We start from the raw sequence: 144,179 nt of genomic DNA on the forward strand, positions 1-144,179 counted from the left end.
TTCCCCGTAGGTGTGAATGTGAGTGCGATTGGTTGTTTGTTTATATGTGCTCTGCGATTGGCTGGCAACCAGTTCAGGGTGTACCCCGCCTCCTGCCCGATGATAGCTGGGATAGGCTCCAGCACGCCCGCGACCCTAGTGAGGAGAAGCGGCTCAGAAAATGGATGGATAAAAAATAATCTTTGTGCATGCGCTGATATACCAGTAATATTTTTTTTCATCTGGTGTCGGGATGGGCCAAAGACCACGCTTGATTTAAAAAGTTTAACGGTACCTGTAATTGTTAGAACAGAATCCCTTGACAGACTAAAATAAATGCTAAATGATGGTATCACATGTTAATAGTACTGTGGATAATACCTACTACAGTCTTACATATCTATAAGCAATTTAACTGCTTAACTTAAACATTTCTGCAAGAATTTTTTTTTGCATGAAACATTTGTGCATAAAGCATTTGTGCATAGTGCAGTTTCTCCACTACATTGTACGTCCACAGCATAGCCCTCAAAAGAAGCATCTGATTCACCTCCACTCTGAAAAAGAAGATCATGTGCCGTTACATTTGATTCATCACCGGAGAACTCATCGTTGATGACTTAGTCCAGTTTCTCATGCTCCGGTGCCTCCTACATTGAATCATGAACAGCGGTCTCATCGTCCTCCCACAGCATGTCCTCTGTGCCATCCATGGCGATTGTGAGGCAAAATTTTTGAATCCCCGTGAAATTACGTTGGGGGAAACAGCATCCCATGTGTCTTTTATCTATGCGGTTATTTGCACCAGTTCGGATTCCTTACATTGCCACCTGCAGTGATTGAATGAGTCCCCGAAGTCATCCACTCGTTCCATTTCTTCCACATGTGCTTCTTAAAAGGGTGATTGCGCTATACATCTACAATCCCAATTAAGTTGGGACATTGTGTTAAACATCAATAAAAACAGAATACAATGATTTGCAAATCATGGACCACCTATATTTAATTGAATACACTACAAAGACAAGAAATTTAATGTTCAAACTGATAAACTTGATTGTTTTTAGCAAATAATCATTAACTTAGAATTTTATGACTGCAACACGTTCCAAAAAAGCTGGGACAGGTGGCAAAAATGACTGATGAGCAGTCCTAAACTTTCTCAAACACCTGTTTGGAACATCCCACACAGGTGAACAGGCTAATTGGGAACAGGTGGGTGCCATGATTGAGTATAAAAAGGAGCTTCCTGAATTACTCAGTCATTCACAAGCAAAGATGGGCCAAAGTTCACCTTTTTGTGAACAAGTGCATGAGAAAATAGTCGAACAGTTTAAGGACAATGTTCCTCAACGTACAACTGCAAAGCATTTAGGGATTTCATCATCTACAGTTCATAATATCATCAAAAGGTTCAAAGGATCTGGAGAAATCACTGCGTGTAAGCGGCAAGGCCGAAAACCAATATTGAGTGACCTTCGATCCCTCAGGCGGCACTGCATCAAAAACCGACATCAATGTGTAAAGGATATCACCACATGGGCTCAGGAACACTTCAGAAAACCAATGTCACTAAATACAGTTCGGCGCTACATCCGTAAGTGCAACTTGAAACTACTCTGCAAAGCAAAAGCCATTTATCAACAACACCCATAAACGCCGCCGGCTTCTCTGGGCCCGAGCTCATCTAAGATGGACTGATGCAAAGTGGAAAAGGGTTCTGTGGTCCGGCGAGTCCACATTTCAAATTGTGTTTGGAAATTGTGGACGTTGTGTCCTCCGGGCCAGAGAGGAAAAGAACCATCCGGATTGTTATGGACGCAAAGGTCAAAAGCCAGCATCTGTGATGGTATGGAGCTGTGTTAGTGCCAATGGCATGGGTAACTTACATATCTGTGAAGGCACAGTTAATGCTGAAAGGTACATAGAGGTTTTGGAGAAACATATGCTGCCATCCAAGCAATGTATTTTTCATGGACGTCCCTGCTTGTTTCATTCAGCAAGACAATGCCAAAGCACATTCTGCACCCTTCAACCAAACTTTAAACTTGGCACAATGCAGTCAGACAAACCAGACTCCATCAGCTTGCCAGATGGAGAAGCATGATTCATCACTCCAGAGAACAAGTCTCCACTGCTCTCGAGTACATTGTGTTACAACAGCGTGGCTTCGTAGTAAAAGAGTGTGGGTACAAGACTGGCCTGCCTGCATTCCAGACCTGTCTCCCATTGAAAATGTGTGCGCATTATGAAGCGTACTCTACGACAATGGAGATTCTGGACTGTTGAACAGCTGAAGTTGTACATCAAGCAAGAATGGGAAAGAATTCCGCCTACAAAGCTTCAACAATTAGTGTCCTCAGTTCCCAAACGTTTATTGATGTTTTTAAAAGAAAAGGTGATGTAACACAGTGGTAAACATGACCCTGTCCCAGCTTTTTTGGAACGTGTTGCAGCCATAAAATTCTAAGTTTATGATTATTTGCTAAAAACAATAAGGTTTATCAGTTTGAACATTACATGGCTTGTCTTTGTTGTGTATTCAATTAAATATAGGTTGAACATGATTTGCAAATCATTGTATTCTGTTTTTATTTATGTTTAACACAACGTCCCAACTTCATTGGAATTGGAGTTGTATTACCTGCAACGGCGCAATTATCCCACCAGGAATGATCAAGTGAGCTTTATTTTCTTTTAGGATTTATTTGATGGCTGGCATGCGATGGTACCAAAAGGCATCCAGCAGCATTTTGCAACAGAGTCGCTTGTGGTCACACCAGACTGACCTCATCCAGTCTTTAGTTAGCGCCTCATCCCTCCACCCTTTTGGGTGGCATCTTACAACTACGCCCTTTGGCCACTGGTAGTTCTTGGGCGGTTTTTCGTTTAAAGATTACAAATGGCTTCAGCTTAATCTCATCTCCATAAGCACCCAGCATTACAGTAAAGTATTTTTTTCCATTCCCAGTAGACTTTCTTTTCACTGGTCATTGCACCGGACTATTGCAATATTAGTCGTTCGAACTACTCTAAGTGCTAGAGGACTCTGACAAAAAACAATTGTGCAAAACGATGCAATGTCTTTATGTCCCCAAAGTGTTCTGTAAATTGACTGTCTGTTGTACTAGAGCGGCTCCAACTACCGGAGACAAATTCCTTGTGTGTTTTGGACATACTTGGCAAATAAAGATGATTCTGATTCTGTTTTTCCACCTTTCTGATCGATTGTGTAAGTGCTTGGAAGCTCAAAGGTGATGAGTGTTTGATCAGCATTTGCTATGAAGCCAATTTCGGATTCTCACCGCTTTCTCAGGCGAATGATGAACTGCTAGTATTTTGTCAATTTATCCTCATAATCAGCTGGAAGATGTCCAATTGTTTTCTGCCCATAACAGAGAGATTGTGCCTCCTCATAAATAAGTAACACCAGTTAGCAGATGCCCTGAAGTCTTGGTTACCTTTATTCCTGATTATTGTCAAAGCTTTGCACAGCCACCTGCCCTCCGTTCCGCACCAATCTACGATCTATTTGTTTGTTTTTTTTAGTACTGATGTTTAATGCACTCCATCGACTTTTTAAAAATATTTTTGGGAAATAATTGCGCATTATACATGAGAAATTATGGTAAATATTCAAAGAAAATTTTATTTTATCAGGGTTTTATTTGGGGACAAGATCACCAACCAAACAAAAGAACCGGGAAGAAGGAATTCCTTTCAGGACTTTTTTTTTTTTTTCCCCCCTCTCTTTCTTCTAGAGGCTGGCTTGGCAGCTCCAGGGCCTCGTTTAGGAATTCCTTACAAAATGAAGGGAAGTCTTTCGACTGTGTCACATGCCAACCTGTCGCTCTTTGAATCTGTGATAAAATTCAACATGCATGTCTGTGATGTACTAAAAATAGCAGCTTTGAAAAGCCTCGCAGACTGGCTTTTTTTACAAGAATGTCCGGCTTGCCCTGGCTGTTGGTCATGTAATGCAAGCAAAATGATTCCAGATGACACTGCGTACATCTTCTCCGTGAGGACTTAAAAGTCCACAGGAGCGCGAGACTTTGGAACCAATTCTGTCTATGTTTGTGCATTTCTCCGACTTGCATACAAACTGGGCACAGCCCAGTTTTGACACAGAGTTGGAGGGTGCTGTGAAGTGATGATTTATTTATTTATACCAGTACTCGAAAATGGTGGGATCCGTATAGATTTTGCCAGGGAAGTATTGCAATACAGTTTTAGTACTCGTACGCCGTGCAACTAGCGCTGGGCGAAATGGCCTAAACTTGATATGATTTTTTTTCCCCTAACGTTGATGTTCGATGTGACTCGATATTTATGTAGCTCAAGTTTCTAAATGTATAAAACCGAACCAGACCAAATTGATTTATATTATAAAGAATAAGATTTATTTAACAATAATAAACATCTCAAAGAAATACATTTTTTAAAATTCCTAAAGGTATTTCAAAATATCTTAAAGTTAGGGATGCACCAAAATGAAAATGCTTGACCGAAACCAAAATACTTAAAATAAAAAATTAAAAAACAAGGCTGAAAACCGAAAGCCGAAAAACCAAAAGAAATGACAATAGTCAAATTAATCATTTTTGGCGATGACTACAAAGCTGTCAACTGTGAGAAATTCACTTTCAGAACAATTCGTCTGAATTTCCATATTTTTGTAAATTATGTCAAGAACATTACTGTGAGACAGTTATTGCAGTATATTATGGAATACAATAAAAACAAATTAAAAATAAAAATTGCCATGCTGTTCACCTGCGCAACCTAATCATTACTCTGTAACTCTAATTGTTAATAAATGATGGCTTAAATATTTATTTTAATGTAATTCTTAAGGTTTGGCTCTGTTGTAGGTGTTCATCACTTTAACCCTGAGATGGCAGCAATGTACTTAAACATGCCCAGTCTGTAGGAACTCGAAGAAGAAGCGAAGGAGAAATGTGATGTCACATGGAACAAATACAATGTGGTGATCTGTAAATAATGAGAATAAAAAAAGAAATACATAAACTATTTGCGTGATTGCTCACAGAATGATGTTGGCAAGTAGCTGCTAATGCTAACGAATTCAAACCCCCATGAACGCTTTCCATCTCGTCCGTGCTCGACAAACTATTACGTTGTTATCTTCCCGGCAGTTCACGGAGTGAACTCAAAAACATAAGCGCTTCAACTGCCACCACAATTGCTCTGCGGTATTGTTTTGTTTACATTACAGGAGCGGCACGAAGGCGCAGCTCTCTTTAATGTGATAGCACTTAATAACCTGCTTCATCCTCGGGTGACTTTACAGGGACGGATGTGCCCGTCTTTTATACACGTTTTGCAGACGACGGTTTCTTACAAATGTTAAGACGTGCCCTTTTATGGGACCATTTATGGTTTGCTAGTCACGAGCATTTCCCCCATGTTGGCGGAAGTCTTGTGGAGTAGCGAAAATTATAGAAAATCGATGATCCACTTTTCCATAGAGCATTATTAAAATATTGGTCGACTCAAGCTTCTCCATATATCGCCCAGCACAACATGCAACCCTACTATACAATAGATTATTTATTAAAATCCTACTGCAGTGTTACTTCAATTTGACAATGGAAAAGCATAAATGGCAAAAACTGCAGGTGTGACAAAATGAGTAACTAACGTGCAGTTGAAAGAGGAACTATGTCACCATTTTTGTCATTCCTAGAAATCTGTTTAATTTGTTGTTCAACTACCAAACGAAGGGTTCACCATATAGCCTTACATTGAGCTTTCCTCTAAATTAGTGACATATTTTGTCAGGTAGAATGGTGCAGCATTTGGTTTGCACGTCAGCCTCACTGTCAAAGTTTCTTGGTTCATATCTCAGCTGTAATCCCCGTGCTTGTGTGGGTTTTTCCTGGGCACGCAGGCTTCCTCCCACAATCCAAAAACACACTTGTGAGAGTCAATGAAGACTAATATCCATAGGTGCAGAAGCAAGTATGAATGAGCATCTGTTTATATGTGCCCAGAAAGTTACTGACAAACAGTGAAGTTTGTACCCAACTGCTCACCAAAGGTCAGCTGGCAAAGGCTTCAGTTCACCCGTGACCCTGAACGTGTTAAAGCGATAGAAATATTAATGAATGGATGGATGGACTTTGTCCATACCCCGAAAGCCTAAATAGATGACGGCGAGATTTGATGAGAGCAGGAACTCACCCCAGCCAGGCACTTCTCCAATGTATCCAGGATGATCAGCTGTGAGAGGTAGAGGTTTTTCTCAGATGCTTCTCCAAATATTCGCTATGGTATGGAGACAAACAAAGTAAATCATTAGTAACGGACATTATGAAGACTCTGGATCTGTGCTTAGGTACTAAATCAGTGCCCCATTACTGATTCGGGGCCACTCATCAGCCAGAATGATATCACTACATTGAGAACCAACACACAGCTACAGTATGTCTCGTTTCTCGAGGCCAGAGGCAGACTACTTTCCGTGTGTGTGTGTGTGTGTGTATATATATATAGTATTCTTTAAGCTCAGGACAACTTACCATGTTATTGACATTTTTGAGGATAGTCGTTAGGCCACTAATGACGAGTGAAAACTTGTACTTTGAGATGTTGATCAGGCATTCTTTGTTGTGATCTGTGCTGATTTTCGTGTGAGTGTTCTGGTGTCCAACTTTGATGGGGAGCTGAATGGAGGAAAGAGTGAAGAGAAAGCATGGGCTTGAAGCACAAAGTCTGACAGTCAAGTTTTAAAATTAGTGTTCGATAAACAGTTTACAACCAGATTTGCACATTTAACCTGCAACATTTCATGGAGATGTACAGAAAGCTATTCCTGTTTGAAGTTAATCCATTTTTAATCAATGTTTGATTTCAGGTAGCTAATACAACCAAAAATGTCAACAATTTATCATATCGCGTTTAATACTTTACACATTTCCTTGAACAATATGGAACTTGATCAATTAACTGATTTTTATTTTGTAAAGGTCCCATGCTATCAAAATCCCAAATTTTCCAATTTTATGCATAGAAAAAAGTCAAAATTAATCTGTGAGCTGGTTTGACAACTATGCAGTTTGTTGATTGAATGCAATAGCCTTTGAACACCAAACCGCTCGCAAAAACGTTGGATTTGAAATAGACGTTTGACGTTGCTTCGCCAATTCAAGTACCTGCTCACTTCGTGGTTGCTTCATACCCACTCATCTCAGGAAAAATGGCTGAGTGACAACCCGGCTGCAACTTCTGCAAAGCCTAAACTTTGCGTCACCTAAGATGTTCAGGGGGCTTGAGGAATAAATAGCTTAAATTTATTTTGGGAGACATTCCTATGAGTTTCAGAACCACAATTGTGCTGTGATCGGGTCCATTTCATGGAGGATGACTTTGTAAAAACAGAATTAGTTTGTCCACTGTTCAGAAGCTCCCAACTTGACACACTATTATTGAGCTAACTAATTACAATACCTTATCAAATGGATGCACCACAGTGAGGAGCATCATTCTTGGCTAGAATTGGAACAGATAGACTGCAACATCATCAAACTCTCAAAATTCCCATTTATTTCTAACAAGTCTCAAGCACCATTACGGTTTCAAGAATCCAATAACCACCTTAACAGCTTGGTTGAAAGGTCTAGAAACTACAGAATCTCAATTAGCTCCCAGTATGCTCTCCCCAATCTGGCACAATCCAGATTTCGAAATTAACAACATATCCCTTTATTTTAGCACGTAAGAACAATGTGGAATTGACCACCTACAACAACAACTTAACTAATATGTTTATGAAATTTGATGAATTATTCCAAGAATTTCAAATAAGCGGAAACTTCCTTCAATACAATAAATTTAAAACAGCAATAAAAAAAATATTTAAAAAAAAAAAAGAATCCCAACACTTGTGACGATCCTCTCCTTGTGGTTGTCCCACCGGATGGGCCCAGCCTGCAGGAGCTATGCCCCTTTATCACTCACTATGCAGACACTCACACCATTCACTGTAAATATTTTTTCACTAATCACATCCAGGCACACATACATACTTTGAGGGCTGGTGCTGGGTTGGGGGGGGATGCGGGCGTCAGACCGGGATTCAGTACGTCAGTGCTGGTTCCCGGTCCAGACGAGTTGCTCATCTGCTCTGCCTGCACCCCAGATCTTTTAATGCATTTCACACACCCATCCCTGTTCATTTAATGAACTACATACACATATTTCTGGGGGCCGGTGGACTACCCTGGGTCCCTCTGTGTGAGTGATGTCCGATCCACTGGGCCGCTCTCGGGTGGGCTCCTGGGCCTGACCCTGCCTCTTGGCTGGGTGGGGTCCTAAGCCCCCACGATGAAGGCGCAGCAATTCTAGGTCACTTCCGAAGGCTATTGTGCATGCAAAACAGTGTCAATTCACTTGCATGTGTTTGCAGGTACTCACCTCTGTGACTAATTTGCTTGGTGTGGGGCCACTCACACAGTGCAATAAATAAATAATAATGTACTACATTTACTCCATTACATTTACTCAAGTAACATTTAGGATACATTTTAGTTTTCTAGTTTTGATGAGGCAAACTTTTTACTTTTACTCGAGTATTTATGTTAAGAAGAAAAGGTGCTTTTACTCTGTTACAGTTAGGGCTGGGCATCATTTGAATTTGAGCAATTCCGGTCACGATTTCGGTTCCTTATTTCGATTCCGGTTCCAAACGATTCTCGATTTTGATTCTTTTAGGAGGCTTGGTCAAAAAAGTTTTCATGGTTTATTTAAATAAAGTGTGTCCAAATTCTGAACATCAATTTTCTTAGCAGCCCGCAGCACAGACTAAAATGAACATTTGACTCAGGGTACTTTATAACCAGTATCAAACCTATGAACTAAAACGTAATGTGTCTGGAACTAACAAAATTGACTATTTATAAATGTTTCAGCTAAAAGTTAAATATAGCATTGTTAAAATTGCAATTTGGGACCGTTTTATCATGTCAAATGGTATATATGTGCAAGTTTTAACTTGAGTTCCTGTTTTAAGCTTGTAGCCTTTTATTTTGAAGGGCACGCCACCCTTTTCCGACTGAGGACCATGGTCTCAGATTTTGAGGTGCTGATTCTCATCCTAGCCGCTTAACACTCAGTTGTGAACTGCTCCAGTGAGAGTTGGAGCTCACGTCTTGATGAAGCCAACAGAACCACATCATCTGCAAAAAGCAGAGATGCAATACTGAGGCCACCAAACCGGACCCCCTCTACGCCTCGGCTGCGCCTTGAAATTCTGTCCATAAAGGTTATGAAAAGAATCTGTGACAAAGGGGCAGCCTTGGCGGAGTCCAACCCTCACCGGGAACGAGTCCGACTTACTGCCGGATATGCGGACAAAACTCTGACTCCGGTCGTACAGGGACCGAATCAGAATCATCTTTATTTACCAAGTATGTCCAAAACACACAAGGAATTTGTCTCCGGTAGTTGGAGCCGCTCTAGTACAACAGACAGTCAATTTACAGAACACTTTGGAGACATACAGACATTGACAGAAAACAATTGTGCAAAATGATGCAGAGTCCTGTAGCACTTAGAGCAGTTCGAATGACTAATATTGCAATAGTCCGGTGTAATGACCATTGTGCAAAGGGCGCTGAGACTTCAAGGAGTGTATGCAGTTTAAAGTGACGAGTAGTGCGATCATCTGAGACAATGATGGTTGTGCAAATGTTACAGAGACTCCTAAATCAGTGTGCAAATGGAGCAGATTCTACTCTGGCATGAGTGGCCAGTGTATGCAAATAGTCCAGCATGGCGAGACAACAATAGTGAGTGCACGAGTTATACATAATTGACCCCACAGAAATGTGACAACGATCTCAAGTCAAAAAATTGCCAGCATGTTGTAATGGAATTGTAGGTTAGGTGTTTAAGAAGTTGATCGCAAGAGGGAAGAAGCTGTTGGAATGTCTACTAGTTCTAGTTTGCGTTGATCGGTAGCGCCTACCTGAGGGAAGGAGCTGGAAGAGCTGGTGACCGGGGTGCAGACGGTCAGAGAGGATTTTGCACGCCCTTGTCTTAGTTCTGGCAGCGTGAAAGTCCTCAATGGTGGGTAGGGGGGTACCGACAATCCTTTCAGCAGTTTTGATTGTCCGTTGCAGTCGGAGTTTGTCCTTTTTTGTAGCAGCACCAAACCAGACTGTGATGGAAGAACACAGGACCGATTCGATGACCGCTGTGTAGAACTGTCTCAGCAGCTACGGTGGCAGGCCGTGCTTTCGCAGAAGCCGCAGGAAGTACATCCTATGCTGGGCCTTTTTGAGGACGGATTTGATGTTGGTCGCCCACTTCAGGTCCTGAGAGATTGTAATTCCCAGGAACTTTAAGATCTCGACGGTTGACACAAGGCAGCTGGACAACGTGAGGGGCAGCTGTGGCGAAGGATGTCTCCTGAAGTCCACGATCATCTCTACAGTCTTGAGCGTGTTCAGCTCCAGGTTGTGTCGGCCGCACCACAGCTCCAGCCGCTCCGCTTCCTGTCGATATGCAGACTCGTCACCGTCCCTGATGAGGCCGATGACAGTGGTGTCAACTGCAAACCTCAGGAGCTTGACAGTCGGGTTCGCTGAGGTGCAGTCGTTCGTGTAGAGAGAGAAGAGCAGCGGAGAGAGGACACAACCTTGGGGCGCCCCAGTGCTGATGCTGCGTGTGGATGAGGTGGCCTCGCCCAGCCTGACCTGCTGTGTCCTGCCCGTCAGAAAGCTGTAAATCCACTGGCAGATGGCAGGTGAGACGCTGAGCTGGAGAAGCTTGGTTGAAAGGAGTTCAGGGATGATGGTGTTGAACGCTGAGCTGAAGTCCACGAACAGGATCCTCACGTAGGTCCCTGCACTGTCGAGGTGTTCTAGGATGAAGTGCAGTCCCATGTTGACTGCATCATCCGCAGACCTGTTCGCTTGGTAGGCAAACTGCAGGGGGTCCAGCAGGGACCTGTGACACTCTTGAGGTGGTCCAGCACGAGACGTTCAAAGGACTTCATGACCACAGATGTCAAAGCGACAGGCCTGCAGTCATTCAGACCAGAGATTGCAGGTTTCTTGGGGACTGGAATGATGCTGGAGCGTTTGAAACAGGATGGAACTTCGCACATTTCTAAAGATCTGTTGAAGATCTGAGTGAAGACTGGAGCGAGCTGGTCCGTGCAGACTTTGAGGCAGGATGGGGACACATGGTCCGGGCCTGCCGCTTTGTTAATCTTCTGTTGTTTGAAGATGCGTCTCACATCCTGTTCATGGATGGTTAACGCAGAAGTCAGAGGTGTGGTTGTGGTCGCGGGTGCGGCCGGGTGGGTGTGTGGTGTGAAACTGTGCTTTTCAAATCTGCAGTAGAAAGTATTCAAGTCGTTGGCGAGTGTGCTATTGTTCTCAGCTTGGGGGGATCGTCGCTTGTAATTAGTCAGCGATTGGAATGCATGCCAGACTGATTTTGAGTCGTTCGCGCTAAACTGTTTTTCCAACTTTGCTGCATAGATCCTCTTTGCAATGTTAATTTCTTTAGTAAGCTGGTTTCTAGCTCGATTATACAGGGCCCTGTCCCCGCTCTGATATGCATCTTCCTTAGCTTGGCGAAGCTGCTTAAGTTTAGCAGTGAACCACGGCTTGTTGTTGTTGAATGTCCGAAATGATTTTGTTGGTACACAAACCTCTTCACAGAAACTGATATAGGATGTGACAGTGTCCGTATCATTGCACCGGACTATTGCAATATTAGTCGTTCGAACTGCTCTAAGTGCTAGAGGACTCTGCATCTTTTTGCACAATTGTTTTTTGTCAATGTCTTTATGTCCCCAAAGTGTTCTGTAAATTGACTGTTTGTTGTACTAGAGCGGCTCCAACTACCGGAGACAAATTCCTTGTGTGTTTTGGACATACTTGGCAAATAAAGATGATTCTGATTCTGATATTCATCCAGGCTGCCAGCTGAATTTTCAAAGACACTCCAGTCTGTGCAGTCTAAACAGCTTTGAAGTTCCATCTTGGCTTCATTTGTCCACTTTTTGACTGTTTTCACTGTAGGCTTCGCACATTTAAGTTCTTCCTTGTACGTCGGTATTAAGTGAATTAAGCAGTGATCAGACGAGCCCATGGCTGCATGAGGTATAGCACGGTATGTTTTTTACCGTAGTGTAGCAGTGGTCTAAAGTATTATTTTCCCTGGTAGGACAGTCGATGTGCTGCTTGTATTTAGGGAGTTCGTGGTTGAGTTTAGCTTTGTTAAAGGCCCTGAGAATAATGAGGGGTGAGTTCGGGTGTTTTTTTCCCCCCCAATTTCTTTGACTTGTTCGGCGAGCGTTAGCAGTGCGGCGTTCGTGATAGCTTGAGGCGGAATGTAGGCTGCAGCCAGGATGAACGATGCGAACTCACGTGGCGAGTAGAATGGTTTACAGTTTAAGAATAGCGACTCCAAATGCGGGCTGCAATGTGTGCTGAGCACCGTGACGTCCGTACACCATTTTTCATTGATATAGAGGCATATCCCGCCGCCCTTTGTTTCCCCGATGATTCCATGTCGCGGTCCGCTCGATGAATGTGGAAACCGGGAAGCATAACGGCGCCATCGGGTACAGTGTCGCAAAGCCAGGTCTCCGTGAAGCACATGGCCGCGGAACTTCCGAAGTCTTTACTGGTTTTTAACAGAAGATGAAGCTCGTCCATTTTGTTGGGTAGGGAGCGTACATTCGCGAGGTGGATCGACGGGAACGCCAATCTGTGTCGTCTCTTGCGGAGTTTCACCTGAATGCCGGCCCGTTTCCCTCTGTGCCGCCACTTCCGTCTCCATGTGCCGAAAACCGCGAACGCTGCTCCGGTGAGTAATTACAGTATTATGCTGTTTAACAAGTAGAAAACAATATCGTATAGGACAATTTCTTTGAGCTGAATTTGCCTTAATTTATTCAAAAAATTATTATAGAAAGGTTTTATTTACGTTTTAGAACTAGTGTTATTGTTCAGCAATATCTCGATTTGCACATTCATATTTTATTTCGTTATTTTTATTTGCTGTTCATCCTCTGATTTAAGTTACTCAGTACTTGAGTAGTTTTATCACTGAGTACTTTATGCTTAATTATTTGGAGGACTACTTTTTACTTGAGTCATAATATTCTAAAGTAACAGTACTCCAACTTGAGTACAATTTTTGGCTACTATACCCACCTCTGGCAATAATTCATAACTATGCGATCTTCCTGGGTATGCCCTCATTTGCACTCTATTTTTTAAGAGGTTTAGAATTTACAGGGAGTGACGTGTGACAATGCTCTGACACCGAGAGAGACTGCGAGATTTCCCAGACGAAATTTTGGCAGCTACACTTCAAAATCAGATTAGCAACCGAGACTTAATTTACTTAACATCTCTTGTTTTTTTCTCTTATTACAGGGGTTGATTATTATTGATTAATCTTTTAATCACAAGAGGAATACGCAATTAATCCGACAAACCTACTTCACAATGCTAAATAACTTGATTGCATATTATCAAAAAGTTCCTACAACAAAAGCTTAGCTACACTAATTTCAGGTACAATAATAAATCAGGAGATTTACCCACAAACCAACTTTCACGAAACAGAGAAAAAACACATTTGCCCAAGATTCAAATGGAAAACTTACTCAATCACCACAGGATATTAATGATATATTTTACAACTACTACAGTAGCTTACAGACCCTTTCCAAAAAATGAGAATATTATGAAAAGGTTTATTTATTTTCATAATTCCATTCAAAAAGTTAAACTTTCATAGATTATACATTCAGTGTCCAGAATTTAAACAATTTCAAGTTGTTTTTTTTAATTTTTTTAATAAACATAATTTGGGCTTCCAGGTCATATAACTCACGAAATCAGGAATAAAAAAAATGTGAATACTGTTAAGAAATCAGTCCAAATTTTTCAGGCCATAAATGCTTTAAACCGAGTGTCACACACTAATCATCCACTAAACGTAAAGCACCTGCACTGGTTTCCCCAGGTGTCATTGCTTCAGTTTTGTTCAATTGTCTTAGTTTGGGTTCAATCTGGGGAAGACTGCAGACTTGAGAACTGGCCAGAAGACCATCATTGATACCCTCCATAGGATAGGTAAGTGACAAAAGTTTACAGCTAAGGAGGCTGGCTGTTCACAGAGGGCTGTGTCGAAGCATATCAATGGTAAGTCTAGTTGAAAGGACAAAATGTGGCAGGAGAAGATGCACCAGCAAAAGAGATGACTGTGGGTTTTCAGCGGATTATCAAACAGAAGATTCAAGAAACTAGCAGAGATCCAGAAAGAGTGGAATGAGACAGTACTCACAGCTTCAAAAAACATATTTTGATTGATTTAATGTAACCCTAATTTCTTTTTTTTCTACAAAAACTGAAGTAAATGGTGATTTCTTCACAGTATTCAAATTTTTTTAAGTCCTGATTCCATGAGTTTTATGAGCTGGAAGCCCAAATTATATGAACATAAACAAATAAGTGGCGTCCCTCTGGATGGGTCCCCTGCTGGACGGGCTCGCTGACACTGCTCCCCCACCCGGGCGGGCTCACCCTTCCTTGATGTGCCAGCTCAGCAACTCCGTACACCAGTTGACTAAGATTCATGTGAAATGGTGTTCATTCACTAATACGTTCACTAGAAACACAATAGACTAATTACTTGTGCCGGGATCACTCATAACAAAACAGGTTATACTAACATATCAACTCACAGTTTCTTACAGGTGTTTTGACACTAAAAAAAAAAAAAAAAAAAAAAAAAAAAAAAAAAAGAATCCCACCGCACCACTCAACAGTAGCACTGCCTTGCTCATTTTCCCACATCCTGTCTTGCCCTTTTCTGTCCTCTCTTGTTCTCTTGGTTAGTTATTGCATGTCCTGACCAGGTGTCCCCCCCAAATCTACAAATGACTGTTGTAATGTTACTTGTGTTCAAATATCTAGACTGTCTCACGATTGTTCTGCTGTGGTTTTCAACCCTAGTCCCCTTGCCCACTCTGTGCCTGTCTGTGACCTAAACCCCTTTCTGTCTGGCTGAATTTTCAATAAACATCAGCATAATTACAAAATAAAAAAATAAGCAGAGGGAGTATTTCAAACACCCCTGTTGCACAGCAAAACTGTTCTAGCACAGATCCAACATTCTGCAAGGCCATGCAGCTGAACAGCACAGGTTAAAAATAAAATAAAAAATTTATTTTACAAAGCCACTCCAGCCACAATTCATTTGTACAGCCGGGTCCACTACCTCTGTCCTACATGCTTCCCCTCTTGTAATTGTACTATCTAGGGCTGTCCTATGTAGCGGACATGCCACGCAAAAGATGCCACCCGGCACCCCAGCCTTGCACTACCGCCGCTCCCCACCGAGGTAGACGATAGAGGCTGGCGAGACGCAACGTCACACGCAGACTCGAAACGAATCAATGCCATAAACCATCAAAACCAACACAGCCGCTAGTTAGCCATTACCGATCGCATGCTAAGGCATTGTGACTAAATTTCCCCATCATCTTGGGTCGTTTTCGAAACAATAAACATGGGCTTTCATAATAAGCACCGCTGTGTGCTTTTTGTGGGCTGATAAGCTTCCGTTATGCTCCGCTCCGCGCACAGCGCACCCTGGCGTCACCTCTTGCCTAGGCAACCGAACAACGCCGAGAGCTTGCCTCAATTCATGATAGTGAGAAAGAACCTTTTTTAATTTAAAGCCTCGGTTTCCGCTCTTTTTCAAAATGCCGACTCCGCGATCAGTCGTTAAAGCTTTATGCCTGGTATTTTTAACCAGTTTGGGAATTTACAACGTGAGACTAACGAGTTTCACCGCCGGAAACCGTCGTCACTGCTATAAAGCAACTGCTATTTCAAACAAGTTTGTAAACGTGCACAACACCACCTTCTGTCAAATTAAACTGACAACCACTTACAGTAACCACAGTTCATTAACAGATTTATTTTACAAAGTGGAGTTTATTAATTAATTGCTTGTCTGTTTTAATCACTCTGGGTTTTCATGTTTTTTGGAGAAAAAAAAGGAAAACTTGATTGGATTTAAATTTTTCCGAAAAATGTTTTTTTTTTTTTTTTTTAAACTTTTGGAATATTTTTTAAAATTATTATTTACTTTCATTATTAATTTTTCTCTTTTCCCCCCCACCCCTTGGACTTTTTAAATTTATTTTTTGGGGGAATATTTGGGGGAATTTTGGGGGGGAATATTTCTCTTTAAATTGCTTGTATTTTATGCCTCTTCACTTGGTCTAAAAGCCACACCAGTACTAGCCATACAAGCAATGAATTAATTCACAAGTCTAATCATAACTACACTTGACTTTTACCCAAAGTTAAATAAAACTTGTTAATCAGCTGAAGGCCTAAATTGCTTCACCAATTGAATTGACTCGCAGTGATAACCATCAAACACTGTCAAATCAAGTTGCTTAACTAAATAACTAACATTAATTTATTTACCCAAACAAAATAAATTAATCGGTTAAATTAGTTTCAAATTTAGTCAACAAGCTGATTCATCCACTTCACCAAGTGCCCTTCGCAACTATTTTAAATCACCAATTAAATTGGTCTACATGTCTCCAATTGAAACCGTACCCTTGCTCATCGAGCCACTAATCGATTACAAAAATCTTCAGCTGTGGGCGCAGGTGGAACAGGCATTACCACCACCGCCTCGGGAAATAGTCTTCAGTCCGGTGCCTGGGGTGGGACCACTCTGAGGATGGCGACCTGTCAGGCAGCACTCCAAGTAACGACACCCCCATTGACGACGCCACCTCGTCATCGCCGAACCGACTTCGAGAACTTAACACGTTTCTCTGGCATCTTGTCCAACCACCGCACGAAGAGCGCTACGGCCCCAATGTTACTGGTGGAATTAATTTGCATGACTGCCCAACAGATGACGTCATCCTGGCCTTGTTGGGCTGACAAATTGGCAATCTCTCAGGCACCGAACGCGCTGCTCCGCCGCAAACCAAAAAACACAACGACCAAAATAACATGTATCCGCAGCGCCCCCACCGGTGACGCGTGTAGCCTTAGTACCATCAAGACACGAACTCGGGAAGCCCAGTCCGGAATCCCCAGACGCTCAAAGCTTTTTGTAGGGGGCCTACTTATGGCTGCCGCCTCCCTCGGCACCTTGTTTATCTTAGGAACCTCCACTGTTAACGCCATCAGCTAACACACGGTTAAGAAACAAATTGGGGAACTCCAAACTGATATTCCTAATATCCGACGCAGCATGGAGAGAAAAACCGCTAACCTGCTGTCGGTGGTCCAAACGAATTATGCTCACACACTGATTGTTACCACATTGATGAATGACATGCTACGTGAAATCTCTTCGTCCATAGACCACTTAGCAATGGGTAGAATTCCTCCGTACTTGGTTCCCCTGAGCTTAATCAAAAGTATCCAGTCTAAAGCTCTAGCAAGCCCCATTAGGCCCTGTCCAAGCCCACTTGGCTTTTTCTCTCGGGAGTTCCACCGTCCTGTATGTCAACCCTGAGTTACGAGAAGTAGCCTTCCTTGTTACTCTTCCAATTATTCACTCCCGCAACATCGATCGCCTAAAAGACGTAATTAATGTTGGCACCTGGCAAAGTGACACATATGTCGGAATCAGTACTCCCGCGGTAGTTGCCTATCACGATAGTAACCATGATCTGTATCTGGCGCCAAATTTGCGCATATGCATCCACACCAAAGACATCCATTACCTGTGTCCCAGTAAGCCGTTCATCCGAGATGTAGCGGATGTGATTTTTGGCCTGAAGCCCATGAAGGATGGGTCGCGGTGGAGAGCAGAAGCTACACCTTGCTACCAGGTTACTACTACTCACGTGGAAATTGTTGGGTCCAAGTGCCTAGTCAACACACCAGCCCTAAGCACAACGTTGAGTTATGACCACCACGACGAGACTCGCCCTGCCAAATCAAACCATGTGGCTTGACGTCCCCAAAGATGCCATTGTGCATATTGAGGACGTCGCCCTCTCCCACCTGACAACCAAAAATTATGAGAGCGAAATTGAGATTTCTAATTTTTTCGGACAGTACAAATTGGAAGTTGATCCTGAGACGCTTACACAGATTCAGTTTGAAGGTGAATGTGGTGATTGACATCAGCCACATTGACAACACCTTACGCGCTATTAGCACTGAGACAGAACACCCGAGCTCCCGCTCATGCATTCCTGGTCCGCAGCAGATAACATCTTAATTGCCCTGGTCAGTCTCGGTTACTGCATGACCTTCATCGCCGACCTGCTCTACCGAAAGGTCTTCTGAACCAGTGCTCGGGTGCGCAACCTAAAATCTGATGGTGTGTGTGTGTTTGGGTTCGGAACAAAACCTCTGGAAAGTCTAGAACTTAAAGTTTCTAAAGTGTAGCCACCTTCCGATACGAGATTGATTAAAAAGCTGTAATTTAAAATTACGATAACCCGGAAGTGACGCAGACACCGCTTCCAACTCATCGTTTCCTTCTAAATTAAGCACAATTCTTATTTCGTCGATAATCGCTACACCTATATTGTACTGTCCTTCCTTCACAGGGTGTAGCACTGCTGCCATTTACAACACTATATTTAATGTGTCACTGTACTAGTCATATAATGATTTACTTTCCCCATCTTTATTACAGCTAATGTCCTGTCTTTTGTTGTCTTCGATTCCATATATTTTTTGATTATCTTTTCACAGTTCCTCCCCATTGGTTTTTGTGTCACTCCCCTTTAAAACTTTGTTCTGTCAGACTGAAATAAAAAAATATATATCCAGAGTACAAAGAACCACAGTGACAACTTAAAAATTCCACTGCGGCACAGTAAAACTGTTCCGGCATGAAAGGGATACAGACTCTCCTTTCGGTTTGATTTAACAGCCGAACAGGGGGGGGTAAAAGAGTGTGTGTGTGAATATTTTAAAAGAGACGTGCTCGCTCCCATTCACTTCAATGTAACCAGAGTGGCACGTACCGTGCAAATTTTGGCCGCAAGCTTTGGTTTTTGCATCCACAGGTAGCTTACAAATTATATTATATACTATATTAAATATAGTTAAGTATTATTGTAAAACAATATTTTATATTTTGCACTGCGGCAATTTTGTCTCTCGCAATCTTAAAACCCGGGAATGTATTTTTTGCATGTGTAAAAGTTTATGTGCATTTTAATTGACTCGTTGCCACATCAAATTTTGAACTGCAAAAAAACAGTTGCCAAACCGCACATACTTGCGCGACATTTCAGTCGGGTCACATCGCTCAGTGTGCGGTGCGGTGCGCCTTTAACGTCACCATTTCCAGTACAAGCAAAACTAGTCTTCTCAATATGGCAGAAAGAGAATAAATAGCCTTCATGAGCCAAGTGCGTTTTGTTGTTAATAAATTATACTAAAATGTTCAGTCAATCAAATCAATCAAATATGGTCTGGAGTAGGTCAGTCAAGTTCATCCATACTAGAGGGTGATATTCTTCAGGAATCCCACAGGGTCTTGTGGGAGTGAACTTCACTATCAATCACGTGATTGGGCAGGAGGAGGAGCGAAGGTTATCGGGAGTGAGAGGGAGGGGGAATTGTGAAGTCACCGAGAATTGACGAGAGTGAAAAACATGATGCAGTTGTATTTTATTTCAACTTTAATCAAATCAAGATTTGAACATTTCCCCTGAGCATCAAACTAAAGGATTGGGAGCGATTTCTGTGGGAGTGGGAGGGAGTGAGATTTTTTTTAGACTCACTCGGGATTTGGAGGGAGTGGGATCAAACTCTGTGGGAGTGAGCAGGAGTCAACATCCACTCCCATGTCAGCCTCTAATCCACACCAGACTTATTCATGTCTTCATGGCCCTTGCTTTGTGCACTGGTGCACACTGCACAGTCATGCTGAAACAGACAGGGGTCAGCCCCAAACTACTCCCACAAAGTTATCTTCAGAGTTCCTTTCAATGGAACTCAAAGACCAATACATTGTGCAATTTAAGGGCCATTCCTTGCCATTTTTTATTTGAGATAATAAATAAACAATAAAGCAAACAAACGAATAAATAAGAGGCAGTAAGTAGGATCGATTTCTGGCGAGGTTTGAAGTCTGCCAAGGCTGCCCTTTGTCTTTATGGACAGAATTTCTCTGTGCAACTGGGAAGTTGGTGGGTCCAGTTTAATGGCCTTGGTATTGCATCTTTTCTTTTTGCATACGAAGTGCTTCTGTTGGCTTCAGCAGGTCGTGTTCTTATACTCTCATGGAAGTGGTTTGCAATCAGATACAAATCTAAGACCATGGTCCTCAGCTTGAGTAGGGTGATGTTCCCTCTTCAGGTCTGGGATGAGATCCTATCTCTAAGTGTCTTAGGATACTCACAGAAGCGCTGGACAAAGTACACAGGGAGAAGGAAGTCTGGGCCTCTGTTTTTGGCTACTGTCCCCCAATCTGACACCGGTTAAGCAGAAGAACGCAGATAGACAAAGAGGGGGGGGGGGGAATAAAAAAAACTCCCAAAGCTGGACATTCATGCTTTTCTTTGGCCAGCCATTATCATGTACTGGTACAGTACAACCTCCCCCCCAACCTCAACAACAAAAACTTTGGACATCGAACCATCGTGCGTGACATCAGCAAGTCTCACAGGTATTTTCTTCAATAACGTGTCAAAATTAATGGTGAGCACTCAGAATATTTTTAATGCCTTACTAATATACAGGCAGCACGGTGGACGACTGGTTAGAGCGTCAGCCTCACAGTTCGGAGGACCCGGGTTCAATCCCGGGCCCCACCTGTGTGGAGTTTGCATGTTCTCCCCGTGCCTGCGTGGGTTTTCTCCGGGCACTCCGGTTTCCTCCCACATCCCAAAAACATGCATTAACTGGAGACTCTAAATTCCCCGTAGGTGTGAATTTGAGTGCGGATGGTTGTTTGTTTTTATGTGCCCTGCGATTGGCTGGCAACCAGTTCAGGGTGTACCCTCCCTCCTGCCCGTTGACAACTGGGATAGGCTCCAGCACGCCCGCGACCCTAGTGAGGAGAAGCAGCTCAGAAAATGGATGGATGGATGGATACTAATATACAGTGACTTACTTGTTCTAATTAAGATTGTTTAGAACTGTGATGCAAGTCAACTCGCCTTCAGCAAATTTCCCTCACATCATTAAACTCTAAATCTCCATCACACGTAGTAGTACAAGTTTGACTATTACATCCATCCATTTTCTACACCGCTTACCCTCATTGCTGGAGCCTATCCCAGCAAACTTCAGGCGAGAGGCGGGGTATACCCTGTCCGATGCCAGCCAATCACAGGCCACGTATAGACAAAGACAACCACTCAGACTCACTTTGATGCCTCATGACAATTTGGAGTTTTCAATTTACCCAAGAAGCTTGTTTTTAGATTGTGGAAGGAAACCGGAGTAGACTACCGGGAGAAAAGCACATGTGGAATATGCAAATTCCACACAGGAAGGCTGGAGCCCTGATTCAAGACCACACCCTCTGAAATGCGAGGCAGATGTCCAAACCAGTCAACCATTGTACCACTACTCTAGAACAGATTACTTTGATTCCATTACTACTATGGGAAAATTGGACCGATAAGATTCAACTTTGAGGTCCCAGTTATTCAAACATGGTAAAGTTTCTCCCAAAAAAACAGCAGCAGCTGTTTTACACACAAAACAATGTGTTTTGGTTGTGTTAAAGGGACAATTATGAATACAATGTATCCTACCACAATACTGTCATACCATTCGACTTTATGATGCGAGGCTTGTTGAAACACTGACAAAATATATTGACGATAACAACAACTCAAGAAACAAAAGATGATTGAACCGACGACTGGATTTGCTGAATAATTAGGGTAGCAATGGCCAAGAAGTAGTTGTAGCTCCAAAGCCACTTTAGACTAACAGCATTAATCCGTCTAAACCCAACTACAATCCGTAATCAGTGGGAGCTAACGCTGGGCGCCAAGACTCCTAAAACTAAAACAAACTGAAGTTTTTAATGACAGACAATAACACAAACTATTTGTCAGATATTCATTATAAAACCTCTTCATGGGTAATGCACACTAGTATCTACTACCTCCTGTACAAAGTCTGTTGTGTGACAATGGATTACCTTAGATATTTAGTTTTTACTTTGGGAAAATTAGGGATGTTCTCCACCACTTTTTTTATCCAGACCAATATCAGTACCAGTATTCACTCATTAGTTACTCACCAATAATGAGTGCCAATCATACTACTAGTACTTTTGATACATGCAATTTCAATTTACAAAACGACAGATAATTGTGAACAAACTGACGCATGTGTCAAACCGTCGCAGTGTAGCTCCAACTACTGGCGATGAAGACTTACTCTGTATTTACGTACCGCATGTAGCAGACAACAACAAAAAAATTAAATTAAGTCTGGGGTCAGTAAAACGCAAGTTTGCTACATTTTCTCTTCAGTAGTCATCTACACGTGAGAAATAAGTGTTCCAGTCCTGTCACATCTTTTTAGGCCTGCTAACTGCTAACCAAGCTACGTGACAAATTGGTTCACAGGGTCAGCTTCAGATCTTTCCATGAATTTAGATGTCGCCATTGGAGATTTTCGGGAGCTTGTTGCTGAAGATTGAGAAAGTCATGACAGCTGTGACAATATATAGAACTACTATAGCTACAAATGTCTCACAGTTTTGCAGTACGGCTAGACGGTTCACGTCACCAGTCAAAACACTTCTTGACGCTAAATCGCGGATTAATTTCCTCCACGTTAGACAAATTGTGCTGTTTGGCAACCTGATGAGCTAGTCTGTTTTATGCCATCCAGCCAATCGTGTAAATCCATCTTACCTGCTCATCAAATCTAGTAATCACGGCCTGGACCCATTCCACTGGTTTGTGAGCCGCCATGGCCGGGCGGAGAGACACCGCAGTGCTTGGGTTGCTAAATCACAGGTATGGGGCCGGCTCGGTCAACATCAACACTGCGTGGAAACCATCCCTGTATCGATGGGAGCGGACCAAAGGGGCGAGTATTTGGGCATTTCTGTAGAATTCACCATGCCACCGCCATTAAAAGACCACCGGAAGTCTTCTTCAGAGGAATTGATAGGAGGTGTTGGAGAACAGGATCAAGGTAATTTACAATAAAAAAATAAAATACTACATCCATGCATCGTCTTCAAAATAATACACTCGCCCAACTGTCTATATTATAATCTCTCACGAAGTAATTTGTGATAAAACAATATTTTGATTGCGTTTAGAAGTTTCAGAAAAGATAAGACACAGGTGGGCCCTTACCAGTTCCGGGAGATGGCATTGTGTTGTAGAAAGATTTTATCCTCGCAAATATGTATTTTGTCATCAGTACAGTAGTGAGTCAAGTACAAAATAAATATATATGAATACATTGTTTTACAAAACAAAGCAAAGTAAGTTTATATTCGTTTCAGTACATTTGTAATGACTGAAAAAAAATTAATTGTACATTAAGGTGTTTTATTTTGAAGTAGAATTTCGTGACTTCCACGAAAAACACCGCTGTAACGGCAACTTGCCTGAAGCGCATGCGTCAATTACGTGAAGGCCTTTCACAATGTTCCAAGTGAGAAAAACACAGTTGTAAATTCGAAAAAAATTAAGAAACAAAAATATTGCCAAGAAGAAAAACAAACATGTACTATGCATCAGTATTAATGACGTCACCTGACTCATAATTAAATAAACTAAGCTGAAATGTTTTGATGACGTCTTAAAACATTTAACAAAAAACACACAGGGAACTATGAACGACCTGCCATTGAGATCATTCCAACAATGAGAATATTAAACAAAAGCAAAACCAGATATTAGGTATATTATGCTATCAAAACATGTTCCGATAGTTTTGCTAATACTGACAACCTACAAAACATAATACATTATCGAATAATAATAACTGAAAAAAATAAACCTTACCTCTTTACCTTGATGTTTTTTCACATGAGACAGAGGCTTGTGCCTTTGATACGGGCAAAGGACATAACACATTCACCCTGAATCATTCTTGGAGCAGATATAAGGCCCTGAATGGGGAATATCTTCCTTCTCCAAATCAGTTGTATCGTCAATTTAATGCTTGATGGTTCACGTCCCTCCATGTTGCCGCTCTACATATTTTTTCTGGCTAAAAGTCCCCAAGATCTCAATAAACCAATCATCCATCCATCCATCCATCCATCCATTTCCTACCGCTTATCCGAGGTCGGGTCACGGGGGCAGTAGCTTTAGCAGGAACGCCCAGACTTCCCTCTCCCCAGCCACTTCATCCATCTCTTCCGGGGGGATCCTGAGGCGTTCCCAGGCCAGCCGAGAGACGTAGTCTCTCCAGCGTGTCCTGGGTCGTCCCCGGGGTCTCCTCCTGGTGGGATGTGCCCAGAACACCTCACCAGGCAGGCGTCCGGGAGACATCCGAATCAGATGCCCCACCCACCTCATCTGGCTCCTCTCGATGTGGAGGAGCAGCGGCTCTACTCTGAGATCCTCCCAGATGATCGAACTTCTCACCCTATCTCAAAGGGAGAGCCCGGACACCCTGCGCAGGAAACTCCTTTCGGCCGCTTGTATGCGGGATCTTGTTCTTTCGGTCACGACCCACAGTTCGTGACCATAGGTGAGGGTAGGAAGGTAGATCGACCGGTAAATCAAGAGCTTCGCCTTTCATCTTAGCTCCTTCTTTACCACAACGGACCGATGCAAAGTCCGCATAACTGCAGACGCTGCACCGATCCGCCTGTCGATCTCCCGTTCCATTCTTCCCTCACTTGTGAACAAGATCCCAAGATACTTGAACTCCTCCACTTGGGGCAGGATCTCATCCCTGACCCGGAGAGGGCACCCCACCCTTTTCCGACTGAGTTCCATGGTCTCAGATTTGGAGGTGCTGATTCTCATCCCAGCCGCTTCACACTCGGCTCTGAACCGCTCCAGTGAGAGTTGGAGATCACGGCTTGATGAAGCGAACAGAGCCACATTATCTGCAAAAAGCAGAGATTCAATTATGAATCTACGCCTCGGCTGCGCCTAGAAATTCTGTCCATAAAAGTTATGAACAGAATCGGTGACAAAGGGCAGCCTTGGCGGAGTCCAAGCCTCACCGGAAACGAGTCCGACTTACTGCCGGAAATGCGGACCAAGCTCTGACACCGGTCGTACAGGTACCGAACAGCCCATATCAGGGGGTTCGGTACCCCATACTCCCGAAGCACCCCCCACAGGACTCCCCAAGGGACATGGTCAGCCTTCTCCAAGTTCACAAAATACATCTGGACTGGTTGGGCGAACTCCCATGCACCCTCGAAGACTCTACCGAGGGTGTAGAGCTGGTCCACTGTTCCACGGCCAGGACGAAAACCACACTGCTCCTCCTGAATCTGAGATTCGACTTCCCGGCGGACCCTCCTCTCCAGCACCCCTGAATAGACCTTACCAGGGAGGCTGAGCAGTGTGATCCCCCTGTAGTTGGAACACACCCTCCGGTCCCCCTTCTTAAAAAGGGGGACCACTACCCCAGTCTGCCAATCCAGAGGCACTGTCCCAGATGTCCACGCGATGTGGCAGAGGCATGTCAACCAGGAAAGCCCCACAACATCCAGAGCCTTTAGGAACTCCGAGCGAATCTCATCACTCCCTTGCCACTCGCGTTGCCAACGAGGAGCTTTTTAACCACCTCGGTGACCTCAACCCCAGAGATAGGAGAGCCTGCCTCAGAGAACCCAGACTCTGTTTCCTCATGGGAAGGCGTGTCAGTGGAGTTGAGGAGGTCTTTGAAGTATTCTCCCGACCGACTCACAACGTCCCGAGTCGAGGTCAGCAGCGCCCCATCCCTACTATACACAGTGTTGGTGGTGCACTGCTTTCCTCTCCTGAGACGCCGGATGTTGGACCAGAATTTCCTCGAAACCGTCTGAAAGTCTTTTTCCATGGCCTCACCGAACTCCTCACATGCCGGAGTTTTTGCTTCAGCGACCACCAAATTTGCATTCCGCTTGGCCAGCCGGTACCCATCAGTTGCCTCAGGAGTCCCACAGGCCAAAAAGGCCCGATAGTACCTCCTTCTTTAGCTTGATGGCATCCCTCACCCTTGGTGTCCACCAACGGGTTCGGGGATTGCCGCCATGACAGGCACCGACTACCTTACGGCCACAGCTCCGGTCGGCCGCCTCGGTAATAGAGGCGCGGAACATGGTCCACTCGGACTCAATGTCCCTCGCCTCCCCCGAGACATGGGTGAAGTTCTGCCGGAGGTGGCAGTTGAAACTCCTTCTGACAGGGGATTCTGCCAGACGTTCCCAAGAGACCCTCACAATACGTTTTGGCCTGTCAGGTCGGACCGGCATCTTGCCCCACCATCGGAGCCAACTCACCACCAGGTGGTGATCAGTTGACAGCTCCGCCCCTCTCTTCACCCGAGTGTCCAAGATATGATGACACGACCACAATGTCGATCATCGAACTACGACCCAGGGTGTCCTGGTGCCAAGTGCACGTGTGGACACCCTTATGCTTGAACATGGTGCTCTTTATGGACAATCGGTGATGAGCACAGAAGTCCAATAACATAACACCGCTTGGGTTCTGTTCGGGGGGGCCGTTCCTCCCAATCACACCCTTCCAGGTCTCACTGTCATTGCCCACGTGACCATTGAAGTCCCCCAGCAGAACGATGGAGTCCCCAGCGGGAGCGCTCTCCAGCACCTCTTCCAAGGACTCCAAAAAGGGTGGGTACTCTGAACTGCTGTTTGGTGCATAGGCACAAACAACAGTCAGGACCCGTCCCCCCCACCCGAAGCCGGAGGGAGGCTACCCTCTCGTCCAACGGGGTGAACCCCAACGTACAGGCGCTGAGTCAGGGGGCAATGAGTATACCCACACCTGCTCGGTGCCTCTCACCATGGGCAACTCCAGAGACCCCAATCAATCATCATTTAACTTTACCTATTTCAGTTTTGTCATCATCTGTGGAGGTTGATAAACGTTACAAGCCTGTTTTGACAAAGTAAGGAGCAGAAATCATCTATTTTCAAATACAGGTAGTAACATTTTTAACACTGACATTGACAAGCAGGATAAAAAAATGCATGAATGGGGTAATGTACTATCGGGCCATTTCTGTAGGGCAGCGGGGTTCATCTCTTCTGAGAAAAGTCTTTTTAGATTTGTTGTTTTAGCAATTCTGTAATGACGATATATATTATAATTATAACTTTGTTTCTTCCTAAAATTTAACTTAACAGAATACAGACCTCCCTCAAGGCCAAACAAATGAAAAAAAAAGTATGGAAAAAATTGCAGAGCCTTGTAATTATGTTTGTTTGCTATTTAGCATTATGTTACCCTACTGTGTATCCAAACCTTTTCCCAGAATTTCACCGAAACATAATGTGTTCTTCCCTGGGCCATGCACCACCTCAATATATAGTTTTGTTGAAATGTTAACATGGCTAGTGTGGGGAAAAAGGTAAAAAACACACACAAAAAAAAAAAAGCTAGTGGTGGCATAAGACAGCACAGGGGTATCCTTGAAATAAATTGGGCTAAAATAGTACTGAAGCATTACAGTCATACTGTGTTAGGTACAGTACTCTCTTTATATTTGATTATATTTAATCCATCAATAATATCTTTTGCTGAGCCGGCACGGCGCATGGGTTTTCTCCGGACACTCCGGTTTCCTCCCACATCTCAAAAACATGCATGGTAGGTTATTGGAAACTCTAAATTGCCTGTAGGTATGAATGTGAGTGCGAATGATCGTTTGTTTATGTGTGCCCTGCATTTGGCTGGCGATCAGTTTAGGGTGCCTCTCCCGCCTCTCGCCCAAAGATAGCTGGAATAGGCTCCAGCACCCCCGAGACCCTAGTGAGGATAAGCGGTATGGAAAAAGAATGAAGGAATGTTTAGCTGTTGCCATCACAAATACAGCGGCTGAAATATGTATTTAACACATCACATTTTTCTCATTACATATATTTCCAAAGGTGCTATTGACATGGAAATTTCACTAAGATGTTGGGAACAACACAAGTAATCCATAAATACAAAGAAAGTACAACAAATAAGAGCAGAAATTAAGTTTTGTGTAATAATGTGAAATGACAGAGGGAAAAAGTATTGAACACGCCAACTGGTATTTATTTAATACTTTGTACAAAAGCATTTGTGTGCAATGACAGCTTCAAGACGCCTCCTGTATGGAGAAACTATTCACATGCATTGCTCTGGTGTGACATTGGCCCATTCCTCCACACAAGCAGTCTTCAAATATTGAAGGTTCCGTGGGCTTCGTTTATGGACCTTGAGTTTCAGTTCTTTCCATAGATTTTCGTTTGGATTCAAGTCAGGTGATTGGCTGGGCCATTCTAGCAGCTTTATTTTGTTCCTTTGAAACCAATTGAGAGTTTCCTTTGCAATATGTTTTGCATCATTATCCTGCTGAAATGAATGCAGCCCTATGGGGGGCACAAGTCAGTGCAAACTGTAGGCCGGTCCAAAGCCTGGATAAATGCAGAGGGTTGCGTCAGGAAGGGCATCCGGCTTAAATCTTTGCCAAACAAATATGAGCGTTCATCCAAATAATTCCATACCGGATCGGTCGTGGCCCGGGTTAACAACGTCTTCCACCGGCGCCCTCAATCTGCGGGGCGCCGTTGGAAATTCAGCTACTGTGGGTCGAAGTCAAAGAAGAAGAAGAGGTGGAAAGCGGGTTCTTCGGCAGAAAAAGAAGAGGAAAGCACAGAGCCTAGAACTGAATGTGGGGACTTTGGATGTTGGGACTATGACAGGAAAATCTCGGGAGTTGGTTGACATGATGATTAGGAGTAAGGTTGATATATTGGGTCTCCAGGAGACCAGGTGGAAAGGCAGTAAGGCTAAAAGTTTAGGGGCAGGGTTTAAATTATTTTACCGTGGTGTAGATGGGAAGAGAAATGGAATCGGGGATATTTTAAAAGAAGAGTTGGCTAAGAATGTCTTGGAGGTGAAAATAGTATCAGATCGAGTGATGAGGCTGAAACTTGAACTTGAGGGTGTTATGTATAACGTGATTAGTGGCTATGCCCCACAGGTAGGATGTGACCTGGAGGTGAAAGAGAAATTCTGGAATGTTTTTGGGATGTGGGAGGAAACTGGAGTACCCAGAAAAAACCCACGCAGGCACGGGTAGAACAGGTCGCAGGTGGAGACAGGCTTAAGCAACGAGACATGGAAGTTTGGGTGAATTTTCAAGGACAGTGGAAGCTGGAAGTTGTGGGCGTATTCAATCCACAGGAGGAATGAGCTCCAGGAGGAGCTGTTGCGTGCGGCAACAGAACGGAGGGTGAGAATGGCAGTTACCTTCAGAAGGAGGTAGACCGGCAAGGAAGTCCAGAGCAATATGAGACCAAGGGCGGCTAGGGATATGCAATGGACGCAGCAGCCCAGCTGGGGGCAGGTGTGAAGATTTCCCTCGGGCACAGACGGAGCAGGCTTGGAGGAACTCGCGGGTGTCTTGAACAAGGCGAGGCCACCAGAAATGCTGCCGGATGAACTGAATGGTGTGGGTGATGCCAGGATGATAGGTGAGTTTGGAGGTATGAGCCCACTGAAGAACGTCAGAGCGTGCAGAATCTGGTACGAACAGGCGGTTTGAATGCCCAGTCTTGGGATCTGGGTGAGTTTTTTGGGCCTCCTTAACCACCAGTTCGATTTGCCAAGTGGTAGCACCAACAAAGCATGATGGAGGAAGAATGGGTTCCGGTTCGTCAGGGCCTGTGGGGGGTGAGTAAAGTCGAGACAGGGCAGCAGGTTTGCCGTTTTTAGAGCCAGGACGGAAGGAGAGATTGAAATTAAACCTGGTCAAGAAGAGAGCCCAGCGAGCTTGTCGGGGGGTTAAGGCGTTTTGCGGAACGGAGGTAAGCGAGATTCTTGTGGTCGGTCCAAATGATAAATGGTTGTTCAGTCCCCTCCAACCAGTGCCTCCACTCTTCTAAGGCCCATATAATGGCCAGTAGCTCTCGGTTGCCGACATCGTAGTTTCTCTCGGCAGGGGACAGACGACACGAAAAAAGGCACAGGTGTGCAGTTTCTGGATCGTGGGGTCCTGCTGCGAGAGGACAGCCCCTGCCCCCGTGTCCGAGGCGTCAACCTCGACCACGAACTGGAGGGAGGGGTCAGGGTGGCGAAGAATGGGCGCACTGGTGAACAGGGTCTTGAGTCAGTTGAATGCTTGGGATGCTGCCGGGGTCCAACGAAAGAGGGAGCTGGCGCATGTGAGGCGAGTGAGGGGAATAGCGACCTTGCTGTAATCACGGATAAACCGACGGTAGAAATTGGCGAAACCAAGGAAACGTTGTAGTTCTTTTCGGGTGGTGGGAGTGGGCCAGTTAACGACTGCTTGGAGTTTGGCAGGGTCGGGTTGTAGTTGACCTTTGGAGATGACGTAGCCTAGGAAGTGTATGGAGGAGAGGTGGAATTCACACTTTTCAGGTTTAACATATAGCCGGTTTTCAAGGAGACGCTGAATGACTTGGCGTACATGGAGGCGGTGTTCTTTGGGGGAGCGGAAGAAAATGAGGATGTCATCAAGGTACACAAATACAGCGGAAGCAGTCATGCGAGAAGGAGAGCTTTTGGGGATGGAGGTTTGGCTCACCACGACACTCTCAGGTTGCGGTGAGCCTGGTCTTTTGGCCAGAGGGGACATGAGGAAATAAAGTGACCGGTACACAGCCGCTGGGCGATACAACGCTGACGCTCCTGTGGATCTAACCGTGTCTTAGCAACTTGCATGGGCTCTTCAGTGGCTACGGGTAGTGACGGAAAGGCGGAAGACTGTGCGGGAGGCGGGTGTGAAGCTGACGGCGCAGCGCTCGGAGTGGGAGGGTTTTTGTGCGAGCGAACCCCCCTCTCTAGTGTACGCTCCCGGAGTCTGTTATTCAGATGGATGGAAAGGCCGATAAGATCCTCGAGAGAAGAGGGCTCGTCCCGGACTGCTAGCTCATCCTTGAGCTGCTCGGAAAGGCCATTGGTAAAAATCCCCTGAATTGCCGCGTCATCCCACCCACATTCACCTGCCAATATCCGGAACTCTATGGAATATTCCGCTGCAGAATTAGCACCCTGCATGAGCGTGAGGAGATGACGGGTGGATTCTTTGCCCTGAACGGGGTGATCGAACACTTTACAAAGTTCATGGGAAAAGGAATTGAATGAGTGGAGTACTGGGAAGGTGTGGAGCCATAAGGAAGTGGACTATTTAGCTGCTTTTCCGCGGAGGAGGTTAGTGACATGCGCTACTTTGGATTGTTCAGTGGGATAACTGTATGGTTGAAGTTTGAAAATGAGTGAGCAATTGAGTAGAAACTGGCTACATGAACCTAGGTCCCCGGAGTAGAGCTTGGGCGGCGGAACATGAGGTTCTTTATACAGGAGGCATGGTGGTGCTGAAGCTGCTTACAGGTGGAGGGTTAGCACGCATCGTCGAAGAAAGGAGGGATACCTGTTGTGTGAGGGAGTGTAGAGATTCCGTAAGTTCTTTGAGAGTCTTTTCTTGTTTTCCTATGTGGGCTCCTTGGAGAGTGAGTGCATTTATCAGTGCCTCCTCCAAACATGGTGTGCAGTATGGCATCCAAACAGTTAAAATTTGCTCTAATCCAACCAGACTATATTCTCCCAGTATTTAACTGGCTTGTCCAAATGTTGTTCAGCAAACTTTAAAAAGAGCATTGACATGCTTTTTTTTTTCAGCAATGGGGTCTTGCGTGGTGAGTGTGGATACAGACCATGGCGGCGGAGTACATAACTCACTGTTTTCCTTGTGACAACATCCATCCATCCATCCATTTTCTGTACCGCTTATCCTCACTAGGGTCACGGGCTTGATGGAGCCTATCCCAGCTATCTTTTGGGCGAGAGGGGGGGGTACACCCTGCACTGGAAGAGTGGGTCCATAATGGCCGAAGTATTATGACATGAATAGAGAGTGGCTGGATCCAAGAGCAGTCGGAGGCAGATTATTGATGATTTATTGATGAAAGGTAATGGCGGTGGTCCTAGGTGGGTTGGCAGACGGCGGTGTGGGCAGGTGGCAGGCAGTAGTGAGGACAGGCGGCTGGCTTGGCGGGAGGAATTACGTGGATCAGGAACACGGGGGGGAAACACACTGGAACAAGGAGACACAGGAGTCAAAAAGGAAACGAGGAATAGGGTGACTTTCAGGAGGTAAATGGGCCGTGGCACCACTGAAAGTAACTGCAATACTTCGGCGAGGATTTCCTGGAAAAGGCAGGTTTATATACCGGTGGTGATAAAGAGACAGGCGTTGAAAACAGAGAAGGGAGGTTGAGAGCGAGAGAAAGAGAATGCAAAGCGCCCTCCCGGCTACAATAATGGAACTGCAGGCAGTATATGACAACACCTTTTTTATACAAGAAACCAATTTGTATTAATCAGAGGCCCGTATAAATGCAGAGGGTTACGTCAGGAAGGGCATCCGGTTTAAAACTTTGCCAAACAAATAAGAGCGTTCATCCAAAGAATTCCATACCGGATCGGTCGTGGCCCGGGTTAACAACGTCCGCCACCGACGCCGTCAACCTGTGGGGCGCCGTTAGGAATTCAGCTACTGTGGATCGAAGTCAAAGGAAGAAGGGGTGGAAAGCGGGTTCTTTGGCAGAAAGAGAAGAGGAAAGCACAGAGCCTAGAACTGAATGTGGGGACTTTGAATGTTGGGACTATGACAGTAAAATCTCGGGAGTTGGTTGACATGATGATTAGGAGAAAGCTTGAGATATTGTGTGTCCAGGAGACCAGGTGGAAAGGCAGTAAGGCTAGAAGTTTAGGGGCAGGGTTTAAATTATTTTACCATGGTGTAGATGAGAAGAGAAATGGAGTCGGGGTTATTTTAAAAGAAGAGTTGGCTCAGAATGACTTGGAGGTGAAAAGAGTATCAGATCGAGTGATGAGGCTGAAATTTGAAATTGAGGGTGTTATGTGTAATCTGATTAGCGGCTATGCCCCACAGGTAGGATGTGACCTAGAGGTTAAAGAGAAATTCTGGAAGGAGCTTGACAAAGTAGTTCTGAGCATCCCAGACAGAGAGAGAGTCATAATTGGTGCAGATTGTAATGGACATGTTGGTGAAGGAAATAGGGGTGATGAAGAAGTGATGAGTAAGTACGGCATCCAGGAAAGGAACTTGGAGGGATAGATGGTGGTAGACTTTGCAAAAAGGATGCAAATGGCTGTAGTGAACACTTTTTTCCAGAAGAGGCACGCACATAGGGAGCGGAGAGAGCGGAGGTAGAAGCACACTGGTGGATTACATCTTGTGCAGACGATGTCATCTGAAGGAGGTTACCGACTGTAAGATTGTGGTAGGGGAGAGTGTGGCTAGACAGCATAGGATTGTGGTGTGTAAGATGACTCTGGTAATGGGAAGGAAGATTGGGAAGACAAAGGCAGAGCAGAGAACCATTTGGTGGAAGCTGAGACAGGACGAGTGTTGTGCAGCTTTTCGGGAAGAGGTGAGGCAGGCTCTCGGTAGACAGGAGGAGGTTCCAGAAGACTGGACCACTGCAGCCAAGGTTATCAGAGAGGCAAGCAGGAGAGTAGTTGGTGTATCTTCTGGCAGGAAAGGATAGAAGGAGACTTGGTGGTGGAACCTCACAGTACAGGAAATCATACAAAGAAAAAGGTTAGCTAAGAAGAAGTGGGACACTGAGAGGACCGAGGAGAGGCGAAAGGAATACATTGAGATGCGACACATGGCAAAGGTAGAGGTGGCAAAGGCCCAACAAGAAGCATATGATGACATGTATGCCAGGTTGGACACTAAAGAAGGAGAAAATGATCTATACATGTTGGCCAGACAGAGGGATCGAGTTGGGAAGGATGTGCAGCAGGTTAGGGTGATTAAGGATAGAGATGGAAATATGTTGACTGGTGCCAGCAGTGTGCTAGCTGAAAGAATATTTCGAGTAGTTGATGAATGAGGAAAATGAGAGAGAAGGGAGAGTAGAAGAGGGAAGTGGTGGACCAGGAAGTGGCAATGATTAGTAAGGGGGAAGTTAGAAAGGCATTGCAGAGGATGAAAAATGGAAAGGCAGTTGGTCCTGATGACATTCCTGTGGAGGTATGGAAGCATCGAGGAGAGGTGGCTGTGGAGTTTTTGACCAGCTTGTTCAATAGAATTCTCGCGTGTGAGAAGATGCCTGAGGAATGGAGGAAAAGTGTGCTGATGCCCATTTTTAAGAACAAAGGTGATGTGCAGAGCTGTGGGAACTATAGAGGAATGAAGTTGATGAGCCACACAATGAAGTTATGGGAAAGAGTAGTGGAGGCTCGACTCAGGAAAGAAGTGAGTATTTGCGAGCAACAATATGGTTTCATGCCTAGAAAGAGTACCACAGATTCATAATTTGCCTTGAGGATGTTGATGGAAAAGTACAGAGAAGGTCAGAAGGAGCTACATTGTGTCTTTGTAGATCTAGAGAAAGCCTATGACAGAGTATCCAGAGAGGAACTGTGGTACTGCATGCGGAAGTCTGGAGTGGCAGAGAAGTATGTTAGAATAATACAGGACATGTACGAGGGCAGCAGAACAGCGGTGAGGTGTGCTGTAGGTGTGACAGACGAATTTAAGGTGGAGGTGGGACTGCATCAGGGATCAGCCCTGAGCCCCTTCCTGTTTGCAGTGGTGATGGATAGGCTGACAGATGAGATTATACTGGAATGATGTTTGCAGATGACATTGTGATCTGCAGTGAAAGCAGGGAGCAGGTGGAGGAACAGTTAAAAAGATGGAGGCATGCACTGGAAATCAGAGGAATGAAGATTAGCCGAAGTAAGACAGAATATATGTGCATGAATGAGAGGGGTGGTGGGGGAAGAATGAGGCTACAGGGAGAAGAGATAGCAAGGGTGGAGGACTTTAGATACTTGGGTTCAACCGTCCAGAGCAATTGTGAGTGTGGTCAGGAAGTGAAGAAACAGGTCCAAGCAGGTTGGAATGGGTGGAGGAAGGTGTCAGGTGTGTTATGTGACAAAAGTCTCTCTGCTGGGATGAAGGGCAAAGTTTATAAAACAGTGGTGAGGCCAGCCATGATGTACGGATTAGAGACAGCGGCACTGAAGAGACAACAGGAAGCAGAGCTGGAGGTGGCGGAAATGAAGATGTTGAGGTTCGCTCTCGGAGTGACCAGGTTGAATAAAATTTGAAATGAGCTCATCGGAGGGACAGCCAAGGTTCGATGTTTTGGAGTCAAAGTTAGAGAGAGCAGACATTGATGGTTTGGACACGTCCAGAGGAGAGAGAGTGAGTATATTGGTAGAAGGATGATGAGGGTGGAGCTGTGAGGCAAGAGAGCTAGAGGAAGACCAAAGAGAAGGTTGATGGATGTCGTGAGGGAAGACATGATGGCAGTTGGTGTTCGAAAGGAGGATGCAGCAGATAAGCTTACATGGAAAAGGATGACGCGCTGTGGTGACCCCTAAAGGGACAAGCCCAAAGGAAAAGAAGATACACATTACTATTGTATCCACCCCTAATATTGACAATCCAGCTTTTATTCAGACACTGTTTTTCCCACATCCGACCAATTTATCAGCTAATTAAACAATTATTGTAGGTGGCGACTTTAATATTATCGCACTAAATCCAACCATAAACCGTTCAAATAAAAAAATAAACAATCACAGTATTCCCGAATATTAGATGAATCTTTGCACAATTTTAGACTCGCTGACATATGGCGAATAAAAATAAATCGTACAAAAAGGGAATCCACTTTTTTTTTTTCAGTACACCGCTCCTTCTCTAGAAGTGACTACTTTCTTGCAAATAACTCAGTTGCTCAAAACGGTACTTCCAAAATACATCCAATAACAATCAGCGGTCACGCTCCAATTTCTCTCTGCCTCAAACTTGAATCAAACATGATACCTTCTCCAACCTGGCGCTTTAATACTTGTCTACTGAAAGATACAGAGTTCAAAATATTTGTAAGGTAGGAATGGAAAAATGTTCTCGATATGAATGATTCTACAACTACTGTATATCTCCATCCTTACTTTGGGAGACAGGGAAAGCTGTAATTACAGGCAAAATCATTTTATACTCTATACACGGGAACAAAGTGGAATTGACCGCCTACATAATTTATTCAAAAATAATGCATTCATGTCATGTGAAAGCTTATTCCAAGAATTTCCACTTAGAGGTGGTCAATACTATAAAGAACAGGAATCCTAAAAAGATTCCCAACGTATGTGAATACTCTAGAACTACCCGTTTTTGTTCAGAAAATTATGGAACTACTACTAAACACAAAACTAAAAACTCCTTTCAAAAGTATATATATTAATCTCAAGTACTAATTCAATACACTTACCAATCGCAAAATGGGAAAAAGACCTTGGGGCATTAGCTGGGGAATGGGGGGCATTAGCTGTAGGGTGGAGAGGGGCTGCCCCCCTTTTCTCTGTGGACCTCCAGCTGGTCGGGCCGGGCCGGACCCGCAGGAGTCCATCCTCTTACTTCAAACACTCTGCACATTTTTATTACTCACACTGTACATATTTCGCTCATAAGGCACATTCACATCTCATTCAGGGTCCTCAGGGGGACTGGCACGAGGCACGATGATGACTGGGTCCTGGCACATCTGTGCTGGTCTCTGGTCTGGTCGCCCTACTTCTCTGCCCTGTTTTAAGTTTTAAAAACTGTTTTAACTCCAGTTTTAATGCATCATACACCCGTCAATGGGGGGAGGGCAGTGTCGGGATGGGGGGGACACTCGGCCAGGTGTTCCGCACTCCGGCCTGCTCTCTGGCCCGCCATGCCTTTCCCCGCAGATCTTTAATGTACTATATACATTCGCACATCTTTTGGGGAGCTGGTTGGCCTGGGTGGGGTTGACGATTGCGGATCATTATTGCCCCGTGACCGTGAATCCCCCTTTGGTTTTTCCTCCCATGTCCAAGTTGCAGGACATGGGAGGACAACCAAAGCTGCAGTCCGCTTGGCCAGCCGGTACCCATTAGCTGCCTCTGGAGTTCCACAGGCCAAAAAGGCCCGATAGGACTCCTTCTTCAGCTTAACAGCGACTCTTACCGCTGGTGTCCATGAACCGGTTCGGGGTCCAGCAGAACCAACAGTTAATTTACAGTTATCAGAGTTGGGCCATCTCAGTGTTGTGATTCATCCTAAACCCAGACTGATATGATGAAAAGTCTGTGAGTTTAATAAAAACTATTCTTTTTCTAAAATGTTTCGAAAAAAAAGTTAATTTTGAAAAAAAAAAGTTAGATATAGTTCGGTAGTTGTTAAAATCATTAAACTCGAAATTGCTTTTCTTCAGAAGGAGCCTCAAGAGAGGAGGTTCCCGTCTCAAGAGAGCCATTTACAAAGTTTAAAAGCTCCACTAAAACTATTATAAAACACTGTTGTATAGTGTACGGACTGTAACAATACGGCTGGATGTCGGTTCGTAAACGGAAAAGTAATTTTTGTTGTGAAACTTGTGTGTGTTTGGTGACGGAGACTCTCCAAGCATTGTTATTTCATCCACAGTTAAATATGAAATTATAAATCGTTATCGTTGTCGTTAAGTAAGTCTTATTGTAAAGCACAATATAAACAGTATACTGTATTATACTTCATTTGTACGGCTTGGCAGTGACTGCTCGCTTATGACTGTAAAGGTAGATTTTGGTTGTGAAAGCTCATGCGATACGACATGGCATTTTTGATTATCCATTACAAATGCGAGGTTGTCGTTCACCGACAATTAACTCTAACCAAAACCACCATGAAAACTATTTGCCGAACCCTGCGCAACTGTGTGACAGTGAAGTTGGTTTTGGGTACGTTGCTCAGTGTGTGGCGAGCCTTAGAGACTGTGGCACAGAAGAGAACAGGAGGCAGAGCTGGAGGTGGAGGAGATGAAGATGTTGAAGTTCTCTTTAGGAGTGACCAGGTTGGATAAAATTAGAAATGAGCTCATCAGAGGGACAGCCAAGGTTAGATGTTTTGGAGACAAGGTTAGAGTAAGTCCAGAGTTAGATGGCTGCACAATCCAGACCCCCTCCCCGACAACCCTCCCCGGGTCACCTCTCCTGGCATCCTTGCCCGTCATTGCTCACGGCAGGCGGTTGACATGGGTTCACTTTTGGCGGACTGTGACCTTTTTTAGGTGGCAGCTGGCTCCTGCGTTGGGCCCTGTCGGGGCCCCCATGCTCTCTGGGGATGGTGGGGGTGGTGGCAGCGGTGGGGTGCGCTGGGTGGAGTGAGATTGGGTGTGGGGGTTAGTGGTCCGGTTCCCATGCTCCCTTTGGGACTGGTCTGGGCGCTTTGGTTGAGCTGGGGTGACCGTCCTGGGTGGCATCTCCCTGGCTGGGTGCCCTGCAAGATGGGCTCGCTGACTTATCACCCTCCACCGGGGCCCCCCTTCTCAATGTGCCGGCTCAGCAACTCCGTTTGCCCAGTTGACTAACATGCATGCGATATGGTGTTCATTCACTAATAAGTTCCATAGACACGCTATAGCCTTTAATTGTTTGTGTCTGGACCACTAATAATAACACAAGTTATATTAAAATATCAACTCACAGGTTCTTACAGGTGTTCAGACACTATAAAAGCATCCCACCGCACCACTCATCAGTAGCACTGCCTTGCTCATTTCCCAGATCCTGTCCTGCCCTTTTCTGTCCTCTCTCATCTTGTCCTATTGGTTAGTTGTTGCATGTCCCCACCAGGTACCCCCCCCCGTTCATAAATAAGAACATGATTTTACTTTTGTAACGTTACTTGTAGTCAAATATCTAGAGTAACTATTGTTATGCTGTGGTTCTCACCCCTATTCCCCTTGTCTGTTCTGTCTCTCTGTCTGGCCCCTAAAACCCTTTTCTGTCCAGCTGCGTTTTCAATAAACATCAGAATGACTAAAAAATATAAAAATAAGCAGAGGGAGTATTTAAAAGTCCCCTGTTGCACAGCAAAACTGTTCCATCACAAAAGGCCACCATTATGCATGGCCATGTGCGGAACAGGACAAGTTTATAAAAAAACAAACAAAAACAAAAAACAAAGGAAGAAGCCAGATGGCCAAATTTCGGCAAAATCCTTTGGTGATGGAATCTGCAGTACACATTCACACACATTCTTTCTTACATTCAGTGACACTTCAGAGCTACGACTTAACACTACTGGTGTCCAATAATACATCTTTCTCTCAAAAATGCTTTTCATACATTAAATCAAAAGTGTTGTTCAAACAGTGGTAATGTGTGAGACCTGGCTCATGTTGCGTCGAACAGCACGAATCGCGGTAAATTTAACAACTCTGGTCAAATGTGGTAAACTAGCTGCTGCTTTTAAAAAGCAAACTTATTGTCAAAATATTCCATTAATCACCAGAATGCATAGCAAAGCAGGTTTCTTTCTTTCCATAGATTTTTCTCTTTCCAGCAGCATCAAGAAAAAAAAATCAAGAACAGCAAAGTTCCATTCTTTTCTTCGAGAAAAGTCTACACAATGGCATCAGGCCTGGTGGCCACATAGACAAAGATGACGATGAGCACCACAACTACGGCCAGCGTCGGTAGCACGATAGTGGAAACCTTCTGCCGTGCTTCCTGCATGGCCTGTTTGCGCTCTTTCTTGTCCTTGGATGTTTCTTTTTTGGGTTTGCCTTTCAGCTGCCTCATGATGCCCTCCTGACCACTGATTCCACGTCTTCACTTAGCTCACAGGACCCTGTTAGAGAAAGAAACACAATGAGTTGTAGTCGCATGTCAAACTAAAATTGACGTTTTTTCCGGACTCGATAAATTCTCATTGTTGTGGTTACGTGAGCCGACGGCGACAGCTCCACTGCGAAGTGGCCTGCTATTACCGGCTAGGCTTTTATGTATTAGCCGCGGGTGGACTGGTGGACTGGCGGCGGACCAATGCTGGCTCCGTATAATACTTCACAGCCTTGCTCCATGCACCGGACATACATCCACACAACAGAGACACTTAACGGAAAGTTAACTGTTTATTATGTTCACTCATCCGCAAGGTAAGGAGCTAAACGGCTCCACAATTTTTGTGAACAGTGTTTTCTTTATATTTTTTATTTTTCTAAGATATTTTATTTATTGTTCTACATGTCAATGCTAATGTTCAATATTTACAATGATGTTAATTGTTCTTAAAAAGGATACACTTGAATTATTATGCTTTAAAACAATTATTTCAGTGGCATAGAAAAAACAATACTATCGTTCATCGTGATAGTTTTTAATGAGTTTCCTACCTGCGGAGGAAACTCATTTCGGCCGCTTGTATCCGGGTTCTCGTTCTTTCGGTCACGACCCACAGCTCATGACCATAGGTGAGGGTAGGAACGAAGATCGACCGGTAAATTGAGAGCTTCGCCTTTCGGCTTAGCTCCTTCTTTACCACAACGGACCGATACAAAGTCCGCATCACTGCAGACGGTGCACCGATCCGCCTGTCGATCTCCCGTTCCATTCTTCCCTCACTCGTGAACAAGACCCCAAGATACTTGAACTCCTCCACTTGGGGCAGGATCTCATCCCCGACCTGGAGAGGGCATGCCATCCTTTTCCGACTGAGGACCATGGTCTCAGATTTGGAGGTGCTGATTCTCATCCCAGCCGCTTCACACTCGGCTGCGAACTGCTCCAGTGAGAGTTGGAGCTCACGGTTTGATGAAGCCAACAGAACCACATCATCAGCAAAAAGCAGAGATGCAATACTGAGGCCACCAAACCGGACCCCTCTACGCCTTGGCTGCGCCTAGAAATTCTGTCCATAAAAGTTATGAACAGAATCGGTGACAAAGGGCAGCCTTGGCGGAGTCCAACCCTCACCGGGAACGAGTCCGACTTACTACCGGATATGCGGACCAAACTCTGACTCCGGTCGTACAGGGACCGAACAGCCCGTATCAGGGGGTTCGGTACCCCATACTCCTGAAGCACCCTCCACAGGACTCCCCGAGGGACACGGTCGAACGCCTTCTCCAAGTCCACAAAACACATGTAGACTGGCTGGGCGAACTCCCATGCACCCTCGAAGACTCTACCGAGGGTGTAGAGCTGGTCCACTGTTCCACGGCCAGGACGAAAACCACACTGCTCCTCCTGAATCTGAGATTCGACTTCCCGGCGGACCCTCCTCTCCAGCACCCCTGAATAGACCTTACCAGGGAGGCTGAGCAGTGTGATCCCCCTGTAGTTGGAACACACCCTCCGGTCCCCCTTCTTAAAAAGGGGGACCACCACCCCAGTCTGCCAATCCAGAGGCACTGTCCCCGATGTCCACGCGATGTTGCAGAGGCGTGTCAACCAGGACAGCCCCACAACATCCAGAGCCTTTAGGAACTCCGGGCGAATCTCATCCACCCCCGGGGCCCTGCCACCGAGGAGCTTTTTAACTACCTCGGTGACCTCAAACCCAGAGATAGGAGAGCCCGCCTCAGAGAACCCACACTCTGCTTCCTCATGGGAAGGCGTGTCGGTGGAATTGAGGAGGTCTTCGAAGTATTCTCCCCACCGACTCACAACGTCCCGAGTCGAGGTCAGCAGCGCCCCATCCCCACTATACACAGTGTTGGTGGTGCACTGCTTTCCTCTCCTGAGACGTCGGATGGTGGACCAGAATTTCCTCGAAGCCGTCCGGAAGTCTTTCTCCATGGCCTCACCGAACTCCTCCCATACCCGAGTTTTTGCTTCAGCGACCACCAGAGCTGCATTCCGCTTGGCCACCCAGTACCCATCAGCTGCCTCAGGAGTCCCACAGGCCAAAAAGGCCCAATAGGACTCCTTCTTCAGCTTGACGGAATCCCTCACCGTTGGTGTCCACCAACGGGTTCGGGGATTGCCGCCACGACAGGCACCGACCACCTTACGGCCACAGCTCCGGTCGGCCGCCTCAGGAATGGAGGCGTGGATCATGGTCCACTCGGACTCGATGTCCCAAGCCTCCCCCGGAACATGAGCAAAGTTCTGTCGGAGGTGGGAGTTGAAACTCCTTCTGACAGGGGATTCTGCCAGACGTTCCCAGCAGACCCTCACAATACGTTTGGGCCTGCCACGTCGGACCGGCATCTTCCCCCACCATCGGAGCCAACTCACCACCAGGTGGTGATCAGTTGACAGCTCCGCCCCTCTCTTCACCCGAGTGTCCAAGACATGTGGCCGCAAGTCTGATGACACGACCACAAAGTCGATCATCGAACTGCGACCTAGGGTGTCCTGGTGCCAAGTGCACGTGTGGACACCCTTATGCTTGAACATGGTGTTCGTTATGGACAATCCATGACGAGCACAGAAGTCCAATAACAGAACACCGCTCGGGTTCTGATCGGGGGGGGCGTTCCTCCCAATCACGCCCTTCCATGTCTCACTGTCATTGCCCACGTGAGCATTGAAGTCCCCCAACAGAACAATGGAATCCCCAGCGGGAGCGCTCTCCAGCATCCCCTCCAAGGACTCCAAAAAGGGTGGGTACTCTGAACTGCTGTTTGGTGCATAGGCACAAACAACAGTCAGGACCCGTCCCCCCACCCGAAGGCGGAGGGAGGCTACCCTCTCGTCCACCGGGGTGAACCCCAACGTACAGGCGCCGAGCCGGGGGGCAATAAGTATACCCACACCTGCTCGGCGCCTCTCATCGTGGGCAACTCCAGAGTGGAAGAGAGTCCAACCCCTCTCGAGAGGACTGGTACCAGACCCCAAGTTGTGTGTGGAGGCGAGTCCGACTATATCTAGTCGGAACTTCTTGACCTCACACACCAGCTCGGGCTCCTTCCCTACCAGAGAGGTGACATTCCACGTCCCTAGAGCCAGCTTCTGTAGCCGGGGATCGGATCGCCAAGGTCCCCGCCTTCGGCCACCGCCCAGCTCACACTGCACCCGACCCTTATGGCCCCTCCCACAGGTGGTGAGCCCATGGGAAGGGGGACCCACGTTACCCTTTCGGGCTGTGCCGGCCCGGCCACCAGGTGCTCGCCTTCGAGCCCCACCACCAGGCCTGGCTCCAGTGGGGGGCCCCGGTGACCTGCGTCCGGGCAAGGGAAAACGAAGTCCATTGTTTGTCGTCATCATTAGGGGTCTTTGAGCCGTGCTTTGTCTGGTCCCTCACCTAGGACCTGTTTCTCATGGGTGACCCTGCCAGGGGCATAAAGCCCCAGACAACTTAGCTCCTAGGATCACTGGGACACACAAACCCCTCCACCACGACAAGGTGACTGCTCAAGGAGGGGTTAATGTTTTCAATGTTTTAATATTATTTATCATATTTTATCTTTATTTCTATGCTATTTTTAGTCTTAGGTCTTCATTGAACATAGGGTTTTATGTAGTATATGTTTTTATGTATGTTTATGATTATTTTATTATCTTTTAGTGTTTTCTCAGAGGTAGCCCTTTGCACTGGGAGCTGTTTTGACCTCTGCTTCATGGGGTCCTCAGTCACCCAATATGGCTCCCTTCGCGCCACTACACTGGGTCTCCATGCTGGTGTCCTGTGGGTACGGTCTGTTTTTGCTCTGGGTGCAGACGGTTCTGTGAGATGGCGTTTCCCACTTGGTTTCTCAGTGCCCAGCCAGTGATCATTATCATCATCTTAATTTTTAACTGTGTGTATGTCTGTGCACATGTATGTATCTGTGTGGATGAGTGGTTGGAGGGGATTGATTTGAATACAAACCCAAATTCCAGTGAAGTTGGGACGTTGTGTAAAACTTAAATAAAAACAGAACACAATGATTTGCAAATCCTTTTTGACCTCTATTTGACTGAATACACTAAAAAGATAAGACATTAAATGTTCAAACTGATAAACTGTATTTTTTGCAAATATTCACTCATTTTGAGTTTGATTTAATTTCTGAAGTGTTCCTGAGCCCACGTGGCAATATCCTTGATACAATGATGCTGTTTTTTAATGCTGTGCCGCCTAAGGGATCAAAGGTCACAGGCTTTCAATGTTGGTTTTCGGCCTTGCTGCTGCTTACGTGCAGAGATTTCTCCAGATTCTCCAAATCTTTTGATGGTATGTGATCCTCCAGCACGAAAGCAAAATACTTTTCAATGAGGTATAGATTTTGGTAATCGGTTAACATTTAGTATATCTATGTCCGTTTAAATAGCGGAAGCAGCGTTTCAGTGTTAGCCTAGCAACAAGGATGTTTTGTTTACACCACAAGGGACTGTGTTTGTCACGATTTGTTTTTTGACTGGACCCAGAAGCAGGTGGAGGCTGAGATGTTGTGATGAAAGGTTTATCTAAAGACGAAATGGAGATGATCCTTGAGACGTGCTGGCGGGTAGTAGAGGCAGGTTACGTGTGGCAGGCAGTGGGGAGAACAGGCGGATGGTTTGGTGGCGTGGTGGAAGAAGTCAACTCGGCGGGGAACACGTAGGGAGCACTGAGGACAAGGAGAAACAGGGAGGTCAGAAAAATAGCGAGGAATGGCGTAGCTTATTTGAATGCTTGAGAGCCGTTGTACCGCAGGAGAATGTTAATACTCTGGCAGTGGAGTCTTGGAACTGGCAGGCTTAAACGCAGATGATGATGAAGGCTGATTGGTGACAGGTACGCGGCCGAGGAGGTGCTGATGACTGGGAAAAGAAGGAGGGGGAGACGGCGAGAGAGCGAGAGGAGCGCAAAAGCACCACCCAAGCTCCAACAAAAGGACTGCAGGGCACAGCTCATGACAGTAACCCCCCTCTCAACGGACGCCTCCAAGCGTCCTGCCCGGCTTCCCCGGGTGAGCCGCATAAAAGTCAGATAGAAGGGAGTCGTCAAGGATTAGCCTACGGGAAATCCAGGAGCGCTCCTCCGGACCATACCCCTCCCAGTCCACCAAGTACTAGTAATCCCTCCCCCTGGGCCTCACGAAACCGTGAAGGCCGGATGGTTGCCGAAAATATGAGAGGGCGCAGGTGGCACGGTCGGAGGGCTAAGAGTGCAGCTGAAGACAGGCTTCAGTAGCGACACATGGAATGTAGGATACATTTTTAGAGATTGTGGGAGTTTCAGTTGGACAGACGTGGGATTGATGATTTCCGTGATAGGGAATGGACCAATGAAGCATGCAGTGAGTTTGCCGGATTCCGTCTGGAGTGAGAGGTCAGGGGAGGAAAGCCAAACCGACTGACCCACCTTGTACTGAGGCGTAGGAGAGCGATGAAGGTCCGCGAGCCCTTTGTTCTTCTCTGAAGACCGGGTTAAGGCCGCTCGGACGTCTTTCCACACTGCCTGAACCCTTTTGAGGTGATCCTTTACCGCGGGAACCGCCACCGCCTGCTCTTGTTCCCTAAATAATGGAGGTTGGAAGCCATAGCAAGCCATGAACAGGGACATACCGGTAGCGGAGCTGGTGAGGGAGTTGTAGGTGTACTCAATTCACAGGAGGAATGAGCTCCAGGAGGAGGGGTTGCGTACGGCAACGCAGTGAAGGGCCGATTCTAGGGATTGATTGGCCCGCTCCGTCTGGCCCTTGGTCTGTGGATGGTATCCCGAAGACAAGCTGGCTGCTGCGCCCACCGCTTTACAGAATTCCTTCCAGACAAGGGAGGAGAACTGAGGACCTCGGTCAGAGATGATATCGATGGGGATTCTGTGGAGTTTAAAGACATATTGGACAAGGAGATTAGCCGTTTCAAAGGCAGTTGGTAGTTTGGGGAGGGGTATGTAATGGACATATTTGGAAAAGCGATCGAGTGAGAATGATCGAGTTACCTTCACAGAGGGGTAGGCCGGTAACGAAGTCCAGAGCGATGTGGGACCAAGGGCAGTTCGGGATGGGAAAGGGACGCAGCAGACCAGCGGGGGGAAGGTGTGAAGACTTCTCTCAAGCACAGACAGAGCAGGCTTGGACGAACTCCCGGGTGTCTTTAATTAGGCTGGGCGACCAGAAGTGCTGCTGGATGAAATGGATGGTACGGGTGATGCCGGGATGACAGGTGAGCTTGGACTTGTGGGCCCACTGAAGGACGTCAGAGCGTGAAGAATCGGGTAGGAACAGATTGTTCGGAGGTCTGGTCCTGGGATCCGAGTGAGTCTTTTGAGCCTCTTTGACAACCTGTTCGATTTTCCGGGTGGCCGCTCTAACAAAGCATGAGGAAGGGAGGATGGGTTCTGGTTCTGCAGGGCTGGAGGGGGGTGACTACACTCGAGACGGGGTGTCAGGCTTGCTGTTGCGGGATCCAAGTCGGAAGGATAGGCTGAAATTAAAGCGGCTCAAAAAGAGGGCCCAATGAGCTTGTTGGGGGTTAAGGTGTTTGGCGGACGGAGGTAGGCAAGATTTTTGTAATCAGTCCAGATAATGAACGGTAACTCAGTCGCCTCCAGCCAATGCCTCCACGCTTCTAATGCCAGATGATAGCCAACAGCTCACGGTTGGCAACGTCATAGTTTCGTTCGATGGGAGATAGACGATGGGAAAAGAAAGCACAGGGATGAAGTTTTTGGGAAGAGGGGTCCCGCTGTGAGAGAACAACCCCTGCCCCAGTGTCCGGGGCATCAATCTCCACCACGAACTGGAGGGATGAGTCGGGATGTCGGAGGATGTGAGCACTGGTGAAAAGGGTTCAAAGGGAAAGTTCGTCAAAGCCTTGGGAAGCTGCCGAGGTCCATTGAAATGGAGAGCTGGTGGATGTAAGGCTAGTGAGAGGGATTGCAACTTGACTGTAATTGGGGATGAAGCGACGGTAGAAGTTGACGAATCTAAGGAAACCTTGTAGTTCTTTGCGGTTGGTGGGAGTGGGCCAGTTAACGACGGCTTGGATTTTGGCAGGGTCTGGTTGCAATTGTCTTCTGGCGATGATGTAGCCTAGGAAGTGTACATAGGAGAGGTGGAATTCACATTTTTCGGGTTTGACATACAGGCCGTTTTTAAGGAGGCGCTGGAGGACTTGGCGTACATGACTGCGATGTTCTTCAGGGGAGCGGCAGAAAATGAGAATGTCGTCCGAGTAAACAAAAACAAACCAGTTCAACATATCGCGGAGGATGTCATTGATGAAGGTTTGAAGACAGCGGTGGCGTTGGTTAATCCGAAAGGCATGACTTGGTATTCGAAGTGTCCGAGGGGGGTAGTTAAAGCAGTTTTCCATTCATCCCCTTCTCTGATATGGATGAGATGTTAGGCATTCCAAGCGGCACGGTGGGCAACTGGTTAGCGCGTCAGCCTCACAGTTCTGAGGACCGGGGTTCAATCCCTGCCTGTGTGGAGTTTGCATGTTCTCCCCGTGCCTGCGTGGGTTTTCTCCGGGCACTCTGGTTTCCACCCACATCCCAAAAACATGCATGAATTGGAGACTCTAAATTGCCCGTAGGTGTGAACGTGAGTGTGAATGGTTGTTTGTTTGTATGTGCCCTGCGATTGGCTGGCAACCAGTTCAGGGTGTACCCCGCCTCCTGCCCAATGATAGCTGGGATAGGCTCCAGCATGCCCGCGACCCACAGAAAATGGATGGATGGGTGGATGGAATATGTTGAAGTGACTATACATTTATGTGGTTTTCATCATCATAAGGGCCCACTGAGGAAAACCATAACTATGATGTGGCCCATGAAAAAAATTAGTTTGATACCCCTTGACTCGTTGGAGCCCGCCCGCCCCATACCACACTTTGAGAACCTTCGAGGCCGTTGTTTTAGACCTAATTGTTCTCCGCACATGACCCTCAAGAACACCCGATTGATCCATTTAAAATTGTGGAAATTGTGGCACAAACAAATATGTGCACCCCCCCCCCCCCCCCCCCACCTTTCACATCATTGTAACGCCACTGTCAGGACCAACTGCCTTTCCATTTTTCATCTTCTTCAGTGACTTTCCAACTTCCCCCTTCCTGGTACTTCCTGGTCCATAACAAACCTCTTCTACTCCTCTCTCATTGTCCTCATTCATCTACTCATTAAAGTATTATTTACATGAGCTATACAACACACTATTGGAACCACTCAACACATTTCCAACCGATATAGATCCTTCTCTCCCATGGTACTGTCCAACCTGGTATACAAATCATCATATCGCTAGCGTCGGGCGGAAACCTTGTGCATCTCCAAAACCATAATTTTTTAGGAAACCCAAAAGACAGCATGTTTGTAGAGCCATTAGCATTACATTGTTAAACAAAGCAAGTCATTTTCAACATTTTATATTGGTCAATAATTCTTCAAAATAACATACCCACATGGGGATTTACCAATAATAGCAATTTGTGAAAAAATATGAAAGTGGTCAAATTTGGAAATAGGTGGTTTCGGCCCAAACGCAAGCGATATGCCCCTTTTATGGCCACCTTTGCCACCGCTCCCTTCACCTTACATCGCATCTCCCTGTATTCCCGTCAACACTCCGCATCCCCCTCTTCTTCTTTCCCTGTATGCTCTCCTGTGGTTCCTACAGTGGGTACGGAAAGTATTCAGATCCCCTTAAATATTTCACTCTTTGTTATATTGCAGCTATTTGCAAAACTCATTTCAGTTCATTTTTTCCCTTCATTAATGTACACACAGTACCCCACCCACATTGACAGAAAAACATGGAATTGTTGAATTTTATGCAGATTTATTGAAAAAGAAAAACTGAAATATCACACAGCCGCTTTATTCAGACCCTTTGCTCAGCTCAGTATTTTGTAGAAGCACCCTTTTGAGCTAATACAGCCAGCCATGAGTCTTTTTGGGAATGATGCAACAAGTTTTTTACACCTGGATTTGGGGATCATCTGCCATTCCTCCTTGCAGATCCTCTCCAGTTCTGTCAAGTTGGATTGTGAATGTTGGTGGACAGCCATTTTCAGGTCTCTCCAGAGATGCTCAATTGGGTTTAAGTCAGGGCTCTGGCTGGGCCATTCAAGAACAGTCAAAGAGTTGTTCTGAAGCCACTCCTTCATTATTTTAGCTGTGTGCTTAGGGTCATTGTCTTGCTGGAAGGTGAACCTTTGGTCCAGTCTGAGGTCCTGAGCACTCTGGAGAAGGTTTTCATCCAGGATATCCCTGTACTTGGCCGCATTCTTTCCTTCGATTGCAACCAGTCGTCCTGTCCCAGCAGCTGGAAAACACCCCCACAGCATGATGCTGCCACCACCATGCTTCACTGTTGGGACTGTATTGGACAGATGATGAGCAGTGCCTGGTTTTCTCCACACATACCGCTTAGAAATAAGGCCAAAAAAGTTATATCTTTGTCTCATCAGACCAGAGAATCTTATTTCTCACATTCTTGTAGTCCCTCAGGTGTTTTTTAGCAAACTCCATGTGGGTTTTCATGTGTCTTGCACTGAGGAGAGGCTTCCGCCGGGCCACACCATAAAGCCCCGACTGGTGGAGGGCTGCAGTGATGGATGACTTTTTACAACAGGGGTGTCAAATGATTTTAGTTCGCGGGCCACATTCACCCCAATTAGATCTCAAGCGGGCCGGGCCACAATATTTGTGGCTTAAAAATCCATAAATAACATCCATCCATCCATGTTCTACCGCTTATCCGGGTCGGGTCGTGGGGGCAGTAGCTTTAGCAGGGACGCCCAGACTTCCCTCTCCCCAGCCACTTCATCCAGCTCTTCCGGGGGGATCCCGAGGCGTTCCCAGGCCAGCCGAAGGACGGAGTCTCTCCAGCGTGTCCTGGGTCGTCCCCGGGGTCTCCTCCCGGTGGGACGTGCCCGGAACACCTCACCAGGGAGGCGTCCGGGAGGCATCCGAATCAGATGCCCCAGCAACCTCATCTGGCTCCTCTCAATGCGGAGGAGCAGCGGCTCTACTCTGAGATCCTCCCGGATGACCGAGCTTCTCACCCTATCTCTAAGGGAGAGCCCGGACACCCTGCAGAGGAAACTCATTTCGGCCGCTTGTATCCGGGATCTCGTTCTTTCGGTCACGACCCACAGCTCATGACCATAGGTGAGGGTAGGAACGAAGATCGACTGGTAAATTGAGAGCTTCGCCTTTCGGCTTAGCTCCTTCTATACCACAACGGACCGATACAAAGTCCGCATCACTGCAGACGCTGCACCGATCCGCCTGTCGATCTCCCGTTCCATTCTTCCCTCACTCGTGAACAAGGCCCCAAGATACTTGAACTCCTCCACTTGGGGCAGGATCTCATCCCCGACCTGGAGAGGGCATGCCACCCTTTTCCGACTGAGGACCATGGTCTCAGATTTGGAGGTGCTGATTCTCATCCCAGCCGCTTCACACTCGGCTGCGAACTGCTCCAGTGAGAGTTGGAGCTCACGGCTTGATGAAGCCAACAGAACCACATCATCTGCAAAAAGCAGAGATACAATACTGAGGCCACCAAACCGGACCCCCTCTAGGCCTTTGCCTGCGCCTAGAAATTCTGTCCATAAAAGTTATGAACAGAATCGGCGACAAAGGGCAGCCTTGGCGGAGTCCAACCCTCACCGGGAACAAGTCCGACTTACTGCCGGATATGCGGACCAAACTCTGACTCCGGTCGTACAGGGACCGAACAGCCCGTATCAGGGGGTTCGGTACCCCATACTCCTGAAGCACCCTCCACAGGACTCCCCGAGGGACACGGTCGAACGCCTTCTCCAAGTCCACAAAACACATGTAGACTGGTTGGGCGAACTCCCATGCACCCTCGAAGACCCTACCGAGGGTGTAGAGCTGGTCCACTGTTCCACGGCCAGGACGAAAACCACACTGCTCCTCCTGAATCTGAGATTCGACTTCCCGACGGACCCTCCTCTCCAGCACCCCTGAATAGACCTTACCAGGGAGGCTGAGCAGTGTGATCCCCCTGTAGTTGGAACACACCCTCCGGTCCCCCTTCTTAAAAAGGGGGACCACCACCCCAGTCTGCCAATCCAGAGGCACTGTCCCCGATGTCCACGCGATGTTGCAGAGGCGTGTCAACCAGGACAGCCCCACAACATCCAGAGCCTTTAGGAACTCCGGGCGAATCTCATCCACCCCCGGGGCCCTGCCACCGAGGAGCTTTTTAACTACCTCGGTGACCTCAAACCCAGAGATAGGAGAGCCCGCCTCAGAGAACCCACACTCTGCTTCCTCATGGGAAGGCGTGTCGGTGGAATTGAGGAGGTCTTCGAAGTATTCTCCCCACCGACTCACAACGTCCCGAGTCGAGGTCAGCAGCGCCCCATCCCCACTATACACAGTGTTGGTGGTGCACTGCTTTCCTCTCCTGAGACGTCGGATGGTGGACCAGAATTTCCTCGAAGCTGTCCGGAAGTCTTTCTCCATGGCCTCACCGAACTCCTGCCATACCCGAGTTTTTGCTTCAGCGACCACCAGAGCTGCATTCCGCTTGGCCAGCCGGTACCCATCAGCTGCCTCAGGAGTCCCACAGGCCAAAAAGGCCCAATAGGACTCCTTCTTCAGCTTGACAGCATCCACACCAACGGGTTCGGGGATTGCCGCCACGACAGGCATCGACCACCTTACGGCCACAGCTCCGGTCGGCCGCCTCAGCAATGGAGGCGTGGAACATGGTCCACTCGGACTCGATGTCCCCAGCCTCCCCCGGAACATGAGCAAAGTTCTGTCAGAGGTGGGAGTTGAAACTCCTTCTGACAGGGGATTCTGCCAGACGTTCCCAGCAGACCCTCACAATACGTTTGGGCCTGCCACATCGGACCGGCATCTTCCCCCACCATCGGAGCCAACTCACCACCAGGTGGTGATCAGTTGACAGCTCCGCCCCTCTCTTCACCCGAGTGTCCACGACATGTGGCCGCAAGTCCGATGACACGACCACAAAGTCGATCATCGAACTGCGACCTAGGGTGTCCTGGTGCCAAGTGCCCGTGTGGACACCCTTATGCTTGAACATGGTGTTCGTTATGGACAATCCATGACGAGCACAGTCCAATAACAGAACACCGCTCGGGTTCTGATCGGGGGGCCATAAATAACAGCTATTCAAAATGTTCCTCATCGTTGTGTTGCAAATAATTACAAGTCCTTCTGGAAAATATTCCCGTTTATTCATTATTGTTGCAAATTTTGTTGCAAATCATACGAGCAGTTTCAAATTTTTAACCAAATATTATTTCAACAGTATTATGAATCAGTGAGCGTGCACCATTCAGTTATGCATCCTTTGTAAATGTATACATAAAAATGTAAGTTGTGGCAGTGCACGGGAAAAGAAAAAAAAATGTTCCAACAAACCAACCTCTTTTGAAGTGGAGCTTTTGACTGAAATTTTGTAATATGCAATGTCTTAAAATATTTCTACAGGAGGGATTTATTTTCACAGTGTGAACATGGCACACCATTTTATGTTAGTGTGCTCCTGAAACTTGGCATTGTTTGGTCCTCACAAGTGCATCAATGTCATTTAAGTGTTGTCAGTGTACCCTCCACTGGACAAAATTAGCAACAAAAGTTAATTTTATTGAAAAATAGCAGTGATTGTGTTCTCCATCCCCACGGGCAAGATTGGACCCCCTGACGGGCCGGTTCTGCCCCGTGGGCCGTATGTTTGACACCCCATGTTCTAGAACTTTCTCCCATCTCCCGACTGCATCTCTGGAGCTCAGCCAGTGATTTTTGGGTTCTTCTTTCCCTCTCTCACCAAGACTCTTCTCCCCCGATTGCTCAGTCTGGCTGGACAGGCAGCTCTAGGAAGGGTTCTGGTTGTCCCAACCGTCTTCCATTTAAGAATTATGGAGGTCACTGTGGTCTTAGGAACCTTATGTGCAGCAGAATCTTTTTTGTAACCTTGGCCAGATCTGTGCCTTGCCACAATTCTGTCTCTGAGCTCCTCAGGCAGTTCCTTTGACCATGATTCTCATTTGCCCCGACATGCACTGTGAACTGTAAGGTCTTATATAGACAGGTGTGTGGCTTTCCTAATCAAGTCCAATCAGTATAATCAAACAGCTGGACTCAAATGAAGGTGTAGAACCATCTCAAGGATCATCAGAAGAAATGGACAGCACCCGAGTTAAATACATAAGTGTCACAGCAAAGGGTCTGAATACTTATGGCTGTGTGATATTTCAGTTTTTTAAAATAAATCTGCAAAAATTTCAACAATTCAGTTTTTTCTGTCAATATGGGGTGCTGTGTGTACCTTAATGAGGAAAAAAAATTAACTTAAATGATTTTAGCAAATGGCTGCAATATAACAAAAGAGTGAACATTTTAAGGGGGTCTGAATACTTTCCGTACCCACTGTAGTTCCACCACCAAGTCTCCTTCTCTTATTAACCAGAGGACATAGGAAGTACTCTCACTCTCCTTTATGTCTCTGATCACTGTCATAATCTAGTCAATATGCATATTATGTTATTTAGTTAACATCATTGGTATAGTGATTACATAGTTGTAAAGTCGGAAATGGCAGCTCGGTATCGACTTATTTAATGGGATAATATTACAAAAGTTACCTTGAAAACTTGTTTAGTAAAAGACTAAGAGTGATAATTAGACACATAATGTCAGAGTATAAAACCAAACACCATTGAAACAATGTAGCTATATCACGGTAATGCTACATTATACTGTGATAAACAAGACACTCCCACTCTTTGTAATATAACTACATATAAAGACGTCGTAGCTACTCTACTGTACTCGCAAACTTAAATACGCATTATTTCCCTCACCACGTTATAACTTTGATGCGTATATGCGTGGTAGCTACGTTACAGTACGGACAAGGTAGTAATTTAGGAACATGTTTGCCATCGGATTGTCAGGAAGCTGCTAACGAAGACTTATGATAGTTTGAATGGAGTTATCTTACAAGTACGTACTGCGTCGTAGTTCCACGTGTGTATATATATATTATATATATATATATATTTAAAAAAAACTTGTCAGCGTCTCCGCGGTTTATTCCAGGGACAAAAGGCTTGTTATGAAGTATTCAAAAGTGGTACGGTAACCCCAAACACGCCGGAAAGTTAAAAAGCTTGACGTGGCATTATGCCTCATAAGAGTTATGCCTCATAAGAAACTACTTTTACTGTCAGTTGAGAGGATGTCAGGAAACTTCCTGTGCGACCTTTCAACATAAAACACCACGAGTTAACATTGGGTGAAAGCCGAGGTTATAGATAGCCAGCCAATCACTGAGCTAGTTTTTGTTGGAGGTAACCCATTGAAAATATGTCTTGTCTTTGACCCCAATAGTGACGCTGCATTTTAATGCTTAATACAGAATGGTGATTCATTTTTGTTCATCGTCTCATAAAGTTTGTGGTGTTATTGTTGGTTGATATCTTTGGGGGGGGGATGAAAATTATCGCATTACAAACTCAGTGTCTGTTGTTTTCCTTCTAAGTACTGTATAGACCACCGGTGTCAAATTTATTTGAGTTCAGGGACCACATTCACCCCAATTTGATCTCAAGTGGGCCGGAGCGGTATATTTGGGCCTCAGCTATAGAAAAACGGCAATTCCAAAACTTTCCCATTGTTTTGGTGAAAATAATTATAAGTACACTCTGAAAAAAAAAATACATTTATTATTATCTTGTAGCTACGGTGGACAAAATTGGAAACAAGAGTTACTTAATGGCGGCACGGTGGCCGACTGGCTAGAGCGTCTACCTCACGGAGTGGAAATAATAATCAGAAGAGTTGTCCAAGAGCCAAGGACCACCTGTGGAGAGTTTAAAAAAGACCTGGAATTAGCAGGTACTATTGTCACAAGGGGGGTATGGTGGTTGACTGGCTAGCACATCTGCCTCACAGTTCTGAGGACTGGGGTTCAAATCCCCACCCCACCTGTGTGGAGTTTGCATGTTCTCCCCCGTGCCTGCGTGGGTTTTCTCTGGGCACTCCGTTTTCCTCCCACATCCCAAAAAACATGCATGGTAGGTTAATTGACAACTCTAAATTGCCCGTAGGTGTGAATGTGAGTGCAAATGGTTGTTTGTTTATATGTGCCCTGCGATTGGCTGGCAACCAGTTCAGGGCTTACACCGGCTCCTGCCCGATGATAGCTGGGGTAGGCTCCAGCACGCCCGTGACCCTAGTGAGGAGAAGCGGCTCGGAAAATGGATGGATGGATGGATGGATGGATAGTTACTTAATGTCTTCCCTGCGACGGGCTGGTTCTGGCCTGTGAGTCTTACATTTGACACCCCTGGTATATACTACCGCCGCCTACTGGTCCTCTGACTCCCGCCATATTCCAAAAACATGCACTAATTGTCCAAAGGTGTTAATGTGAATGGTCATTTTGTCTATATGGGCAGTACAATTAGATCTGTGCCTGTGGCTCACACTACAGTACAGACATTTGAGCACATGGGGCATGTTTGAGCGCATTCAGCGGACACACCCACTGCGTCCGAAAGGTGAGAAGAGGTCACCATTATTCACGATTTTGAAACATTATTTTATATACTTGACATTTTTTTATTCATTCAAATTCAGCAGGCTTGTTAACAAGACTCTTATCTGTATTGTGTCAAATTTATGTTATTTAATTTTCATTTTACAGGGACTTTAAACTTGTATAACAGAAAAATGTGTGATGAGTCAGAACCTTTTAACTTTGGGGGCGATGTTGTCCATCCATCCATATATCATTTTCTATACCGCAGATACACACTAGGGTTGGGCTGTGCTAAAGCCGAAATCCCATCTGACTTCGGGTGAGAGGTGGGGAACACCCATGCAGGCTTACAAGCAGCTCATACAACGTCATCCCTGAGGGTCACAGATTAATCACAGAGAAAGACACACTGCACCCATATAAAAACTTTCTGATTAGCCCCTACTGGTATCTACTGAATTACTACAGGCAGGACTGACTTTGTGCTCAGCGGTTCAGGCGTTGCAGTGACATTTCTTCAGATTTATTTTGTATTTTTTCTAGAAACGACTAATGAAGATGTTAGGGGATATGTATTGGATTAAACGTATTGATTTTATTTAAATTACGATGTAAAGGACAGACATACGGTAAAAGTCTACTTAAGTACAGTAGTGAAGTACAGGCAGTGGCCGCTGGTCAATAGAGGGCGTTAGGATGCCGCCCCACCACTGACAGTGGTCACCACATTAGTTTCCTTGACGACAAAAAAATGTAATACTGTACAAATATTCATAATAAAACGAAAATATTTCGCAATATAAGTACTGCGTTTCTATTTTTACATGAGCATGATAAATAGTATAGTTAATGATGAGTTAAGTTGTTTAGACTATCTGTTGTCTGATTTTGTGACGCATTTCCAGTCTGCAGTGCACAAATCTTTACCCATTGGCTCTCATTAAAAGTTTGACATACAGTGGGGGAACATTCCAGCGTCACATGCGACTGTTATGGCTCTATCTGTGTACGCAGGACTTCCGTGTGCCATGTTGGTCAACTTTACATGTCATTTTACTGCTGCAATTTTGAATGGACTTTGTTAAAGTCAGAGACCTAAAGCTGGATTAAAATGAAACTATGGTTTCATTCGATTTCACCTATTTGTTCACCTGCATTCCATCCCTGGATGCATTGAAAACTGTGAGGCAATGGTTACTGCTTGATCAAAGCATCTAAGACAGGTCCACACTTACAGTACCCTCGAACTGATATGCCACTTGCTGGAACTTTGTCTTAACACCACAAATTTTAAATTCCTGGCAACATTTTACAGACAAAAACATGTTTTTTCTATGGGCTCCTTGGTATCTCCCAACGTAGCAAACCTGTACATGGAGGACATGGAAAGAAGAGCTCTGAATTTCTTTGAGGGAACAATTCCAAGTCATTGGTCCAGATATACGGATGACACGTGGGTTAAAATCAAAAGCCAAGAAGTGGAAGCCTTCACCGAGTACATTAACTCAGCGTACAATAACATCAAGTTCACACGAGAAGATGTCAAAGACAATAAGTGGCCTTTTTGAGACTGATGTCCACATTGGAGACGACAGGGGCCTCCATGTTGGGGTTTACAGAAACCCCACACACCTTGACCAATACTTATTTTCTGACTCACACCACCCTCTGGAACACAAACTGGGCATTATCCATACCCTTCACCATAGAGCTGATAACGTTCCAACCAGTCCACAGACCAAAGAGAAAGAGCACAGACACATGAGGGAGGCCCTCAAAACCTGTGGTTACCCCAGCTGGTCATTTGGAAAAGTGCATCCTATTCCAGAAGGGAAAGGAGCAAGGTGGATGAGAAAGAAAGAGTGACAGACACAACAATATTGTCATTCCGTTTGTATCAGGTCTGTCTGAGAAACGATTTTCAACCAACACAACATTCCGGTACATTTCAAAACCGGTAACACCCTGAGACAAAGGCTGGGACACCCCAAAGACTGGATATCACACATGCAGAAATGTAATCTGGTGTATGCAGTCAATGAGGAATGCACAGATACATACATTAGGGAAACCAAGCAACCACTTATCAGACACATGGCACAACACAGATGGGCAAACTCCTCAGGTCAAGACTCAAGCTGTCTACCTGCAGCTCCAAGAGAAACACCAGTCATTTGAGGACAACCATCCATCCATCCATTTTCTACCGCTTATCCGGGATAAGCCTAATCAGATGCCCGAGCCACCTCATCTGGCTCCTCTCAATGCGGAGGGGTAGCAGCTATACTCTGAGGCCCTCCCGGATGGCCAAGCTTCTCACCCTATCTCTAAGGGAGAGCCCGGACATCCTGCAGAGGAAACGACCCGCAGCTCGTGACCATAGGAAAATAGATCAACCGGTAAATTGAGAGCTTCGCCTTTCGGCTTAGCTCCTTCTTCACCACAACGGACCGATACAAAGTCCGCATCACTGCAGACGCTACACCGATCCGCCTGTTGATCTGCCGTTCCATTCTTCCCTCACTCGTGAACGAGACCCCAAGATACTTGAACTCCTCCACTTGGGGGAAGGATATCATCCCTGACCTGGAGAGGGCACGCCACCCTTTTCCAACTGAGAACCATGGTCTCAGATTTGGAAGTGCTGATTGTCATCCCAGCCGCTTCACACTCGGCTGTGAACCGCTCCTTTGAGAGTTGGAGATCACGGCTTGATGAAGCCAACAGAACCACACCATCTGCAAAAAGCATAGATGCAATACTGAGGCCACCAAACCGGACCCCCTCTATGCCTAGAAATTTGGTCCATAAAAGTTATGAACAGAGTCGGTGACAAGGGGCAGCCTTGGCGGAGTCCAACTTTCATCGGAAACGAGTCCGACTTACTGCCAGCAATGCGCACCAAACTCTGACTCCGGTCGTACAGGGACCGAACACCCCGTATCAGGGGCTTCGGTACCCCATACTCCCGAAGCACCCCCCACAGGACTTCCCGAGGGACACGGTCAGCCTTCTCCAAGTTCACAAAACACATGTGGACTGGTTGGGCGAACTCCCATGCACCCTCGAGGACCCTGCCGAGGGTGCAGAGCTGCTCCACTGTTCCACGGCCAGGACGAAAACCACACTGCTCCTTCTGAATCTGAGATTCGACTTCCCTACGGACCCTCCTCTCCAGCACCCCTGAATAGACCTTACCAGGGAGGCTGAGGAGTGTGATCACGCTGTAGTTGGAACACACCCAGGGGGACCACCACCCCAGTTTGCCAATCCAAATTTGAGGACAAAAAAGTGTATATTCTGGACAGGGAAGACAAATGGTTTGAAAGAGGGGTGAGAAAAGCCATATTCACAAAGGTGGAAAAAACATCACTTAACAGAGGAGGGGGCTTTTGACATCACCTATCTCCTACTTACAATGCAGTCCTTTTGTTCATTCCAAAGAAACGCAATAATTCTACCTTCAACAAACACCACAGCCTCTTTGACCTTTAGGTAAGTCCACAACCACTTTACAACTGAATGGAATATCAATGAGCGAGTTTACATGCAACGACTCTGGTGGACTGACAATGGCCTCTGGGCCAGTAGGCTTAACGGCTCTCCCCCTTTTTAGCATTCCAAAAGAATGATTCCATACGCGGTGTGGGGCATGCCGCTAAATTGGAGCATAAATACTTGAGTCTTCCACACAAACACTGGCTAGCGCGTTGTAACTAAGCCTTGTTGCATGAACTGATGATGCTCAGATGAGAGGCAAAACATTTTCTAAGACAAACAGAACAGTCCAGTTTTAATCGATTTAATGCCCTAAGAATTTTTTAAAAGCGTGACTAAGCGGGAAAATACCACCAATAAGCAGTTTCCTTGGAAAATGGGGGTAGGTTCCTCCCAAAATATTACAAAAAATATATTTTTTAAATCTACGAAGCTTGTAGTTTTCAAACTGCTAGCAAGATTTGAATGTAACGTCACTTCACTCCTCCCCCAATGGCTCAGACTAAATCCACGCCCCTCACTAACGTGAATGTGTACATTGTACGAATGTTTACCCTTGTTTTGTCTCGAGAGCTGTCCACTTCCTTCTTTTTAACTTTTTTTGCTAACTTGAGGTAAATAATCCAGCCAAATAAAAAAGGCAAGGCAGATGGGTGTACCGACAGTGAAGCTGCGGCTTGTGTGTGCACAAGAAAAGGATTGACATTATTCGGTCACGCCTTTTGTCTTTATGGTCTCTGATAGGCTGTTCATGTCACGGTGGGAATAATATTTAACATTAAATTAGAGGCATAACATGGGGCCAGAGAGGGATGAGTTTTCAAAAGATCATTTTCATAATATTCTACTGTCGGGTCATACTCACAGTTTTAACCTATATGAGAAAAAGTTATTTTTTTTTAAAACCGTAAACTTGACCTTTAAGTGAAATTTCACAATTTCCCACGGTATCACTGATGATCTCTCACGGCACAGAAGGGTGTCGTAGGAACCACTGTAGTATATCCAGTGTTGGGAAGATTACTTTGCAAATGTATGGTAACGTAGCATATTGTCAATCCTCGTTGGTTACAATTACAAGTTCCATCCATTCATTTTCTTTACCGCTTATCCTCACTAGGGTCGCGGGCTGCTGGAGCCTATCCCAGGTATCTTCGGGCAGGAGGCGGGGTACACCCTGAACTGGTCACCAGCCAATCGCAGGGCACATAGAAACAAACAACCATTCGCACTCACATTCACACCTCCGGGCAGTTTAGAGACTTCCTAACACGCATGTTTTTGGGATGTGGGAGGAAACCCACCTAGGCACCGGGGAGAACATGCAAACTCCACACAGGAGGGGCCGGGATTTGAACCCTGGACTCCAGAACTGCGTGGCAGATGTGCTAACCAATAGGTCACCGTGCCGGCTCACAATTACAAGTTACCCTGTTAAAAATATATTAGTAGTGTAACTATTTCAATTACTTTCTCAAAGTAATATACCTAATTACATTTGATTAAATTTTAATTATTTTCCTTAATTTTGAATGAACGCATCAACAGTTTATTTTAAAAAAGTGGATTAAAACCGTAGATTATTATTTTGGAATTGGAATAATACCATGTTCCCCTGCAGCCCTAATAACAAATGTGTGCAATTTCGACAAAATTGCTTGATATGACAACCTCGAAGAGTGAATGTTCAGTAAGAAAGTCAAAAACTATTAAGATGAAACTAGTCAAAAGTCAGTGCTCTTTTTTGTGTTCAAAAGTGTAACTTTGTGTAATTTTTTTTTCAGAATCTCAGATTAACTAATATATCGCCTCACAAAGTGGCGGTTTGAGGTCACATTCGGAAAAATGTCATGTTTGAAACAGCTGCAGAATGGCACATGACCGGAGAGAGCCAATCACAAACGCTGGTTTTCGAACGAGGAAGTGATGTAAAAAAAAAAAAAAAAAAAAAGGGTTTTATGGCTATTTTCAAAAAATGTGACTAAAATTGAAATCATGGAAATTTACAAAAGCAACTGTAATTCAATTACACATGTAATTAGTTACTCCCCAACACTGAGTATCTATGAAAAGTGAGCAAAGACTAAATTCAATCTTCTCAGATGTCAACATAGTATCAAACAGATTGTACTGACGTGTAAAACCTTGACTCAAATGTAGTCAGTGATACGTATTTAAGATTCAGCATCGTAAAAGTCGCAAAGCTCTCCTCTTTATGCTTCAAAGGGACATGAGAACGCAGTAATGTCGCTGTCACGCAGTCCGCGCAAACCATTGGCCGCCTCATGTGTCAATCAAGAAGATTACCGCTATGTCATGACGCTGCCGTCGCCAATTGGTTGGCCGCCCACCATAATCTCACTGTCCATTTACTAAGGTTTGGTTCACCATATTGGATAAAATGTTCATCATTACGTTGCTCTGTGTTTAACAGCCTGTCATGCCGGTGACAAGTAATCGCCTCTGTCGCGGTGCCTTCCTGCTCCATCGATGACAACAGGACTCCGCGACACGTTCTGGACGGAAAGGAGGGATTACTGTTTTGGTTTGGAAACACTGAGACCCAGGAGCTAGCACTGAGCTGTCACATTCACTACCGCGGTGGTCTTTTCCACTTATAAGACTCTCCATGCAAGCGTTTTGAAGGATTGAACTTTTTCTTCACACCACTCAGTGACTCTGGGTGAACTTTGAGGACAGCTTGTGTGTTACAACAGGCAAAGACTGTCGATGGGGGAAGAAAATTGTCTCCTGCTATTTTGAGGCATGCTCGATGCTCGTTCGCTGTCAAAATGAAGAGGATTTCTGAGAAGGCGGCCACCTCTGTAGTTGAGTGTAATATGTGAGTGAGGTGGGTCACCAAGGCCTGGGCCTGCCTGCTCTAGTGGGCCCTGGGTGAGGATACATCTCCTCTGTACCGGATCAACAGCCGATAATTAGGGCTCGGAGATTACCACTGTTTACAGAGGACCTATTTGGCCTGCACGCTTCCGAGGAAAGGGAGGCTTTCGATTGGAATAATTGATGCAATTTCCAAGCAGCCTGGAGCCCAGGTGGCGAGAACGGCAACACTGCTGGACCAGAGCGTCTGGCAAACTTGGACACTTCGAAAAAGATGAGAGCTCAGTTTCCAATGTGACAAGCGTAAAACTGGACTATAAGGAAGAAGCAGACTTTCAGCAGAAGGGAGGGGGTTCCAGCACCATCATGAGGGACATTTAGGGCCTCCGTTTTTATTTATTGAGGGGTGGGCGGGTTGTTTTCATTTCATTTCTTTAGGTTTTTCATTGTTGGTCGTAGGTATTGGTGCTTAGAAGACTTGGGTAGTCATTTTCACATGCCTGTTATTCCCTCCCTGCTATCCAAGTGGTGTGGATTTGGATTAGCTCCTTGTTGAACCAGAATGGAAGGATTCCCTGTAGTAAAAGGCAACCGATGAATCTAAACCCCTAGTACTGCTATGTTTATGTTCCCTAGAAGTTTCATTGATTGTAATATAGGAGCCTGGTAGCCACTATCATCATTTCGACTTAGCAGTGTCTCTATTAGTGAATGACTCTTCTTGGCACAACAGCTTCAAATGTTACAAAAATGATGGCTGCATACAATGGTGGCTCCTCAGCTGTGGCTGCCCATCACCCTCATCACCACCATCAGCTGCAGCATCTCCCGCCTCCACACATGCATCACCACCACCACATGGGCCAGCATCACTTACAGCACCCGGGCTCGGCCGCTGCCGTTCACACCATCCAGCAGCACACCTCCACTGCCACCGCCGCCGCTGTGATGCTACACCCTGGTCAGCAGCAACCTTACTTCCCATCTCCGGCTCCCGGACAGGCCCCCGGGCCTGCGGCAGCCGTTGCTCCTGCCCAAGTTCAAGCTGCCGCTGTCAAAGCTCACCATCACCACCATCATCATCAGCAGCACACACACCACCTACAACAGCAGCTTGATATAGAGCCTGACAGGCCTATCGGCTATGGTGCGTTTGGGGTTGTCTGGTAAGTACACATTATTAAAATTTATTTTATTGGTAGGGTCTGTCTCTAGAACATTGCACACTACGATATAGTCTGTTCCAATACAAGACTGTCAAAAATGCACCATTGGGCCCCTCTCATTAACAACCAAAATGTTAGGAACATTAACTTTTTTGTTCACCAGCCACTGTGGCTAGTGGTTTCCCAGAGTTACTAGAGCCACTCAGCATTTTCACTAGCCACAATTTTGATGTTGGATAATCATTTTTAATGTGATTATAGCTGAATGAAAGAACTCTATTTTACAACCCATCCATCCATCTTCTACCGCTTATCCGAGGTCGGGTCGCGGGGGCAGTAGCTTTAGCAGGGACGCCCAGACTTCCCTTTCCCCAGCCACTTCATCCATCTCTTCCAGGGGGATCCTGAGGCGTTCCCAGGCCAGCCGAGCGACGTAGTCTCTCCAGCGTGTCCTGGGTCGTCCCTGGGGTCTCCTCCCGGTGGGACGTGCCCGGAACACCTCACCGGGGAGGTGTCCGGGAGGCATCCGAATCAGATGCCCCAGCCACCTCATCTGGCTCCTTTCGATGTGAAGGAGCAACGGCTCTTCTCTGAGATCCTCCCAGATAACCGAGCTTCTCATCCTATCTCTAAGGGAGAGCCCCGACACCCTGCGGAGGAAACTCATTTCGGCCGCTTGTGTCCGGGATCTCGTTCTTTCGGTCACGACCCACAGCTCGTGACCATAGGTGAGGGTAGGAACGAAGATCGACCGGTAAATCGAGAGCTTCGCCTTTTGGCTTAGCTCCTTCTTTACCACAACGGATCGATACAAAGTCCGCATCACTGCAGACGCTGCACCGATCTGCCTGTCGATCTCCCGTTCCATTCTTCCCTCACTCGTGAACAAGACCCAAAGATACTTGAACTCCTCCACTTGGGGCAGGATCTCATCCCCGACCTGGAGAGGGCACGCCACCCTTTTCCGATATGGAGGTGCTGATTCTCATCCCAGCCGCTTCACACTCTGCTGCGAACTGCTCCAATGAGAGTTGGAGGTCACGGCTTGATGAAGCCAACAGAACCACATTATCTGCAAAAAGCAGAGATTCAATACTGAGGCCACCAAACCGGACCCCCTCTACGCCTCGGCTGCGCCTAGAAATTCTGTCCACAAACGTTATGAACAGAATCGGTGACAAAGGGCAGCCTTGGCGGAGTCCAACCCTCATCGGAAACGAGTCCGACTTACTGCCGGATATGCGGACCAAACTCTGACTCCGGTCACACAGGGACCGAACAGCCCGTATCAGGGGGTTCGGTACTCCATACTCCCGAAGCACCCCCCACAGGACCACCCGAGGGACACGGTCGAACGCCTTCTCCAAGTCCACAAAACACATGTAGACTGGTTGGGCGAACTCCATGCACCCTCTAGGACCCTGCCAAGGGTGTAGAGCTGGTCCACTGTTCCACGGCCAGGACGAAAACCACACCGCTCCTCTTGAATCTGGGATTCAACTTCCCGACGGACCCTCCTCTCCAGCACCCCTGAATAGACCTTACCAGGGAGGCTGAGGAGTGTGATCCCCCTGTAGTTGGAACACGCCCTCCGGTCCCCCTTCTTAAAAAGGGGGACCACCACCCCAGTCTGCCAATCCAGAGGCACTGTCCCCGATGTCCACGCGATGTTGCAGAGGCGTGTCAACCAGGACAGCCCTACAACATCCAGAGCCTTGAGGAACTCAGGGCGAATCTCATCCACCCCCGGGGCCCTGCCACCGAGGAGGTTTTTAACCACCTCGATGACCTCAACCCCAGAGATAGGAGAGCCCGCCTCAGAGAACCCAGACTCTGCTCCCTCATGGGAAGGCGTGTCTGTGGAATTGAGGAGGTCTTCGAAATATTCTCCCCACCGGCTCACAACGTCCCGAGACGAGGTCAGCAGCGCCCCACCCCCACTAAACACAGTGTTGATGGTGCACTGCTTTCCCCTCCCGAGACGTCGGATGGTGGACCAGAATTTCCTCAAAGCCGTCTTTCTCCATGGCCTCACCGAACTCCTACCATGCCCAAGTTTTTGCTTCAGCGACCACCAAAGCTGCATTCCGCTTGGCCAGCCCGTACCCATCAGCTGCCTCAGGAGTCCCACAGGCCAAAAAGGCCCGATAGGACTCCTTCTTCAGCTTGACGACAACCCTCAGCATTGGTGTCCACCAACGGGTTCGGGGATTGCCGCCTCGACAGGCACCGACCACCTTACGGCCACAACTCTGGTTGGCCGCCTCAGCAATGGAGACGCGGAACATGGTCCACTCTGAATCGATTTCCCCCGCCTCCCCAGAAACATGAGCAAAGTTATGTCGGAGGTGGGAGTTGAAACTCCTTCTGACAGGGTATTCCGCCAAACGTTCCCAGCAGACCCTCACAATACGTTTGGGTCTGCCACGTCGGACTGGTATCTTCCCCCACCATCGGAGCCAACTCACCACCAGGTGGTGATCAGTTGACTGCTCCGCCCCTCTCTTTACCCGAGTGTCCAAGACATGCGGCCGCAAGTCCGATGACACGACCACAAAGTCGATCATCGAACTGCGACCTAGGGTGTCCTGGTGCCAAGTGCACATGTGGACACTCTCTTGAACATGGTGTTCGTTATGGACAATCCGTGATGAGCACAGAAGTCCAATAACAGAACACCGCTCTGGTTCTGATCGGGGGGGCCCTTCCTCCCAATCACGCCCTTCCAGGTCTCACTGTCATTGCCCACGTGAGCATTGAGGTCCCCCAGCAGAACGATGGAGTCCCCAGCGGGAGCGCTCTCCAGCACCCCCTCCAAGGACTCCAAAACTCTGAACTGCTGTTTGATGCATAGGCACAAACAACAGTCAGGACCCGTCCCCCCCACCTGAAGGCGGAGGGAGGCTACCCTCTCGTCCACCGGGGTGAACCCCAACGTACAGGCGCCGAGCCGGGGAGCAATAAGTATACCCACACCTGCACGGCGCCTCGCACCATGGGCAACTCCAGAGTGGAAGAGAGTCCAACCCCTCTCGAGAGGACTGGTACCAGAGCCCAAGCTGTGCGTGGAGGCGAATCCGACTATATCTAGTCGGAACTTCTCGACCTCACCAGCTCGGGCTCCTTCCCTGCCAGAGAGGTGACATTCCACGTCCCTAGAGTCAGCTTCTGTAGCCGGGGATCGCATTGCCAAGGTACCCGCCTTCGGCTACCGCCCAGCTCCCATTCCACCCGACCCCTATGGCCCCTCCCACAGGTGGTGAGCCCATGGGAAGGATTTTACAACCCTTTTAAATTTATTTGACCTCTGTGCACAACCAAAACAAGACTTCATAAATGTTGAACACTACTAGCACCACCATACATATCAGACTTCTGAGTCTGAACCACCAAACAGACTTTGGTGAGTCTCTTTTGAAATTGAAAATTAAATATGATAGAGAAAATTCATTTTAGTATTACACTTCAGCTGGGCCATGTCTGGACAATCAGTTGGTTTGCCCACAGCAATGGATGGACATTCTGCTTTTCTGAGATTTCCAGAAGCTTTTCTGCAACATCATTTGCAAGTAGTTCCACTCTGCGAAGAGTTGCTGTGTCTGAGTTAGTTACTTTTTTAATAGCTGAAGTGACAAGCCGCTTAGTATTGTTGTCAACTCAATCTGTGAGCGCAAGCATGCGGTAGTTTACTGTTTCCGACTCGGTAAAAGGTCTCTTATATCCATATGACCATGGTACCGGTTTAATACATGTTGCGTTTGGTAGACAAAATAAATACTTCTCCGTCCATTCCGTCTGGAATTGCCAGTTTTCAACATCCATCCATCCATCCATGCATCCATCCATTATCTGAGCCTCTTATCCTCACAAGGGTCGCGGGAGCGCTGGAGCCACTTGCACTCACGTTCACACCTACGGGCAATTTAGAGTTGTCAATTAACCTACCATGCATGTTTTTGTGATGTGGGAGGAAACCGGAGTGCCCGGAGAAAACCCATGCAGGCATAGGGAGAACATGCAAACGCCACACAGGCGGGGCCGGGGATTGAACCATGGTTCTCAGAACTGTGAGGCAGACGCCCTAACTAGTTCAGTGTTTTTTTTTTTTTTTTTTTTTTTTTTGGCTTTAAGAGAGACATTTTGAAGCCCGTCTTGTTTCTCAAAGTTTGTAGCAAATGGCGATGTAGTCTCATCTTGTTTGTTTTCCCGATGTTTGGATTTTGGTGTGAGCCAGTAAATCCTTTGTGCACATGTGCAAGCAACTATTTACGGTAAGTCCACTTGGACAAACTTGTCATGATAAGGGTTTTTGTATCGGCATGATTTTATTCCTGCTGCCCTTTCTCGCCGATTCTGTTCATAACTTTTATGGACAGAATTTCTAGGCGCAGCCAAGGTGTAGAGGGGGTCCGGTTTCGTGGATTGCATCAGGATTGCATCTCTGCTTTTTGCTGATGATGTGGTTTTGTTGGCTTCATCAAGCCGTGAGCTCCAACTCTCATTGGAGCAGTTCGCAGCCGAGTGTGAAGCGGCTGGGATGAGAATCAGCACCTCCAAATCTGAGACCATGGTCCTCAGTTGGAAAAGGGTGGCATGCCCTCTCCAGGTCGGGGATGAGATCCTGCCCCAAGTGGAGGAGTTCAAGTATCTAGGGGTCTTGTTCACGAGTGAGGGAAGAATGGAACGGTAGATCGACAGGCGGATCGGTGCAGCGTCTGCAGTGATGCGGACTTTGTATCGGTCCGTTGTGGTAAAGAAGGAGCTAAGCGAAAGGCGAAGCTCTCAATTTACCGGTCGATCTTCGTTCCTACCCTCACCTATGGTCATGAGCTGTGGGTCGTGACCGAAAGAACAAGATCCCGGATACAAGCAGCCGAAATGAGTTTCCTCCGCAGGGTGTCCGGGCTCTCCCTTAGAGAGAGGGTGAGAACCTCGGTCATCCGGGAGGATCTCAGAGTAGAGCCGCTGCTCCTCCGCATTGAGAGGAGCCAGATGAGGTGGCTGGGGGATCTGATTCGGATGCCTCCCTGGTGAGGTGTTCCGGGCACGTCCCACCGGGAGGAGACCCCGGGGACGACCCAGGACACGCTGGAGAGACTACGTCTTTCGGCTGGCCTGGGAACGCCTCGGGATCCCCCTGGAAGAGCTGGATGAAGTGGCTGGGGAGAGGGTAGTCTGGGCATCCCTGCAAAAGCTACTGCCCCCGCGACCCGACCCGGATAAGCGGTAGAAAATGGATGGATGGATGATTTTATTGATCACTGCAAACACTCAGGTTACTACATCCAGCCATCCATCCATCCATTTTCTGAGTCGCTTCTCCTCACAAGGGTCGCGGGCGTGCTGGAGCCTATCCCAGCTATCATCGGGCAGGAGGCGGGGTACACCCTGAACTGGCTGCCAGCCAATCGCAGGGCACATACAAACAAACAACCATTTGCACTCACATTCAAACCTACAGGCAATGTAGAGTTGTCAATTAACCTACCATGCATGTTTTTCGGATGTGGGAGGAAACCGGAGTGCCCGGCAAAAACCCACGCAGGCACGGGGAGAACATGCAAACTCCACACAGACGGGGCCGGGGATTGAACCCTGGTCCTCAGAACTGTGAGGCAGGCGCTCTAACCAGTCCTCCACCGTGCATGTTACATCAAATTAAAATAGTAAGATCTGGCAGGACATATAAAATTACATATAAAATGGGCCACGAGTTAAACAGATGTGGTTTATTGTGTCAGATGCCACTTGAGAAAACTACAGTTCGATAAGGGTGGGTAAAAAAATAATGATTCAGCAATGCATTTCCATTTTTCTTTACGCATTTCAATATAAATTCTGCAAATCTGCTGAATCGATTCACCTCCTGCCCACTCTGAGGCGCTGTGCGTGTGGTTTGCTTTGTCTGGATGAAAGCCAAACACAATGGCTTCCCAAGCAAACAGCAGCGTGAAGTGAGCAACTTCCACTTTTAAGTCTGATGTTTAGGGTCATTTTGGAGTCTCCTGTAAATCTGGAACACAGAAATGGACAAACGACAATCCAAACACAATATGCAATTCAAACAAGAAAACACGGCAGAAGTTGCCGTCCCGGAATTGTACACTGAGTTAAGGCAGTGGTTTTGGAGTCATTGAAGGTGACAGAAAGAATGACTGAGCCCTACTTATGGAACTAACTTCACATTTCATTCCCAACGAGTGGGAATTCTTGTCAAATGTTATACAGACGAGACCCCCCTCCACAGAAGCCACACAAGGAGGAAGCAATATAGCAAACTTGTTGACAGAGGCAATAAATGAATGGAGTTTGATGAAAAATGTACCAGTACTGACTTGTCTCACAATGCCGCAAACATGCTACTTCATTAGGTATTACTTAAATAAGTCAAGAAATGTTAATCGTAAAGCCGGTGAAATAAGTCTTTAACACGTCACCATTATTCTGACTAAATATACTTCCAAATGTGCTATTGACCTGAAAATTTCACCAGATGTTGGGAAGAACCCAAGTAATCCATACATACAAAGAAACTAGAACAAATAAGATCAGAAATTAAGTTGTGTATAAAAATGTGAAATGACACAGGGAGAAAAAAAGTATTGAACGCATGAACAAAGGGAGGTGCAAAAAGGCATGGAAAGCCAAGACAACACCTGAAATCTATCAATAATGAAACGGCAATCCAGCCCCTTGTCATTGCAAATGAATATCAGATGGTTCAGTCGTAATTGATGGCCTACAAAAAGGTCTCATTGCCAAGGTGTGACTCAAGACACATCTCATGATGGGTAAGAGCAGAGAGTTGTCTCAAGACCATTGTAAACCATTGCAAAACATCACGATGGCATTGGTTACAGGCGCATAGCTAAGCTTCTAAACGTTCCAGTGAACACTGTTGGGGCCATAATACGTAAGTGGAAAGCTAATCATACCACCGTAAATTTGCCTCGATCAGGTGCTCCTCGCATGATTTCTGACAGAAGAGTGCAAAGAATAATCAGAAGAGTTGTCCAAGAGCCAAGGACCAACTGTGAAGAGCTACAAAAAGTTGTCACAAGGAAAACAGTGAGTAATGCACTCCGGCGCCATGGCCTGTATGCACGCTCACCACGCAAGACCCCATTGCTGAAAAAAAAAAGCATGTCAAAGCTCGTTTAAAGTATGCTGAACAACATTTAGACAAGCCAGTTAAAGACTGGGAGACTAGTCGGGTTGGATGAGAGCAAAGTTGAACTGTTATGATGGCATAATGCACGCCACGTTTGGAGGAGAAACGGCACTGCACATCACCCGAAAAACACCATACCTACAGTGAAGTTCGAAGGTGGGAACATGAAGGTGTGGGGCTGCTTTTCAGCAAATGGTACTGGTAAATGTCACATAATTGAAGGAAGGATGAAGAAAATGAAATTAGTTTGGACATTTCAGCAGGATAATGATCCAAAACATACTTCCAAGGAAACTCTCAATTGGTTTCAAAGAAAAACAAAAAAAAGCTGCTAGAATGGTTGAATGGCTGCTTGAATCCAATCAAAAATTTATGGAAAGAACTGAAACTCAAAGTCCATACAAGAAGGCCACGGAACCTTCAAGCTTTGAAGGCTGCTTATGTGGAGGAGTTGGCCAAAATCACACCAGAACATTGCATGTGACTAGTTTCTCCATACAGGAGGTGTCTTGAAGCTGTCATTGTAAACAAAGGCTTAAATAAATACCAGTTAGCGTGTTCATTCCTTTTCCCCTGTTTCATTTCACATTATTACACACAACTTAATTTATGAGCTTATTTATTCTACTTTCTTTGTACGTATGAATTACTTGGGTTGTTCCCAACATCTGGTGAAATGTTCATGTCAATACCACATTGGGAAATATATTTCATGAGAAAAAATGGTGATGTGTTAAATACTTATTGCACACTACTTTTTCAATACGGAGCTGTTACAATATTTAACTTCCATCCATCCATTTTCTGAGCCGCTTCTCCTCACAAGGGTCGCGGGCGTGCTGGAGCCTTTCCCAGCTATCATCGGGCAGGAGGCGGGGTACACCCTAAACTGGTTGCCAGCCAATCGCAGGACACATACAAATAACAACATTCGCACTCACATTCACACCTACGGGCAATTTAGAGTCCCCAATTAATGCATGTTTTTGGGATGTGGAGGGAAACCGGAGTGCCCGGAGAAAACCCACGCAGGCACGGGGAGAACATGCAAACTCCACACAGACTGGACCGGGGATTGGACCCCGCTTCTCAGAACAGTGAGGGTGACTCGCTAACCAGTCGGCCACCGTGCCCATATTTAACTTTTGTACTCTATATGTACATGTATATATAGTTATTATTATCCATTTTTTATTTTTTTGTTAGGAGAAATCATTTAAGTTTACATGCACTTTACCTTTTCAGTGTTTATATACAACGGCAAGATTTTTTACTTTTGTGCTCCAGTATATTAATAACCCCTCCTTGAGCGGTCACCTTATCGTGGTGGAGGGGTTTTTGTTTCCCAAAGATCGTAGGAGCTAAGTTGTCTGGGCTTCAGGCCTCTGGTAGGGTCACCCATGGCAAACAGGTCCTGGGTGAGGGACCAGACAAAGCACAGCTCCAAAAACCGCGATGACACACAATTCAGGAAGACGTTTTCCCTTGCCCGGACCCGGGTTCCCGGGGAGGCAAGCGCCTGGTGGCCACAGCCTGAAAGGGTAATGTGGGTCCCCCTTCCCATGGGCTCACCACCTGTGGGAGGGGCCATAGGGGTCTGGTGCAGTGTGAGCTGGGCGGTGGCCAAAGGCAGGGACCTTGGCGATCCGATCCCGGTTACAGAAGCTGGCTCTAGGTACGTGGAATGTCACCTCTCTGGCAGGGAAGGACCCCGAGCTAGTGTGTGAGGTCGAGAAGTTCCGACTTGATATAGTCGGGGTCTCCTCCACACACAGCTTCGGCTCTGGTACCAGTCCTCTCGAGAGGGGTTGGACCACTGGTTGGTTGTTTGTGCCTATGGATTCCTTGGAAGGGGTGCTGGACAGCGCTCCCGCTGGGGACTCCATCGTTCTGCTGGGGGACTTCAATGCTCACGTGAGCAATGACAGTGAGACCTGGAAGGGCGTGATTGGGAGGAACGGCCACCACGATCAGAACCCGACCGGTGTTCTGTTATGGGACTTCTGTGCTCATCACGGATTGTCCATAACAAACACCATGTTCAAGCATAAGGGTGTCCACACGTGCACTTGGCACCAGGACACCCTAGGTCGCAGTTCGATGATTGACTTTGTGGTCGTGTCATCGGACTTGCGGGCGCATGTCTTGGACACTCGGGTGATGAAAGGGGCGGAGCTCTCAACTGATTACCACCTGGTGGTGAGTTGGCGCCGATGGTGGGGGAAGATGCCGGGCCGACCTGGCAGGCCCAAACGTATTGTGAGCGTCTGCTGGGCGACCGGAGCTGTGGCCGTCAGGTAGTCGGTGCCTGTCGTGGCGAGAATCCCTGAACCGAGGGATGCCGTCAAGCTGAAGAGGGAGTCCTATTGGGCCTTTTTGGCCTGTGGGTCTTCTGAGGTAGCTGATGTGTACCGGCTGGCCGAGCGGAATGCAGCTTTGGTGGTCGCTGAAGCAAAAACTCGGGCATGGGAGGAGTTCGCTGAGGCCATGAAAAAAGACTTTAGGACGGCTTCGAAGAAATTCTGGTCCACTGTGCGGCGTCTCAGGAGGGGAAAACAGTGTACCACCAACACTGTGTATAGTGGGAATGGGGTGCTGCTGACCTCGACTCGGGACGTTGTGAGTCGGTGGGGATACTTCGAAGACCTCCTCAACTCCACCGACACACCTTCCCATGAGGAAGCAGAGTCTCACAGAGTCTCTGAGGCTGGCTCTCCTATCTCTGGGGTTGAGGTCACCAAGGTGGTTAAAAAGCTCCTCGGTGGCAGGGCCCCGGGGGTGGATGAGATTCGCCCTGAGTTCCTCAAGGCTCTGGATGTTGTAGGGCTGTCCTGGTTGACACGCCTCTGCAACATCGCGTGGACATCGGGGACAGTGCCTCTGGATTGGCAGACTGGGGTGGTGGTCCCCCTTTTTAAGAAGGGGGACCGGAGGGCGTGTTCCAACTACAGGGGGATCACACTCCTCAGCCTCCCTGGTAAGGTCTATTCAGGGGTGCTGGAGAGGAGGGTCCGTCGGGAAGTTGAATCCCAGATTCAAGAGGAGCGGTGTGGTTTTCGTCCTGGCCGTGGAACAGTGGACCAGCTCTACACCCTTGGGATGCATTGAAGTGGTGTTTCCCAAATGTCTGGCGGCACCCCTGTTATTGTTGTTGGTCCATGGATTTTTATTTAGCCACATTTAATTAGTATATAGGATTTTACGATTTGTTGAAGAATTGTACTCATAATTACAAGATGTCAAAATATAATAATATATAGTTGTAATATTTGCTGTTTAATACTCATCTAAATGTCTATTCAATAAGGTTTTTACAACAAAAAACAATACAATGACCCCAAAAAATTTCATTTATAATAAACTAATTCTAGTTTGGCTGCATGACCTCCCTAAAGTACTCTAAAGTTTGCACGCTTCCTTCGACAGTTCTAAGCACATTCTGAGAGATGTTTGAGTGACAGTCTTGCTGCAGCCAGGGATTTTCGTTCCTTGGCCATCTGTTTTCCTTGACTGATCCTATTCGAGGTTTACTGAAGGGTGCTTTGAAAAAGGTTGCAGTGTGAATGCTCTTACTTATACATGCTGTGCTCCTCATGAGGCTTTAATCTTGGTATCGCCGGATTTAAATGTTGTTTGACTCATCAGTGGAAAGGTGGTCAAACCCTGACCATATTATATACCAGGGACGCATGACTCCTCTTCCACCCACAGGAAGTAAAAAATAATAATCGCCTCAACTTATTCCTCCAAGAAATTGAGTTGAATATTAATATATATATATATATATATATATATATATATATATATATACACACACACACACACACATAGAATTATTTATAGTGTGACCCTATCAAGGAACTTCTTTTGCTTCAGATGTGACGTGGGTTGTTTTTTTTTTTATCCTGGAGCTTGCTCTCATACATTCCCCTCTGGTCTACATGGTTTAACATGAGTGCTTGTTGCTAGGCAGAGTTCAGAGGGCTCCACCATAATCTTCCACATTTGTCAATGAAAAAATGTGCATGTGCCAGTCAAGCCCAAAAGGCTGTTTGAAAGGGATACTTGCTCACAGAGCCTTCGGGAACAGGAATTATAAGATGTGTGTCAGAAAAGGTTTACTGCATTTCAAATCCAAACTACCAACTGTAAGCTTCCTCTTCAACGTAATACCCCTTGAGTCTAACACACCTTCCCAACCTTCTCTGGAGATGCTGTCTGTTTACAAAAAAAAAACATGTATTCTTGCTAATAACATTGTACTCTTCTTCCAGGTCAGTCACAGATCCCAGAGATGGAAAGCGAGTTGCTCTCAAAAAGATGCCCAATGTCTTCCAAAACCTTGTTTCTTGCAAGAGGGTATTTCGGGAACTGAAGATGCTATGTTTCTTTAAACATGAAAATGTAAGTACAGAGCACTGCCGTTGCACAGTTTCTGTTTTGCTAGGTAGGGTTGAGCTTGGTTTGGATCCAGTCATTGCACATACACTGCATTGAAACAGTGATACAGATGTGGTTTCAACCATATGTTAACACTACCTTCTCAGGTGCTCTCTGCTCTTGACATCCTGCAACCTCCACACATTGACTACTTTGAAGAAATGTATCCTTCACAATTACAATTGCTTTGTTTTTCATCTTCTGCTCAAACTGAAATTTAAAGGAGGATATTTTACAGAGGCTTTGTTAACCACCACATAAAGGTTACTTGAATGTCTTGTAGTAATGACTACTGTACCCTTAGGTATGACTGCTGGAAGTGATTTGTGTAAAGTCCTGCTTACATGCTCTGGCTGATGCGATCCTCCTGGGATTTGAGCTTTTGGATTCGTTCCAGCATCTTTCACACATGACTGACTGATGACACAGTGTTAAGCAAATTAAAACAATACTTTTTAATGTAAATAAATACCTTGAAATGTAAAATGTAGAATTCAGAAGTTAATAGTGAAAAGATGTGCACCAATTGTTTGTGTGTATTACTGTGACCTCTGACACCCTAATGCAGTTCATCTGTCATCGCTTCCCCGAAATCACCACTATGCAGGGGCTCATTTGAAGAAATGCTAAAAGACTTCATAAACTTCATGTCCTCCTGACACAAAATGTTGTTTTTGTTTTGGGAAGGTTTTTTCTTGAGGAGCTGTTCAATGCACATGTGGGAAATGAGCTCGAGAAGGGTGTGATTAGGAGGAATTGCCCCCTCAATCTGAACCACAATGGTGTTTAGTTACTTGACTTCTATGTGCATCATAGATTGTCCATAACGAACACCTTGTGCAAACATATGGGTGTCCAGATTCCATTATATACAGTACATTATATACATATACAGTACATTCTATTCTAGTTTATTCTATATGTGAACACGGATACCCTATGCCTATTTGATGATATACTTTGTGGTTGTGTCATCGGACTTGCAGCCGCATGTCTTGGATTCTCTGGTTAAGAGAGGGCCAGAGCTGTCAACAAATCTCCTGGTGGTATGTGGGCTCTGATGGTGGGGTAGGGTGCCAGTCCGACCTGGCAGACCCAAAAGTATTGTAAGGGTCTGCTGAAAACGTCTGGGAGTCTTCTGTCAGAAGGAGGTTAAACTCTCATGTCTCACAGAACTTTGACCACGTCCCTGAGAAGGCGGGGGACATTGAGTTTAAGTGGGCCATGTTCCTTGCCTCCAATATTGAGGTAGCCGACTGGAGCTGTGGCCATACACCCCTTGGTGGACACCGGTGGTCAGGGATGTCGTCAATCTGAAGACTGAATCCTATCCGGCCTTTTTGACATGTGGGACTCCAGAGGCAACTGATTGGTACTGGCAGGCCAAGTGGAATACTAGTTCTGTTGGTTGCTGAGCCAAACTCGGCCATGGGTGACACGATGGAGAACACCTTCCGGATGGCTCAGAGGGAATTCTGGTCCAATCTGCATGCACAGAAACTGCTTGTTCTCCCATTTTATCTGAATCTGTCAAAATTTGATGTAATTATGGAGGTAACGGGACACATTTGGATGTGTTAGGGGTGAAGTAAATGTACACTCTGTGGTCAAATACAACAATGCTGTGGCAGACCAAACATGATTAAGTGGAAATGTTGCAGGTTTTTTTTTTTTTTTTTTTGTCAATGTGACACCAAAGGTAATCATTCATCTAATGTGCCTCGATGTATAGTCCTGTATGAATAGAGATCAGAAATGCATTGGCTGTTCTGTTATCACACATTTGTAAATTATTCTTAACTCCATGTGGCACTGTTTGTGCAACATTAGCACTGCAGTTATAAAATGAATGAATAGGACACTATGGGTAGTCAGACAACCATTCACACTAATTTTCGCATCACACAATGGGAACTGAGCCCACACTGCCTGCACTGAAGTCAGGTAGGTGAAACTACTCTGTCAGTGAGTTTGAAAATGTAAAATTAATATCAAGTCATACTAGATTAATAATTGTTGTACAAATATATACTGACTGCATGGTAAAAGTGCTGCATTCCCTAATTCATACTCAAACTGTCACCAGTTAAGCATTGTCTACTCTATCCATCGAGCTTCTGTACTGCTCATCCTCACTAGGGTCGTGGGTATGCTGGAGCCTATCGCAGCTGAATTCAGGCAAAAGGCGGTGTAGACCCTGGACTGACTACCATTCAGTCACCACGATTCACATTCACACTTAAGGACAATTTAGAGTCTTCAATGAACCAAACATGCATGTTTTTGGAAGGTAAGAAGAAACCGTAGTACCCGGAGAAAACTGACACAAGCAATCTTGGGGAGAACATGCAAACTCCACACAGGAAAGCCGTAGCCCCCAACCTCAGAACTGTTCAGCGGCTGTGCAAGCCACTCACCCACTGCGCGACTCCATTTGTCTACTAATCCAACTAAATTTTATTAGCTTTTAAAAAGTGTGAGCAGCCACTATAAGCAGAAGGTTGTAAGGATAGTACATCTGTCTTCTCTGTCCATTGTTTGGGTGACAGTGGACGGTTCAAATTCCATTATTAAAGATCCATCCATTTATTTTCCCTAATGCTTGTCCTCATTCGGACCGTGGGTGAGCGAGAGCCCATACCAGGTGGGCAGGAGCCAATCCTAGGCCTCTGGCATGAAAGTCCTGTGAGTGAACGATTACAATATTGTAATGGTGACATTGACACCAAGTTTGAACAAAGAATAGCAAGTGAGTCTCGTTGCATTAGACATGCTTGTTTGCTAATGAGGCTTAAAAAACTTACCCTGTTGTTGGAAGATTTGGCTGTCTTCTTTTATGCTCTTGTTTTTTTTTTCTATTTTTGCCTTAACTTCCCATTGGCCAGATATGTAGTGACAGAACTGATGCAAAGTGACCTCCATAAGATCATCGTGTCCCCGCAGCCTCTGAGCTCAGACCACGCCAAAGTTTTTCTCTATCAGATTCTTCGAGGTTGGATTTTCCAGTCTTTTTTTATTTATTTATTTATTTATTTTTTAGTTATGATTGGTTTTATTGATTCACATTCAGAAAAAAAAGGCTTACAGACATAGTGTGTTGTATGGGTACTGCTAAATACTGTACTGTGAATCTGTTTTTCTTGTGATCCACCATCACCAGGATTAAAGTACCTTCATTCTGCTGGCATTCTTCACCGAGACATTAAACCTGGCAACCTGTTGGTCAACAGCAACTGTGTACTGAAGGTGCGTGGACATAGGACATAATGATTATAAAACACAAGGAACAGTAAGGCCAATTTCTTTCTTTTTATTTCAAAACCATTTGGGTTTAAATCAGAAGATTAATATGAGACATCAACAGCTCAAGTTGTATTTTCAGCTACAGTATTTTCATCTGGATCAGATACTAGTGTTGTGCTCAAGACCACACTATCCGAGCATGAGACCAGAACCTACCATGAGACTTGCATGAGACCAGAACCTACCGAGACAAGACCAAAACAAGCCCAGACCGTGAAAAGACCAAAACCATTAAAGTCCATTTTAAAAACCATGTCAAAGTTGAAAGCGTTCGCTTTTTAAATAAAATTTTGTATTTAAAAATTAAGATTTGAAGAAGAGCTTGGTTGCATTTAGGAAACAAAAGAGACTGCAGCATTTTGTGACCTAAACGTGCACGGTGGGGTCTCATAATAATTATTATACAATACAAAGAGTGAAAAACTAGCCAATTTAGTTGATTTGACATAAGCTACAGCCAAAGTATAATACATGTTTAAAGCACGCTACTGAAAAAAAAACCCGTACACAAATTTGACACGCACGTGACAGAGCACATTGTAACCTGGCTCTCGTCAGGAGTGCATGTGCACCTAAAGTACGCTTAAAAGTAAAACTGTTTCTATTCGTGTAAAGTTATGCATTCAAACTGAATTGACTGGCCACTAAATCAGGTACAGTGCTACAATTGCCATTGTGTGTCGGGGGAAATAATGTGAAACATATTCATATAGTATTGTTAAGGAGCGGTGTTAAAACCTTTGTCTCGCATCTTGGAGTAAACGCGTGTCCGTTAGTGTGTATCCCCCCTCCCATGTGTGCGTTGCCCCAAATGCATATTTATTCGGCAACTTGGATCGGGAAAAGAAATAACGCATCCATGTTCGGGTTCCGCTTCGTAGTAAGTCTACTAGCCTAGCGGTGCGTCATAAACTATGCAGCTTGTTATTGGCTGACCAACAACTCATACCTACTTTTAAAAGCATTGATATTGATTTAATGAGGAATAGCGATATTCATCCATCCATTTTCTGAACAACTTATCCTCACAAGGGTAGATTGTAGCACAATAATAAACAAGTATATGACACATTTAGAGATTAATTATAAGTACATACTTTATAATATATTGCCAACTAACACTGCTGCTTGAGTTGGCAGCTGTTTGCAGCCATGATGTTTTATTTTGAAAAAAAAGTAGGTCCTCTTCACCTCAGTCACAACATCGTGAATGGTGCGGTCATTACGGGGGTGGTGGGATGTTATTAACACATGAATACAATTTATTTCTTTTTACTAAGCACTTCTCCTTACTGTAACATTAATGAAGTTGAAGAATAGCAGAACAGTGCTGGTTTCTACCGGTCTCGATGGAAAATCCTGAGACCAAGACAAGACCAAAACTTTTGGGAGTCGAATCCAAAAAAACACTTACGACCTTCAAAATGTGATCTCGAGACCGGTTGTCTCGAGTGTAACAACACTATCAGATACATAACTTAAAAGACAGCATTACAGCAAAACCCATCCACCCATCGATCCATTTTCTACCGCTTATCCGAGGTCGGGTCGCAGGGGCAGTAGCTTTAGCAGGGACACCCAGACTTCCCTCTCCCCAGCCACTTCATCCAGCTCTTCCAGGGGAATCCCGAGGCGTTCCCAGGCCAGCCGAAGGATGTAGTCTCTCCAGCGTGTCCTGGGTCGCCCCCGGGGTCTCCTCCCGGTGGGAGATGCCCGGAACACCTCACCAAGGAGGTGTCCGGGAGGCATCCGAATCAGATGCCCCAGCCACCTCATCTGGCTCCTCTCAATGTGGAGGAGCAGCGGCTCTACTCTAAGATCCTCCCGGAGGACTGAGCTTCTCACCCTATCTCTAAGGGAGAGCCCGGACACCCTGCGGAGGAAACTCATTTCGGCCGCTTGTATCCGGGATCTTGTTCTTTGGGTCACGACCCACAGCTCGTGACCATAGGTGAGGGTAGGAACGTAGATCGACTGGTAAATTGAGAGCTTCGCCTTTCGGCTTAGCTCCTTCTTTACCACAACGGATCGATACAAAGTCCACATCACTGCAGACGCTGCACCGAGCCGCCTGTCGATCTCCCGTTCCATTCTTCTTTCACTCGTGAACAAAACCCCAAGATACTTGAACTCCTCCACTCGGGGCAGAATCTCATGCCCGAACCGGAGAGGGCACGCCACCCTTTTCCGACTGAGGACCATGGTCTCAGATTTGAAGGTGCTGATTCTCATCCCAGCCGCTTCACACTCAGCTGCAGGGTCCTCGAGGGTGCATGGGCGAACTCCCATGCACCCTCGAGGACCCTGCCAAGGGTGTAGAGCTGGTCCACTGTTCCACGCCCAGGACAAAAACCACATGCTCCTCCTGAATCTGAGATTCAACTTCCCGACGGACCCTTCCCCCCCGGCACCCCTGAATAGACCTTACCAAGGAGGCTGAGGAGTGTGATCCCCCTGTAGTTGGAACACACCCTCCGGTACCCTTTCTTAAAAGGGGGACCACCACCCCAGTCTGCCAATCCAGAGGCACTGTCCCCGATATCCACGCAATGTTGCAGAGGCGTGTCAACCAGGACAGCCCGACAACATCCAGAGCCTTGAGGAACTCTGGGCGAATCTCATCCAACCCAAGGGCCTTGCGACCGAGGAGCTTTTTAACCGCCTCTGTGACCTCAACCCCAGAGATAGGAGACCCCCCCCCTCAGAGAACCCAGACTCCCTCATGGGAAGGCGTGTCGGTGGAATTGAGGAGGTCTTTTAAGTATTCTCCCCACCGGCTCACAACGTCCCGAGTTCAGGTCAGCAGCGCCCCATCCCCACTATACACAATGTTGATGGTGCACTGCTTCCCCATGCCCGAGTTTTTGCTTCAGCGACCACCAAAGCTGCATTCCGCTTGGCCAGCCGGTACCTATCCGCTTCCTCAGGAGTCCCACAGGCTAAAAAGGCCTGATAGGACTCCTTCTTCAGCTTGACGGCATCCCTCACCGTTGTATCCACCAACGGGTTCGGGGATTGCCGCCACGACAGGCACCAACCACCTTACGGCCACAGTTCTGGTCGGCCGCCTCAGCAATGGAGGCGCGGAACATGGTCCACTCGGACTTGATGTCCCCCCAACCCCCAAACATGAGTTCTGTCGGAGGTGGGAGTTGAAACCCTTCTGATAGGGGATTCCGCCAGACGTTCCCAGCAGACCCTCACAATACGTTTGGGCCTGCCACGTCGGACCGGCATCTTCCCGCACCATCAAAGCCAACACACCACCAGCTCCGCCCCTCTCTATACTTATTGCCCGGGGGGGCAATAAGTATACCCACACCTGCTTGGTACCTCACACTGTGGGCAACTCCAGAGTGGAAGAAAGTCCAACCCCTCTCGAGAGAACTGGTACCAGAGCCCAAGCTGTGCGTGGAGGCCAGTCCGACTATATCTAGTCGGAACTTCTCGACCTCACACACCAGCTCGGGCTTCTTCCCTGCCAGAGAGGTGACATTCCACGTCCCGAGAGCCAGCACCTGTAGCCGGGGATCGGATCGCCAAGGTCCCCGCCCAGCTCACACTGGCCCCTCCCACAGGTGGTGAGCCCATGGGAAGGGGAACTCACGTTACCCTTTCGGGCTGAGCCCGGCCGGACGCCATGGGTGCAGGCCCGGCCACCAGGCGCTCGCCTTCGAGCCCCACCTCCAGACAGCAAAACCCCATTTGTGTTATGTGAGCAAAAGTATTAGAAGACTAGACTTAAAATAGCGAACCATACATACAATAAGTTGTGAGCTTTGTGCTTTTACAATGGCGTATTATACAGCTATGCCAAGTGTTCCGGTTTTGTCATGGGCAGCTGCCATGTGTTCCATTGTTATGGGGAAGTCTAAAATGTTCAGAAGAAGATGAGATGACGTGAAAGTGGATATCACGTGTTTGTTGATGATGTCATCACATTTTCCTCCATGTGAAAAAACTAACTTCAACCCCGTCTCTGAGCTGACTACTAGCAGCTCTGCGGCTGTGGCTGGCTCGGTAGTGTGGCTAACACGCCTTTTCTCTAAAAGTCACCAGTCATCACCTCCATGGTGCTGAATAAGCTACAATTTTTTTTCGGCTAAGCCATGCAAAAGTGGTGCTAAACTATCGTTAAATGTGGTCACAAAACACGGGAATAAGCTACAGTACAATTTTCACTCAAGTCTCACAGGAACCGCATTCGTTACAGCGGCAAGTAACCAACTATGAGCAGCAAATTAAGTGTGTATGTGTAGAAAGAAAGTATAATAGACAGCCATACACACGATAGTCCTAAAATTTGAATATATAGTATATTAAATTACTATTTCATGTACGGCATCTACGGCATGCAGATATGTACACCCGTTGACCCTAATTTAGGCTTGATTCTTCATTATTTGTGTGCTTTATTGAAAAATCAAGCAGTTGCTATGCCTTGCGTTCTGGCTCCGCACTTGTTTTAGCTGTTCCTCGAGTAAGGACTAAATTTGGGAAAAGAGGTTTCAGCTTTGCTCCCCCTGCAGCTTAGAATACTCTGCTGACTAAATTGAAACGCTCTAAAGTTGTTCCACTTGGAGTATTCCGTTCTATGCTGAGGGACTTCCAGGTTGAAACCACCGAATAATACCTGTGTTTTAAATTAGGGCTGGGCTGTTCATCAAAATGTAATCGTGATTTCGATTTTGGCTTCTAACGATCATAAAAACGTTATAATCAAAACAATTGATGTGTAGCTGTTCCTGCGTTGTAAACGCAGCCTCAACGCACGTATGTTCTTCCCTAAGCGTGCTTTAAGCTGTTTATTGACACACCAGTTGGATTTTCTGTAAAACTAAACGCACAACAAAAAGAATTACTCGCATTGAATATTTAAATACAAGATGCACATCGTTTGAGAAATCGCCAGCTTATGCTATCAGTCAACAGAAAACCCAATCGACGGGCTAACTAAGATTAGCATTAGCTCACGGGAGGGATTTACCTTCAAATAACAAATATTTACACACAAACGCCATAGTAACACATATAGACAGACAATATAACAATACTCACGGCCCTATATTATTCCTAAACTGTGAAAAACTAGTTCAATCTTTCTGATTCTGGTTCAGCACCATGCATGCTTCGCACCACACTGCCCCCAAGAGTCCAAGGCGCATACAGCAGGAACAGCAGATAGTCATGGCTTTGTATAAAGACACAACTGCCCCCCCCCACCCCCACCCCACTGTCTGACATTAAATCAGACGAAAATATTCCTATTTTAGGTTACTTAGTATTAACAATATTATGCCAGAATATGGAGAAAATGATTTTTTTTAAACAAATATATATATGGTAGAAAATGCTGTCACCCTGAGCATGCAATGTTTTTAGCCATGGCTGTATTAATTTTTTTTTATTAGTTTTTTATTTCTACTTTTGTATTTATTTATTTATTATTTTACTTGTTACTAATTTATTTTGTAGTTGTTTTATTAAGTTATAATTAAAGTTGTGTTTTGGTCATTAGCTAAACACTACAGATGCAAAATCAATGAATGATCGTGTTTATTAATTATGATTTTAGTGTCAGTCAAAATAATCGTGATCATTACTTTTTCCATAATTACCCAGCCCTATTTTGAATGTTAAATTGTTGTGTTATTTGAAACATACCATTGCACCTTAATTGTCAGTCTATATTGTCTATTTTGTCAATTCCTGGTAACTGTTCTCATGACATGTGCTGCTGACCTCTGGGTCAGGTGACCTGATGAAAGCAGTCCTGATCTCAATGGGTTTTATCCGGTTCAATAAAGGTTAAATAAGTTTAAAAAATGTAATATCAGATATGTTATTTATTTGTTTGAACAATAGAGTGCTGAGTTTTTAAAAATATATGTTTTGTTTTTTGTCACGTTTTGAAGAGAATTTGTGAAATACGTCTTTTTCAATTTCTTTTTATTATTATTATTATTTTTTTACACATGATCTAATACAAATTAATACAAACCCAGACATAAATAAAAACACAATACAATGATTTTCAAATTGTTTAAAATCATTTTAAATTTGATGCCTTAAACGTGTCAAAAAAGCTGGGACAGGGGCAACAAAAGACAGGGAAAGTTGATGAATGCTCAAAAAACACCTATTTGGAACATTCCACTGGTCAACAGGTTAATTGGAGGACAGGTGAGTGTCAAAAGTATAACTCCCTGAAAGGCGTAGTTGTTCACAAGCACAGATGGGGCGAGCTTCACCACTTTGTGAGCAAATAGTCCAACAGTTTAAGAATAACTTTTCTCAACATACAATTGCAAGGAATTTAGGGATTTCTTAAGTTATGGTCTATAATATCATCAAAAGATTCAGAGAATTGGAAGAAATCTCTGCACGCAAGCGGAAGGCTGAAAACCAACATTGAATGGCTGTGATTAAAAACTGGCATCATTGTATCAAGGATATTTCCACGTAGGCACACAAACACTTCAGAACACCATTGTCAGTTAATACAGTTCATCGCTACATCTACTAATGGAAGTTAAAACACTACAATGAAAAGCAAAAGCCATATATCAACAGCACCTAGAAACACCGCTGTTTTCTCTGGGCCTGAACTCATCTGAGATGGACTGACGCAAAGTGGAAAAGTGTGCTGTGGTCTGACGGGTCCACATTTCAGATTCTTTTTAGAAGTCATGGGCGTCGTGTCCACCGGGCCAAAGAAGAAAAGGACCATCCGAATTATCAGAGCAAAGTTCAAAAGCCAACATCTGTGCTGGTTTGGGGGTGTGTTAGTGCCTATGGCATTGGTAACTTGCACATCTGTGAAGACACCATTAATACTGAAAGGTACATAGACGTTTTGAAGCAACATATGCGGCCATCCAAGCAACCCTTTTTCAGGGACATCCCTGCTTATTTCAGCAAGACAATGCCAAGCCACATTCTGCACGTGTTACAACACCATAGGTTCGTAGTAAGAGAGTGCGAGTACGAGACTGACCTGCCAGCAGTCCAGACCTGTCTCCCACCTAAGTTACATATCAGAATCAGTTGTGGAAATAAAAGCTGAAATGTTCTCATTCATATTTTGATTTATCAATCCCAAATGTTTTTAGTCAACAGCAAAATTAATGGAATTGAAACTTAAATTATTCTATTTCAGATCTGTGATTTTGGTCTGGCACGAGTGGAGGAGACAGATGAGTCGCGGCACATGACTCAGGAAGTGGTGACACAATACTACCGGGCCCCAGAGATCTTGATGGGGAGCCGTCACTACTCCAACTCCATCGACATTTGGTCTGTAGGCTGTATCTTTGCTGAGCTGCTGGGGCGAAGAATTCTCTTCCAAGCCCAAAGTCCCATCCAGCAGGTGAACAATAAAACTCAAGGTATACACTGTATGTATGTGTGTATGTATATATGGTATATATGGCATATATATATATACACACACACACACATACATACATACATACAGTGGTTTTCAGAAGAGTTTTTCACTCTTTGTTATATTGCAGCCATTTGTTAAAATAATTTAAGTTCATTTTTTCCCTCATTAATGTACACCCAGCACCCCGTATTGACAGAAAAAAAAAACGGAATTGTTGAAATTTTTGCCGATTTATTAAAAAAGAAAAACTGAAATATCACACAGCCATAAGTATTCAAACCCTTTGCTGTGACATATATTTAACTCTGGTGCTGTCCATTTCTTCTGATCATCCTTAAGATGGTTCTACACCTTCATTAGAGTCCAGCTGTGTTTGATTATAGTGATTGGACTTGATTAGGAAAGCCACACACCTGTCTATATAAGACCTTACAGCTCACAGTGCATGTCAGAGCAAATGAGAATCATGAGGTCAAATGAACTGCCTGAAGAGCTCAGAGACAGAATTGTGGCAAGGCACAGATCTGGGCAAGGTTACAAAAAAAATTTCTGCTGTACTTAAGGTTCCTAAGAGCACAGTGGCTTCCATAATCCTTAAATGGAAGACGTTTGGGACGATCAGAACCCTTCCTCGAGCTGGCCATCCGGCCAAACTGAGCAATTGGGGGAGAATAGCCTTGGTGAGAGAGGTAAAGAAGAACCCACAGATCACTCTGGCTGAGCTCCAGAGATGCAATCGGGAGATGGGCCAAAGTTCTAGAAAGTCAACCATCACTGCAGCCCTCCACCAGTCGGGGCTTTATGACAGAGTGGCCCGACGGAAGCCTCTCTTCAGTGCAAGACACATGGAGTTTCTCTTCAGTGCAAGACACATGGACACATGGGGGAAAAAAAAAAAAAAAACACCTGAAGGACTGCAAGATGGTGAGAAATAAGATTCTCTGGTCTGATGAGACCAAGATAGAAATTGTTGGCCTTAATTCTAAGTGGCATGTGTGGAGAAAACCAGGCACTGCTCATCACCTGTCCAATACAGTCCCAATAGTGAAGCATGGTGGTGTCAGCATCTTGCTGTGGGTGTGTTTTTCAGCTGCAGGGACAGGACGACTTGTTGCAATCGAAGGAAAGATGAATGCGGCCAAGTACAGGGATATCCTGGACGAAAACCTTCTCCAGAGTGCTCAGAACCTCAGACTGGGCCGAAGGTTCACCTTCCAACAAGACAATGATCTTAAGTACACAGCTAAAATACCAAAGGAGTGGCTTCAGAACAACTCCGTGACTGTTCTTGAATGGCCCAGCCAGAGCCCTGACTTAAACCCAATTGAGCAGCTCTGGAAAGACCTGAAAATGGCTGTTCACCAACATTCACCATCTGCAATGAGGAATGGCAGATGATCCCCAAATCCAGGTGTGAAAAACCTGTCGCATCATTCCCAAAAAGACTCATGGCTCTATTAGCTCAAAAGGGTGCTTCAACTATAAATACAGAGCAAAGGTCTGAATACTTATGGCTGTGTGATATTTCAGTTTTTCCTTTTTAAAAATCTGCAAAAATTTCAGATGTGCTAACCAGTCATCCACCGTGCCGCAATATTATTATTATTATTATTATTATTATTTAATGAGGTCGTGCCACAAATTCAGCTATTCTGTTTTTATGCATCATGGGGAAAAAGAATGATCTTTCTGTTGGTGAATAGTATAAAATAGAACTTATAATGTAATAACTGTTTGCCAATAACGTTATAACTTATTAAGTTATTGGCTGGTTATTAAATTTTTGGCCTGGTTTAAAAAAAAAAATATATATAAAATCTTTGAAAAAGGCTTAGGGTTAGTTAGGTGACTAATATCACTTTATTCAACTTTTTATTTTGGGACACAACTGTGAAAATGCATACTATAGGTTCAGGACTTATATTATTGGCCAATTATTACGTTATGGGCCTATTACATTTTAAAAAGGGGCGACATTGTAAAAACGGCAAATTTTATTATGCTATGAGCTTTGATTACGTAATGTACCATAATGGCCCATAAGGTAATAAATGTGCCTTTTTAAAATGTAAACATAATTTAATATTACTTCAATTTTTACATTTGCAAAGATTTATTTATTTTTATTTATTTTTTTATTTTTTATTTTTTTTAACCAGGCCAATAGTTATTTTATTGGGCAGTTATTACTTTATGGGCCTATTACATTTTAAAATGTCAAATTTATTATGTTATGAATTTCTCCAAACCCCTCCGTGCAAGAGCCTCCAAATGTTTGCAGACTTTACAATGATGTTTAGGCCAGGCAGCGCTATCACATATTTAGATTTGGTCTTTGTTTTAATGCGCTGTTTTGGCTATCCATAGCTGGATTTGATCACTGACTTGTTGGGGACTCCTTCTATGGAGGCGATGAGGACAGCATGTGAAGGAGCTCGTGCACACATTCTCAGAGGACCTAACAAACAGGTAATCAGGTTTCTCGTGTCAGGAATTTGTTTTTCTGTCTGACATGCTGAGTTGTCATATGCTTCTTTGTTTTTCTAATGACCTTTGGACACTTGGACCTTACACCTAAAGTTCTAGTACAAGGTTCAATATTGCAGACTAAACAAAGCGCATTATTGGACTGCACTACAGAGTTCCACGAGTTTTAATAGATTTGGAGTGGTTAAATATTGCCAAGTCGATATGAGCCATGCTGATAAACTCTTCACCCAAAATGACGAAGTGTTGCAATAAAATAAAACAAAATATTAGTTGTCCTGTCATTTAGTATTTGAGGACGGAAAGTGCCCTTTGGCATGACAAATAATGTGAGCTCCCATGACACCATGACTGTCATGTTATAGACCAATCATTTTCACTCAAAACACTGTGGTGCCTTACCTGCATCCACACTTGTCTTGGGACTTGAATTTATTCCCTCAAATTAAGGATTATTTGTGTTCAAGAGGGTTTCGTCACAGGCTTCCACCTGAGTCCATTAATTTTTGTGTAGGTAAGCCATGTATGCTTAAGCTAGTGCTACTATCCTCTGTCAAGCATTTCATAGCTACCTATGGCATCCGCTGCTTCCTCATTTCTGCATTGTCTGATTGGGAGCAAAACATGTACAAGCTTCACAGACTCTTGCAGAGGAGGATTTTGGACCATTGGCTGCATATAGCAGAGGCTTCAAAAGTGACCTGTGTCTCTGAGGCTGCAATGAAAGCTCAGGAACTAACTGGTTGCAACAAGTGTCTCTTGGGGGTCATGGAGGATGCAGGAATTTATTTCCCGCCACTGTTCAATAAGGTCTTTGAGGCGTATGCCAAGCCTTCTGAGACCTGTTTAAGGGGGTTTGGGTGGGCTAGCGTAGTTGCTAAGGCCTCTGTTCACGTGTATGAGGTTGTACCATTTGGATGTGACTGCGTTTTAAAGGGGAACTAAATTTATGTATTTATTTTTGCATACGTTGTATGTGGCGCCACTAGTCGAAACACGGTATTCTCATTAATAGTGGGTTCATGGAATCATAATTTAATAGACAATTCATAAATTTTCATCCATCTCATGGGTGCACTATGTTTGGCAATATCACCCTCCGCTGTCGACCAAAATTAAACTGCTCTCGCGCTTGTGTTGCAAAAGACACGGCTAGGGCTGCAACTAAAATAATTTTAATCGATTAATCTGTCTATTTGAGGTGAGACAGGTTCTCGGTGAAAAAGGAGGAGCTTCCAGAAGACTGGACCACTGCAGCCAAGGTGATCAGAGAGGCAGGCAGGAGAGTACTTGGTGTATCTTCTGGCAGGAAAGGAGAGAAGGAGACTTGGTGGTGGAACCTCACAGTACAGGAAATCATACAAGGAAAAAGGTTAGCGAAGAAGAAGTGGGACACTGAGAGGACCGAGGAGAGGCAAAAGGAATACACTAAGATGCGACATAGGGCAAAGATAGAGGTGGCAAAGGCCAAACAAGAAGCATATGAAGACATTTATGCCAGGTTGGACACTAAAGGAGGAGAAAAGGATCTATACAGGTAGGCCAGACAGAGGGATAGATGGAGATGGGAAGGATGTGCAGGTTAGGGTGATTAAGGATAGAGATGGAAATATGTTGACTTGTGCCAGTAGTGTGCTAGATAGATGGAAAGAATACTTCGACGAGTTGATGAATGAGGAAAATGAAAGAGAAGGGAGAGTAGAAGAGGCAAGTGGTGGACCAGGAAGTGGCAATGATTAGTAAGGGGGAAGTTAGAAAGGCATTGCAGAGGATGAAAAATGGAAAGGCAGTTGGTCCTGATGACTTTCCTGTGGAGGTATGGAAGCATCTAGGAGAGGTGGCTGTGGAGTTTTTGAACAGCTTGTTCAATAGAATTCTAGCACGTGAGAAGATGCCTGAGGAATGGAGGAAAAGTGTGGTGGTGCCCATTTTTAAGACCAAGGGTGATGTGCAGAGCTGTGGCAACTAGAGGAATAGTTGATGAGCCACACAATGAAGTTATGGGAAAGAGTAGTGGAGGCTAGACTCAGGACAGAAGTGAGTATTTGCGAGCAACAATATGGTTTCATGCCTAGAAAGAGTTCCACAGATGCATTATTTGCCTTGAGGATGTTGATGGAAAAGTACAGAGAAGGTCAGAAGGCACTACATTGTGTCTTTGTAGATCTAGAGAAAGCCTATGACAGAGTACCCAGAGAGGAACTGTAGTACTGCATCCGGAGGTCTGGAGTGGCAGAGAAGTATGTTAGAATAATACAGGACATGTACGAGGGCAGCAGAACAGTGGTGAGGTGTGCTGTAGGTGTAACAGACGAATTTAAGGTGGAGGTGGGACTGCATCAGGGATCACTCCTGAGCCCCTTCCTGTTTGCAGTGGTGATGGATAGGCTGACAGATGAGGTTAGACTGGAATCCCCGTGGACTATGATGTTTGCAGATGACATTATCTGCAGTGAAAGCAAGGAGCAAGTGGAGGAACAGTTAGAAAGGTGCAGTCATGCACTGGAAAGCAGAGGAATGAAGATTAGCCAAAGTAAGACAGACTGTATGTGCATGAATGAGAGGGGTCGTGGGGGAAGAGTGAGGCTACAGGGAGAAGAGATAGCAAGGGTGGAGGACTTTAAATACTTGGGGTCAACCGTCCAGAGCAATGGTGAGTGTGGTCAGGAAGTGAAGAACCTGGTCCAAGCAGGTTGGAACGGGTAGAGGAAGGTGTCAGTTGTGTTATGTGACAGAAGAGTCTCTGCTAAGATGAATGGCAAAGTTTATAAAACAGTGGTGAGGCCAGCCACGATGTACGGATTAGAGACAGTGGCACTGGAGAGACAAGAAGAAGCAGAGCTGGAGGTGGCGAAATGTAGATGTTGAGGTTTGCTCTCGGAGTGACCAGGTTGGATAAAATTAGAAATGAGCTCATCAGAGGGACAGCCAAGGTTCGATGTTTTGGAGACAAAGTTAGAGAGAGCAAACTTCGATGGTTTGGACACGTCCAGAGGAGAAATAGTGCGTATATTGGTAGAAGGATGATGAGTATGGAGCTGCCAGGCAAGAGAGCTCAATGAAGACCAAAGAAAAGGTTGATGAATGTCGTGAGGGAAGACATGAGGGCAGTTGGTGTTCAAGAGGAGGATGCAGGATCCAGGCTTACATGGAAAAGGATGAGACGCTGTGGCGACCCCTAAAGGGATAAGCCGAAAGGAAAAGAAGAAAAAGATTGCCGAATTTTTTTTTTCAAACCCTCTCGTGCATGAATTATGAAAGCCTGAGGCAAGATTTATTTTTCTTAGGTCCTGAAAAAAAACATTTTCTTCACAAAGTTCATTTTTTTCAGGGAGTTACAAACCTGTCTACTCCAATGGACTTCAAACGCCTAAGCGCTTAAAGCTATATAGTATGTAACTCCCCCCATAGCTCAAATTCTGCATTACAAAAAAAAAACAGAGCCGTCACTTCAATATCACGTAGGCAATGCATGTTATGCCCCTTATGTGATTCTACAACATTTTTGCTATGTTTTGAAGGGCATGTGTCATTTTCCGTGCTGTCATTTCCGTGCCATCCTTTGCAGTGCACCACTAAGGCCGGCGTGGGAAATGAATAGGGAATTCACTAAATATAAAAACAAAAAAGAGATAATGACATACAGTACAATGTTAGAGGAGCTGAATGGCTAAATCAGCATTTCATCTCCTCTAGTAGTGGCTTGGGTGAAAATAACTTTTTTTTTTAAAAAGTTGTGATTTATAGCTTGAACATAACTAGTGCAACCATAATGTAAGAATGAGCTAAATTGAGTATTATGATAAAGCTAGGAACAATTTTTTCTTTGTTTTTAAAAACATTATCATACTTTCACGCATTCTAACATTGTAAGGACCTATTTTTTTTGTCCTAAATAAGCACATAAATAGTGCCAACAAGCTAATTCAATGTTTCAAACCATCTCCAAAAACCAGAACAATTTAGTTAGCCATACCATAGTTCTTTAAGGGTGCCGGACTGGTATTGCAGCAACACACATCTCTGAACATCTGCATCATGCTGCTTCTTTGAACATTTATTTTCAATTAAATCTCTGTTTAGCTTCTGTCCATCAATCCGAGGCTGTATGAAAGCCAAGCAAAGCATGCGAGGCACAGTGGCACCCAGTACTGCATGCAGATGTATTTGGTCTTCCGTTTGAATGCAACATAGCGGCATCTGTTTGCATTTTTGACCTGGGTGAGATAGGGCCAGCAATTTCCTGTGCTGAACTGGTCTTCATGGGGCACTTTGGTGACTGTCCTACGCTTTACCAGAGGTGGGGGTCACACTTGGTCTTCCTCTTCTTGTTTACTGGAGGCACCCCGTATTTATCAGTGAACAGGCTACAGAACCTTTAAATTGGAGGAGATACATTTTTTACAATCCAGACATCAGGTAAAGGCGCCAGGCATTTACAATGGTCACATCCAAAGAAATGAAAAAACACTTGGCTGTACCACCGCTTGTTCCTTTGTCTGTGGGGATACATTGACACACATTGGTCAACAAGATCCACTCCACCCATGTGTTGATTGTAAAGGGCTACCGAGAAGGGTCTCTGGACCCTGATTCTTTTTTCCTTCTTGAGCCATCTGTTTGCCACATCTTCAGATTTTTAAAGAATTTATTAGCAAATTATGGTGGAAAATAAGTATTTGGTCAATAAAAGTTCATCTCAATACTTTATGTAACCTTTGTTGGCAATGACAGAGGTCAAATGTTTTCTGTAAGTCTTCACAAAGTTTTCACACACATGCTGGTATTTTGGCCAATTCCTCCATGCAGATCTCTTCGAGAGCAGTGATGTTTTAGGGCTGTTGCCGGGCAACACAGACTTTCAACTCCCTCCAAAGATTTTCTATGGGGTTGAGATCTGGAAACTGGCTCGGCCAATCCAGGACCTTGAAATGCTTCTTACACAGCCACTCCTTCGTTCCGTGGGGGGGGCGGGGGGGAGGGGGGGGGATCATTGTCATGCTGAAAGACCCAGCCACGTTTCATCTTCAATGCCCTTGCTGATAGGAGGAGTTTTTTTTTTTAATCAGTTTATTTGAAAGGGGACAATGCAATTTCATAAAACACATGAAATACACATGGTTAAAAAAGCCAGAATTAGCCAAAAGGCTAGTTTTCATCTGTAGTCCCCTGGCCATGATGTAAAAAAGCAGTAAAATACATCTACAAGACAATATAATACAGGATACATAAAGACTTAATATACTATTAAGAGAGAATAAAACCACAAATCATTTGATCATAACAACAACAAAAAACATCATAACATACTTGTCTTTTAGTGTTGGCAGCTATAGGTGTTAACTAACCACATTTTCAGTTTTTTTGTGAAGGCCTTGTATGTTGTAAGCAGTTTAACCTCCTCAGGTACTGAGTTCCACTCACCAGCGCTCCTCACTGACCAGGCTGACTTACTGAAAGTGCTCCTGCGCAGAGGAATGAGGCAGTCACCTCTGACAGCGCCTCGAGTGACACGCTCAGAGCTGTTTCTTTGGCTGATGAACTCAGCCAGAGGAGCTGGAGCCAAATCATGCAGTACTTTATAAATCAAATTTAAATCTCCAAATATGTGAAGACTGTCCCAATTTAAAAGACTGTATTTTTTTTAGAATTGCACAGTGATGATAGTGCCTTGGTTTTTTCAACACTTTAATTACTTGTTTGTACAAAACTTCCAATGGTTTTTTTGCATTCTGACCAGCCTGGGACCAACTGATGATGCAATAGTTAAAGTGACTAAGAATCATTGAATATAAGTAAATTTTTGCGGTTTCAGTTGCCATTTCATTTCGAATTACACGAAAATTTGCGAGTAATTTGATATTTTTACACAATTTGTCAATATGGGCTTTATGGGTTTTCACTCGAAATATCACGATACATAGCCCCATTCATTCTTTCCTTTTACACTGATTAGTCGTCTTGTTCCCTTTGCAGAAAAACAGCCCCAAAGCATGTTTCCACCCCCATGCTTCACATTAGGTATGGTGTTCTTTGGATCCAACTGAGCATTCTTTCTCCTCCAAACACGATAAGTTTAGTTTTGACCAAAAAGTTCTATTTTGGTTTCATCTGACCGTATGACATTCTCCCAATCCTTTTCTGGATCATCCAAATGCTCTCCAGCAAACTTCAGACGGGCCTGGACATGTACTGTCTTAAGCAGGAGGACACGTCTGGCACAGCAGGATTTGAGTCCCTGGCGGCGTAGTGTGTTACTGATGGTAAACTTTGTTACTTTGGTGTAATGTTACCTTTGCGAATGTTTCGTTCAGAAGGACAAATCTCTTTGGTGAACGAATTGAAGCAAATCAGTTCATGAAATGATTCGTTGTTTTAGCTTGTCCGCCCCCCGCCGCCGTGAGTCGACCGAGTTGGCTGGGAGCGGAAACGGAACTGCTGAAGCGTTCTGTCACTCACTTCTGAATCTTCGGCGAATGACCAATGAGCAGCCAGCGTGCAGGCTGGGGTGGGACTTCATTAAACGTACTGCCATGTGATTTGCGATTCGCCAGCGTTTTCACTCACTTCGGCGAATGACCAATGAGAAGCCAGCGTCAGGCAGTGCCCTGCAGGTGGAGGAGGGACTTAAGTGAATTGAGTGATTCGTTCAGTGAACTGCTGTACTGAAGAACTGAAGAGTGATTTGTTCAGTGAACTGGTGTAATGAAGAACTGAAGAGTGATTCGTTCAGGGGAGGGACTTGAGTAAACTGAGTGATTCGTTCAGTGAACTGGCCTACTGAAGAACTGAAGACTGATTTGTTCAGTGAACTGGTCTACTGAAGACTGATTTGTTCAGTTTACTGGCGTACTGAGGAACTGAAGAGTGTTTCGTTCGTTGAACCGTTAGACACGAGCGATTATCTCTTCTCCCTGTAGCCTCACTCTTCCCCCACCACCCCTCTCATTCATGCACATATATTCTGTCCTACTTCGCCAAATCTTCATTCATCTTCTGATTTTTGCTTTGTTTACAGCCATCCCTTCCTGTTCTTTACACACTGTCCAGTCAAGCGACTCATGAAGCTGTCCACCTCCTCTGCAGGATGCTGGTATTCGATCCGGTGAGTTATTATATCGCACCAGATTGTAGGCAGTTTATATTGTTTGTTGAACACAGGTCAGTGTTTTATTTAAAAGATGCATACTTTTAACATCACCAACTTCTTCACTAGATGGCGCTAGAACTATACTGTAGTGCGTTCATCCAGTTGTGTGGTAAAATGCATCACTCTCCAACCTTGTTTTTCTGGTTTCATGTTTAAATTGCATTTGTTTGAATGAATCCTAGTAACATCATATAACCAGTTGTTTTTACAGAATCAAACTCCTGTTCAAGGAAAAAAAAAAATATATATCAACAAAATGGCTTGCGAAAAATATTGCAGCTCTCACTCTTCTACCTTTAAAACATCATCTTGCGCATAACAAAGGACATTTTGTAGTTATAGGCTCTGTTCCCATCAATAACAAAACAGCAGAGAAAAAAGAATGTGTGGTAATGCCAAGTGGCTTCAGTGCAGGTATGATTCCGGCATATTTAAATGAGGTCATCGGTGTGAAAATGTATGTGTACTTCACAAGAAAAGGTGCATTATGCTGATACACTATTGCCAAAAGTATTTGCTCACCTGCCTCACATATGAACTTAAGTGACATCCCATACCTAATCGAAATGGTTCAATATGACTTTGGTCCACCCTTTGCAGCTATATCAGCTTCAACTCTTCTGGGAAGGCTATCCACAAGGTTTAGGAGTGTGTTTATGGGAATTGTTGACCATTCTTCCAGAAACGCATTTGTGAGGCCACACACTGATGTTGGACGAGAAGGTCTGGCTCTCAGTCTCTGCTCTATTTCATCCCAAAGGTGTCCTATCAAGTTGAGGTCAGGACTCTCTCCAGGCCAGTCAAGTTTATCCACACCCAAGTCTCTCATCCATGTCTTTATGGACCTTGCTTTGTGCACAGCCATGTTATGAATGGAAGAACTGTTCCCACAAAGTTAGGAGCATGGAATTGTCCAAAATATTGGCTCCTCAGTTCCATTGAAAGGAACTCAGAATGTTTTTGCATAGCAAGAACCTTTGGACAATTCATTGCTTTCAACTTTGTGGGAATAGTTTGTGTATGGCCCCTTCCTGTTCCAACATACCGAAACTGTGCACCAATGCACAAAACAAGGTCCATAAAGACATGGAGAGAAAGTTTGTTGTGGAAGAACTTGACTGGCCTGCACAGAGCCCTATCACCAACCTGATAGAAACCCTTTGGGATGAATTAGACTGTAGACTGAGAGTCAGGCCTTCTCATCCAACATCAGTGTGTGACATCACAAATGTGCTTCTGGAAGAATGGTCAAAAATTCCCTACACATACTCTTAAACCTTGTGGAAAGCCTTTTCAGAAGAGTTCAAGCTGTTGTAGCTGTAAAAGGTGGGCTGATGTCATTAAACCCTACTGATTAAGAAGGGGATACCATTTCAGATCCTATGTGAGTTAAAGTAGGTGAGTGAATACTTTTGCCAATATAGTGTACCTCAGTGGCTGAATACGGACAGTGTGTTATCAAAACATTTTGACCAAATATTTAAGGATGTGCACAACCATAACTTAAAATTATTCATAATACATTTCAAGTTCCTTCTTCTTTTCATTGTATCTTTCCTCATTGAATTGTGTTTTTGACATTTCAAGTTAAAATCTCTAAAATTTCTCTCTAAAATCACTGTGTGTAGTAAATGGGTATGTTATTTTTAGGATGCACTGATACTGGTATCATAAAAATGCTCCAATACTATACTTTCCATGCAGTATGTCAGTATGAGCCATGCCAGTTGTTGTATTTCGGCCAGCACTTGAGGAGTTTCTTGAGCACCATCTCCTGTTGCTGCTGCTCGCTGCTGCCTGAATGAAGCTGCGACAGAGGAGGCCAGGCATGCAGTCAACACGCTATGCCAAGACTGCCGCGGTTGCTCGTCAACGGAGGCTACCTGGTGTATCCTGCCAGTAGCCTAGTAGCATATAAAACTCAAAGGTTTAACCATGCACGTATTCACAGAGCTTTACAGTGAAACTGCGAATGGCTCATTAAATCAGTTTTGATTCCTTTCATCACTCCGCCGTTACCTGGATAACTGGGGGAATCCTAGAGCTAGTACCTGCAAATGATTGCCGAACCTCTGGGATGCATACATTTGTCAGACCCAAAACCCATGCGGGCAACTCACCCCCCCCCCCCCCCCCCCCCCCCCACACACACACACACACACACACACTTTAGTGTGAGTGATGACAAGGTCTGTCTCTAAAAAGTATTATGTACAGAGGGTACGGAAAGTATTCAGACTCCCTTAGATTTTACACTATGTTGCAGCCATTTGCTAAAATAATTAAACTTTTACCTCTTAGAATTAAGGCAAAAAACTTTCATCTTCGTCTCATCAGACCAGAGAATCTCATTTCTCACTATCTTGGAAGTTCTTCAGGTGTTTTTAGCAAACTCCACGCGGGCTTTCATGTGTCTTGCACTGAGGAGAGGCTTCCGTCGGGCCACTCTGCCATAAAGCCCCGACTGGTGAAGGGCTGCAGTGGCGGTTGACTTTCTAGAAATTTCTCCCATCTCCCGACTGCATCTCTGGAGCAAAGCCACAGTGATCTTTGGGTTCTTCTTTACCTCTCTCACCAATGAAGGTGTAGAACCATCTCAAGGATGATCAGAAGAAATGAACAGCAACCAAGTTAAATATATGAGTGTCACAGCAAAGGGTCTGAACACTTATGGCTGTGTGATATTTCAGTTTTCTTTTTTAATAAATCTGACAAAATTTCAACAATTAAATTGTTTTCTGTCAATATGGGGTGCTGTGTGTACATTGAGGAGGGGGGGGGGGGTGAACTTGAATGATTTTAGCAAATGGCTGCAATTTAACAGAGTGAAATTTTTAAGCATGTTTGAATACTGTATGAGTGAAATGTATACTCGTTGATTACAAATTTCATCACAATTGTAGGGCATAATGGCATTATCAAGTATTAGTACTTGGTATCTGCGAGTGCCCAAATACAAGTACTTGTACTCTGTCTGGGAAAAAAGTGGTATTGGTCCATCCCTAGTTATTTTTCATCCATGCATTTTTGCTCTTGCACATTGGCCTGTTCAGGGAAGCTAACTGATCAATGCTGACTTAGGATAAAAGGCTAGGTTATTTTCTTTCACATAAAATCTTAAAAAGGGGGCTTTACAAGTACACTCTTTGGTGCATTTCAACATTTTCATGAAAATAATGTACACAGTATTAATGTATTCACAGTATTATATCATTAGACCCGATAAGCTGAATCATTAGGTGTAGCTGAAATAATTGGTTATGCAGTGTTGTTACACATTTTTCTCGTCAGTTCACCGCTCTTTCTCAAGAATAGATTTTTTTTCTCTCAAACAATTCGGCAGCTCAAACAATTACCCCTAAAATACATCCAATCATCAGCGATCATGCACCAATTTCTCTCGATCTAAAAGTTGAATCAAGACATGGCGCTTCAACACGTCCCTATCGAAGGACCCGGATTTTGATTCTTTTGTGAGGAAGGAATGGGATGAGTTTTTGAAATTCAAAAACTCCCCAACCATATCCCTATCCCTGTTGTGGGAAACCGGGAAAGCTGTATTGAGAGGTTGAATCATATCATACTCTTCGTATAAAAAAAAAAAAAAGAACACAAATTGGAAAATGGAATTGAGGAAAAAATTAAACACCTCACAGAAGAATATGTAATTAATCCGACAGATACGCTTAGAAACCAACTTCAAAAGGCAAAACATCAATTAGGCATTATCCAAAAGAACAGATTTTCGACAACAGTTAAGATACACTAACTTTGATTATAGTAATAAATCAGGAAAATTCCTTGCGAACCAACTTCAGCGCAATAAAGAAAAGTAATTAATCACAGCCATTCAAGATTCAAACGACAACTGTACACAGTCACTGCAAGAAATAAATGATTTTTTTTACAATTATTATGGCAGCTTATACACACCTTCGAACAACCTAGACCAAAAATAAATTGAAACTTTTATGAAGGATATAAACATTCCTCAATTAACTACACAAATTAAAGACAGCATTGATGTTCCTTTAACCAGAATTACATAACGTATAAAAAAATATGCAATCGGGACGACCGCCTGGCCCGGACGGAATCCCCGTCGAATTCATTAAACATTTCTGGCCAATACTAGCGCATTGGGTCCCTGCGGGCTCCACTGTGTGGCCAGTCGTCGGGGCGCCTCGGTCGGGCCGGCGGACTGCCCTGGGTCCCTCAGTGTGGGACCTGTCACGTCCGCCGTGCTGCTCTCGGGTGGACCCCTGGGCCCAATCCAATGATTGGGTGGGGTCCTCAGCCTTCGCGGTGCGGGCACAGCAATTACAGGACACTTCTGTCAGTCTTTGTGCATGTAAAACGATGTCCATTCACTTGCATGTGTCCGCAGGCACACACCCCTGGGACTCTTTCACTGGGTGTGTGGCCACTCACTTATTGCGACAAATAACTCATGAATATGCGAATTGCTTGTGTATCCCACACTCTCGTCTCAAATATAATCGTCCCCTTTTACAATTTACATAGTCAATCCCACGACACTTCATTTGTACAGCCGGGTTCATGACCCTTGTCCTGCATGCTTCTTCTCCTGTCCTTGTCCTGTTCTAGCTTGTCCTGTCCTTCCGTCACAGGGTGTAGCACTACAGCCCCGTGCAACACTCATATTTAATGTTGTAGATGATGTAATGATTTACTTTTCTCATCCTGTTTACAATTAGTGCTTTGTCTTTTGTCTTCGTTTCTCTCCCCATCTAGAAACGTTGTTCTGTTCGACTCTGATTCTCAATTAACTTCCATTATAATACTAAGAAACTACAGCGGAAGCTTAAAACCTCCACTGTGACACAGTAAAACTGTTCCGGCATAAAATGGATACAGCTCTTCCATTCTTCTTGCCCTAACAGCCGAACAGGACAAAAATGCAGTGTTGTTTGGCGTGACGAGCTTATTTGTGACATTATCACATAATTTCTTTAAAGTGGAATATCAACATAACCCTCTGTGGTGGTAATGTCACTTTATACTGGAAAAATATTACTGGCCCAATATTCTTATTACATGCGATATTTCAAGTAACCTATGTGTTCCCCAGTCGAAGCGGATTTCAGCAAAGGATGCCCTGGCGCACCCTTACCTGGATGAGGGCAGACTGCGCTACCACACATGCATGTGCAAATGCTGCTACACAACATCCTCTGGCCGCGTCTACACAAGTGACTTTGAGCCTGTCACCAACCCCAAGTTTGATGATGGCTTTGAGAAGAATCTAAGCTCTGTGAGACAAGTCAAAGGTAAGTTTTGGGTCGTTGCACTTTTGATAGAACCGTTCTGATTGACTATACAGTGGACCCCTGCTATTCGCAGGGGCTAGGGACCAAACGCGTATGGCGAATAATTGACATTCCCCTGCAAGTGATTATCAGAAGAATCATCATCTTTGATGTCATGAACATGCATCCATGCACACAAAATTAGTTCTCTGCATTTTACCCATCACAGAGAAAACACACACATACTAGTTAGCGGAACACACTGGAGCAGGGGGCAACTTGAGCACCCAGGGAGCAGTTTGGGGTATCGATGTCTTGCTCGAGGACACCACAGCCGTGGGTCCGGGAGATGTTGGTGGATGGTCCGGTCAGGGTGTTTAACCTAGGTCCCCATGGTGGCAGGCGATGATCTTAACCATTGGGTCACTGATGCCCAAATTCCTGGGGTAAAATAACATTTATTATTCCTGGGAAGAAAAACTTACACTGCTGGTAATTTGCCAGGAAACATTATCGCGCTTATTAATTGTTTCAACCATAAATATACCACAAACTGTCATTCTAAAATACTTTGTAGTGTTTCAAATGCTCCCAAACATCTTGAAACATGTTTGTACCCTTAAAAATACAGTATGGCGTACAGCTAAGCACGCTGATACAAAATGTACAGCACCGACAGTGCAGTGAAAAGGTATTTGCCCCTTCTCAAATTTTTACTTTTCGCATAGTTTCCACCACTTTAAGATCATCAAACAAATGTAAATACCAGACTAAGATATCCCAAGCAAACATAAAATGCAGATTTTAAATGATGATTTTACTTAAGGAAAAAAAACTATTCAAAGTGACCTGGACCTGTGTGGAACAGGTAATTGTCCTCTAAACATAACTGGTTGGGCCATCCTCAGCAGCAACAACTGAAATTAAGCATTTTCTATAACTGGCAATGTGTCTTTCACATCTTTATGGAGATATTTTGGCCCACTCTTACTTGCAGAACTATTCTAAATTAGCAACAATGGAGGGTTTTCGAGCATGACTTGCCTTTTTTAGGTAATGCCACAGCATTTCAATCGGATTCAAGTCCAGACTTTGACTAGGCCATTCCGTAACTGTCATTTTATTTTTTTAAAGGTCCCATATTTTACAAAACCAACTTCTCCTAGTATTTGGGATGTTATATTTGCTCTGTGGTTCCTCAGTAAACATGCGAATTAAAATCATTCATGCATTCCTGAGATCCTGAGATTTCTCTGCCAAGAGACCTGAAATCAGGTCATTCAAATTTCTCGTGCTTATCCAAGTCACTAGCAAAGATCTCCGCCTACCTCTCCCCCTCAGAGCCAGCGCTGTCAACATGACAAACACGTGTGGGCTCACAAGTAGTGAGGTTTGGATCTTCTACACGGAGGCCACTATGTGTAATCAGAGGAAAGGGGGCGGTCTTAGCCAAATATGCACAAAGCGGATCCAAAACAAACAGAAGTCACGGACATAGGGGCCTTTTCTGAACACTAGTATGACAAAACCAAGGCGCTTTTTGAAATGAAATTGACACTTTTATACTAAGTCCATGTTAGATACTCACTCTATGGAGGTCTAAATAACCAAAATATGGTACCTTTAAGACATTCAGAAGTTGACTTGCTGTCGTGTTTTGGATCGCTGTCCTTCTGCTGAACCCAAGTGCGCTTCAGTTACGAACTGATGACTCAACATTCTTCTTCACACTACCACCACCATTTTTAACTGTTGATATTATGTACTTTTTCTGAAATACTGTTACATTCACACCAGATGTAACAAGACACACCTTCCAGAAAGGTGTGTCTTTCATCTCATCAGTCCATAGAATATTCTCTCTCTCTTGGAAATCATTCAGATGTTTTTGTCCAAAACTTTGACAATCCTTTGTTCCTTTTAGTCAGCAGTGGTTTTCGCCTTGGAACTCTGCCAAGGATGCCATTTTTACACAGTCTCTTCCGTATTGTTGAGTAATGAACACTAACCTTAACTGAGGCAAGGGAGTCCTGCAGTTCTTTAGCTCTTGTCAGGGTTCATTTGTGACCTCCTACATGAGTTTTCACTGTGCTGTTGCTAATTTTTCTTGGCTGACGACTCCTGAGAAGGTTCACCCTGTTCAATGTTTTCTGCATTTGTGGCTAATGGCTTTCACCTTGGTTCACTCAAGTCCTAAAGAGATAGAAATGGCTTTAATTACTTTATTTCTTATCTATTCTTACATTTCTTTGGATTGTGGCATTTTGTTGCAGCTTTTTGAGATATTTTGCCCGACTTAATCAGAATCATTTTTATTTGTATGTCAAAAACACACAAGGAATTTGTCACTGTTAGTTGTCAGACAGGTTCTTTTTAAGTGATTCCTTGATTGAACAGGTCTGAGGTAATCGGGCTTGGGTGTGGTCAGTGAAAATGAACTCGGCTTTTCAAAAGATGTGAAAAATCACAGAGTCGTGAAAAACTCTTTGGCAATTCTAGAAATTGCTTGATTTCAGTTGTTGATTCTGAGTTATTCGGGTTAAGGGGCAATTACTTTTTTCACACAGGGCCAGGTGGAGTTGAATATTTTTTTACCCCTTAAAATCACAATTTAAAAACTATATTTAAAGTTAATTTGGGTTATCTTTATCTGTTATTTACATGAAACAAATGTAATTTTAATTTTAAATATGTACATCAACATGTACTTGAGCGGTGTAAATAAATGTTTTTCTGCTTGAAGTGTTCCAGATTGCTTCATTTATGTTTAAATCCCCAAAATAAAATTTTTATTTTTATTTTTTTGGTTTTGTCACCTTTTTCATGCATTTGGTGTTTACATGTCTGATAGAAATGTAATGTTCACCTTTTGTGAACACTTATAATTCACTCACTCATTAATTTACTGTAGATTTTAATTGTGAATTTGAAAGAACTTATTTTTCCCGTAATCAGTTTCCCAACATTATTCTTTCTTTTATTGTATGGAATAATGCTCCTTGGTGATAGTCAGGCTTAAGTAAGGATTTTGACTTGTGCCTTCTCCATCTTTGACAAAGAAAGGAATGCCACAGTTTCTTAATCTCTGTATCTGACTCCCCCCACAGAGATCATCCATCAGTTCATTTTGGAACAGCAAAAGGGGAGTCGGGTACCACTCTGCATCAACCCACAGTCGGCTGCTTTCAAGAGCTTTATCAGGTTAGCGGCTCTTTAATACGTCATCGCCAGAATGATCGTTACGATAGACCTGCTTGTCAGCGGAGAAATAATTTCAAATAGTTTACATATGCAAATTTAAGTTTTTTAAGTAAGCCAAGCAGGAATATCCCAATCACATTTTTTTGCACCCCGTCAGCGTCCGAGTTACTTCATTTTGAGTATCTGCCGATACCGAGTTACAATCCAATACCTGTAATGCAATGCATTAAGAAGTAAAAAAAAAAAAAAAAAAAAAAAAAAAAAAGGGTGCATCCAAATTGTCTCAATTGTTTGACTTTATTTTTTTTCGTTTGAATGAAACTATCGCAACATGATGCCTTTTTATATGGCTGTAAGTCTAGTACACAAATAAAATCTTTTTATAGCATATCATTGTACATCACAAAATAGGCAAACAAGATTGGTACACATCCACTCTTGGCGCACTTGAAAGAGGTCTTGTAAATGCTCTTACAATATTACTGGGTCATAAATACTGTAATGGTATTATTCCTTGACTGATAGCTATTTATAATTTGCACCATACATAATCCAAATAACGAATCAAAATCTTAGATCAACTCGTTTGTTAATATACCTGTTGGAGGATGCCAACCAGAACCCATAATGACTTGTGAAATTATGAAACTAGATTTCTGTATCTGGACTTTTATCAAGAGCCTCACAAAAATGTAAGGGGTTGTTTCTTGGCCTGTGTATTACAGCTCTACAAAGTTTTGTTGAAATATGTAATCCCTCTCATGTCAAAATGACTGCTATGAAAAAAAAGACGGATAGACTGATAATTGGCGCCGACATTCGGCATTTTGACACATATCGGTATCGGCCTTTTTTAAATCCGACGGCCGTTAAGAGGTGAATTTAACACAGGCTAAACTTAAGGGAACTATTTTCATCCATCCATCCATTTTCTGAGCCGCTTCTCCTCACTAGGGTCGCGGGCGTGCTGGAGCCTATCCCAGCTATCATCGGGCAGGAGGCGGGGTACACCCTGAACTGGTTGCCAGCCAATCGCAGGGCACATACAAACAAACAACTATTTGCATTCACATTCACACCTACGGGCAATTTAGAGTTGCCAATCAACCTAGCATGCATGTTTTTGGGATGTGGGAGGAAACCGGAGGGGCACGGGGAGAACATGCAAACTCTACACAGGCGGGACCGGGGATTGAACCCCACTCCTCAGAACTGTGAGGCAGGCGCTCTAACCAGTCGTCTACGATATGCTGGGAACTGCCTGCACTCTTTGTTTTTGTTTGAACTTAAAACAACGATGAGCGAATGATTAACGTTTGTCATATTGGAATTTTGAAAAACTTCATTTTCTGTAGAAAACTCTAGGGAGCTATTTGTTTAAGTTTTCATTTAACTTTATAAGAAGATTATTTTTGTTAGAATTTTAAAATGAAGATGTCGATTGTCTAAGATTAAAAAAAAAAAAACGTTGCTAATCTGAAAAGCTGTTAAATAAACATATGCTTCAAGGCATTTAAATGGCGATAAGCGTTGGAAATTGTATTATGCAAAATTTGGACGCCAATATTTTCCCTTTTACTACAAATTAATATCTGCTCCAAATATTGGTTATTGGCTTCTTTGACTACTACTAATCAGTATCAGCCCTGATAAAAAAAAAAAAAAACATGTCAGTGCGTCTTAAAACAAATGTCATTAAAACAACGCCAGTGGTGGACTTAAGAGGGTCACTCTTAAGGCAACATGGTTTGGTTGTTTTAAATACACAATTTGTAGTTCTTTGTTTGATGGGTTTGTCAGTAAGCTTTAACTGGGATTGCCATTAAACATCTTGAAGCCACTTTTTTGAGGAGGAGTTCACTATTTGCTAAACTGCTGCTGATTTTAAAGTGAATTGAATTGAGTTCATTGCCACCATACAGCGCTCATATTTTAAGTTTGCACTCGCACGTCAAAGCAAATAAATCGGCAGAGCAATGGGTCGTATCTCGAAGAACACGCAGGTCGGTTCACTCAAATCTCAAGGCACCACTGTATTGTGATTTAGCTTAAAAAAAAAAAAGCCAAGGTGGTGGATATTACATGGCTGTCGCTTTAAATGCTTGTTTTAATCATTCAATCATCACTTAAAATTGGTTTAAAAAAATAAGCTCTGCTTGATATTTGTGGAATTTAAACAACCTCCAAGGCCCATGACCACAGCCAAGAGACGGTCTGTCTTGAAGTACTTCACCTGTGCATTGCTAATATTAACTTCACCTACTTGTTGCTTGCTCTGTTCAGTTCCACAGTGGCTCAGCCCTCTGAAATGCCTCCTTCTCCACTGGTGTGGGAATAGTTGCTGTAGTGAGTGTGGTCATCTTTTCCAACTGTGAAGATGCTAAAATGGAATCATGAAAGCATCTCAATGTCTTCTGTCATCTGGGGTAGCATTTCACTGGATAGCAGGGCTCCACGTTCTGCTGGTCATATGTATCCACTAATTACCGCTATATGCGGGTGTATTAGAAGGTTGCAAATTTATGAAAAATGCTCTGTAGACCAAATCAGAATGTGGTATATATGTCATGTACAATATCATCGACTAAGATAACATTTTGCATCATACTGCTACATAATGAAGTACATTTGTTTTTATGTATATATTTAAAAACTGATTTGTATTTTAAAAATGTGCTTTTCATAAGCTGTGATTGTGAGTTTCCCCCCTGTGACAAGGTTTATAGTACTACAGCTGTCTTTTCGTCTGCACTGTTAAGTTACCAAATTGGCATGAAAACCAACTCAACCTAATATTCAGACAATCAATTGTAGCTGCATCATCAGATTTTAGGAACTTTTAAGTTCCCGTTTTTATGGAACAATGTTCCTGGGCCCATTGATACATTAACTGATACTTGTAATAGGAGTTTCTTACATCCTGTACTCCAGAATTTTTTAACTTCTAGTAACTATTAATTACCAAAGATGAGGAGACACACACACAAGCAAAAACATTGATTGTGTGCAAAATGGTTGTTGTTGGATATCAGGCCAATTTTAAAGGAAGTAAAGTATTTTTGAAATGAACATTTTTGACAAAGAAACATATTTTAGGGGTACATCCTTCCACTGTCTACCCATGAATCACACTTTGTATCTGTTTTAAGAGCAAATTTTAATGAAGGAAATATCAATTTAGCTATTTCAAAAGTGTTCTAGCATACAGGAAAGTAATTGATTTAAAATGTATGAAGTTTTACACTTAAAATGTATGCATTTTGTTATGCCTGCATTTTAAGAGGCGATATACAGTGGAAAATATAAAAAAATATTCAGATCCACTTAAAATTTTCACTCGTTATTGCAGCCATTTGTTAAAATCATTTAATTTTCTCCCTCATTAATGTACACACAGCACCCCATATTGACACAAAAAAACAGAATTGTTGATTTTTTTTTTTTTTTTCAGATTTATTAAAAAAGAAACATTTTAATATCACACAGACGTAAGTATTCATTCTTTACTGTGACACTCATATTTAACTCTGGTGTTGTCCGTTTCTTCTGATCATCCTTGAGATGGTTCTACACCTTCATTTGATTATACTGACTGGAGTTGATTAGGAAAGCCACACACCTGTATATATAAGACCATACAGCTCACAGTGCATGTCAGAGCAAATGAAAATCATGAGGTCAAAGGAACTGCCTGAAGAGCTCAGAGACAGAATTGTGGCAAGGCACAGATCTGGCCAAGGTTACAAAAAAAATTCTGCTCCATTTAAGGTTCCTAAGAGCACAGTGGCCTCATAATCCTTAAATGGAAGACGTTTGCGATGACCAGAACCCTTCCTAGAGCTGGCCGTCCGGCCAAACTGAGCAATCGGGGGAGAAGAGCCTTGGTGAGATGGGTAAAGAAGGACCCATACATCACTGGCGGAGCTCCAGAGATGCAGTCAGGAGATGGGAGACATTTCTAGAAAGTCAACCATAACTGCAGCCCTCCACCAGTCGGGGCTTTATGGCAGAGTGGCCTGACGGAAGCCTCTCAGTGCAAGACACATGAAAGCCCGCGTGGAGTTTGCTAAAAACACCTGAAGAACTTCCAAGATTGTGAGAAATAAGATTCTCTGGTCCGATGAGAGCAAGATGGAACTTCCATCCATTTTCTGAGCCGCTTCTCCTCACTAGGGTCGCGGGCGTGCTGGAGCCTATCCCAGCTATCATTGGACAGGAGCGGGGTACACCCTGAACTGGTTTCCAGCCTATCGTAGCAAGATAGAACTTTTTGGCCTTAATTCAAGTGCTATGTGTAGAGAAAACCTGGCACTGCTCATCACATTTCCAATACAGTCCCAACAGTGAAGCATGGTGTCGGCAGCATCATGCTGTGGGGGTGTTTTTCAGCTGCAGGGACAGGACGATTGGTTGGAATCGAAGGAAAGATGAATGCGGCCAATTCCAGGGATATCTTGGACGCAAACCTTTTCCACAGCGCTCAGGACCTCAGACTGGGCCGAAGGTTCACCTTCCAACAAGACATTGACCCTAAGCATACAGCTAAAATAACGAAGGAGTGGCTTCAGAACAACTCCCTGACTGTTCTTAAATGGCTCAGCCAGCGCCCTGACTTAAACCCAATTGAACATCTCTGGAGAGACCTGAAAATGGCTGTCCACCAACCTTCTGCATCCAACCTGGCAGAACTGGAAAGGATCTGCAAGGAGGAATGGCAGAGGATCCCCAAATCCAGGTGTGAAAAACTTGTTGCATCATTCCAAGAAAGACTCATGGCTGTATTAGCACAAAAGGGTGCTTCGACTAAATACTGAGCAAAGGGTCGGAATACTTATGGCTGTTTTGTCAATATGGGGTGCTGTGTGTACATTGAGGGGAAAAATTAACTTAAATGAGTTTAGCAAATGGCTGCAATATAACAAAGAGTGAATTTAAGGGGGTCTGAATACTTTCCGTACCCACTGTATTCAGACAGATTTTATGTGAGCAGCACCTGCCATTTTTTTAATTGGGTTAATTCGCGTTTACAGTAGTCGAGTAGCACCTGAAATTAAGGTTAAGTTCTTCAATGGGCAAAAAGCTGGATGCAGGCCTTAGCTTCTTTGTTAGGCGCTCGTGAGTTTAGCATGCTAGTATGGTAAACAAACATGCTTTGTGGATTTAAATTAATGACTTGTTCAGTTAAGGCCACATTTGATTGCACCCACACATGCCACGTGAAGAACATAACGAGGCAATGTGTCGCAAATACAGCAGCTGAAACAAGTATTTAACACGTCACCATTTTTCTCTTTAAATATATTTCCCAAGGTGCTATTGACATGAACATTTCACCAGATGTTGGGAACAACCCAAGTAATCCATACATACAAAAATGTAGAACAAATAAACTCAGAAATTAAGTTGTGTGTAATAATGGGAAATTACACTTGGAAAAAGTATCGAACACCCCAACTGATATTTATTTAATACTTTGCATAACAGCCTTTGTTTGCAATGACAGCTTCAAGACGCCTCCTTTATGGAGAAACTAGTCGCATGCATTGCTCTGGTGTGATTTTGGCCCATTCCTCCACACAAGCAGTCTTCAAATCTAGAAGGTTCCTTGGGCTTCTTTTATGGACCTTGAGTTTCAGTTCTTTCCATAGATTTTCAGTGGGATTCAACTCAGGTGATTGGCTGGGCCATTCTAGCAGCTTTATTTTTTTGTTGTCTTTGAAACCAATTGAGAGTTTCCTTGGCAGTATGTTTTGGACCATTATCCTGCTGAAATGTCCACCCTCGTTTCATTTTCATCATGCTCATAAATGGCAGCAGATTTTTGTCACTAACGTCTCTGTACATTTGCCCATTGTTCCTTCCTTCAATAATGTGAAGTTTACCAGTACCATTTGCTGAAAATCAACCCCACACCATCATATTCCCACTTCTGAACTTCCCTGTTGGTATGGTGTTTTTAGGGTGATGCGCAGTGCCATTTCTTTTCCAAATGTGGTGTGCATTATGGCATCCAAACAGTTAAATTTTGCTCTCATCAGACCCGACTATATTCTCCCAGTATTTAACTGGCTTGTCCAAATGTCGTTCAGCAAACTTTAAACGAGCTTTGACATACTTTTCTTTTAAGCAATGTGGTGAGCGTACATACAGGCTATGGCGGCGGAGTGGATTACTCACTGTTATGACAACAGTACCTGCTAATTCCCGTTTTTTTTAAGCTCTCCACAGGTGGGCATTGGCACTTGGACAACTCTTCTGATTATTCTTTGCACTCCTCTGTCAGAAATCTTGCGAGGAGCATCTGATCAAACAAATTTATAGTGATATAAATGACTTTCCACTTACGTATTATGGCTCCAACCGTGCTCACTGGAACGTTCAGAAGCTTAGATATGTGCCTGTAACAAATGCCATGGTTATGTTTTGCAACAATTAATTTGTGATGGTCTTGAGACAGCTCTCTACTCTTACCCATCATGAGATGTGTCTTGACTCACAGCTTTGCAATGAGACCTTTTTGTCGGCCATCAGTTAGGACTGAACCAGCTGATATTCATTTGCATTGACAAGGGTCGGGATTGCTGTTTGATTATTGTTAGATTTTAGGTGTTGTCTTGGCTTTCCATGCCTTTTTGCACCTCCCTTTCTTCATGTGTTCAATACTTTTTCCCTGTGTTATTTCACATTTTTACACACAACCTAATTTCTGAGTATATTTGTGCTACTTTCTTTGAATGTATGGATTACCTGGGTTGTTCCCAACATCTTTTCAGGTCAATAGCACCTTTAGAAGTACATTTAGTGAGAAGAATTATGTATTAAATACTTATTTCAGCCACTGTAGGGTTGGCCTAGCAAAATAGCTTAAGTATGCTAATATTGTATCCTTATTAAAATTTTACAGTGATACAAATAACACTTGGTTAACCACGGTTAATGTTAAAACAAAAAGAACAACACTTCCTTAATTTTAACATTGTTTTTGGTATGTTTTATTTTTCCTATTATTATTTTCTTGAGACTCCTTACTGCGGCTGATCCTTCTTTTGGATTAAGTGTTGCAAAAATTCCCGATTTAAAAACCAAAAACACTGTAGCCCCTATTTTGTGACTGGCGTAAATCCGTGGCAGAGGGCGGTGTAGCTTTGCACCAGGGGCGGTTTAGATCGCTGTTGTGAATTTCGTAGAGCAGCCACTGTTGGCGTGTTTAAGACCGACTTCATTCACCACCAATCAAAGCGGTCGTTCCCTTTTAATGTCTCGATGGAGACATCTCTGTGAGGAAGAGCAGGATGCGTAATCGCAGCGATCCACGCATTGTCTCCTCTCGTGGCCTGTGTGACAACAGACAACGTGAGCGGGGTACCCTTCTTAAATACAGAATGAGCTGGTGGTAACCGCTGGCAACTTAAATATATCTGCAAACCTCAGTATGTCTGCCTGTGCCCCGATCAAAGCTTAGCATAGACTGGTCTGCCAAATTCGCAAACACACGCAGAGAGCCTTACGCTTGCATGAAAATCTGAATCCACCAGGATTTGCGCCCCGCTGCAGTTGCGCCATCTATGGAAATAGAGCCCTCTGATTAGATCCTTGTTGAACGGAGGTCTTGTTGAGGTATGTTGATATCTCAACCCTAACCCGTGTGCAAGCAGTTTGAAGTCTAAATTTTGCCAATAACATATTTTACACAAAAATGTTGGTCTGTTTTGATGTTTTCTACTTGTGCACCTCCTAATTTAATGGCCAAATCCCAAACTCACTCAAAGTGAGCAACGAAAAAGAAATCTAGAAAGATTTCTGCATTCCCTCATCCTACTGTGAGCTTTTCCTTGACTCACTGTATTTCTCTATACATGTCGAATCGGCATTCCAAAATTCACTGCTTATCAGTCCATTTATTTGCCATCTGTCTGTCTTTAAATATGATAGAATAATGAATTAAATTGTATCGAAAAAAGCAACGGCAAGTGAACAGAAATGTTCATCAAAACTATTCTCTAAAGAAAAAAGATGTAGCAGGTTTTCTACTTATCAAATGAATTGAGACCCTTTGGAAACTTAAAAACAAATCCATCTCACAGAACTACTTCCAGGTGTGGAAGTTAGTTCATTTGTATGCTGCAGACCGTTTTTCTAGTACTGTATCACACTTTTCAAACGGGATGTGATTCCCTTCTGCAATTACAATTTAATTCCCATTTGCCATCCTTCTTTCACTTAGTCCATGTCATACTAACCCTAACCCTAACAGAGACAGGATCATTTTAGCTAAGATGGTGGTGAGGTACAAAAAATAATTACAGAGAAGTGTAAGCTTCGAAATAAAGGAAGCTGAGAAAAGTGGTATTTTACAGCAGGCAAGATCCAGTCTTCCCTAGGAATCTGCCTATTTTTAAACATTTCTTATATGATTGTTCTTCTAAGGACCATATGGATAAATGCAGACTTGTCATCAAAAAGAAAATGCACCATACTAGAAACGAGTAAAACCAGCAATAGCATACTCTCAAGGTTGTAATTAGTGTACTTGAATATATCACCATTTACTATTGACTCTCTCTATTCATAGGTCATTTTTAAAGAGCATAAACAGGAAATAAGTAGCATTAACATTTTTTTTCCCGAAAGGTAATAAGATTCTGAGGTCTTCCCAGCACCTTGTACACCGTGTTGTACGGTACTTGTACACCGTATCCAGAAAAAAAATCTTTGAATTAATATATTTTTAGATTTTCTATCCTGTTCTTGTCCTAAGGCATGTGTTCTCCTCTCACCTCAGAAGTATGGTTATGTATATATGTGAAATAGAGAAGCTAATATACACACAACCTAAAATGTACCACTGTATAGAAATTGTATTAGCCTGCACATTTCTAAGGCTGTGAAGTTAATTTTATTTTTAAACCTTGCATACAAATGTATATATTTTCTTTATTTTTACCCTGCAACTATTAAATCTAGAGGACAAATAATGCTGTCCAGTGGAATACACAGTAATGTCAGCTGTATGTTGTGTGTACAGCAGATTTGTAGACAAGTATAAGAAGCCTTGTTTCGTTATTGATGTTCACCCTGTCGTTGCAGCAACACTGCGTGAATTTGTATATAAAGGATTCACCGTGTTGGTCTCTACCTCTTGAGCTCTCTAACTTGGTTTTGTTTACCTCCATACGCTCATGGAGATGAATCAAAAACATTTGAATGTCCATTCAAGCTTTTATACAGAAATGATCTAATCTTTGGCCCTACCACTCACCACCCCTTACGTTCTACAAAGCATTCAACTCCAAATTGAATTCATCTGTTTTTTGTTTTTTTTTTGCCATTTCTCATCAATGGCCAAGGGTTACCTGACTGTTAGCACATTTTGGCTCCATAATAATAATATGACATTAGCTTTTGGCGAGGAAGAGTTGCTTCTTAACCCCAAATGGCTGTGTGTTCAAAGCTCAGTGTCAAGGATGTAAATAGATGCCTAAGAAAACCATGACATTTTAAATGTACACTTTACAAAGCGTGTACTGTACTTGTATGGAAGGATGTTTATGCTGTTGGAGTTTTAGCAACCATAACCAAAATGGAAGCAATCATTAGAATCCAGAATGTGACTTAAGCTATGAATTAGCATGTTAGCTTTGGTTTTTTTTTTTTTTTAAAAAAAAAAAAAAAAAAAAGGGAGAGAAAAGGCATGCACAGCGCATTCAGAAAGTGGTCACCCACCCTTTGTTTTCGGTTAGCTGCTGCCTTGTGCAAAAAATGACTAATGATTAAAAAGCTGCAAAATAATACACAATTTTAGTATCTGAAATACAAAGGTGCTCGAACTAAGGAGTTTTTTTTTAGACAAGCTGGCGGCTGGCTAATAATCTTGCCTCGTTTTGGGTGCAATGACTTGCGTTACGAGTGCGCTTCTGACCCCCCACTGTGCCAGCGCAGTGAACAAATAAGAGCAATGAAGGTGGAACCTCGGTTCACTAACAAATTGATTTACAAACACATTTGTCGGACAAATATTGCTTGCTATGCTTTCTGACAGCCATGCTGAATGCTTAGTTGAGTTTTTGTGAACGTGATTCGCTCCGTGCCATGTAATAAATTTTTTCCTTTCTGAATTAGCCTTCAGTATGGCTTGGAAGTAAGTGAAAATTGCAAGGGATTGTGCTGTTAGGAAGCCCTGGAAAGGGAGCATGCCCTTCTGCTGAGCTCTCGCTGGTTAACTAAACCCTCTGTGTCCAAACTGCCACAGTTGCTGAGTAGAGGGATGGAGGAAGTGTTCGAGGAGAGCTACAAAGCACTCTCCAGCACTTTTGACTTTATGACACTTTACACACAATTTTTATGGTTTACAATACTATTTTTCTTCATTAAAAACGTAGCAAAAAAATGTTTTTTTAAGGCTTTGTAACGGGTTAATAGCATTCCCATTCATTCCAATAGGGGGAATTGATTTGAGATACATCCATTCATTTTCTGTATCGCTTATCCTCACTAGGGTCCCGCGCGGGCGTGCTGGAGCCTATCCCACCGATCTTCGGGCGGGAGGCGGGGTACACCCTGAACTGGTCGCCAGCCAATCGCAGGGCAATTTGAGATATATGATTGATTTAAGTCATGAAGGTGGTCACACAATGAGTTAAACTCGTAAGTCAGGGCACCAGTGTATTACGTGGTTAGGCTGAAGGAGTTTAGGCCCACACTCACCAGAAAAAAAAAAAGGTTAAATTACAAGACAAGACAGATGTGTGAATTAAAAAAAAAAAAAGACTTATTAATGGTAAAATGTTGCAAGCAATAATTTGCAATGTTAAGAAAATATTGTAGAAATATTACAAGAAAACATGTTCATCTTAAAATAATACAATTTTATTTTTGGAGATGAGAGACATAATTTCAACTCTTGAATTTAGATATTCCCACACAAACAAGCAAATAGCTGAGACCAGCTTTATATCAGTGTGGCCTAATATTCCTTTTGAACGATATAACCTTTAGCTGTGACACTTTAACTTGGACCCATCCATTTATATTGATCGTCTTTAAGACGTGCCACTGGATAAATTCAAATTGATTTGGAAGGGCACATACACAAAAAAACTGGCACAAAACTGTTGAAACGAGTCTGAATGCACATTAAATGAGGTACTGGCTGGAATATGGTGACATCAGGTCCTCTGTATGCTATGCTAGGCTAAATGGCTGCTTGTCTATTTACTGGAGTAGTAATAATAATAATAATAATTGGCCTTCAACTTTTTCTTTAGTGACCTTTATTTACAGAAAGACAAAGACGCAATTGCCAATAGATACAACTTTGAGAAACTAGTAAGCAGTATTAATTCACAATAAAATACATCATGTAAAAAAAAAAAAAAAAAAAAAGTCACGATATGCACACGTATGAAACTTGTTCAGACATCTCTCTCTCTCTCTCTCTCTCTCTCTCTCTCTCTCTCTCTCTCTCTCTCTCTCTCTCTCTCTCTCTCTCTCTCTCTCTCTCTCTATATATATATATATATATATATATATATATATATATATATATATATATATTTCATTCTTCATGCATGCTGTCTCTTGACAACCTTTCCTTGAAAAGATTTAATCATTTGAAGACATACCGCAAGTCCTAATTAAAAACTGAATTGAAATTTCTCAGGAATGAACACAAACTGTCAATGGTCCAAGTTGTGACTCTCCCTTGCCATCGCTTACATGACCTTGTGTCGATAATGCCTTTTGCTTTATTTTGTGTTGGAATGAAGTACTTGAATCAAATTATATTTCAAATAACTGGCATACCTTTTTGTGAAAAACTAACCACAATTCTGCAATCACTGGATTTGTTTAATTTGCCATCTTAAAAATGTTTGTACGATGTTTGATGTTTTAATCAGATGCATTGTAACCTTGAATGAGTCTGCAGTTTACATACACACAATATACACTTATCCTGTATTTATTACATGATTCCCTTCTAAACTGCAAATCAAAGTTAATGATTAGGTATCCACTTAGTGATTGTCATTTTGGAGATCTAAAATCTACCCAGAAGGTTCATCTGGAAAATTTTGACAAAATTAAATGTGACATTTAAAGAAATGCATAACTTGTCTGACAGTTATTTCTTATGACCAGACTGCTTAGTTTGTATCTTAATTCTTGCATCCAAAGAACTTGAAAATGTGTTCGTAGTGTGACTGAATATTCATAGGTATATAAGTGATGTATGACAAAGTCTTTATTATACAGGTTGGTCCAGTGCCCTTTGTCCTTTAACCTTCAACCTCTGGTTTGAATGGATTTGCTTACTTAATTTCCATTGTTCCATTAAAAGAGAGCATCTCCAAATCTTTGCCGCTGCATAAAAAAGTAAAAGCACATTGTTTAGTTTTACTGTAATACGTCAAAGCCTCATCTTAAGTATGCTTGAACAACTGTTATTGTTTGAAAGCTTTCTTTCAAATCTCTTGTTTAATATGCAACCTTCATTAGTTAGATACATGAGATGAACTCCACACATGGTCAGCAGTGGGATTCCACTACTGTGGGAGGAAAATGTTTGATCCACTGCCAATTGTTTACATTTTGCCAACTTAAAATAAATGAGCAGAAATACAGACTATAGACTAAAGCTTGAAGAAAATATGTGAATGTATGAATTAATTTGATCAACGGAAGTCAGCATTTGGTCCCCTGCCAATCAGCAAGAAAGCTGGCTTCCACAAACTGGTAACATGGCCCCGAGGCCGACAGAACATACACATTTAAGTGTACCAAATAAGACTGTCCACAGAATCTTCCATTGCTTACTCTCCACTACCATTAGCAATACAAAGAGCTGTCAAAGGATGTAACAGTGACTGTAGACCAACACAAGACTGGAATGGGCTCTTAGAACATCAGTAAGAAGCTTGGTGAGATGTAAACATCTGTGTGACTGCAAATGGAAGAACAAAACTATCACCCTCGGTCTGGAGATCTTGTGGTGTGAAGATGATCATGAGAAAGAGGAAGAAGGATTAGCTCAGAAGTAGTTGGGAACAGTCACCCAAAAAAAACCATCACGCTATAACAGACTGAAATTCTGAAGCATCCACAATGTGCCATAACAAAATGTGGAAAAAGTAAAGCACTACATTATTTCTGGATGTGCTGTATCTGACCTCTCTGCTTGCCAAGAGGTTTCTCCTCGTCATCTTTTTGCTTGAAGATTCAATATTTCCCGCGAACTTAAATTAATTTAGAACCTTTAAAGTTCAAACATTTTTCCAAAATAATTTCACTCTCTGTTAAAATATCCATATCAAAGAAAAAACCACAATGGTCACAGAAATAACTAATACATAATTTTACAAAGGTAACAGTAAAAAACGAACAATGAAAATTAACCACTGAAAATCAGACATTGCTTTCGAAAGGTTTGAAGGGTGCTTTCTCCAGACAGCATGTTTCAGGTCCTCCGACAGGTGTTCCATAGGATTTAGACCAGGGCTCATAGACGGCCACTTCAGAATAGTCAAATGTTTTGCTCTTAGCCATTCTTGGGTGGGTGTTTTTAGCTGTGTGTTTTGGGTCATCCTGTTGCAAGACCCATGACCAGCGACTGAAACCAAGCTTTCTTAAACTGGGCAGCACATTTCTCTCTAGAATACCTTGATAGTCTTGAGATTTCATTGTATCCTGCACAGATTCAAAACACCCTGTGCCAGATGGAGGGAAAGCAGCCCCAGAACATAGCCATAGAACAGAGCCTCCTCCAATTTTTCGGTGTTCTTTTCTTGGTATGTTTCATTTTTGCATCTGTGAATATAGAGCTGATGTGTCTTGCCAAAATGTTCCAGTTTTGTCTCATCTGTCCATAGAATATTCTCCTAGAGCCTTTGTGGGTTGTGAACATGCAGTTTTGCATATGCCAGTCCTGCTTTTTTATGATTTATTTTCAACAGTGGTGTCCTCCTTGGTCGTCTCCCATGAAGTCCACTTTGGCTCAAACAGCAATGGATGGTGCAATTTGACACTGATGTACCTTGACCTTGGAGTTCACCTTTAATTTCTTTGGAGGTTGTTCTGGGCTCTTTTGTTACCATTCGTATTATCCGTCTCCTCAATTCGTTATTGGTTTTCCTGTGGCCACATATAGGAAGGGTTAAATTTCTGAATAATATGTGCAACTGTAGTCACCGGAACATCAAGCTGCTTGGAGATGGTCTAATAGCATTTTCCTTTCACGTGCTTGTCTATAATTTTCTTTCTAATCTCCTGAGACTCTCCTTCACTTCCTCTGGTCTATGTTTAGTGTAGTACACATCATGTCACCAAATAGCACAGTGATTACTAGTCACCCTCTCATACGTGCAAATCAGTCGCCTTTCGGCGAAATTCGCCGTTTTGAACTCAAAATAGGCCATTTCCGTGAATCGTAGAGCCGCTGAGTTTTTCTGGGGGGTGTCGCTGTCGTCATAGACTGTTTCGTACTCCTTGAGCACTGGGAGCTAGATCCATTCCACCATCCACACACAGATGTAATTGTGAATATTACTTCGCGACAGACTGAGGCCTGAGGTTCCGCCTATGCGCTCGGGACCGGCTTTGGATGAATCACAGGAGTTGACGAGACAGAAAAAAACACTTCCGCCGCTTCTGCTGTTAAGAAGTAACGGTACTTTTACTCCATTACAATGATCTAAATGTTGGTCGCTACTTTTATTGATCAATTGTTGCCTATTTATCAACTATTTTGTGAGCGAGACTACGATTCAGACTTCCACATTAGCGCTGTTTGCTCACCAATCAAACGACACAAAAAAGTCTCAACCTCACACAACGTATTCTATTGGGCTTCCCTTTCATAAGTATTGAAACTAGATGGGCCAGACCGGCTGATCGTCGTGCTTACGTGGCGGTCATGTTGGGAAGGTCGTCGTGACCATGAAGACAACGGCGCGCGACTTGTCGTGTTTACATTTAGATGAACAAAAACAAAAGCTTTCATGTATTGCAACATTTGTCTGGCACTATCTCCGCAAACGTGGATATTTCAGCTCACTTATAACTTGAGAAAAAACCGTGCATACACACACACACGGCAACATTAGAATTAGCATTTTATTTTATTTATTTTTTTTCTTTAATTGATGTTCATGCTGTCGTTAAAAAAATCAGAAGTTACTATTTACTCAGTACTTGAGTAATTATTTCGCTGTGTACTTTTTACACTTAAGTAATTTTTTGGAGGACTGCTTCTTTCTTTTACTTGAGTCACATTATTGTCAAGTAACAGTATTCTTACTTGAGTATAATATTTGGCTACTCTACCCACCTCTGGAGCGGACATCCTCTATTGCTGCGGTTACGTTTAAGCAACGTTTTTGCTCATCAGATCAGCCAGTGTCGTATTTGTTGCACTGGTCTTTTGTATTTTTGCGTTGAGGTGCTGCGGGTCGTGGCCCTGGTTGTAGTCCCAGCGGAACCGTGAAGCACATCGAACATCGGTTGATCCACTAGTAGATCTTGTATTAATTAGGAAACGAGGCTACATTTATTTAATTAGTTTACGGATGTTAAAGTTAAATGTATTAAGCGACAGAGCAATGTTAGGGATTATGTCACAAAACAATGAACTAACTTCAAATTTAGCATTGGCCAATAAAAATAGAAAAATATTGTACTTAATATTTTCCTGGAGGATGCATTTGGGATTAGCCTTTGAAGTTGGTAATAGTGAAAAATTAAGTGAAACAGAATGATTTTAGTCAATTCTTTTCCAGAATGAGAGTGCTTAAAGAGGAGGATGCTATTCATATGTGGCACAGCTTGAAACAGCCATCAGGTGCAGGTGGAGATGAGCCTGGCTCAAGTTGGAGGCCAAACCAAAAAAGCAAAGAAATGAGGCAAACTTAATTTTAATGTACTTGAGCGGTGTAAAGAAGTTTTTCTGCGTGAAGAATTATTTTTTTTAAATTTGTTCTTATTGTACTCTTCAGAGTCTTCCACCAGATTGCTTAATTTATGTTAAAATCAAAAACATTCTCTGCAGGAGCCCGGAGGATCCCACCAGACCCCCCCCCCCCCTCCCCCCCCTCTTCACCTACAATGTTTTTTTTTTGTCACCTTTGTCATACCTTTGGTTTTTGCATGTCTGGCCCTTTCAATAGCCCAGCTCACTGATTACAAGTTTGACGACACCTGTGAAACTAATTAGCTGACATACCTTGTTTGAACATGTACCTATGGTCAAAATATTGTCCATCTTTTCTAGGGTTACCATCATTTTTGTCCAGGCCTAGTTCATGAGTTTGTTTTTTAAAAATCCAAAAGCAATGTCACATTTTCATTGGTTAATTGTAATGATTTTTTCAAAATTATTTCTTTTGTCAGATACAAGTTATTTCTGTGACCACTGTGGGGTTTTCCTCCATTAACAGAGGGGTACCAACAACTTTGTCCATGTGTTTACTTACCATGAAAACAGACCATTCATTTACTTTCAAAATCAGTAGGGGGTCAAATTTCTACACTGCAAAGCTTGACCTCTATCTACTTTTTTACAGCAAATATATAATGGTGTAGTGCATTAGTTGTTCCTTAAATAAGAGGTAAAAATGAATGTTCATCAATACATTTTGATTTACATCTTTAGCCAGTGGCTTTGCACTGTCAAGATGTACAGAGTGTTGAAAAAAGAGCTGATGTAATACCTGTGATGTTTGAATTCCGGTCTGACCTAGGACACGGTCATCCTGGTCTATGTATTCGTCATGAAAGAACAGTGGAGAAATACCGAGCTGCAGGAAAAATAAAAAGCAGAGAGAGGCCATTTTTAATACATGTATCATGATTTTTTGCAAGGTACAATGCATTTGAACATACCGCTCTGAAGAGGCGTCTCCCTGGTATAGATATAGCAGTGAAGCTTACTCTCTCAGCGCTTTTTCTAACTCTTTTGACAATATCGTCATGCTCCATGAACTCTACTGGTTCTCCGTTGACCGCCAGCAGAAGATCTCCATCCTCCATTCCTGCCTCCTCTGCTGGACTCCCTTTATCCACGTCCCGAATCACATGAACTGAGTTTGAAATGAAACGAACAAGATGTGCTTTAACTGCAGACTTTCAGCTTTAATTTGAGAGTATTTACAACCAAATCAGGGGAACGGTGTAGGAATTACACCTGTTGGTATATGTGCCTTCCACTTTTTAGGAGACCAAAAGTGGGACAAATTAACAATACATTTTCATTTTAATACTTGATTGCAACTCCTTTGCAGTCAATTACAGCCCGCAGTCTGGAACGCATAGAGATCACCAGACGCTGGATTTCATCCCTGGTGGATACTCTGCCAGGTCTCTACTGCAACTGTCTTTACAGTTTCTGCTTGTTCTTGGGGCATTTTCACTACGGTTTTGTCTTCAGCTCGTGAAACGCATGCCAAATCGGATTCAGGTCAGGTGACTTGGCCATTGCATAACATTCCACTTCTTTGCCTCAAAAACTTGATTGCTTTCGCAGTATGCTTTGGGTCATTGTCCATCTGCACTGTAAAAGGCCGTCCAACGTTTTCTGAAGCATTTGGCTAAATATGAGCAGAAAATATTACCTGAAACACTTGAGAATTCATTCTGCTGCTTTTGTCTGCAGTCACATCATCAATAAATACAAGGGAACCAGTTCCATTGGTAGCCATACAAGCCCACACCAGGGTACTACCACTAACATGCTTCGCTGATATAATACAGTACATTGAAAGTGAATATATTTCAAGTGCTAGTTTGTTTGTTTTTAAAATCCCATTTACTTATAAACCACTGGCACCAGGAGTAACCTAACTTTTGAATACACAGAACATTATGATGAAGTCCAGGGTGCACCCCGCCTCTTGGGGCAATGTTCACTGGGATAGGAGTAAAAATGAAATAATAGAAAATTGTGCTTTCGGCAAGCACATAACTAGGCAGGGCTACTTTTTTCATCGTTTGACTTTTATGGCCATCATAAATTTCTCACCGCTTTGTCGTGTATGTGGAAACTTCTCTTGCCTCAGCAGGAAACCATATCCCTCAGGTCCTTTAACCAGATGCATGGTCTTTGCTGAGTGTGGGAGACTGCAGTGGCCTGCCAGCACAGGCAAGATGGGCAACTTCCTCCTGATATAGCGAGACTCGCTTTCACCGTCAATGACCAGCACGGTCACAGAGTCGGTACTCTTCTTCAGCTGAGAACCAAACGCACTGCAGGACTTACTCACACTCTTATTTTAGTATAATACAGTAATTGTGACTATGAAGAAATTCTTACTGATTTGTTGATAGAGACGTGTGTGAGATTGGATGTCACGACACCATTCATCCAGACCAATCTGTCCCCGCTGGTGACTCCAGCTTTCTCTGCTGGACCACCAGGCCCTACGCTCAGTACGCATTGTCCTTTTAGGCCTGCTGAGACACACCAAGGTTTGACTGAATTTACACTGCAGGTCTCTGTCTTCCCCCCACTGATGGGGAAACCTCCACATTTTTAATTGTCTATATGTTGTTGCTGTAGTTTTGATTTCTAGTGGGTGTTTAATAATATGTTTGTTTTGTTTGAGCAGATGTAATTTTGCATACATCACCAATCTGCTTGTTTCAGGCTGTATTTGATCTGTGTTTTCATGCTGCCGTCACATTGGCAAATATCGGATATGTATCAGATTCTTATCCAAATTTGGAAGCGGCCTGATTTTGATCTCAGAACATCCAATTCTATGTGTTTATTTGTTTCGCTATGATGCCATGACATAGCCAAATTGTGTCACTTGAACCATCCAGTGTAAACCCAGCCTTATAGTCCCCTACAAAAGTATTGGAACAGTGAGGCTAATTCCTTTATTTTTGCTGGAGAGCCATTGCGCGAATATTGGCCATAGCCAGGACAACTATTTGAAATGCCTTGGAAAAAAAGCACTGTTGTACGAAGTAGACTAAGAAAACTAAACGGGTAGACCAAGAAAAATAGATGACAGTAGATGACAAACATTTTTAAAGCTTTAAAGACCCCAAAACAAAAACTAATCAGCAACAACCTCCAGCGGGCAGGAGTAAAGGTCATGGACAGCTGGAATTGGCCCAAACATAGAGATGACCCTTAAGACTTGTGGGGCAAAGTTTTATGCACTGGTAATACAAAGATGAACCTTGAGCAAAGTGATGAAAAAGTTGGAGAAGAAGTGATCTGCTCATTATCCCGAACATACAAGCTCCTTTGTGAAAGGTGGAAACAATACAGCATAAGGGATTTGGGCTTACAGTACATGGCTTCGTCTGGGACAGGCCTCACCAATCTTCATTGATAAACATGATGGCAGCAGCAAAATAAACTCAGACGTCTACATTTGTTGGACTATTTAAAGAACGATGCAACCAAATGATGGGGAGGTCTGTCACCTTGCAGCAAGATAATGACCTAAAACACAAAATGAGGTCAACAGAGGAAAGAAGTGACGCGATTTCCTCTGACCAAAGCAAATACCTGAAAGAGGCTGAAGTTAAAGCGTCACAAAAGAAGAATGTAAAAGCTTGGTTATGTAAATGAGTACAGGCTTGGTGCAGTTATTGCAAGCAAAGGATTTACAACTACTGTAAATATTAAGTCTTATTCACTTAAGATTATTTTAAGTCTGTTCCAATATTTTGGTGCACCTAAAACGGTGTTTCATTACAAATACAAACAAACATTACAAATAATCTTCTAAATTGTGTATCAGATCATGATGAATAACTGGGAATAAAATCAGAAATGTTGATGTCTCGTATTCATCAATGTCAAAACCAAATGTTTTCTGTCTGCAGTGAAAATAAAGGAATTTGACTCTGTTCCAGTACTTTTGAAGGTAAGTGTTCATGAAAACTTTGTGGTCACACACATTTTTAAAAAACGTTTCACAGATAAAATACTTTTATGCTGTTGGTACGTTCAATCCCTAACGAAAGGAATGTTAATAGAGTAGAACCTATTACTTTTCAAGGTGAAAGGAATTATGAACAGTTTGAAATAGCAGTCAGTGTTGGCACAAAACCTTCATGCTTCTGCGAGAGAGAAAAGAAAAATGTCAGGAAATGCCTACTAGAACTGTTGAAATTTATTTGTGGTTAATCTGAGGCACTTTAAGTGGCAGGTGTGTCTTGACTCCCATTTAACATGTGTTTGAACACGATTGATAATTCTGAACAGAGCGACATCTCAGTTAAGAGGGTTATCCATATTATCTCAGGTGTTTATCTTTACTTTCCCCTATCAAAGATTAAAATTCAATTGAGTTGTACACATTATACAGTGCCTCCAGAAAGTATTCACACCACTTCACGTTTTCCATATTTTTTTAAAAAACATTTTCAGACAGTTGTGCAAATGTAAACATTGAAACATAATATGTGTATAAGTATTCACACGCTCCATCCATCCATCCATTTTCTGAGCCGCTTCTCCTCACTAGGGTCGCGGGCGTGCTGGAGCCCATCCCAGCTGTCATCGGGCAGGAGGCGGGGTACACCCTGAACTGGTTGCCAGCCAATCGCAGGGCACATACAAACAAACAAACAACCATTCACACTCACGTTCACACCTACGGGCGATTTTAGAGTCTCCAATTAACGCATGTTTTTGGGATGTGGGAGGAAACCGGAGCGCCTGGAGAAAACCCACGCAGGCACGGGGAGAACATGCAAACTCCACACAGGCGGAGCCGGGGATTGAACCCGGGTCCTCAGAACTGTGAGGCTGACGCTCTAACCAGTCGTCCACCATGCCGCCTGTATTCACACCCTTGTCTTAATATTTTGTTGAAGCACCTTTGGCAGCAATCACAGCCTCAAGTCTTCTTGGGTATGGCTCTTTGAGCTTGGCACACCTGACCTTTCAAGGTCAGTCAGGTTAGCTGGGCAGCATCGGTGGACAGCCATTTTTAGTTCTTTCCAGATATGTTCAATTGGATTCAAGTACGGGCTCTGGCTGGGCCACTCAAGGACATTCACAGGTTGCTCCTGAAGCCACTCCTTTGTCATCTTGGCTGTGTGCTTTGGATCATTGTCGTGTTGGAAGGTGAATCGCCGCCCTAGTCTGAGTTCCAGAGCACTCTGGAGCAAGTTCTCTTGAATATTTGTTTCTACATTTGGCAGCTGTCATCTTACCATCTATGCAGACGAGTTGCCCAGTTACTGCAGCAAAAAGAAACAGCCCCAGAGCGTGGTGCTGCCACGCTCTGGGGCTGTAGGGATGGTGTGCCTCTTCTTCTCCAGATATGACCCTTCCAATTCAGGGCAAAACGTTCTATATTGGTTTCATCAGACTAGCGAATTTTGTTTCTGTGGGTCTGAGAATACCTAAGATGCCTTTTGGAAAACTCCAAGCGGGCTGCCATGTGCCTTTTAGTGAGAAGTGGCTTCCGTCTGGCCACTCTACCATAAAGGCCTGATTGGTGGAGTGCCTTAGCAATGCTTGACCTTCTGGATGGTTCTCCTATCTCCGCAGGGGAACACTGGAGCTCCGCCTTAGTAACCATCGGGTTCTTGTTCACTTCTCAGACCAAGGCCCTTCTTCCCCCAGTTATTCAGCTTGGTCGGACGGCCAGATCTAGAAAAGGTCCTGGTGGTTCCAAACTTCTTCCATTTCAGAATAATCGAGACCACAGTGCTTGTCGGGACCTTCAGTGCTGCTGAAATTCTTTTGTATCCTTCCCCAGATTTCTGCCTTGACACAATCCAGTCTCGGAGGTCTGCAGACAATTCCTTAGACTTCATTGCTTGGTTTCTGCTCTGATATGCACTGTCAACTATGAGACCTTATATAGACAGGTGTGTGCTATTCCAAATGATGTTCAATAAACTGAATTTACCACAGGTGGACTCCATTCAAATTGTAGAAGCATCTCAAGGATGATCAGTGGAACTCACATGCACCTGAGCTTAAATTTGAGTGTCATAGCAAAGGGTGTGAATACTTATGTACCGATTATGTTTGAATAAAACTATACTCAAATCAACTTTAGAATAAGTTTGTAACATAGCAAAATGTGGAAAACGTGAAGGAGTGTGAATACTTTCTGGTGGCACTGTATGTCCCAATGGTGTAAAAACTTTTGAAATTGCTTATCTTGGTCTGATATTTTCATATCACCAAAACCTAGCATTTGAACAGGGCTGTGTAGATGTTTTTTTTTTTTTTTTTTTTTTAAATCCATTGTGACATCTGATTTCAAAGTTCTGCTTGCAGAAAGGTTTGTGCTAGCTTTGCAACTATAAACTGTAGCAGAACAGGTCCACCAACATTATTGACCACTGAAGTAGGCAATTCATGGTCATCATGATCACATCTCATGCTGGTACCTTCCGTTGAGATCAGGTTCATCCCCAGGCCACAGTGCTGGTGCCGGTTGATGTGACACAGTCTGGGCCGAGAGCAAGGGCCTCCCTTGGAGGCTGTAGCCAGCATCTGTAGGTCCACACCTGTACACACTGCCTACATTTGACAAACACACACCCAATCTCCATAGGTTAAATGTTTGGGTAGAGAAAGTATGGCAGTTAAGGTAACTGTGTCAGGAAAGAGAGAGGTGCCACAGAGGGAGGCAATAAGAGAGAAGGCACCTATTGCACCTCACAGCCAACAGTCAGAAACAGGCACATAGACCCCTAGTGGTGCTTTAGCACCAGCCCCTTTTGCCCTGGATGACAAACGTGCCCTTTGCCAGAGCCCATATTTTTCTTCAATATTTACAAAAATAAAACAAACATCCCAGTGTCATCAGTTCCCCAATAGTGTTTTGATATCAGATCAGATATCAGGTATTCATTTGAGTTCTTGTGAGAATTGTGCCCCTCGCTGATCCACAATGCAAACAAGCTGCTGCAATTTGTGTAGACTTTATAGCCACTGTAGCTTCCCTTCACCTCCTTTGTCAGTAGATTTATTGACTGTGTTGATCGTGTTCACAGAAATTAATACATAAATACTTCTACTACTGTTTTTCTTAATTGTGTGAGGAATTTTGGCAATGGGTGCCCCTTTTTTGGGCTTAAACACCTGCCCCCCAAAATGTCTGTCCACATGTCAAAAGATGTAAAATCAGCATGCAGAATCAAAAATATTATTGTATACATTTTATTTATTGTCTGAGCCAAGTTATATCAACTTTTACACAATGTATTTGTTGTCTGAGCCATGTTATATTTACTTGTGGGAAAATGAAGTGTATATTTAGTACCTGGTCATAGTCCTCTCTCTTCAGCACCAGGAGAAACAAATGTAAGCCACATGACTGAATCTTCCTTGCCACCTGTCAGATAATTACAGTGTGACACTTTGTTGACCTCCAGATGTTAGCAGACAATTCAGCAATATGGAATTCATTTGAAATGTGTTATGGTTGTAGTTTGCAGCTGTGTCAAACTACGCTGCATTACACTTATGGTGTTTTCTCATGTTTTGGCCCCAAAATGTCTTTCAAGGTTATTCAGAATTTTGGCATTTAGAATCAGGCTCTACACCAGACATGCCCAAAGTCCGGCCCCCGGGCCAAATCTGGCCCGTGTTCATATTTCCACTGTCCCGAAGCCTCTGTCATAAAACCAATAATATGTGGCCCGGCAGTACAATTTTATATTTCACCACAGGATGGCAGTAAACTTGTGGCTGAACTCTCGCGGGGCCGTTTTGCGCATGATCTGTATTTTGCCCATTTCTAAAATGGCAACTGGAAGTAAGAAAAAGAAAGTTGATGGCGAGGGCTGACGTTTCCAGGACAAATGGAACTCCGAATATTTTTTCACTGAGTTTAGAAACAACTGCGTCTGCCTAATCTGCCTAGAGACTGTGGCTGTGTTCAAGGAGTTCAATATAAAGAGGCACGACCAGACGGAACATGCTAATTACGACAAGCTAACTGGGAACGAACGCAGTGAAAAATTGAAGCAACCGGAAGCTGGTTTAACGGCACAGCAACACTTTTTCACAAGAGCCAGTGAGTCGAATGAAAATACAACAAAGGCAAGCTATGAGGTGGCAACGCTGATTGCCAAGCACTGCAAACCTTTTACTGAGGGTGAATTTATTAAAGACTGTGTGATGAAAATGGTGGAGAACATTTCTCCTGAGAAAAAGCAACAGTTCGCCAATGTTTGCCTGGCTCGTAGCACTGTGTCACGAAGGATCGAAGAAGTTTCTTCTGATATTTAGAGACAGTTGGACGCAAAAGGAGTGGAGTTAGAATTTTTTTCGTGAGCTTGTGACGAAAACACGGATGCATCCGACAGCGCTCAATTACTGATTTTTTTGAGAGGAGTGGACAGTGAAATGAACATGCGTCAAGAGCTACTTGACCTCCAGAGCCTTAAGGACCAAACAAGAGGGAAAGATTTATTTGCTTCTGTTTGTTCCGCCGTACATGACGTAAAATTAAAGTGGAATAAAATCACGGGGATTATTACGGATGGCGCACCTGCCATGGTTGGCGAGCACAGTGGATTATCAACCCTAGTGTGTAACAAAGTAAGCGAAGAAGTAGGTAAAGCTACAAAACTCCATTGTATTATTCACCAACAAGTTCTATGTGCCAAACCGTTTCCGTGGATCTCAGTGATGTTCCAGCCCACCTGCAGCTGGAGCTCATTGAGCTGCAGTGTGACACAGAGTGTCGCAGCCGGTACCAACAACTCCCTCTTGTCAACTTTTACCAGCAGCTGGATAAAGACAGGTTCCAAGAGATTCGTACATTTGCTAAGAAAAATTTGAGCTCGTTTGGCTCGACATACTTGTGTGCAGTCAAGATCTCAGTATCACCCTTCACATTAATGCAAACATGTTGTTTGTTGATGGTGATGAATAAAGTTTGAGTCAAATTTCATAAAAATACTTTATTTTGCATTTCATTAATTTTTATTTTAATCTTCATTTATCCAGGTCAGGCAGTTATAAGATCTACCTAGCAGCAGACAGCATAGTAAAACAGTAAAATAAAAATACAAAAAAGCATTCCCCTCGTCGGTAGCATGTAAAATTAATGCTGGCCCACATGACAATTTTTTTACGGCAATGTGGCCCCTGAGCCAAAAAGTTTGGGCACCCCTGCTCTACACAGTCTGGAGGGTAGTAGATTGCTCTGAGACTTTAGAAAGGAATAAGCCTGAAGACACATAGCAAAAGAATGCGAAAAATATATATATATTTTTTTTTTAAACAAATAGGTGGGTCTCTGGAGTCCCATTAAATGTGAAGTTAAAGAACCAAGTAAATCTTTTATCATCAGTCTATTTTTGAAAATGTGTATGTAAGGATGACGTTATTAATTTGACTGAATTGTGCCCTCACATGCCATGTGGTTAAATTAGCCAGCGGTTGCTTCATTTGCAATCTGGACACGAAGAACACCTGAACATCTCATGCTCTGGAGGGAGAAGTCACCAATAACACCACAAAAAAGTCAAAACAATGCAGTTTCATTAAGACGCCTGTTTACTATTTTAAATTGTAGGAAAAAATGTGGTGGAAATATTAAATGAAACTTTCTAATGCTGAAAAGGAACTTCTAGTATATTGTAGATCCAGTTCATGTGATATGTCAGACAACCATCAATTAGGGCCTCACGATATTGGGGGGGGGGGAAGAGAATGACGATTTCCTTTAACCCTGCGTTATATATTGCTCTGTCAAAAAATACATAACATACGCGCAACGTGAAAACCAGCACACATTTCTCTTTTTCCCTCGCGAGAATAACTATGCTTAGTAAAGCACAAAAGTATAGGGAGTCATTTGTGTGAAGTCTACCTGTATTTAAATGCACTGTTGGATTGAGCAATAGTCCAGCCCGACATGAAATTAAAATCATTTCCTTTCGTGCCTATTCATACTGTAGAGTCATCAGCACATTCCTAACACTATTCATTTGTTTTTAATCAAACACTCAAAAACATTATTTTATTTTTTTATGTTTTAACATATATAACATATAACATATGTTATATGTTTTAACATATAAATTAGTATTTCTATATTTGAATGCTTTAGTTCAACCAAAACATATTGTTGTGTACACCTTAAATTTGTCTCTTCAATAATTCCGTGGCTCTCCCCTCTCCCCCCAAGTGCAATATGTGGCAACATGCATTCATTTGTCATATTCTGAAGAGAGATACAGTAAATGCAGGTGTGATTCCCCCCCATGTCCTCATTAATAGTTATAATACAAAGAAATATGTATATAACACTCTGGGCTGCTCTGTGTGTGTTTGATGGGTTATAATTTACTGTAACATCAGTGCTAATCTTATTAGTATGTCCAACTAGGTCCCTCTGCTGGTCACTTATTAATATTATAGTTGATTGACTGCATATTAATACACTTACATTGTGCAGGACCCTGCCATGTGACTATTGCGCAAACGTACATTGCGATGACGATGCTCAAACGATACGGTGCTGTATATTGTACAACCCTACTATAAATTACTTCCAGGTTGAATATTTACTACTTCCTGTATTTGACAATAGAACCAGACAAACAAATCGATAATCATAGGAAAATGCGAAATTAATATGGGTGGAATAAGGCTAGACCAACCATTGTGTTGAATTAATGAAATAATTTTTGGCTGAAGGTATTATTGCGTTGAGTTGATTTTTGTCAATGCTAAAGTACGCTATGTGAAGTTTTTGTGACCAGAGCATACCTGTGAATTGAGCAAAACAAAATGCTATATGAGAGGGAAAAAAATATTGGAAAATATTTCTATTGATGTTATAAGGATGCTGTCATTTGTATTGACAAGACTGTTTGTTAGTGTCAGTAGCAAAAGGGTCTGATTTGTACAGTAAATCCATCATGTAGTCATCATATTGTGCAAAAAAAATTTGAAAGAATTGAGTGAAGTATAAGAGGTTTTTTTTGTGTGTCACAGAAATGATGCCTTTGCAAGTACAACTGCAGTACTGTAGTACATTGTAAGACTAATAAAAAAAATGTCTGTCATCCAAGGACACATTATTTAGCAAACATTGATTGGCTGCAAGTAATCAAAGGGCTCTATATCTTAATATCATTAGGTTAGCGACTTCTAATTTCACTAGCCTGTTCTAGTAAACACCAAAGTAAATGGATAGCTCATAGGTCATTTGACTTTTGATCAAATCAAATTGGTAGATGTGTGTTCTGCGGCTCTTTTGAATTCTGAAGACTAACCTTAAAGAAGTCCATGTTGACCGCATATTCATCATTGATCTCCAGCACTTTGTCACCCTCTGTCAGACCGCTGTGGTCAGCTGGGCTCCATGGGTCGACATCTGTGATCTCTAAGCCTTGCTTATCTGTGGCCTTCTGCAAGTAGAAGCCAAAATTCTGGCCCTCTACACGTCTCAACTGGTAGAGTTTGGGCAGAGGAGTTTGGTCTGATTCTGGACACAGGATTATCAAAACAGGTTCAGTATAAGCAGTGTGCAGAGTGATGCACCATAAAATGATTTCTTAATGGAAATTTACCAAAATCGTCAGTGATGACCAGACCTGGATTATCAATCCCTTCCTTTGGGTTGAAGGTAAAACTGTCAGCACAAATGTGAAAAAGTCATGGATGCTTTGAATATAGCAGAACATTAAATGAACTGGATCTGGAACTGATTGATTCATCAAGGGCAGTGTTTACAAACCCATCAACTAATTCAGACAAAAGAAAGTCAACTATAAGTGTGAAAGCGGTATGCTTAGTATAGTTTTATATATATATATATATATATATATATATATATATATATATATATATATATATGTATATATGTATATATATAAAGAGGGGGTTGTTTACATGTGAGCCACTGAGAACTAGACTGGGCTAACTCAATTTTTTCTCATTTTTAATTGCAGAAATGAATGGAGAAAATGCATATCTTTCAGATGAATACTGGTCTAAATCAAGGTTTAGCTCCAATTTTGACACACAAAGCATAATCCATTATTGACCTCACTACTTTTCCCAATTCAACAAGGCAACACTGGGGCAACTCCCATTTCCGAGATGGCCGCACCCATCAATCCAGGCTTCACTTCCCGCTAAACCATCCCAGAGATTGATGTTCAGAGATTGATAGAAGACTAAGAAAGTAAGTAGTAGTTTAGCTTGTGGGCCAGTCCATCTGCTTGTTAGCAAATGTGATCTGATGTAATATGAGAATATATTACGAAGATTTAACAATATATAATATAGAAGTAATCAATGCCATATAAATCACAAAGATCTAAAATCACCCAGACTTTACATATTGTAGCCATAAAAGTTTGAATCACAAAATGTAGTTAGCCCAGTATAGTTCTTAGTGGCTCATATAGTCCTGTACTCTGGAACAGGGGTGGTGCTAGTGGATGGTATTGCATGATCCTTTAAAATCAGTGGCACCCTCACAGCAACCCCATGACACCAAGGCTTCGCCCGCAGTCATCATGGTAACGAAAGCCGGACTCACCATTGGACCATCAGCATATGGGGCGGGGTATATAGTCGATCACTTGTGAAAGACATAGCTGGCCCCTTAATACGGGCTAATTTCAGCAAGACAAAAAATACGGTGTGTAGGGACTCTAGATCTTTGTAATATTTTGACAAAAGAATGCGACATATTTAAAACACCTGGGAACTGTTTTAAAGTGGGAAAATGAATAAATAGTATGACTCGAGAAGAATTGCTTTGCTTCACCTTGGCCAAACTACCATTGTTACCTGGTCAGATAAGAGTGAGCTTACAGTTTAAAGTTTAACCTGATAAAAATGTAGTCACAGTTATATGCCATCGCATGGCAGAGAACACAACATGCTGTAATCAGTTTTTGAAGGTAGCAATGCTGACATTGAGTGTTTATGATGGACCATGTTGTGGTATGCTTAATTGACTGCACATTGGACTTCCATAATGTAGTGAGATACAATAAAAGGCTATTTTACGACTCACATATCAGTAAAGGTGACCAAAGTATGGGGAAAACCTGTCAGCGTGGCTCTAAACTACAAAGACAATAATATACAGTACTGTATTGCTAAATTACTACCACTCATCTTGACAGGTCAGACAGACGTTTTTCAAATTTCAGTCATAGGACTGATCACCAGAGGGGTCCTCGCAGAGCTCGAGGTACTCGTGTTGTGACCTGGTGTCAGGTTACTATTGTAATCTATCTGAATACAGGTCAAACCAACGAGGTCATCCCTCCTCCTGGTCACCAGCTCTTCCAGCTCCTTCCCTCAGGTAGGCGCTACCGAACAATGCAAACTAAAACTAGCAGACATTCCAACAGCTTCTTCCCTCTTGCCATCAACTTCTTAAACAGCTAACTTACATTTCCATTGCAACATGCCGCCAATTGTTTGTCTTGAGTTTGTTGTCACATTTCTGTCAGGCCAATTATGCATTACCCGTGCACTCACTGTAGTAGTCTCGCCACGCTGCACTATTTGCACATCTGTTGTTGTTGACCAATACTGGCCACTCATGCCGAGTAGCATCTGCACCATTTGGACACTGACTAAGAAGTATCTGCAACATTTGCACAATGGCCATTGTCCCAGATTATAGTCACTTTAAACTGCATACACTCCTTGAAGTATCTGCGCCCTTTGCACAATGGTCATTGCACCGGACTATTGCTATATTAGTCATTCGAACCGCTCTAATTGCTAGAAGACAATGCATCTTTTTGCACAATTGTCCCAAAAAAAAAAAGTCCCGGCATTACCAGATCACTAGCAACCTTTTATTGCTCTGTTTTCATAAAGACATTTTCTAATTGTCTTTATGTCTCAAAAGTGTTCTGTCAATTGACTGTCTGTTGTCGTACTAGAGCAGCCCCAACTACCAGAAACACATTCCTTGTGTGTTTTTTGGACATACTTGGCAAAATAAAGATGATTCTGATTCTGATTGGCCCGTGGAAAACAAGTGTGTACAGCACACACTTGTTCATATCGGAGACTGGGAGGCAGACGTGGCGAGGATTAAAAACATTAAAATTCCATAGAACCCACACCTGTACTCACAACACACACAATCTTACAGACTGTGCTTTCTGAGAAAAATGAAAATGGTTGGTATGTCGAGTAAAATCCTCAGCAATTTGGGGGCAAAGTGGAAAGTGTCATCAGCAGTTCCATTACAATCTGGCACGGAAACTGCACTGCACAGGACAGGAAGGCTATCCAATGTGTGATAAAGATTGCACAGTACATCTCTTGTACATCCTTCTCCCCTCTCCAAGACATTTAGGCCATCAGGTTCATCAGGAGCACCGGCAACATCACCAGGCAGGGACAATACGCAACCACAGCACTTCATCTTCACACTGCTTCCTTGAGGGAAGCGCTGCAGGTGCGTTACTCAACTCAACTTTATTTGTAGAGCACTTCCAAAACAACCACAGCTGCATACAAAGTTTTACATTATGTAAAACTCAAATATTTAAAAAGAGTTAAACATAGGACAAACCTACATTAATAATTCATTCGCGTTAAAAACAATAAAACATTAAGCAGAACGGAAGATGATTGAATGAATGAACAGCGCAGTCTCATGCTGAGTTGAAAGCCAAAGAATAAAAATAGGTTTTGGGACGAGTTTTGAAAATGGACAGCTTGCCTCATGTTCAGGGGAAGGTTATTCCAAAGAGATGAACCAGCAATGGAAAAAGCTTTTTCCCCTCTGAGCCTCCGCTTAGTCCAAGTAAGAATGTAATTAAATTGTTGTTTAATGCATCCCCCCCCCCCCCCCCCTTTTTTTTTTTTTTTTTTTTTTTTACTCTGCACATGGCAATCTTGTAATCTGTGAAAGAAGAGCACCAGCTAAAGTGAAAGGAGAAACAAAAAAAAGGTTTATAGGGTTTGCTGATGGTGTAGTGGTACATTCGCCCGACTCTGGTGCGGGCCCACTCAGTGACAGTGTGAATGTGAGTGCGAATGGTTGTCCTTGTCTATATGTGCCCTGCGACTAACTGGCGACCAGTTCAGGGTGGAGTCCGCCTTTCGCCTGAAGTCAGCTGGGATAGTCGCCAGGTAGGAGACAAAGAGAGAGATCAAAAAGGCAAATTATTGATGTGGTGAGGCAAGACTTTCTGAGGATGGGAAGCGATGGAAGAGGATGATTCATTGTTTCAACCCCAGAATAGGGTTAAGTTAAATCAATACTGTACCACTTTGACGGTGTCAAAAAGTAAGCATCTATTCCTAACCCGAACCTGCTCTTAGGCTCAACCTTGTGGTGCATTCCCCTCGCTTCAACATCTCTCCTCGAAGTTAAATTCCGTCTTGTCACCAAGAAGGCAATGCATAGGGATTTACTCACCGTGGAAGCTCAATCGCATCCTGGCAGCCTGTGGGATGCACAGAACCATAAGTAAAGTGTATCATCTGGACCAGCTCGAAATGTAAAAAAAAACAACAATCATTTGAAATTACAGTTATGTACATTGAAACGATTGGATACTTTACTACCACAGGCAACTGTAAACATCGAGCCATGTCACGTTATTCAGTTGTCCTTGTCTCAGACGCAAAAGTGCTTGCTCATTTGGTATTCAGTTGGAACCAATTCACTATTAGGGTTAATTACTTGATCATATTGCAAACTATATCAATCATGTTAGTGGTCAATAATAAGTGTTTGCCAAACATCAATATTGACCTTTCTGTTAAAGCTCCGATTGTGCGTTCACCATGAGCGGATTGCATCTAAAACTGACATAAGGGACCCCTATTATAAAGTAAAATAAAAATAATAAACCACTACCATTTAATAAATTGGTCAAACGGTAGGGCTAAAGTGGGCTTACAATTTGATAATGACTTGCCACTCTTATTAGGGGACATATAAGTACAGTAATTTTAAAATAATTTATAACCCCTGAATAAGGCTACTCTTATTGTAAAGTGATACGGATTTATTTCCAATTTGTGAAGAGAATGGTCCTGGCCCTGCCCTCTTTGGCCTTGATATCATTTTTGCTGTGACTTGTTGCTGTATAAATCAAACTGAGTTAATGCATAATGGAGATCCTCCGCCTCCTGAATTGCTCTGGAAGACAATTAGTAGGCTTTTATACATAAACGTCCTCCAAACATGAAAACTCGCCCAAGCTATATGATAATACTCTTGGTCCGGTGCTTCTTTGTGACATGATAAATAAGCTCAAGGAAACTTGTGCTCATATGCACGATGACAGTAACATGGATTGGCAATGTTTAACAAAAGGTAAACAACTGTCACGTTGTGGTGTTGAATCCATTTGACTCAGCACTAACAATAGACAGGCAATGTATTTTTTACACCACAGTAACACAACAAACCCTTGAAACTATTTCCTATTCACTACAATGATCAGTAAAAAGCATCTTTTCACATTGCGGAGACATTTTTACAGAACAAATCTAACATTTCACAGCCACGCACATCAAAGACTTTTTTTTTTTTTTTTTTTTTTTTTATATAAACACAAGACAGTTTAACAACTGCAAAAGTGGGAAGTGCTTTGTTAAGGCAAAGAGTGAAACAGGAAGAAAAGCTTACCTGAGATGGACCTCATAGTGTCATCTGCTCAAACTGAGGAGCAGTCGAGAGACCAGCTTCAGAGTTGAGGGATCATAAAATATTGTACTTTATCAGCAGGTGAGTTGGAGACACCTTCCTCAACAACAATGTTGTTTAAATATTTACCCACAGTGTGGTTAAAACAACTCAGAGCTGTGTGCTCGGCGCTAGTGTGAAAGAGGCAACTCTGTGAAAGGGTAATTTTGGATTTCATGAAAACCATAAGCATAAACGCACTCAAATATTCTGAATATAGTTATCGCAAGACACCCTCCATTTTGGGCAACTTCAGGACTACACTCCTTGATGCAATAAAGAAAACAAAAATGAATGGGTAAGCAATTTGGTGAGAGAAGAAATGAAGAAACCATTGACAGACGAGTGAACCTTTACACCGTCAGTGAATTCACATTGTTTCCTATGGAAACATTTGCTTAAATTTGGGCCAGCTAGAAATCAACCAGCACCACGGAAACTGGTGTTCAAATTTGGGGGTTCCACTGTACCTATGAGCTGGTGTTTCTTTTGCAGAAGTCTTTTACAAACCCCAATTCCAATGAAGTTGGGACGTTGTGTAAAATGTAAATAAAAACAGAATGCAATGATTTGCAAATCCTTTTCAATTTATATTCAATTTACATTAAAACTAGTTTTGAAACACAAAATTACTTCAATTAAATTACTTAAAAAAGTAGTTTGGTAATGGGAAAAAAAAATGCTTGCAATCTCTCACCATTATTAAAAGTGAGAGCAATTTTGAAATGTGTTTTTTTTTTTTTAGCAAGAAACATGAAGTAGAAGCATATGATTTGCTTTTGCAGGCCACATAAAATGATGTGACGGAGCACATTTGACACCCACATTTGACTTGAGTTTTAGACCTGTGGTTTGGAAACTGTCCTGAATGGAACCAAGAACCAATAAGTAACATTTTAGGACACTGACAATAAGCCACAATCATTTGGGAAAAGGCACTTGATTTTTAACAAGTATGAATTCTAATATAGATTAAAAACAATCTATTGTTTGGACAAAAACATCGGTGGGTTGGTTCAAGACACAGCTAGCGCTAGCATGCTAGCGCAAACAATTCAACTGAGCAATTACCTCATCATTTCACTCACATTCTAGGTGACAACAACATCCATGATGGAGGTGCCTAGGAGAAAACTTAGAATTTTATGCCTGCAACACGTTCCAAAAAAGCTGGGACAGGTGGCAAAAAAAGACTGAGAAAGTTCAGGAATGCTCATCAAACACCTGTTTGGAACATCCCACAGGTGAACAGGCTAATTGGGAACAGGTGGGTGCCATGATTGGGTACAAAAGGAGCTTCCCTGAATTGAAAGCAAATTTACATTTCATTTACAAGTAAAGATGGGGCGCGGTTCACCTCTTTGTGAACAAGTGCGTGAGAAAATAGTCGAACAGTTTAAGGACAATGGTCCTCAACGTACAATTGCCAGGAATTTAAGAATTTCATCTACGGTCCATAATATAATCAAAAGGTTCAGAGAATCTGGAGAAATCACTGCATGTAAGCGGCAAGGCCGAAAACCAACATTGAATGCCCGTGACCTTCGATTCCCTCAGGCGGCACTGCATCAAAAACCGACATCAATGTGTAAAGGATATCAGCACATGGGCTCAGGAACACTTCAGAAAACCAATGTCTGTAAATACAGTTCGACGCTAAATCCGTAAGTGCAACTTGAAACTCTACTATGCAAAGCAAAAGCCATTTATCAACAACACCCAGAAACGCCGCCGGCTTCTCTGGGCCCGAGCTCATCTAAGATGGACTCATGAAAAGTGGAAAAGTGTTCTGTGGTCCGACGAGTCCACATTTCAAATTGTTTTTGGAAATTGTGGACGTCGTGTCCTCCGGGCCAAAGAGGAAAATAACCATCCGGACTGTTATGGACGCAAAGTTCAAGAGCCAACATCTGTGATGGTATGGGGCTGTGTTAGTGCCAATGGCATGGGTAAACTTACACACACACACCATGAATGCTGAAAGGTACATACAGGTTTTGGAGAAACATATGCTACCGTCCAAGTACCGTCTTTTTCATGGACGCCCCTGCTTATTTCAGCAAGACAATGCCAAAGCACATTCTGAACGTGTTACAACAGCGTGGCTTCGTAGTAAAAGAGTGCGGGTGCTAGACTGACCTGCCTGCAGTCCAGACCTGTCTCCCATTGAAAATGTGTGGCGCATTATGAAGCGTAAAATACAACAAAGGGAGAACCCGGACTGTTGAACAGCTGAAGCTGGACATCAAGCCAGAATGGGAAAGAATTCCACCTACAAAGCTTCAACAATTAGTGTCCTCAGTTCCCAAACGTTTATTGAATGTTGTTAAAAGAAAAGGTGACGTAACACAGTGGTAAACATGATCCTGTCCCAGCTTTTTTGGCAACGTGTTGCAGCCATGAAATTCTAAGTTAATGATTATTTGCTAAAAACAATCAAGTTGATCAGTTTGAACATTAAATATCTTGTCCTTTGTAGTGGATTCAATTAAATATAGGTTGAACATGATTTACAAATCATTGTATTCTGTTTTTATTTATGTTTAACACAACGTCCCAACTTCATTGGGATTGGTGTTGTAAATTTAGACACGTAATTGGTTGGCCGGATAGTATTTATGTAATATTAAAAAAAATAAAAATAAAAATTCCTTAACTTTATTTGTAATTTTGTCATTTGTTTTCGCTGGGTACACCGGTTTCCTCTCACATCCCAAAAACATGCATGGGAGGTTAATTGAAGACTCTAAATTGTCCGTAGGTGTGAATGTGACTGTTTGTTTATATGTGCCCTGCGATTGGCTGGTGCCAGTCAAGGTGCACCCTGCCTCTCACCCAGAGTTAGCTGGGATAGGCGCCAGCACACCCGGGGCCCTAGTGAGGATAAGCAGTATTGAAAATGGATGGATGGAACCATTACTGGAACCCTCTGTGTCATCAATTCCCCCCTCAAAGGAGCAATGTGACAAGTGGCTGCCCTCTTTGTGCAAATTTGAATGAGCACTTCAAACGCCTCTAAAATCCTCCATACCAAAAATAAATGGACAAAAAAAAAAAAAAAAGATTACTTTTGCACGACCTATTCGCCTGCTCACACTGCTCTTCTCATGAATTTTTTTTTTTTTTACATTTAAGCTATTAGGGCAAGTGACGCCGTTTAAAACGTCAAGGTAATTTTGAGGCATCGACTTTGAGAAACCCTCAGAATTTCAAACCATATTGGCGAGTGGTGGATATTTTTAACTGAAACTTGTCAGCCAATAGGAAAAGGCGGTCCCCGAGTAGCAGACAAAATTTTAAGGTCCAGGAGATACTGTATGCTGAGAAATAATCAAGTTTGACTGTTTTACTCTAATTTGAAGATGTTTTATGACCAATTTTCTATGGGCGGTATCACACAAAAAGATTTCCCAAAAATGCTATTTTTTTCCCGCCTACACAAAAACTCAATTTCTCCGAAACTCACCATCGGATTTTCCAAATTTATTAGCATTTTTTGACAGACTCATTTTGGGGAAATCTTGTCACATTGCTACTTCAAGTGTTTTGACATCTGACAGCCCTTAAGTTAAGTTCTTGTGAGCATTATCCCCCTCCTTGATCTGCAGTACACATATGCTGCCCATCACCTCTTTTGTTAATAGAGTTATTATTGACTGTGTTAATTGTGTTAACAGAAATAAATACCGGTACATAATATTCAGTTTTTTTTTTTCCCTAATTGTATGAATAATTCTGTCGTCGTTTTTCTCTTTAGCGTGAGCACACGCCCCAAATATGCCTGTGCACGGGCCTATCGATGCCTATGGAAGAATAACTAACTAGGGCTATTTCAGGACAAGCTCGAGTTAGCATTAACACTCAGGAACTGATTTACTAAAGGTTTGTGCAAACTGACTGACTACTAACCAGGCGCAACCAGCATCGCGGCTGAAAAATGTGCTACATTGCTGGGGATTTCATTTGTGCTTTTTGGGAGGAGTATGTGCAAATAGATTAATCTAGCACAGCACATAACATAACATGATTCCCCCGAGTGTTCAAAGAAAGGTGATAAAGGCATGGTTGGTTCTGGTGCGGACGAACTTGACTTGAGCCCACATAGCCCTGACTTCAACCCTGCGGCAAATCTGCATTAAAGACAGGAAGCTTGTGCATCCCACCAGGAGGTACAGTGTATGTATTTTGTATTTAATACAGAGTACTGAGACAACTGAGAGATCAATAGGTGACTTTTTATTAGGAGCTAGGAAGATTCAATTGTCTGCATTTGATTAGTATTCTTACAAAATGTATTGTTACAACAATAACAAGGCAAAAATGTTCATGGCATAAGATTTCAAAGGCAGAAATTGAAATTCTACAGACAGACAATTATTGGTTCTTTTTCCAGCAGACACAGCAGAGGGCATGCATCACAATACTGTGTCTTTAGATGACACACCCTATAATGGAAAAAAAAATAATAATAAAATCTAATACAAATAAATTAGGCAGCACTGCACCATGGTTAATCCATCTTCTGCAATAACAAATAATCATATCAAAAAACAGTGGCAGGAAAGACGCATAAAATGTGTCACTTTTAAAAAAAATTAGGTGGGTGACAAACTTCCTCCAGAATACTGAATGACGAATGCACCATTCTACATGATCAGGAGCATGTTTTAAAATTATTCATTAACAAAAAGTACTTAGGAAAACTATATTTCTTAGCTTAGTTACACATCAATCCTGATGTCTCCTTCCATTTTGTGATGTATTTTGACATCCAGGAAGTGGTAATTGGGTATGAGCAGCAGCTTTATATCAGCAGTGAATGACTGCAGAAAAGCAAATTGTAGAGCACATATGAAAATGAGCTCGCTTGGAAATCCATTTTACACGCAAGTGCAAGTTAAACATCACTTTGTCAATATGTTAACATAATAATTAAAACTGGATCATGTGACTCCTGACACCATACCATAGAAATATTTTTTTTTTGCTGCGTGGCCACGTTTCACTTCCTCAACACTCACAGCGGACTTACTGCAGCTGCGGCATGAGCAACACATTTAACACATTTTTACTGCTACCAAAACCCGCTTCCACCGAAAAAGTAGCTAAACAACTTAATTTGACAGCTTTGAGCTGCTGATTCAATCCAGTCTTTCCACCTTTTCTAAACGGTTGTAGCAAAGGCTGAAATGCAAATCATTTCTCAAAAGCACTTGGAGAATCTAAGCTTTTTAAAATGCGTTCATGCATGTTGAGTAACTCTTAACAAAAAAGGTAAAAATGCCCAATATAAGTAAAAGATGCAACCAACCAATGATTATGATTTTCTTTAACATTTTCCTTTCTTGTGCTTTTGTAATACAGTATTTTCCTTTTAGGAATATTCATCTTATGATTAGGCAATGTATTACCATTTGCAGTAATATACAGTAAATGTCTGCTGATTTTTTTAAATTTTTTTTTATTTTTTTGGGTTCACACACATTTTGACACAGTCAGCTAAAAATTAATGACACGCACACCCGTCTGGAGGACCGCACCTAGTGGTGACTTTGAAAGTGCATCATAAATGTTGAAAAGTAGCCTGATTGAATTTATACCGTTGACTTGTTGGCTCATGCAAATGGGGGGGGCGTGTCTTTCTCCAACATCTTTAGCGTCTGACGGACGCCTTTCTCCACCCTTCGGAAGTGAAGCTTTTTCAGGAGGCTCTGTTGCTGTTTACGTCCCCACTCCAGATCCCTGAGGAACACCTGCACAGGAGAAGACTGGATGACTGAGAATCACATCCTTATCAAACACAATCAAACTAATGAATTTAATCACTCTGCTAGCAATCAGCTGACAGGGTACTTACAGGCAATAAGTTTTAATACTTTGGACCGCTCCAGCTGCACCTAATGATAAAGTTGACTGCCTGTGCAGGTGTTAATTTCTCAATGCAGAAATTTGGAAAGTTGAAATGTTTTGAAAAGTTGAAACTCCACATTTACATTTGGGATGTACACGTCATCTTCTTTTTCTCACTGATGGAGAGTTCAGTTATTGCTTTAGCCATATTGTATCATCCAAAGCTGCAACAGGTTAAATTTCCGGTTCCACAGTCATCACTACTCTTTTTTTTGCCCTTATTTGTACCCTATTGCCCTTTGGGGCATTTATTATTTATTTATTTTTTTTAAATGAACATTTTGGATGAACTCCAAACTGTATGACTTGAGAGTCATCCGACTTTGGAGTTTCCACTGCACATGGTGCATAACATAAGACTTCTGTTATGTTATCAGAAATATGCCAAAAACTCAAGAGAAGTACCAAAACCTTTAAATGGACACTGTTTTCAGGGATGCCCATTATGTCGATCGCACAGATCGTGTGGGTTGATCGCATGGCTTTTAACAAAAAAGATATATACATCAGCCTATCGGCCATCCTCACGATAGCTTTTGTCACTTGATTGACATACAGGACAAGCACCTACTACTTCCGTACGGAATGGCAGGAGGACTTTTTCCCCTTACAATGTCCTATTCGAAGTGCCCCATTTGCAAGTCTACCATTGCTAATCTGAAGAAGAGAAATGTGGAGCAGAGTTCTCAGACTATTTGTAAAAAAAAAAATTAAAAAAAAAAAAAAAAAAAAAATATGACACCGACTTTCCTCTGATAATTTAGCTGGGAAAGAGAGAGGTGAAAGAATTAAAATTCCAGTTGCTTTATTGGAGTGAGTCGCTATGTTCATGTGCTACCCCTTTTCGGGAAGACTGACATTTATTTATTGCGTAACTGTTTCATCTGAACCCGTCTGGAGTGAAGGACGAGGTTTTGACACGACAAGCTGACTGTAACATTGAGGTCACGTCCAGGACTCATGGATTTACCGGTACTCACCCAACATCAGGCTATGTGCTACCCCCTTGACCACATTATTTGGCTCTGCTCATTCATACGAGTCAGCCTTTTCCCACATGAAGATGATGAAATCCAAATACTGTTCCAACATGACTGATGATCATTTGAAGGTGTGCTTGATTCTGGCTATCTGCAGCTCATGTCTGGACGACACATTTTTGGCTGATTCCATTCAATGCAGGTCATCAGAGTAAGCTAATGATGAACAAAAAAAAGTTGTACTATACAGTACATTCAAAGGTTTATGCAGTTAAGCAAAGTGCACCAACTTACTGTGTATTGTACATAGAAATACTCACTTTCTAGACTACGGACACCGCGACATGCTCTGACACTGCGAGTTTGCGAGATTTCCCAGCCGAAATTTTGCTGGCTACGCTGCAAAATCAGATTAGCAAACCCGTCTTAATTTCCTCCTCATCCATTGTTTTTAATTCTCTGATTACGGGGCTTATTATTATAGATTTTTTTCTCCCCCCCCCCCCCCAGCAATCCGCTGAAAAGAAAAAAAAGGCTAATTCGGCCACTAGCACTTTACAACTTTGCTCTCTCGACGCCCATATTGAAATCCTCTCCTCCGTTGATAAGAAGCTATCACTTCTCAAATCTATTACACCAGGAGATTAAGGAGCTCAAGACCATCTTGGAGTTCACGCACCAACGAGTCAAAGAGCTAAAAGAAGACAATGCCGAGCTTCAGTCAGCCATGAAAGTGATGACAACGGAGGTAGAAATTCTCTTGAAAGAAACCAAAAAAAAATCAAAGAAGCTATGCTAGACTTACAGTCAAGAAGCATGCGGGATAGCCTCATCTTTTCCGGCATTTCCGAGTGTACACCCGATAATCCGGAGGCTCCAAGTAAAAAAAACTTCATGTCAACAGCGCTAAAAATCCCGAAGGAGACACTCGCTAACATCAACTTCCACCGAGTACACCGGCTAAGAGGACCACGAGCAGGGAGTCATCATTGGCAAATTCCAACATTTCCAACAGAAAACCTTTGTAAAGTCAAAAGGACGGGAGCTGAAGGGTACACAGTTTGGGATGAACGGCCAGTTTCCACGCAAAATCAACGAGCGACGCCAAAACTCTTGTATCCTCTAACGAAAAATTACCGGCAACAAGGAAAACGCGCCTCACTTGATTGTGGACAAACTAGACATGGACGGTCAACTGTTTTGCGGTTCCAAAGTCACCCCTTGGCTTTCTAAGAGATGAGTATTCCTTTCTAATATGCTCTAATATTTGGTGTATAGTGTAAAAAAAAAAAAAAAAGTGTAGTAATTTGTTTAGGGGGGGGGAAAGGGAATTGCGCACGTCCTATTGCACCCTCCACTCATTGACGGGTTATTTCCCTTGTT

At 43.6% G+C, this 144,179-nt stretch overlaps 4 protein-coding genes and 1 long non-coding RNA gene across 14 annotated transcripts in view; 1 reads left to right on the forward strand and 4 right to left on the reverse strand.

Moving 5' to 3' along the window:
* nf1a (neurofibromin 1a) overlaps positions 1–23,144 on the reverse strand; it is a 155,606-nt gene extending 132,462 nt beyond the window's left edge. For all 8 annotated transcript variants that reach the window (XM_061682142.1, XM_061682138.1, XM_061682141.1 and 5 more), the window contains exons 1-3: positions 22,874–23,144; positions 6,525–6,668; positions 6,187–6,270 (exon numbers count right to left, since the gene is read on the reverse strand). In XM_061682142.1, coding sequence (XP_061538126.1) covers positions 6,187–6,270; positions 6,525–6,668; positions 22,874–22,933 — 288 coding nt within the window. In that variant the 5' untranslated portion in view covers positions 22,934–23,144. The remainder of the gene's footprint in view (positions 1–6,186; positions 6,271–6,524; positions 6,669–22,873) is intronic.
* A 19,810-nt stretch (positions 23,145–42,954) lies between these two features.
* LOC133405025 (uncharacterized) lies at positions 42,955–47,830 on the reverse strand. The gene is made up of 3 exons (XR_009768912.1): positions 45,804–47,830; positions 44,569–45,681; positions 42,955–44,487 (listed from the first exon to the last, which is right to left on the reverse strand). It is a non-coding gene; the product is annotated as an uncharacterized LOC133405025 (long non-coding RNA).
* A 13,403-nt stretch (positions 47,831–61,233) lies between these two features.
* nlk2 (nemo-like kinase, type 2) lies at positions 61,234–115,431 on the forward strand. The gene is made up of 11 exons (XM_061681292.1): positions 61,234–62,867; positions 74,313–74,442; positions 74,586–74,641; positions 77,364–77,470; positions 77,639–77,724; positions 84,941–85,150; positions 87,539–87,640; positions 94,677–94,763; positions 99,901–100,099; positions 103,186–103,279; positions 105,563–115,431. The coding sequence occupies exons 1-11, from the start codon at positions 62,413–62,415 to the stop codon at positions 105,615–105,617; spliced, it is 1,581 nt and encodes a 526-aa protein (XP_061537276.1). The 5' UTR covers positions 61,234–62,412; the 3' UTR covers positions 105,618–115,431.
* A 4,486-nt stretch (positions 115,432–119,917) lies between these two features.
* Positions 119,918–134,693, reverse strand: LOC133405298 (Na(+)/H(+) exchange regulatory cofactor NHE-RF4-like). Its single transcript, XM_061682147.1, has 10 exons — positions 134,629–134,693; positions 130,790–130,851; positions 130,493–130,704; positions 126,520–126,591; positions 125,642–125,774; positions 121,578–121,714; positions 121,287–121,494; positions 120,152–120,348; positions 119,980–120,066; positions 119,918–119,935 (listed from the first exon to the last, which is right to left on the reverse strand). Exons 1-10 carry the CDS (start codon positions 134,691–134,693, stop codon positions 119,918–119,920), a joined length of 1,191 nt encoding a protein of 396 aa, XP_061538131.1.
* Positions 134,694–140,139: 5,446 nt separating this feature from the next.
* Positions 140,140–144,179, reverse strand: part of nlrx1 (NLR family member X1) — a 33,931-nt gene continuing 29,891 nt past the window's right edge. For all 3 annotated transcript variants that reach the window (XM_061681681.1, XM_061681680.1, XM_061681678.1), the window contains one exon: positions 140,140–141,659. In XM_061681681.1, coding sequence (XP_061537665.1) covers positions 141,522–141,659 — 138 coding nt within the window. In that variant the 3' untranslated portion in view covers positions 140,140–141,521. The remainder of the gene's footprint in view (positions 141,660–144,179) is intronic.

The sequence above is a fragment of the Phycodurus eques genome, chromosome 7 (genome assembly GCF_024500275.1).
Source record: "Phycodurus eques isolate BA_2022a chromosome 7, UOR_Pequ_1.1, whole genome shotgun sequence".
In the NCBI taxonomy this organism is placed as follows: domain Eukaryota; kingdom Metazoa; phylum Chordata; class Actinopteri; order Syngnathiformes; family Syngnathidae; genus Phycodurus; species Phycodurus eques.

What these genes read in the sequence shown, in the direction of transcription:
- nlk2 (XM_061681292.1), top strand. Translation starts at nt 62,413, where the DNA reads ATGACTCTTCTTGGCACAACAGCTTCAAATGTTACAAAAATGATGGCT. An exon ending in TCTCTATCAGATTCTTCGAG is followed by an intron (nt 77,471 to 77,638) that starts GTTGGATTTTCC and finishes CACCATCACCAG; the next exon opens with GATTAAAGTACCTTCATTCT. An exon ending in TCAGAGGACCTAACAAACAG is followed by an intron (nt 87,641 to 94,676) that starts GTAATCAGGTTT and finishes CTTTGTTTACAG; the next exon opens with CCATCCCTTCCTGTTCTTTA.
- LOC133405298 (XM_061682147.1), bottom strand. Translation starts at nt 134,693, where the DNA reads ATGATACACTTTACTTATGGTTCTGTGCATCCCACAGGCTGCCAGGAT. An exon ending in TCAACATGGACTTCTTTAAG is followed by an intron (nt 126,592 to 130,492) that starts GTTAGTCTTCAG and finishes ATTATCTGACAG; the next exon opens with GTGGCAAGGAAGATTCAGTC. An exon ending in ACGTCTCTATCAACAAATCA is followed by an intron (nt 121,495 to 121,577) that starts GTAAGAATTTCT and finishes TTTGGTTCTCAG; the next exon opens with CTGAAGAAGAGTACCGACTC.